Source organism: Callorhinchus milii, unplaced genomic scaffold (assembly GCF_018977255.1).
Source record: "Callorhinchus milii isolate IMCB2004 unplaced genomic scaffold, IMCB_Cmil_1.0 Scaffold5, whole genome shotgun sequence".
Classification (NCBI taxonomy): Eukaryota; Metazoa; Chordata; class Chondrichthyes; order Chimaeriformes; family Callorhinchidae; genus Callorhinchus; species Callorhinchus milii.
The window spans coordinates 55,316,139-55,460,317 of NW_024704746.1; the positions used below are offsets into that span (position 1 = coordinate 55,316,139).

Below are 144,179 nucleotides of genomic sequence, written 5' to 3' on the forward strand. Positions count from 1 at the left end.
TTGTCACAACAAGCCTCCTCTTTAGACTGCTGCAGGCCTTGTATTCATCATGTTCTCACAATTATCCACCAAGTGTAGGCATGTAGACACCCTTGTTGGATATTAAATGTTGAACTGGTGGATATCTTCGGGTGGGGTAGATAAATGGAGTTTCCTTGGAGCTGAGGTGGCTACAATGCACCAAAAACCGAGGTCCCCACGCTTTGGTTGTTACTGCTCTGCACCTAATGCTCAGTCTCCTACATTTCAGAATTATGCATTAATGTATGCTGTAAGAGATGTAATTTGTGTGTCACCTCTGAGTCTGCAGGTTGTGGATTGAAGGTGATTGTTTAGGCTGGAAATTCGTTCCTTTGGATGAAACATTGAACCATCTATTGTAACACTTGTCAAATTAAATGATCAACATTTTCCACTCTAAATTTATAGAATAATATAATCTTACTGCACAGAAGGATGTCTTTTGGCCCATTGTGACTGTGCCGGCTCTTTGAAAGAGCTACCAACTAGTCCCACTCTCCAGCTCTTACCCCATAGCCCTGCAAATTTTCCCTTTTCAAGTACCTATCTAATTCCCTTTTGAAACCTTCTATCAAACCTGCTTCCATCATCCTTCAGGCAATTAATTCCAGATCATAACAACTAGGTAAAAAAAAATCTCCTTGTCACCCCTCTGGTTCTTTTCCCAATTATCTTAAATCTGTCATTCGGTTACCAACCCACCTGTTAGAGGAAACAGTTTCTCCCTATCTACTCTATCAAAACCCCTCAGAATTTAGAAAATTTCTATTAACCCCCCCCCTCAATCTTCTCTGCTCCAAGGAGAACAATCCTAGCCTCTTTTGTCTCTCCATGTAATTGAAGTCCCTCATCCCTGGTGTCATTCTTGTAAATCTCCTCTACATCCTCTCCAAGGCACTGACATCCTTCCAAAAGTGTGATGCCCAGAATTGGACACGACACTCCAGCTTAGGCCTAACCAGAGATTTGTAAAGGTTTAACATAACATCCTTAACATAAGAACATAAGAAATGCTAGACGAAAGAAAGACCAAGGTCCATCTAATTTGACTTCCACTATCCTGGCAGTTGCATGCACCTATGTCCCGTACTACCTATGTATTCGAGACCCTCAATCATGCATTCATAACATTCAGACTCGACTACGTAAACTCTGTTATTGGCCTCCCTGACTCCACAGGCTGCAGATCATTCAGAACTTTGCAGTCCGTGTCCTCTCCCAGATCAGGCTCCGCGACCCTATCACCCCCATCCTCGCCTGACTCCACTGCTTCCCATCACACAGAGGATACAGTTCAAGATCCTGTTCCTCACTTTCAAAGCCCTCAGTGGCCTTGCTCCCCCCCTAGCTCTGTGACCTCCATTGACCCACTTTCCTTTCTCGATAGATGCTGCCAGACCTGCTGAGTGTCCCAACAATCTGTTTTTGATTCAAATATCCAGCATCTGCAGTATTTTGCCTTTTTAGAATAATTCAGAATGTAACTGTATTAAAAAAAACATATGTACATAGTGATTAGTAGCAATGGTTTGATTGGTACCTTATACTAATGGCTTACTAATTATGAACAAAGCAAGATGGATAATGGCTGGGCATGGTAGTTACCACACGGGTAAGGAGCAGAAATAGCCTTTCAGTCTATATTATTGAAAAAAATGAATATAGTCTATAGTCCAGCAAATTATTAACTTTTGTAGTTACAGCTCTGCTACAGCACTGCTTCATATTACACTCCATTTAAAAAAAATGTATTTTATACAGTGCCTATAGCACCAAGAATGTTTCAAGGTGCTTCACAAAATTTCTGTGAAATGTAGTAACTGTGAATTTGTACAAATAGTCAAGAGAATGCTGAACTTTACCTGGACGATTGATAGCCAGGATATCTGTAGAAATTTGCCTTTTTCGAATAGTGCTGTGGGATGTTTAATGCCCACGAAGCAGGCAGCCAGGAAGTCATTGGAATATCTCATCCAAAACATGCCATCTGTGACAAATTAGTGTTCTCCAAGCACTGTACGGTAATATCAGTCTTGATTATGAGTTCATTGTCCCAATGTGGGGTTTGAATCTACAATCTTCTGACCTAGAGGCAAGAGTGCTACCAACTTTCCATTGGTCAATAACGGGAATCATTATGTGGACAAAGCAGGCCATGTCAGATAGTGGCAAGATTTCTGAATCCAGGATCAGAGTTTGCAGCGTGGTCCAATTGGCGGCCCGGGGGCTGCATCTGGCCTGGCGGTTGATGTTATCCGGGTCAAGACCATTTCCAATATTCCAAATTCCGCTCCCCCCACCTCTGGTGAACGTCCTCCCAGGGCAGAGGCAGCAGTCAACAGTTGTGAGGACACAGTGTGGAGAGTAAGAATAATACCGGCCATTGCAATGTGTAGTCGAGCTGAGGGGAAAGGAAGTGCTTATCTACTGCCTTCCTTACCAACGGCCGACTACTGCCATTGCATAGAGTGAACTGGTGGCTTACTGGGAGAGAGAGGAATTAAGAGGGAGCGAAGGGGGAGAGGGGAAATGGAGAGAGAGGTGTGAAAGGGGAACAGAAAGTGATTGAATTTTGGGGAGAGAGTGTGTGGTTGAGAGGTGAGAAAGGGGGAATGAGAGAGAGACTATGTGGGTGGGGAGTAGAGAGAGAAGGGGAGAGAGAGTCATTGACAGAGAGGGAGAGAGAGAGTGATTGATAGAGGGAGTGAGCAGTGAGAGAGAGATTGAGAGAGAGTGTGAAAGGGGGGAGAGAGTGAAAGAGTGGGGAGAGAGTATCTGTGTGAGAGTGTGAGTGAGGGAGAGAGTGTGTGAGTGATTGTGTGAGAGAGGGATTAGACAGAGAGGGTAGAGAGAGTTATTGAACCACCCTGGATTAAAGTATTAAAATATTGTGCAAACTTATGAATTTGCATGCCCAGAAAGATAGCAAAACACCTTTAGGTTTATCAAGTATTAACTTGTCTACTATATATTTCTTAACCTGAATAAATTTTTACATGGAATTGAAGTTCATCCAAACTCTTGCACTAAGTTTTCCTTGGCCTTTTGCCTCTGAATCAGAAGGTGGTGGGTTCAATCTTCATGTTGGGACTTTGAGCTCATAGTCTAGTCTAGGCTGATTCCCTCGTGCATTGCCGGGCAGCACTGCTTTGTTGGAAGTGCTATCCTCCAGATGAGGTATTATACTGATCCTTAAGGCTAAATTCCTATGATCCCAACCTTCTTTTACTGACCACTGACTATATAATGAATTTGTAAGCTGTCCGGCAAAACAAATGCTTTCCAGAAATTCTGTTGCAAAATTATATCCAGCCATGAAGAACAGGAAAAGCCAGTTTGGTAGGCCCTTGGAGGCAAAGGGAGTATTCACCTTAGGATTCAGCTTTTAAAGGTAGGCCCCGTGTAGATGGGGTGAATATAAAGAGGGAGTCCTAAAATATGCAGTTTTTCTAGAAGTTCGAACAGGAAACAGCTAGAGTGCAGGAGGCTATTATATTGACTCTACTCAAATGTATGCACTGGTGGGTGGACACACGCATGAGTTAGTAGACTTTGCTTGTATAATTTTTCACACAGATTTTCGCACAGATACAGGTGTCAACCTGGCTCAAGTAATATCACTAATGCCTCTGAGTTTGACGGTTGTGGGTTCAAGCCCCCTGTTGGGGCCTTGAGCTCATAATGTAGGCTGATTTTCCAGGACAGTACTGGGACAACAACCACCTGAATTTATATAATGCCCTTCACCCAGGGTATCATCCCAGAGCCAAGGGGAAGCAGGAAGTGACCGTAAGCATGGGAAGGTTTTCAGGCATGGTCTGAAAAAGGGGAAGGATGCGGCGGGATTGAGGGAGAGAGTTCTGTAATAGTGAGCCAGTGGCTAGGACTGGTGTCAATGCTCGACCGCATTCACCATTGGCGGTCAGACAGTCAGCATCTCTGCCCCCACATTCTCAAGACCTGTCTAAATACCTTCCTTTTCGACCGTGCCTTCGGCCACCCTCCCACCCGCACCCCATCTGCCCTCCACCCCTCCTGACCCCAACTGCTAGTATGGGTCCAAAAAACCCTGACCCCCAGTGCCCTGGGACGTCTTTCTGACATGAAGGGCGCTATACAAGTGGAATTTGTTGTTGTTGGGAGTATGGAGTTTAGAGTGGCTGAGTATATGGCTGGTGGAGTTTTGAATTAGTTGGATTTTGTGGACAGTGGGCGTGGGGAGACCAGCAAGGAGGGTACAGGAATAATTGAGGTGGGAGGTGACAAAAGTGTGGACGAGGTTTTTGAATGCATTGGATATGACGTATAGTCTGAGTGAGGCAAGTAGGGCAGTGTTGGTTTGTCAGAAGAACCGTCCTTTTGATGAGATGTTGAATGAGGTCCTGTCTGACTAATCAGGGAGAACTTTAAAGATCCCATCGCATTATTTGAAAAGTAGATAGAATTTATCTTAATGTCTCAGCCAACAAGCCCCCAGATGAAATTGGTCATTAACTCCATGACTGTTTGTGGGACATGGCTGCAATGCGAACTGTCCCACAAAACACAGATATACTTTATAGTATATCCTGTGAAGTGATTTGGCATATCCTCCTGACCTGCTCCACTGGGTCTGGCCTCCTCCTTGTCCCCCGAGTCCTCCGCTCCACCATTGGTGGCCATGCCTTCAGCCACTATGCCCTGAGGCTCTGGAACTCCCTTCCTCACTCCCTTCGTCTCGCTCCCTCTCACTTCCTATTTTCAGGTCTCGGCTGAAGATCTTTCTTTTCGACCGTGCCTTTGGTCACCTTTCTCCCCCTCCCCTGGCTCGGCCCCGGGATCCGTTACTGTGAAGCGCTCTGAGACGCCGTCCGGCGTGGAGGCGCTATATAAATCCAAGTTGTTGTTGTTGAAAAATGCTACATGAAATGTTAGTAAAAAAATGATACTCAGTGTTATTCCTGGGCGAGATTCAAAAACTGTACTCCCCATTGAGTATTTGATAGATCGCTTTTAATAATAATAATAAAAATAATAATCCTTGTACTTGATATAATGCCTTAACACATCGTTGAGACGTTTTAAAGCGCTTCACAGGATATACTGTAAAGCAGATTCACTGTGTATTTTTGTGGGTGAGAGGCGGCAGCCAGTTACGCGCAGCAGTGTCCCACAAACAACCATGGAGTGAACGACCAAGTATGACACCTCTGACAATGCAACACATCCCCAGTACAGCATTGGAGTGTCAGATAAACTATGTGATTCCAAAAGCCTATGTGGGACTTGAAGCTGCAACCTTCTGACTCAGATTTGAGAGTGCTACCACTGAGTCAGGCTGACACACCTTTTACTGTGTCTGTGTTAGTTTAATTTAATTTTCTCATTGAATTGTTGAAAACTCCTATTCTAAGAGTAATTTTAAAGATGAAATTTGAATCTAGGGAATGGAACAAGACCATTCAATAAAATAGACTTGCATTGGCTGCAATATAACTGCAACTAATGCAAAGTGAGTTTTTAATAACATTTAAAAAATAACAAGCTTTGCCAAATGGTAAACTTTATCTAGTGTTGTCACTTGTTTTGCTTAAATGTTAGTCAGCAAGAATGTGATTCAGAGCTGCTAGTATAATTCCAAGCTGCCACTCAAATTTCTCTATGACAGACCCTGGTTTCTACAGTGTAATAAAGTCGTACGTGCAACGTTGTGAAGACAGCTGCAGTTATGAAAATATTGTCAGTATATGTAAGCACAATAAAATTGTGAAACTTGTATTTATTATGAAAGAAAAACACCTTTGTTAAAAAAAACTGAACAGTTGTTTCAGTGCTCAAAGAGTTAATCAAATATCGAAAGAAATCCTCCCAGCAGAATGCACCAGTGTTCTGAACTTCCTTATCTATTCAAATGAGATGAAGAGCTTTAGGTATATAAACTGATGTAGCCTGGTGTGAGCAACTCACTGGGATGACACTAGTGCAAAACTAGTACAATGAAAAACTTTTTGTGGCTTGTTCTCTGGTCTCTGACCTTATATGAAGGTAAGATATTTTTATACATTATGGGATGTTTTAAGATTAGACAGCACGTTTAAGTACATTACATATAGTTATAATTTTATCCAAAATATTAATTTTCTTTGCCAAGTTTACTAAGTTTTGTTTCAAATTTGTTGCTAAAATATCCTTATCAATTAAACAACTAAATTTAGCTTTCTTCCTAACTTTAGAGATGATATTGAGAGACAGGTTAATCAGGAATCAAGCATTCCAACTCTAGTAACATATCTACAACTGATGAGTCAAGTAGACTAATCAATTATCAACAGTGGAAATCCACCAAGGAAAATTGAGTGGACCTTTTTAATAATAATTCATATTATATTATCAATACTTATTAATTATAATAATCATTGCATTTGATTTAGCACCTTTCACTATGGAAGACATCTCAAAGTAATATACTATAAAGTGTAATGACTGTGAAATTTATAGGCAAGCCTTCACCAATCACGTCATCTACCTTACCACCTCCAAGGAGGATAATGGAAATCATATTATCTTTTTTTACATTTTAAATATTTATTTCATTATTTGGTCAGGCAGGTGTTGAATGACACATGCAGAAGCCCAACTTGTGTGTTTAAATAACAACTGTGCAGTTATATTATAAGTTGCTGGTCTTCTATTCATCACGTCCAGGCTCTACTACGCTGAATGACTGCTCACCGGACTTCCCAACTCTTCCCTCCACAAACTGCAGGTTATCTCTGCAGCTCCTCTCCTCTCCTGCACCAAGCTCTGTGAACCAATCAATCCCATTCTTGCCAAGCTCAACTGGCTCCCTATCTCTCAGAGGATTGAGTTTAAAATCCTTTTTCTCATTTTTAAAGCTCTCCATGGTTATGCAAACTATTAGCACCATGCCAACCTGCCCGCTCACTTCACTTGGCCGGCACTGGCCTGCTCCATTGTCCCCAACTCCCACCCTCTTGAACTCCATCCCAGAATCTCTCTGCCTCACCCCCTCCCTTGCCTCTTTTGAAAGTCCATCTCAAGATCTCCTCTTTGACCATACCTTTGCCAACTCTTCCCTGTGAAGGGAAGCGCTTTTAATGGAACAATCCTGTTCCAACAGATATTTGGAGTGATTTTAAATTATTTTATGTTGGTGCGTAATATACTTGTGGAATTTATGGCTTACAGTTTACCTGTCATATGAATTTGCTTCTAGCTGTAAAGATACAGCATCACTTAATAATCTTTTGGCACAACACTTTAACAATTAAGCATATTCATTGATTGGAATTGAAAAGGAAGTTAGAGATTCCTTCATCATTTCCTGTCCATGCCCAAGGCTAATGAACTACTAATGAACTTAGTAATATACAAGGGTTTTATTCTATTACTGGATTTGAATTTATGTTTAACTAGGAGCAAGTCCACTCTCCTGTAACACCTTTTCAATTCATCATCAATTTCCTGTGTGTGTTTGTCCAGTTGAATGCCACCTACCACCAATGGCCTTAATTTTAAGAGAAAAGAGATTCAAAATTTATCAAAATCAATTTCATTCGCCAGCTTTATTTTTATGGGGGGGGCTGGGAGGGTAAGGGAAAGTTGAAGGAAAAAAAAAGGTCCGTTTTTATATAGTCAGAAACATGTTCAGAAATGTGAACAGCCCATAGAGGCTCCCATTTCTAAAGGCCCATCATTATTATAGAATTTAAATGAGATAACAACTCTCATTTTCCATAGGCTTATATAATAATAATAATAATCCTTGCATTTGATACAGTGCTTTTCAAGTCTTCTGGACGTCTCAAAGCACTTCACAGAATATGCTGTAAAGTGAATTGAATGTATATTTGTGGGCAAAACACGGCAGCCAATTGTGCACAGCAGTGTCCCACAAACAGTCGTGGATTGAAAATGACCAATTTATTATTGTTTTGTTTTGGGAGAGAATATTATTAAGTGTGTAGAGTAAGGAAACTTACCCAAGTTTCACCCTGCCTGGAATTGAAGCCAGGTGTCTAGCTTGCAAGGCGAGTGCTCTAAACATTGAGCTACAGGACTCCATAAGAGAGAATTTTTAGCATTAGATATCCCATTCCTTCCTTGAAAGGAAGATCCCTCAATAAAATTGCCTGGTTTAGATTCAGGACTTGTTTTAAATATTTTTTTTATTGCTGCAATTTCACAAATTGTTCCAGCAATAGAGGCAAAGTTTAATTGAGTTAAACAGATGTAGTTGCTACCTGCGAAACTCAGAGTCTCAATGCCATGTCATTGGTTACCAGCCTAACTTTAACTGAGTGATTATTATTCTATTAAGAATAATAATTTATTTAGAGCAGAAAATGTGATATACAGTGTGATTATTATAATAACAACAACTCGCATCTATATACTTGCTGCTCATGTAAAAAAANTTTCAGGGTGCTTTATGATTGTGCCAGGCATTGCACTTTTCAACCCCAATGAATCAAAAATAAATATCGCAACATCTAACAAATTTGAAGGGAAGAAAATTGCTTTCAACAGTTTAGGAAAAACAAACCTGTTTCACAAATAATGCAAAATGCAGCCTTATTTATGATTAGTTCAAGAACGATCTCAAAGGATATGCAGAGGAATTAATTGTGGCATTGGGATATATTTGTTTTAATGAAACTCTTAAAGTGCACTCTAGGTTTAAAATGTTATTCTAATTTAAGGGGCACTCTAGGTTTAACATTTTATTCCAATTGAATCTATAAATGATACAGTAGAAACAGTAGAAACATACCATGTGAAGCCACACCAACAATCTATTATTACATCAACTTCTATTTTTTTCAACACAGGTTCTTTAAAAATGCAATACCCGTGTACAATATTTCTAATAAACATTTTTTTACATTCAGAATTTGCTTTCTCGCTTATCCCAAAAGCATTGACGGAAACGGCTTTGAATGGCAGCACCGGTAAGTATATATTTTTGCTTCTTACTTAGAAGCTTGATTTTTAGATCATAGTACTGGATTTTTGTAATTTGTTGTACCTATCATGTTAATGGCTCTCAGTACTGAGGAATGAAAAACATTTCTATTCTGGTGAGTCGTCCACAAACCATCAGACTCCCAGACAAGTGTTATGCAGCCAAATGCAGAGTAGAACTCAATCTAATATTCCCTTAACATCATCACAGAATCTTTTGAATGAAAAAGTTCCTTCAGTCCATCCGATCTCATATTTCCAGAACACCCTGCATAAGAGATACATCACATGATCAAGCTGCTTTTTAAATGAGAAGCTAATTTTTAAATGCTTTAACACAACCTCAAAAGAACACACACTGCTGCTTCATGGTGACTTAGTTTTTCTCACACCAGCTATACTTTCACCATTTCTGAGTTCCGAGTGACTAGGTTGAGTTTGGTTAAACATATTTCACACACGAACCGTACAGTCAGTAGAGCCTAATTTTCATTTCATCAATCAGGTGTACCAAACCCCAGGTCTCAGAGAGAAGGAACAATGTCCTGACCTAATGCAACCTCTCCACATCTCCCCGACACTTGAATAACTAAATGTAACATTAGAGTCTTCTTACAATTTTCCCCTCTTATCTTGAAAATACTAACTTGTTGCTGGGATATAGGCTTGTGGGTGCCTATTGCCCTCTGGTACCTTGTTTTTATGAATATTATACTTTCAGAAATTTTGAGATAATACCAAAATTGGACTTTCTGATTTTTTTTCAGTGTCTTGTAGCACATGGGGAAGAGGAGCATACAGGACATTTCACGATCGGTTCTACCACTTTACCTCAAACTGCAACTATGTTCTGAGCCGCCAATGCAAAGGTGGCGCAGACTTTAACATACAAATCCGCCGAGACACAAATGGCAACTTGGAACACATGTCGATCACTATAGAAGGTGTTCTTGTTATTGTTGAAGACTTGAAAATTACAGTTCAAAATGCAAAGTAAGTTTTGCTCTCATTTGCTATTTGATTTCAGCTTCAAACCATTTAGCGAACATTTCAGCATATCTAGGGTTAACATTAAATATTAAGGTAACTATTTTTATTGGATTACAAAATGAATCATGGGATGAAAAATTTGTTATATGGGATACGATAAGTGTTACCAGTAATAATTATCACACCAACTAAAATTAGGCTCAAGCTAATGTAGTGTTTGGGATCCACAAAATACCAATGTGTTCTTTGGGGAAGCTCACTAACAGGGTTGACCTTGCAATCACAAGGCCGGCTGGCTCACTGCCCACCCAACGGCTGATTTCCACTGTGAAAGAAAAAATAGCTGACTTCTGTGTCATCACGTCCTGTGAGACATCCTCTTAATAATAATAATAATAATCGTTGCGTTTGATATAGTCTTCCAGACGTCTCAAAGCGCTTCACAGAATATGCTGTAAAGTGAATTGACTGTATATTTGTGGGTGAAATGCGCCAGCCAATTGCACACAGCAGTGTCCCACAAACTTTATTATTGTTTTTTTTTTTCTTGACATAAAAGGCACTATTTCAAATGCAAAACTTTACTTGCTGAGGTCAATAGAAGCTGTCACCCCAGATAAGATTGACTAATTTAGCAGATACTGGGCATGGAATCTAATGGGGCTTTCCTTGTGTGCCCCTGCTGAGAAAACATTAATTTTATTTGAATTTCCTTAATTCAGTTGAGGATAGCTTTTAACATTTGTCTATTTTCATAGAGTACAACTGCCATATTATGACAAGGTGATCATAATACACAAATATGGAGTTTACACCCGGCTTTCCAACAGGAAGCGTACTCTGTCTCTGATCTGGAACAATAAAGATGCATTGTCGGTAAGTTGTTTTTAAATATTCCTTTTTATTCTGTTTTAATCTTGTTTGAGTGCATATTGCAAATCAGGTGAACGGAGAACTTGTGGCTACTGAGGTTAAGACCATAAGAGTATTTCAATGGGAATTAGATGAACATTTGAAGAGGAAGGATAAAGAATTAGCATTGGAATATTTAGCTCGAGTGTAAGAGCTGGCACTAGCATAGGTTTAAAGCACACATGGCATGCAGGAAGCTGACCGGTCAGTTGCATCGCTCTTGTTGCTTCCCAGTTTCACTCCTTCTTCTCCTGCCACTCCCTTCATGAACCCCTCCAATCGGTTTTCCGTGCAGCCAACAGCACATAAACAGCCCTGGTCAAAGTGACAAATGACATACTGTCCATCTGTGACCAGAACTCCCTCTGCCCTGTTCCTCTCCTCAATCTCCTGCTGCCTTTGACCACTCTATCCTCATCCAATGCCTCTACTCTCACCTCAACCTTCATGGTTCTTCGTGATTGGCACCTTCACACCGCATGCACTGGCAGCATCACCATCCACGGTTGCACACTCCACCTTACTAAGCCACTCTGGAACCTTGGCATCAGATATTATTGGTCATTTCACTTTGAGGCAGTTTGTGGGACTTTGCTGTGTGCTAATTGCCTGCCATGTTTGCCTTCAAATGTACAGTGAAGCAAATGTATAGCGAAATATTATAGTTACTTTATCAAATGCAAGGATTATTATTATTATAGATAATCAGAACATGGAAACACATCCATTTTGTATTGCCTTTATCCAGATTTGGAATTGCAAAACCATGGATACATTTATTTATAAACTTTGTATTTGGAGTCCTGTAGCTTAGTGGTTAGAGCACTCGCCTCATAAGTGAGAGGATCTGAATTTCCGGTCAGGGAAAAACGTTGGGCAAGTTTCCTTTCTCCACACGCTTCTGTTTTCCTAGCAATAAGTAGGAGCCTAGTTCATAGTCGATTGGCGGATCACTTTTCTGGGGTAATAATCCCTTCAAAATAATAAAAATAATATTAAAAATAAGTTGATCACTCAATCTACGACTGTTTGTGGAACACTGCTGTGCCCAATTGGCTGTCACGTTTCTCCCACCAAATATACAGTCAATTCACTTTACAGTATATTCTAAGTGAAGTGCTTCGAGATATCTCGAAGACACTGATAAGGCGCTATATCAAATGCAAGGATTATTTGTATTAATGTATTTCCCTTGTGCTCCAGGTAACAATTGACACAAAATACCGAGGGGAATTATGTGGCCTTTGTGGGAATTTTGAAGACACCAGCACTACATATGGTAAAAAACTGAGTTTTGTTCAGATATGTTTCTGGTTATATAATTGATAAGTGTCGTGTAATTTGACTACTTCATTGCCATTAGTTGGATGCACATATTGTACAGGTGTTTTTTATGAACATTATTATTTTTCAGATACAACTTTTTTCAATGAAAATAAACTAGATTCATTGGGACATACGTGTTTTAGCAATTCTTCTTCGAACTTGTGCAAAGACAGTGTAAGTTTATATCTAAAGACAACCTTCAGTCTTAAAAGTTCCTATACTAGATTTTCTTCCATATGCATACGCCTGTGTTAATTAAAGAGAAGGGGTATTATTTGGGCAAATGGAACACTTTTCCACTTTACAGCCTGTGACATCAGCTGCAGATCAAATATAACATGAGTGAGAGAGAAACAATGTATAATAAAGCATCATCCTGACAATATTACTTCACTTGACACCACTTCAAAACAACATGCTTTTTCTATTTTTCTACGTTTTTTTCCTCCTCTAAGTTTCTCCTTATCTTTTCCTATGAATGCTGTGATTCTTTTTTATTCTTCCGCAATGTGGTTCAATAGCACCAGATGCCAAATAGTTTCTGGCTCAGAAGTTTGAGTTTGTGCTAAGCTGTTGTCAAGTTGCGGTGTGGAAAAAGGTGAACACCAACTGTTAGTGCCATTCTAAATTGAATCAGTTTACACAAAGTGTGAATACGTGGAATAAGTGTTAGCCGGGTTCAGTTGGAAGCATTCTTGCTTGTGAGTCATGTTGGGACTTTGAACTCACAATCTATGTTGACGCTGCAGTGCCATGCTCGGGGAGCTCTGCATTGTTGCAGGTGATGTCCTTCAGGTGAAATGTTAAACTGAAAGGTCTAGTCCTGCTTAGGGACTTAAATCTATACCTATGGCTTCTTGTTCAAGGTCAAAGAAAAATAGTAGGATTACATCCACATTGATTGTGTCATATCATTTGAAAGACCTGGTTTGTGTCTCATATATCTTCTCAGCTTTTTTTTCTGAACAGAACAAGCCCATATAGTTGAGTCTTATTCTCAGACTCTCTTTACCTTCCATCTTTACTGTTATTGACTTCCACTGGTCCCAACCACTATTCCCCAAATCTTTATTCTAATGTTACCTTTGCAATATTGAAGAAATCATCAAATGGATATGTCAAGCTATTCCACTATTACTTTTCTCCATTTAATGTAGAACTTTCAGTAGACTAGTTTCTGTTTTTGATAGCTTTATTTTTGGTCAGCGAGTAACTTGGACATATGCAGAATCCTATCACCAGGTTTAAGTATCCAAATCAAACTGAGAGTTCCATGCAGCCCACCTACACATGGAAAGTCACAAGTATCGGAAAATAGGAACATAGGAACAGGAGGAGGCCGTTCAGCCCTTCGAGCCTGCTCCCCATTTAATTAGATCATGGCTGATCTGTACCTCAACTAATCCTTTCAATTCCAATTTCCCGCTTTTTCCCCATATCATTTAATACCCTGACCTACCAAAAATCTACCAACCTCACTTTTGAAGGTGTGGATGGATCCAGCATCCATGGCCTTTTGGGGGAGAGAATTCCAGATTTCTACCACCTTTTGAGTGAAAAAATGCTTTCTGATTTCACTTTTAATTAGCCTGGTTTTCATTTTAAGACTATGCCCCCTTGTTTTGGATTCCCCCACCAGAGGAAATAGCTTCGCTGTATCTACCCTAACAAATCCCTTTATCATCTTAAATACCTGAACAAATCACCCCCCAACCTTCTAAACTCAAGGGATTACAATCCAAGTTTACGCAGCCTTTCCTTGTAACTTAACCCTTTTAGGCTTAGTAACATTCTGATGAACCTGCGCTGCACCCCCTCCAGGGCCAATGTATCTTTCCTGAGGTCCCCAAAACTGAACGGAGTACTCCATATGTTGTCTGGCTAATGCTGTATACAGCTGAAGAATCATTTTGTCTCCTTTTATTCCAGGCCCCTTGAGATTAAAGCCAATATTCCATTCGCCTTTTTGATTACTTTTTGGACCTGGGAACTAGTTTTTGGTGATTTGTGAATATGGACACCCAAATCTCTTTGCTCCTCCACAGTTCTTAACTTCTCCCCATTAAGAAAATATTCTGCTTTATCTTTGCTCAGTCCATAGTGGATGACCTCGCACTTCCCTACATTGAAGTCCATTCGCCACAGCTTTGCTCACTCACTTAATCTGTCTAAGTCCCTTTGTAACTTCCTACTCCAATCTACACATCTTACTGAGCCTCCTAGCTTAATGTCGTCTACAAACTTGGATATACAATTTTCTATTCCTTCATCCAAGTAAAATAGATAAAAAAAAACAGGTGTGAAGCCTTTTCAGAATTTTTCTCTCCATTACGTGACATTCTGTTTATTCTTTGGTATTTCAGGACTGTAAAGATATCTCTGATCTGTTCCTGTCATGTTTTGACAAGAGTGTGATGAATGAATATTTGGAAATCGCCAAAGCAGATATTTGTTCATGTACAGGGGAACGGTGTAAATGTCCTACTTTGGCAGAAATAGCGCGGGAATGTGATAAAGAAACTATTCTTCTGTGGGGGCACTGGAGATTAGAAACCGGATGTGGTGAGTTGTTTTTCATATTAAAAAATAAAAACAGTACTTTTCACTTTTAAATTAAACCTGTTTTTTGTCATACGTTGGCTGGGTGTAGGTTAGCCCAGTATGCGCAAAGTCAACGCAGTGATTATGCTGCCCTAATTCAACCTGTAAAGGACCTCTAAATCCCTCTGTAACCCTTCCATAAGTGCCATTGCCATTCCTCACAGAGCAAATACCTCAGTTTATATTTGTTGGTATTTAGCAATTTAACAGAATCGTAAATGCTTGACACGTAAAGTGTATTGTCTGTTATATTTCAGAACAGCCAGTCTGTACTGAAGGTCAGATCTACAAGGAATGTGGTCCAGCTTGTCTTCCAACATGCTCTGATCCTAAATCTCACCAACACTGTGACCAATGTGTCAATACTTGTGTCTGTCCAGAAGGTAATTATGTTTTTTTTTAACATAAAGCCTATTACAAACTGTTATCAAAGCTAACTACCCAGGGACCTAAATGTTTTGCAATGTTTCTTTACTAATGTCTGGGCATCAGAGAATTAAAATAAAACATTTCCAGAAAGGGAAGGAAAGATGATGGTTTTTTTTTCTGTTCACTGTACTTCATATTCCAGTGCTTTGGTAAAGGACAGTGGTTGCCCAGCTTTAATCTGGGAGTAGTGCATGATGGGCTAACGACTGCTAAAAGGGAGAAAAAATATATCAATCATAAGGAGTTAATATTTTTTTCAAAATTAAAATTTAATTTAACCATCCATTAACTTTAAGATACCTCAACATAAAAATTAACTTTTGAAATAATGGCAGAATAAAAATGTTACAATGAGTTTGTTCTGTAATTAAAGTAAAAGCTTCTGTATGCATACATGTTCACTTAAGATATTTATTTTGATGCATTGTAGGCACTGTTCGTGATGATACAGGAGGCACAAACCAATGCATCCCCAAAGCAGAATGCCCCTGTGAATACAGTGGCACTATTTATCAATCTGGAGATGAAAGAACAACTTCCTGTCAGTCATGGTATGGCTTTCAGTGGGGGGTCATATAGACTTTGATCTTGAATTTCTTGAAATTCATTTGCTTATGAATCAATGTATTTTTTTCTGCAGCACCTGTAAGAGTGGAATATGGTCATGTTCTCAACTGAGCTGCCCTGGGAGGTGCAAAATTGAACAAGGATCCCACATCACCACATTTGATAATAGTTACTACACCATGATAGGAGACTGTTCTTTCTCTGCTGTTTTAGTATGTGAGGTTTTATCATATTAGCTGCTACAGTTTTGACAATTAATTTGCAACTGTACAGTGCATCCAACCATACTGGATGCACAAATATCTGATTTTTTAACGATGATGCTCTTTCTCCATTCTCGTGACAGACAAATAAATGGGAAATAACTGTAGAGCTACACCCGTGTCAAATTGCAATTAAGCAGACATGTCTGCAGTTTGTTGTACTGAAGATACTAAAGGTATAAATATTTAATGTTCTTAAACTTTAGAATTTTTGTCCTGGCAATATGGTTTCTTGAAATAATATATGTTAACATCTTATTTTATAGAACAAATACAGATTCACTAATGATGGCAGTGTTTATTCTAATCAATATGAAGTTGTGCTGCCTCTGAAAACAGGTATAGAAATACTCTTATCCTCCTCTGATAATAATTAAATAAAAAGTTTACATATAAGTGAAATCTGTACATTTTATTACACACAGGTGAAATAACAATATTTCAGCAGTCCTCAATGTATCTTCAAGTGGCAACAGAATTCGGATTGAAAATGCAAGTACAGTTTTCACCCATCATGCAGCTTTACATTTCAGTGCCTGAAGATGCAAAAGGAAGCACAAAAGGTATGGCTAAAATGCATAAAAATTACACTTTTTTGTGTAGAAATGCACAAACCAACAGTAACTTAGGTTGCAATGATCCCATTGGGAATTGGGAAATCGTATTCAGTTGGTTGGGGAGGAGTCTGGAACTGGGAACTGGCAAAATCAGATGATAAATTGCAAGGTAGATCTTTTTAATCTTCAATACTGCCTCTGAGGTGGATGGTCAAATCTGCGACTTGAAGAGGAGTCTTACAGTGTAGTGGCTATTGTGCTCGCCTCGCATAAGCGAGAGGTCTTGGGTTCAATTCCTTGGCCGGCGGAACCTTAAGAAAGTTTCCTTACTCCACACGCCTCTGTTTACCTAGCAGTAAGTAGGAACCCAGTTGTTATTCGATCGGCAGATTACTTTCTGGGAGTAATAATCCTTTGAAAAATAAATTAACAATAATTTGGTCATTCTTTCTATGATTTTTGTGGGACACTGCTGTGCGCAACTGTCTGTCACATTTCGCTCACAAAATGTATACAGTCAATCCACTTTGCAGTATATTCGGTGAAGCACTTTGAGATGCCTCAATGATGTGATAAGGCACTATTCGCCCACAAAAATATACAGTCAATTCACTTTACAGTGTGTTCTGTGAAGCGCTTTGGGACGTCCTCCTGACGTGAAAAGCGCTATATCAAATGCAAGGATTATTATTATTATTATTATTATATAAAATGCAAGGATTACTACTGTTGTTATTATTATTATTCACAACTACCAATTATCCAGTTATAACTTTCTAAAATGTTGACAATATCATTTATCTTAAACTTCTATCAATCCTGAAATATCAGCTCTTGCAATAGATTATTTTGGGATTAGATCTTCTCTCTGATAGTTGGATAGTTAAATCTACCTCTGCATCATCCTGTTGTCATATATAAAAAGATGCCAGAAATTGTGCAAAGGGTTGTTTCTTGTATTTAAATTGATTTATCCAGATGTGTTGCTAGAATATTATTAGCAGTTCATTAACTACAAGTCATAAAGGAAAGAATTTCTCTTTTTAGAAATAGTTATGTTAGATGTGAATTATAACATTGCCTCACAAAGATGAATGAATGTCAAAGGAGAAAATAGCTATTCCCTGCTTTGTTGCAATCTCCCCCTTTGTTTTGCATCATTAACACCTCTTTAACCCATCATGCCCTGTCCTCTCCCCATTTTCTCCTTTGTCTTCCTTGTCCTGCTTCCCCCCTCTCTGTTTGCCCTTAAAAGCCCCTCCCTCCTAACATGCCCCAGTTCTGACGAAGGGTCATGGACCTGAAACATCGACTCATTTTCCTTTCCCCATAGATGCTGAGTGTTTCCAGCGACTTCTGTTTTTGTTTTCATTTAAGAACATTTTTTTTACTTTCCGCCAAAATAACAACGCAAAATTATGAGAAAGTGCTTTTTGTGATGATGTGTAATGTTTTTTCCAGGTTTATGTGGCACCTTCAATGACAATGCAAGCGATGACTTTCGAACTATACAGGGAATTGTGGAGGATTCAGCTGTTACTTTTGCGAATTCCTGGAAGACTGGGGACAAATGTCCTGACCCAACATTGCCTTCTCCTTGCATTAGTTCAGAAAATGGTAATGTTCCATCAAACTAGAGTGATAGCTTGATTTTTACAAGACTGTTACATGAATCTGTTTGATTCCTCCAAATACAGATCAGATTTTTTTCAGGAAATAACATTATGGGATATAGTACATTGGTAGTTCGGGACATATGTGCATGCAACCTCAAGGATGGTCTGTTTCCATCTAGCATTTCTTATGTTCTTATGTATATCAAATGTAAGGATTATTATTATGTAATCTTCTGAAACCCTACCCTGGTCCTTATTTATTCAAACCTAGTTAATTCTGTTTTGCACCAACTTGATAATGTTGCAATTTCATTTTAAACAAAATTCCAATGTGTAAATCTAAAACGGTATGGACTCTTGTGAAGTGATCATAACTTCAACAATTTACATCTATATATTATCTTCATGTCAGAAGAAAATAGGATATCTCAAAGCATTTCACTAACTAACTTGGAGCACTAACTTGAGCTTCAGTGGGAGAGCAGGGGAGCAGGGTGCTCGAAAGTGCAGCTGAAAAAATAGGTGTTAAGCTGGGTTTTGAGATAGGAGGGAGAAGACAAAGTGGAACAAGACAAACAACTCTGGGATGGAGTTCCAGAGAGTGAGAGCTGAAAGAATGGCTGAAAGCTCATCTGGTGTTTATTGAGCGGAGGGAATGCCAGAGGAGCAGTTGGGTAGCAAAAAGTTGGAGTTGTAGTGTGAGGTGAGGCCGTGGAGGGATTTGAAAGTTAGCACAGGATCTTGAATTCAATCTGCAGTGAGGCCAAGTGAGGATGGGGATAATGGGTGGATGAGACTGATGCAGGAGAGGACGGGGGCTGCAGAGTTCTGGATGATATATGATTTGTGTAGAGAATAGCTGGGAAGTCTGACAAGCAAAGGGTTCAAATAGTAAGATTGGATATGATGGAGGCATGAAATAGGGTCTCAGCACCCAATAGTTGGAGAGAGAGTTGTGGAGGGGCAATGGTGCAAAGATGAGGGAAGGATGAGCGAGTGAAAGTCTTGATGTAGTGTTTGAGATAAATCTGAGATTGTATTTCTGATTTAATGTTTGAAAGTACATGTAATTCTGACAGCTTTTAAAGATGCCTAGGACTATACTACTTATTTCTAATAAAAGTCTTATACTTATTTTACAGAAAAGTATGCAAAACAGCATTGTTCGTTGCTAAGAAATTCTGAAGATGTTTTTGCTGCGTGTCATCCTGCAGTGGATTACATCAAATACTATGAAGTAAGCAAGAATTCTTACAGGAATCTTCCAGATAAATTGATTTTTCTCTACATGCCTGTTTATAGTACCTTGGTGTGTGCAAATTGTCTACAATGTTCACCTAAAAATACAGTCACTAAACTTGATGGCAATTACCTTTGATTATTTTTTATCAATAACAAGGACAACAGGCCACCTCCAAAAAATATTATTGTATTAAACCTACATAAAAGTGCAAATGCTTTCTAGTGATGATATTTAAAAAAATGTATAATGAACAGGAATTCACAAAAGATTTATGCTAAATCAAACAGTCACAACTCTGAAGGAAGAGGAAGCTTGACAGTAATTTAAGTTGTAGAAAAAATGGATACAATTATTTTTCGATTTACATTTTTCTTTGGTCAGCCTGTTGTCTGATTCATGAGGAAACCCATCACCATGCTTAAGAGTATTCTTACCAAGTTGAGAATTCCATGTATCCTACCCATACATGGAAATCCCAGAGATAGATTGTTGGAATGCTCACTTTCTCCCTGGAGGAAACCATCCTGCTTACCTAATTTCCAAAAGTATTCGGTGCAGGCTGGCAAGAGCCAAGAACTGTTAGGATATTCATGGAGTCTAACCAGCTAAAACCATGTAGCTTACCATTGATATCACTGTCTGGCAAGCTTTCCCTTTGCTTCACTCCACCCATTAGGGCTTTGGATTGCAGGGTTAACAGCAGCTGAGTGGGATGACTCCCTGCTGCCAGTGACTGGTCTGCCCTTCCAGATTGTGCTGATGTGGAATGTGGAAGGACAGGTGGTCTGGTATTAGGGGAATGGTGGTGCAATATTCCTCGAGAGAGGCACAAGTGTTGGCAAAAGTAATAAACACGTAATAGCAGATACAACGTTATCACCAGGGCCAACAGAAAATTGTGGAAATATTTGCCAAACATTGTGGGGAATTTGACACATTTTTGTGGAAACTTGAGGGGAGTTGATTGGTGCTATTGAAAGTTACATTTTTTCACTTAATTGGTAAAATGAAACATGAAGAAATAACACATATTAGAATGTTGCAAAAAAATTATTAATGCTTCCTTTAACAAAATTGGGTGGCCGGCGAGATTGCTTGCCAAACTCGCCAGTGTCCTGACTGTGGGCTATAGGAGGTCAACACCTCCTGCCTCTAAGGGCTGCCACCGCTCACAGACACAGAGACACACACACTCACAGAGACTCACAGAGAGAGAGACACACACACTCAGAGACATACATTCACAGACAAAGAAAGCCAAACACTCATAGACACAGAGAGACCCACACATACAGAGGAGAGAGAAGCACAGACAATCTTAACAGCGAGGGGTGAGCAAAGCTCGAGCAACACCGGGCATGCCAGCACCAGCACACAGAGGCCCAGGACCGAAAACACTGCATTTTTACAGGTTTGTAGCAGAGGGTGTTTGTAGGATTCCCCGAAAAAATTGCAGCTGCACTTTTCTATTGGTCCAGGTCATCACCTAAAATGGTCCAGGTCATCATCATTAAAGATGCAACTAAACCTGACTTGAAAAAAAACATATCAACAACAACAACTTAAAGCACCCTGCACAAGGGATAAAGTCCTGGAGCGCTTATAATACTGTTAGGAGTTTAATTCAGTGATAGGCTGACAGGAATGTTGACCCGAGAAATAGTTCCTGAATTCTGTTAATATTGGAATTACGAAAGTCAAAATTGGTTAGATTACTTCCCTCGCAAGGATTCAAATTGGTTGGAGTGCTCGCCTTGACCTGGGTTCGATTCCCAGGCATGGTGAAACATTAAAGAACTTTCCTTACTCCACACCTCTCTGTTTACTTAGCAGTAAGTAAAAACATGGTTGTCAGTTGAATGGCGGATCACTTTTCTGGGGGTAATAATCCCTTCAAAAAAAAGCAAACAATAATTTGGTCACCCAAACCACAACTGTTTGTGGGACACTGCTGTGTGCAATTGGCTGCCGCGTTTCGCCAACAAAATGTACATTTTCCAGTATATTCTGTGAAGTGCTTTGTGATGTCTCAAAGATGTGATAAGGCGCTATATCAAATGCAAGGATTATTATATTGTTATTCATCACAATAATACTTGGATTGAAGGGACTTAGTTATGAGGGCAGCATGGGCATACTGGGCTGTACTCCCTTGAACCAGAGGAATGGTGTTTTAAGACAATTGACAAGACTGGATAAAAGGAGAGATTTTTTTTATAGCCACAGAAGTATTATTATTATTATTCATTTCCCTGTTAATTTAATTTGCTATTCTTAAACGTCTAGATTTACTTTTGTATAATATGTAAAATAATTCTAAATCGCAGATATAAATACATAATTGCAGTTTTAGCTGTCAATCCTTCTATTTTGTAGATGTGTGTAGCGGCAACCTGTGCCTGCGAGGACATCAATGACTGCCTGTGTGCTGGATTGGGAGCATACGCTCATGAGTGCGCTGCTAATGGGATCATTGTGAAAGATTGGGGAAGAGACATTTGTGGTATGTTACAAATATTTTTATTAAATTAAACCAAGTGAATATGTCAAAACAGCAGCTGGCACATAAATATTATGAATTTACTAGCTCAGGTGCCAAGATAATTGCAGATAATGTGTGCACCAACAATCAAGAGTTTGACTATGATATAAAGGCCTGTAACCGATCCTGTAGACTGTTAAGCACTTGGCACAATTTATGCCAAAAATAACAACTGCAATACCATTGTAAACTACTCTTATGTCCTTCCTGTATCATTAAAATCAAATTTACTGGTTAAAATAACGCTGCATCAAAAGAAATTTTATTGTTACTCTGTAAGGCATATTGGATCTTATCTGACATACCATGGGTAGTTTTAGGTAATTCATTTCTAACTGTAGAAATATTAAATGCACTTGAGAAGGTGCACAGCCAAGTAATGAAGATAATATCAGGCATCAGGAATATTGCAAAGAATGGTTAAGCAAGGTAGACTACTATTCTTTGGAAAACACAAGGTACAATACAATTTACATTTATATAGCACCTTTCATGCCAGGATAAAGTTTAATGCAGACTTAGTCAAGTTTTGCACAATTTTGAATCAAACTGGAAAAGCTGATCCTGGCAAATTATCCAAAAGGGCACAAGTGAGGATGATAGGAGTTAGAAGAAAAGTTAGGTGGAACTATTTTTTCTACACAAAAGGCAATAGATTTCTGGAATACGTTATTAAAGCAAAAAATCATGTACTCACTGTGTGGAATGAACCAATCAAAATGTTATGTTTGTTGGGCTAAATGATCTTTCAGCCATCCCATTGGTAGACTCACATGAGTAAGGCCATCAGAGAATTAATGTGCATCAGATATGCTTGGCTGCCATGATGGGTAAATTTTATGAATTTACTAGCTCAGGCGCCAAGCCAGTATTATTAAATGCTTTGGGACATCTTCCTGACTGGAAACGCACTAAATAAGTGTGGGTAGACACTACCCACATGAAGGGTGCTATATAAATGCAAGTTGTTGTTGTGAAATAAATATCATTCGGTAATGTGTGGTTTATGTGATCATGCCTCTGGACTCTGCTCTGCTCTATGTAGTTCCGCGCAGCCAGAGCCAGTCTGATGATACGTTTATTGGGATTTGATAGCATTTGCGTGCTTCATTACCATTTACATTAGTGACCCAGGTCCTATTTTTTTGCAGATAATGTGTGCACCAACAATCAGGAGTTTGACTATGATATGAGGGCCTGTAACCGTTCCTGTAGACTGTTGCCAGGAAAGGATTTCACATGTGATATACAAGATGTTCCAGTTTCTGGTTGTGGGTGCCCTGAAGGACTGCAGATGAATAAAAATGGAGACTGTGTAGAAGGATCAGATTGTCCATGTTATGTGGGCGACATGATTATCAAAATAGGACAAAGTAGTTATGTTAATGGTCAAACCTGGTAAGAACCTTCTTATATGTTATATTCAATGCAAATATTGAATAATACAACTAAATGCATGTAAACTATAATACTTTTTCTGCGTTCAGCATTTGTATAGATGGAAAACCTCAATGTTCTACAATTCCTACAACCCCTGTGCCAGGTGAGCTGCTGTATCAACATCTTCCGAAGTCAGAAGATGCTGTACTTTGAATAAAGAATGAAAATGAACTGTCATTTTCTAAACAAAACTTTTTTGTCCCCTTAGAATGTTCCGGTGGAAAAGTATATTTTGACTGTTCTAATTTAAAGCCAAATGAAACCTATTGTAAAAAGACATGCAGCAGATTGAATATGCAATGTGTAAGTGACATTAATACTTCAAGTAATGATTTTTTTTAAAATTACATCTCCAAAATGCTAAATATAATAGAATCCTATTATAAGGCAATAGTTGGAGCCATAAAATCACAACCCACCTTATAACAGAACTGCAACAGCCATCAGTCCTGCTGCACTCACTGCATTTGGTGCAGCTGGCTGGCTCACTTCCTGCCAGGTCCACACTCCATTCATGTTATAAGCAAATCTATGGAACGTGGGTTATGATGCTTTTCTACTTTAATAATACTGAATATTATTAAAAACAACTAAATCAATCTTTTTAACATTTATTGGTTTTCCCCTTTTGTTCCCAACAGTTCAAATAACTTACACTTGAACATTTACATCATTTGCACAGCATAAAGATGATTAATTTCAGATCAATGGTATAGTCTCAGTAACATCTTTTTAATGCTGAACCAATTGTATAGTTTATAATCTAAAAATACTAATTGTGCGATACTTCTGATTATAAAGTTGTACAAATCTGTATCAGTTGTTTCCTCAATGGTAAATATCACTTAGTTCAAAAGTTAAATTTTCTTTTAAAACAGAGTGATTACGTATGTGTAAATGGCTGTTTCTGCCCTGATGGAAGTGTGGAAGATGACAGTGGACACTGCATTAATGCTGACCAGTGCCCTTGTTTCTTTGGAGGAAACAAATATAATGTTGAAAGCGTAATCCAACGGGACTGTAATAAATGGTGAGATTTAACAAATGTCAAAAATTGGCCAATAAAATAATTTATAGCACTCTTTGAGGTATAGTAATAGACCACTTAAATTATTGTTATTTACATTTGCATAATCTATTTACAAATGGGCCTGAAAATACTTAGTGTACTCCATTCTTCAGAATTTGTCAGTCAATGATCTTAAACTGTTCTTACAAATTTTAAGGTACCAGTTTAAATCTTAAATCTTATAGTCCAGTGGCAATATATATAACATATATATATATATATAATTGTTTACTTTTTCAAAATTCTATGTGACCTCGCATGCTGAGTTGATGATCTCACAATGAATACCAGGGGCTATCCTGAGTCCAATTTAAAATGTTGTGACAATGACCAGAATGTCATAAAGTGGTCATTATTGTTTAGAGAAAATTATAGCCTGCTCTCACATCCTCCCTTGTACTTTGCTATATAACAATAATAATAATAATAATTCTTGCATTTGATAAAACACTTATCACGTAATTGAGACATCTCAAAGCACTTCACAGAATATACAATGAAGTGAATTGCCTGCATCTTTTGTGGGTGAAACGCAGCAGCCAATTGCACACAGCAGTTGTTATGTTTTAATAAAAAAACTAAATAAGAATACTGCAAGAGATATTGAAACAACGTTCATTGTACACCATATGAATGCCACTTTTCCCCCCCAGAAAGGTTATTTTCAGATAATGATTTCAGAGTTACATCTATACCATTGTAGAAATGTAACTCAAAGCACATAGTTACTGTTTTGTCTGTCATTATTCAACACTGAGGTCCTTGAAAATCATAGCAGCATATAACTGTTTTATTATTTGCAGCACATGCAAAGCAGGGTCATGGGATTGCTCTGAGAAACCATGTCCAAAGACCTGTCAGGTTTATGGAGATGGTCATCATATAACCTTTGATGGAAAGCGATACACCTATGATGGTAATTGTGAATACATCTTTGTTAAGGTAAGTTGTAACCAAAAATATTATTTGGAACTCATCTTTATGTAGTTCAAAAAATTTAGTTATTTTTTCTAATCAATCATTGATTAATATATAAACATTACATTATAGGATACTGTATACATAAATATTTGTGTATGTAATAATTGTCATGGAAATCGTGAAGTCGCTACAGTATACACAAGACAAAATTATTGTGTAATTGACTAAACAAAACAAAAGCTGTGAGCACACATGCATCAGCCACGTGAGCACAATTCAAACCATTCTTGCAAGGCTGGCACATGTAGGGCACATTTTAATTTATCTTTATCGATAAAAATTTACCCACATGAAAAGATAAACAATTTAGGCCATAAGTTTGACCCGTGAAAATATTTACATATATGGTAGTATTGTAAACTACCATATATGTAAATAATACATTGAATGTAGACAGAATGGGTTACAGCTAAACTGGAGTAGTTTATCAGCAAAGTATAATAATAATAATCCTTGCATTTGATATAGCGCTTTTCACATCTTCTAGATATCTCAAAGCGCTTCACAGAATATGCTGTAAAGTGAATTGACTGTATATTTGTGGGTGAAACGCGCAGCCAATTGCGCACAGCATATTATCTAATCCTAAAAGTAGTACTCTTTTGGCTCTAACAATATGTTAATGAGAAGTATTAGATGGAGGAGAAAGGATTCACAGATCATTGAAAGTCAGTTCACAGGAACAAAAAGCAGTTCGAAAGGCCAATAGAATGTTAGGCTTTATCACAAGAGGGCTTGAATATAAAACTTAGGAAGTAATGTCCTTCTATCCTGTGCGGCTCTGACCTTCTCAACACTTCAGCCTATCCCTCACTTACTGAATCAGTGCGCAACCTAGATGCCAGGTTCGACCCACAGTTGTCCTTCCTTCCCCACATCGGTTCCCTGATGAGGACCGCCTTCCTCCACCTCTGCCACATTGCCCATCCCCGGCCATACCTTATCCCAGATGTAGCCGAATCACTCATCCATGCATTCGTCATCTCCCAACTTAACCTATGAAATGCCCTTTTTGCCGGTCTCCCCAACTCCACCATGCACTGCCCGTCCCCTCTTCCTACCATGACGGGTGGTCACCCACACAGGATCCAGCTAATCCAAAACTCTGCCACTTGCAGACTCACCTTTAAACTCTGTACCCCCATTAAAGCAGTTCCAGTCAGGCTCCACTGGCTACGTATCGCCGAACGGATCGATTTAAGGGTTCTCACACTCATTTTCAAATCCCTTTATGCCCTGGCACCTCTATACCTCTCTGACCTGCTCAACCTACAACCTACTGTCTCCCCTCAACTGGCTCCGGCCTTCTGCATGTCCCTCCTGCCCTCCTTTCCACCATTGGTGGCCATGCTTTCAGCCACTATGTCCTGAAAATCTGGAACACTCTTCCTTCCTCTATACATTCGCCTTGCCCCTTCTATACCCATCTTCAGGCCACGCCTGATGTCCTTCCTTTTCGACCTTGCCTACGGTCACAGCCCCCTCCCCCGTCTTCAACCCTGGCACCAGGGAGGCAACATACCATGCAAGAGTCACATTTTTGGTGCAGAAACATCTATCTACTCCTTTTACCGTTGTGTCCCCAATGACAATTGCATTGACACTCTTCCCTGCGTCCCCCTGTGCATCCATTTGCTTTTGACTTCCCTCCCGAGAGGTATCATCACCCTCACCAGTATTCAGTAGAGACTTCAGTACATCGGTTTGTGAGTGCCTCACTCTTAGGGGATTTCTGCACTGCGCATCCCCTCTTCCTACCATACCGGGTAATCACCCATTCACTTTCCTTCTGTACCCTCTGTGGCTGTGGGGTAACCAACTCCTGAAACATTCGATTCATGAACTCTTCACCCTCCTGTATGCTATGTTGTGACACCAGCCTCTCCTCAAGCTCAGAAACCCTGAATATATGTATATAATTTGTTTTGATATATGCCGAATGTGTAATATATATATATATATGTGTGTGTATATACATATTACACAGCTGAATTGGTTGGTTTCTCAGCCTGGGCAGTTTTTTCCACTGCAGCAGGTTCACTGGCCTTAACACTTAACGTTCACTGCCAACTGGTCTGTAATGCTTTATTTTCTTCCTTCTGATCTTCTGAAGCTACAGTCAGAAGCTGGGATACAGCTTTTGAGCTTTCCAAACTGGACTGAATGGTCTTCTTTGTGCCTACAGTTTCATCTGTTCCCTGTTCATTGAAAGAAGAGATTGACAATGAGAACTCAATAAACAAACTATAATAACTGCATTTTGATATAGTGCTGTGTCTATAGTTTCGCCCACAAAATACAGTTAATTCACTTTACAGTATATTCTGTGAAGCGCTTTGAAACGTCTCAAAGATGTGATGCAAGGATTATTATTATGATATTATTCATCACAATGATACATGGATTGAAGGGATCTTAGTTATGAGGGCAGCATGGGCATACTGGGCTGTACCCCTTGAACCAGAGGAATGGTGTTTTAAGAGAATTGACAGAGTGGATTAAAGGATTCTTTTCTATAGCCACAGAATTTCTGAACAACAGGCCGTAACCTAAAAAATTAGAGGGAGGGAGAAAAGATATAATATTCAACCCTTGGACAAGCTTGTGCTATTGATCATTTGAAGGCAGTGCATTATGCACTATGTAAATACATTCTACGCATAAATTATTTGACTGGTTTACTCATTTGACAACTTGTTTAAGTTCAAATTCCATTAAGTGATATCATCTCTTTAGGACCAGTGCAATGGTGGAGATAGCACATTCCAAATATTTACTGAGAGTGTTCCCTGCTGTGAAAATGGTGTGACATGCTCAAGAAATATCAGAATTGTATTCAAGGTATGTTTTTATTCATTTGTGATTACTGAAAAGTTAAATTTTTCATATATTTTTAAATGTCATTGTATATAACAACTACCTGGAACCATCATTATTAGACATAACACAAGCAACTGTTCTGTCTTAATCTTTAGAACAAAGAACTCGTTCTTACTGATGGCAAAGTGAAGACTATGGAGAAAGTATCTCATCAGACCCAGTGCAGAGATAATTCCTATTCACTTCACACTGTTGGACTATATATAATCATTACATTTTCTGATGGGATTACTGTGATATGGGATAAGATGACAAGACTTTCAGTCACACTGGATCCAAAATGGAAAGTAAGTTGTTTGGAGTTGAGAGTTTTGCATTTGTCACATTTCTTGATCACATCAAAAATTAGACTGTTCTCCTAGGAAATTGTGTTTTTCATCCCATAATGTTATCTGTTATCTTACTACAGAATATTATAATAAAATAAAACATTCAGTGTCTCCTGTTAGCTTGAGCAAAATGGAAAATTTAATTTGTTACTTTTCTTCATTAGTGATCTTTCATGTAGAAGAATCCAATGAGATTTGTTTCCATTTGACCTGATCTTTTCTGTTGTATTACATAATTCTGCTGTAAACTTGGGTTACTTTTACTGGGCTATCAGTAAACTGCTATTGACTGCTTGTCTCTTGAATATACTGTATTCAAACTGAAATCTGAAAAGATTGTCTTTGCTTTCCAAAAGTTCAACAAACATGCTTATATTTTTATGTTTAAATAAGTCATTCTTTAGCTTTTCAGTTGTATTTGAATTCTATATTTAAAGTGCTTTAAGATATCCTCCTGATGTGAAAGGCACTAAATTATTATCAATTGCATATTATTGTATTTGGGTCATTTACTTCATTTGCACACTTTTCAGGTCTGGTATTCTGCAATGAATTTGTGCTTAAATGGTAATAGTTACCGTTGAATAACTTCAGCAGATGTTGAGACACCAAACTCCAATGTTGAATCTTTCATATTTGACACTTATATTCTATTAGAATCACAATTCTCTGATGGACATCAATAGAATAAATATTTTTTTCAAGTCATTGAAGAACAACACTAGTTCTAGCCAGGCTCCACTGGACCCTTATTACCGAACGGATCGATTTCAAGATCCTCACTCATTTTCAAATCCCCTCATGCCCTAGTGTGCACCTCCCTACCTCCAAGACCTGCATAAACCCTAACCTACAACCTGCTGCCTCTGCTCAACTGGCTCCAGCCTTCTGCATGTCCCTCAGTCCTCCGTTTCACCATTGGTGGCCATGTTTTCAGCCACTATGCCCCCAAACTTTGGAACACTTTTCCTCTTTCCCCCCGTCTTGCCCCTTCCTTCCCCACCTTCAGGTTGTGCATAAAAACCTTCCTATTTGACCTCCCCACCACTCATCCTGGCTTGGCATTATGCTCCACCACTGTCAAGTGCTCTGCAACTCTACCCTGCATGAGGGGTGCTATATAAATGCTATTTTTATATAGTGCCCTTCACAAGCTCCTGCGATATATCCCTGGAGTGGCACCTCAGAGCACTTAAGAATAAATACACCAGGGAGTAAATAAACTACAATTATGGTTCAATTGAAATATATTCGATTTCAATGATCATTATAAAACATTCCAACAACTTCCTCACTACCTACCTCTCTCTGAAGTGTCCTCTTATCTGATTGACTCCAGAACCGGGTTCTCGCTTTATAAGAATGCTTTTGCTACATTGTTTGAGACTTGGGATAAGCTTGAAAAAGTATTTGTACTTTTTTTGGATTAGAGTGCACTATTGACAAACTCTTCAACCCCATAAATGGTATTCTAGGATCTTTTGGAATACAACAACAACAAGACAAGATTCCATTTATAAAGTGCCTTTCACGTCAGGAGGACGTCCTAAGGCGCTGCACAGTTGGGTCATGACCCGAGCAGGAGGGAAATGGTCAGGGTGAGGGGAGGGAAGGGAGGGAGCGAGGAGGGGGGAAATGGTCAGGGTGAGGGGAGGGAAGGGAGAGAGCGAGGAGGGGGAAGAGAGTCGAGAGGGGAGCTGAAGGCACGGTCAAAGAGAAAGGTTTTGAGACCGGCCTTGAAGGAGGAAAGGGAGGAAGCAAGGCGAAGGCACTGGGGGATGGAGTTCCAGAGCCTGGGGGCTGAGAGGCTGAAGGCCCGACCACCGATGTTGGGGCGGGGGACGTGGAGCAGACCGGAGCCAGAGGAACGGAGGGTACGGGCAGGTAGGTAGGGGGATAGTAGGTTGGAGAGGTAGGAGGGAGCAAGGCCGTGAATGGCCTTGTAGGTGAGGATGAGGATCTTGAAATCAATCCTCTGGGGGATGGGGAGCCAGTGGAGGCGAGCGAGGGTATCATCTTACCGTCTATCGTCTTACCCCTTATATCGTCTTACCCCTTATAAAATGTATATATCATGTGCAGACTGTTCTATTGTGGAGTTACGTGAGAAAATGTAAATGTGTTTCCTTAAAATATGACTGTTACACTATTCCTGAATTGTATTTTTTTGATATTTTGTTGTAGAACAGAGTCTGTGGTCTATGTGGAAATTTCAACAACGATGTTGCAGATGATCTAACAACAAAAACAAACTCTTTGGTGAGCAATCACCTAGAATTTGGAAACACTTGGAAATTGGAAGCATCGTGCCCGAATGTAAAAAATGAATCATTACCCTGTGACAGCAATCCATATTGCTTAGCATGGGCTCAAAGGAAGTGTAGCATGATTAAGGATGAACTGTTTCAACCATGCCATAAAAAGGTAAGACATGATCTAAAACATTTCCTTTTAAGGTTAACCTCACAAGAAGTGTTTTTTTTGGTCAGCCATGTGTCTGACGCATGCGGAAACCCATCACCATGCTTAAGAGTATCCAAACCAAACTGAGAATTCCATGCATCCCACCTACACCTGGAAATTCCAGAAATAGATTGTTGGAATGGAATCGCACTCTCTCCCTGGAGGAATGCATCCTGCTTACCTAAATCCAGAAAGTATTAGGTGCAGGTTGACAAGAGCCAAGGCTTGGGGACCCCAGACTGTGCATTGGACCAGCTAAAACTGCATAGTGAGTGAACCAGCTGAAACTGCATAGCTTGCCATTAATATCGATCTTTGGCAAGCTTTCCCGCTATGGTTTTGGCTTGCAGGAAGCTGAGTTGGATGATTCCCTGCCCCCAGTGACTGGCTTATGCTTTAAAACTATATGTTGTCATACTTTTATCAGGTTGACCCAACTGCCTATTATGACGCTTGCATCAAAGAAGCTTGTGCCTGTGATATGGAGGGGAAATACCTTGGTTTCTGTACTGCTGTATCAGTGTATGCAGAAGCCTGTAATAAAGCTGGTATTTGCATTTACTGGAGAACCCCTGAACTGTGTCGTAAGTATCCACAACAACATTTATATTTATTTAGCAGCCTTTCCATTAGGAGGATGTCTCAAGGTACTTCACACCATAGGCTGAGAGCCTGAGCTGGGGAAACAAAGAAGGGGAAGAGAAGGAAGTATCAGTTCCACCATTCACAAATAGCTGGGAAGCATTTGTAATGATATTAGAATGTTACTGCATTACATTGAGCAAAAGTGAGATGTAGTACGACAAATAAAATTTACTGACTTCTATTTCACTGTACTGCAGATTCTTAGTGTTAACAATAATGTAAACAATTTAAATCTAAAATGAATTGTGCATAGATTATGCGATTGGTATTAGTATCTAAACTGAGCTAACTGACTGATGATCCCATAACAACAATTACCATTTTCATTGCAGCTGTATTTTGTGACTATTATAATGATCCTGATGAATGCAGCTGGCATTATAAACCATGTGGGACTATAACATCAAAAACATGCAGCGACCAGCACATCGGCAAGAATTTCTCTGCAGTTCTTGAAGGTCAATTAAATATTGCTTTACAGTTAGTTTATCCTGTATAAATAAGATTACTTTTCAAATTGTTTTCGTATATTAAGGGCATTTTTTCTAAATGATTGTGTACAATTTAATGTCTATTCATTTTGATAAAATACACCACTCAAGACTATTTAATCTGTGTAGTAGGTAGGATGGTAAGAATTGTCTAATGAGATATGATGTATTTGAAATTTTGGTCATTTTAAATAATTATAAAAATGGCAAAAAAAAATTTGAAACTGTACTTAAAATTGACAGCTGGTAATTACTTATATAATAACGAATTGCATTTAATATAGCGCCACTTATATCGGGAGGACATCTCTATGTGTTGATATAACTCAGTCGTGAATTTAGATACATTAAATTAAAGTAGATAGCTTTCACTGATTTTGCAACATTTGTTTTTATGAAACATAGGTTGTTACGCAAACTGCCCCGAGAATGCTCCTTACCTGGATGAAAATCTAATGAAGTGTGTTAACTTATCTGAATGCACATGTTATTATAATGGGAAAATACTGCAACAAGGTGAAACAACGAAGAATGACTGTGAAGAATGGTAATGTGTTCAATGAATTTTATTCTATTACAAATCCTTATTATTGTGGAATAAAATGTTTCAAATATAATGAAGCAAAATGCTGAGTTGCTTTGATATAAAATGCTTGTAAAAACTACAGGAATATTGTCAAAGATGATCTTGCTGTAAGGAATTGCCCAGTAATGATTTTTTCCTTTCTTATTGGAATGGGGGTGTTCTGTACGAAATGCTTCAGGTTCCTTAGAACAATTTCTCACAGTATATTACAACTAAGATAGACACAAAAAGAGCATCTTTGGTTACTAAACTGATTATATCTTACTAGTCAAAGAAAATCAACAACAAATTACATTTGTAGTGAGCCATTCACTTCGGGAGGATGTCCCAAGTCACTGGAAAGACAGGGATTTGGACCTGAGCAAGCGGTCAGGATCAGGAGAGGTGGAAAGCAGAAGGATAGGGGTCGAAGGGTGATCAAAGGCGTGGTCCAAGAGGAGGGTCTTGAGACCAACTGTAGAACATTAACTCTCATCCAGGACTTGATGTCTGACAGACATATTGTCAGGACAGCAGTGATTCTTGAGTCGAAGGTGGTGGCCGAGAGATAGGAGTTGAGTGTCACCCGCATGCATACATGTGGATGTTGACGCCATGTCTGTGGATGATGTCACTAAGAGGGAGCATATAGATATTGAAGAGGAGAGAACCAGAGCCCTGAGGAATTCCACATCAGATGAGGCGGGGGCTGCAGGAGAAGCCATTGTGGAGACAAAGTGGAAATGGTCTGAAAGGTAGAATTTGAACCATTCAAGGACAGGACCATGCAGATTGAGCTGAGAGGAGACACAACAGAAGAGGATAAAATGCTGACAGTGTCGAAGGCATCAGATAATAATCCTTGCATTTGATATAGCGCTTTATCACATCTTCGAGACGTCTCAAAGCACTTCACAGAATATACTGTACAGCGAACTGACTGTATATTGTGTGGATGAAATGCGGCAGCCTATTGCGCACAGCAGTGTCCCACAGTCGTGGATTGAGTGACCAATTTATTATTTTTTTTGAAGGAATTATTACCCCTGGAAAAGCGATCCACCAATCATCTAACAACCGGGTTCTTACTTACTGCTAGGTAAACAGATGCATGTGGAGTAAGGAAGCTTGCTCAAGATTTCACCCTGCCGGGTTTTCAACCCAGATCTCTCACTTGCGAGGCCAGTGCTCTAACCACTGAGCTACAGGACTCCACAGAACAAGGAAACATAGTGAGCCCTGGTCACAGGTTGATAAAATCTAACACACTTTGACCAAGGCTTTTTCTGTATTATGGGCAGCGCGGAAACATGATTTGGAGGGGCTGAATGCCGGGAGAGAAAGGAGCAAAGCTGGGAAGCAACGACTCATTTCAGGACCTTGGAAAGAAAAGGGAGGTTGTATTAGGGGCAGGAGTTGGAGAGCAGGTTTGGGTCCAGGGAAGATTTTTTGAGGATGGCGGTGATGAAGGATGTTTTTCAGCGGGTGGGGAATGGCTCCAGTGGACAAGGTGATGCTGCATTGCTGGGAGTATCTGTGGTGGCGAGTAAATAATAATAACTCTTGCGTTAGCAGGGAGTTGAACTTGCTCCAAAGTGACTTGCCTGGCAAAATGTTGTAAACTTGCTCCAAAGTGATTTGCCTGGCAAAATGTTGTAATCAAGCCAACCCTCTGTGGCAGTCTTGGTAGTCTGGTTCCTGAGACAGGCAGGTCCGCAGTATTCCAGGGCACTGCTGATGATAGCACAGCCAGCCCAGCTCATCGGGCAGGACCTGGAAGGGTAGACCAGTCACTGGGGGCAGGAAGTTATCCAACTCGGCTCCTGTTAACCCTGCAAGCCAAAGGCCTAATGGATAGGGTGTCCTTGCTCATGAAAGCTTGCCAGACAGCGATATCAATAGCAAGCGATGTGGTTTTAGCTGGTTGGACTCCATCAGTACCCCCAACGCACACTCTGGAGTCCCCAAGCCTTGGTTCTTGCCAACCTGTGCCTAATACTTTCCAGAATTAGGTAACCAGGAGGCGTCCCTCCAGGGAGAGAGTGAACATTCCATTCCAACAATCTATCTCTGGGATTTATGTATGGTGCATGGAAATCTCAGCTTGGGTTTGAATACTCTTAAGCATTGTGATGGGTTTCTGCATGTGTCAGACATCAGAAGGGTAGGTCATGTCTGGACAATCTAATTGAGTTTTTTCAGGCGGTCACTAACATGATGGATAAGAGAATATCTATGTGAGGTCATCCACTATGGATACAAAAATAGCAAAACAAAATATTTTCTAAATGGTGAGAAACTATGAACTATGGAAGAGCAAAGAAACTGGAATTCATTGTCTGAAAGGGTGGTGGAAGTCAATTCAATAACAATGTTTAAGAGAGAAGTAGATAATTATTTGGGGAGGACAAGTTTGTAGGGCTATGTGGAGAGAACAGGGGAGTGGGATTGAATTGGATAACTCTTTTCAAAGAGCCGGCACAGACGCAATGGGCTGAATGGCCTCCTTCTGTGCTGTATAATTTTATGATTCTATGATCTTGAATATCCACATACACATAAAAACCAGCTCACAACTGCAAAAAGTCATCAAAAAGGCTAATGGTATGTTGGCCTTTATCTCAAGGGGAATAAATATTGTTTCAACTATATAGTGCCTTGGTCAGACCCCATCTGGAGACTGGATTCAGTTTTTGGCACTGCATCTCAGGATGGATATATTGGCTCTGGAGGAGGTGCAACACAGATTCACCAGAATGATACCAGGGCTAAAAAGGTTAAATTACAAAGACAGGTTTCATAAACTTGGTCTCTATTCCCTTGAGTTTAGAAGATTGAGGGGTGATCTGATTGAGGTTTTTAAAATAATAAGGGGATTTGATAGGTTAGATGTAGGGGACAATTTCTTTTGGTAGGGGAATCCAGAACAAGAGGGCATAATCTTAAAATTAGAGCTGGGCCATTTAGGAGTGAAATTAGGAGGCAGTTCTTATGTAAAGGGCAGTGGGAATCTGGAAGTCTCTCCACCAAAAGCTGTGGTTGCTGGATCCATTCACATCTTCAAGACTCAGGTGGATAGAAATTTGGTAGGTCAGGGTATTAAAGGATATGGGGCAAGGGTGAGAAATTAGACTTGATGTACAGATCAGCCATGATTTGGCGGAACATGTTCAAGGGGCTGAATGGTCTACTCCCGTTTCTGTTTCTAATTGAACATCTTGTGTGGTAAGAGATGCACATTTGCTGTGTTTCAGCTTGTCTCTTGATTCAGAAGGTTGTGGGTTCAAGCCCCACATTGGGACTTGAAATCACACAGTCTAAGCTGAGGATCCAATGCAGTGCTGGGGGTATGTTGCATTGTTGGAGATGTCGTCCTTCAGTTGAGACGTTAAACTGTTCAGGTGAATGCTAAAGATTCATGGCACTATTTGAAAAGAGAAGGGAGTTTCTCCCGGTGTCCTGGCCAACAATCTCCCAAATAAAATTGGTCACTCACTTCAAGGCTGTTTGTGGGACATTGCTGTGCATAAATTGGCTGCCGCGTTCTCCCACAAATACATAGTCACTCTACTTTGGAACGTCTGTCTGACATGAAAGGTGTTAAACCAAATGCAAGTATAATTATTATTCTTATTATTCTTATTATTATGTTCATCTTCTAAGAAATTTATGTGTAGTTATTCAATTTCCTCATGAAATGAACCAGACAAAATGAATATAGTTTGCTAGTGGAAGTGTGGTTGATGCACTGAATCTGTTTTCTTATGTTCTTGTTATTAGTGCTCAACTGAACATAGCTATGTGTGTGAGCAAATCTAGTTACAATGTTGCCGCATTACATTTTGTGAAGGGCAGTGTGGACTGGCCTTGTAAATTATTTCTGGTGTTCCTTATGGAGAAAGAGTGATAAAGGGGTCTTTTTAGGAATAATTGTACTGCTAACTCAGACTTTACAGATGAATTACAGAACATTAATGTTCTGATTTTCCCAAAACTAGAACAATATCTAAAATATGTTTTGCATTCTCTTTCAGTGAATGCAAAAATGGAAAAGTCCATTGTACAGGTAAGTGCCCATTTCCTCATGACGTGGAACAAGATTAGTGCTGCATAAATGCCGCTGAATTGACGCAAGGAGATATTAATTGTTTTCTTCAGGACTACAACTTACATTTCGCCCACAAATATACAGTCAATCCAATTTACAGTCTATTCTGTGAAGCGCTTTGAGACGTCTAGAAGACGTGAAAAGCGCTATATCAAATGCAAGGATTATTATTATGTAGGATAAAATCAGCTTGCAAAGCAACATGGAAGGGAAAAGGGGGAGGTTAGAATAGGCTCGGTCGAAGAGATAGGTTTTATTCAGTTCCAGAGGGTGCGGCAGAAAGGATGAAGGCCCAACGACTGATGGTGGAGCGGGTAAGGTGGGGAATGTGCAGCAGGACAGTGCCTGCCGAGCGGAGGCAGCGGACAATTTAATATGGCATTAGCAGGTCACAGAGGTAGGAAAGTTCAAGGCCATGGAGGGCTTTGAAGGTGAGGACCAAGGTTGTGAACTTTATCCTCTGGGTGATGGGGAGCCAGTGAAGCAGGTTGGTAAAGGTTAGTAGATTGCAGAGGTAGGGAGGAGCAAGACCTTGTAGGGCTTTAAACGTGAGGACGAAGATCTTGAACTCAATACTCTGGGAGATGGGAGCCAATGAAGCTGGGTGAGGATGGGGGTGATCAGGTCATGTTAGTGTGGGAGAGGACACAAGCTGCAGAGTTCTGAATAATCTGCAGTTTGTGGAGGAACAGTTGTGAAGTCCAGTGAGCATAGTTAAGCCTGGACACAATGATGGAATGGATGAGGATCTTAGCAGTCTGAGGGGAGAGATAGTGGCAGAGGTTGGCAATGTTGCCGAGTTGAGGGATGGCAGAATGGGTCATGGCACAAATATGGGGTTTGAAAGACAGCTGAGAGTCGAATAAGACACATAGGTTCTGCACTGGCTCAGTGAGGTGGAAAGTGCATCCATGAATAGTGATGAGGAGGCGCGGACGGGAGCTAAGCAGGACGGCCTCGGTCTTGTTGATATTCAACTGGAGAAAATTGGCTCTCATCCAGGACTTGATGTCTGACAGACACTGTTGTTTTTGACACAGTTGTTTCCTGTCAGAAACAACAATGTCAAAAACAAGTGTCTACTTCTTCATCAACTACAGGTAAAGATTTCCTGCATTGTGATTTAAAGCAAAACCATTTATTCAAAAAGGCACCTCATTTATTAAATGTTCTGTTTCCATTTCTTTACCTTACAGTGAGAGATATGATGTTTCCCTTCATTTAATTCAAAACACTATTATTAGATGAATTCCTTGAGACACAGCAGAGTACTGTAAATGTGTTGTAACTTTTTGCAGTCTAAGCAGCAGCAGGCATTTCAATAACTATCAATATTTCTAATATTAATTTACTTGCTTTAAAAAAACACAATTAATTGATTACAAAATTTGTCTTCTTCAGAAATATCAACAAGAACGACCACACCAACAATACCAATATCAGCAACATCACCATCAACAACAACAACATCAACATCATCAACAACAACAAGAACAATAACAACTCCTCCATCAACAACACCCACTCAAGGAACGCCAATAACACTAACATCCAGAATATTGTCAACAACTAAGTCCACAACCAGCAGTAGTAAGTTTTTTTCATTGAGATTATTTTCACTTGAAGGTTATTTACCCAAGATTACATTATACTATATTGTATTAAAATGTTTAACTAGTGCAGAAATTCCACAAAAACAGAAATGGTCTGAATGCTGTTCTTGTTCTTCAGCAGAAACAACTAAAACAACAAAAGCAGGAACCACTGTGCCTGTGACCACCAGAAATCCTGGTAAGTAGGAATAATAATCCTTGCATTTGATATAGCATCTGCAACATCAAAATATCTTGATGCACTTCACAAATAATTGCTATAAAATGAAGTGACTACATTTGTACAGTCAAACACAATAGCTAATTTGCTCACAGCAATATCCTACAAATACCACGAGGTAACCAATTTATGAACATAATTGATGACAAATATTGTTGTATGGTGAAGACCCTTCAATAAATCTATTTCATCAACAAAAGATACTGGATGTTATATTGTGCAGGAAAAGTGAAATAATAAATTGCACAGTAGCTCATTTGATTTTGTCTCCCTTTTAAAATGTTGGTTCCAAAATTTTGTCTATTAATAGCATTGAAATAATCTTATTGCAAAACTTTGAATATGGCCGTGGAACTAACCACTGATTTTCAATGTTTTTACTCGTTGTAAAGATGAAAAGATAATACAACACTGCTAAATTGTTGTAAACCACTTTCTACACCCCTGCATCTGAACCGACATCAGGCTGCAATTTTGGCAAAAGATTCAGATACGTGCACTCCCCTGTATACATCCGGGAACTATAGGCCATTCAGCCTAATGTCAGTAGTGGGGAAACTTCTAGAGACTATAATCCGGGACAAAATTAATTTTCACTTGGAAAAATATGAATTGATAAAGAACAGCCAACACTGATTTGTCAAAGGCAAATCACGGCTAACAAACCTGATAAGAGTTTTTTGATGAAGTAATGGAGGGTGAGGATGAAGGTAGTGAAGTTGATGTAATTTATATGGATTTTCAAAAGTTGTTTGATAAAGTGACTTGTAAGCAAACTAGAAGCCCATAGTATTAAAGGGACAGTGGCAGCATGAATACAGAACTGGCTGGGAGTCAGAAAGCAGAGAGTGGTGATGAATAGTTGTTTTTCTGACTGGAGGGAAATGTGCAGTGGTGTACACCAGGGGTCAGTATTGGGACCACTGCTGTTTTTGATCTATATAAATGACCTGGACTTGGGTACAGGGAGTACAATTTCCAAGTTTGCAGATAATACTAAGCAAGGAAAAGTAGTAAACTGTAAGGAGGATAGTAGCAGACTGCAAGCGGACATAGGCAAGACGGGTGAAATGGGCAGACACGTGCCAGATGAAGTTTAATGTGGAGAAATGCAAAGTAATGTATTTTGGAACGGAGAATGAGGAGCAGTATAAACTGATGGTACAATCTTGGATGAGGTGAAGGAACAGAGAGACCTGGGGGTTCATATAAGTAAATCTTTGAAGGTGGCAGGACAGGTAGATAAAGCTGTTAAAAAAGCATACGAGATACTAGGCTTTATAAATAGGGGCATAGAATACAAAGTTATGATAAACCTTTATAAAACACTGGTTAGGCCTCAGCTAGAGACTGTGTTCAGTTCTGGGCACCACACTTTAGGAAGGATGTCAAGCTATTGGAGAGGGTGCAAAGCAGATTTATCAGGAAGGTACTAGGAATGAGGGATTTCAGTTATCAGCAGACGCTAGAGAAGCTAAGGTTATTCTCCTTGGAACAAAGAAGGTTAAGAGGAGGCTCAATAGAAGTTTTCAAAATGACGAGGGAATTCGATAAGATGAACAAGGAGAAATTATTTCCACTGGTGGGTAGGTCGGTAACCTGAGGACACTGATTTAAAATAGTTATTTAAAGAAACTGAGGTGAGGAGAAATTTTTTTACACAGCGAGATGTTTGGATCTGGAATGCATTGGGAAACCGGTTCGATGACAACTTTTAAGAGAGTAGATATTTATTTAGGGAGGACAAGTTTGCAGGGCTATGGGGAGAGCGGGGGAGTGGAATTGGATTGGATAGCTCTTTGCACAGAGCCAAATGGCTTTCTTTTGTGCTGTATCATTCCATGATTCTATGAAACAGTGTGTATCTCTGAGTGTGTGTGCGCGTGTGTTACACCCCTTTTTGCACAGGGGAGTAACATTTCTCCTCCAGTCATCTGGCACCACCCCATTGTCCAAGAGGATTGATAGATTATGGCCAAAGCCTCCGTTAATTCCACGTTTACTTCCCTCAGTAAAGGGATGCATCCCATCCGGATCAGGTGACTTATCTACCTTGAGCTCCGATAACCTTTTTAGTACCTCGTATCGGTTTATTCTCATCCAATTTCTCTACCGTCTCCTCTGATACTATGGCATTGGCTGCATCCTCTTCTTTTGTGAAGACAGATGCAAAGTACCCATTCAGTACGTCAGCCTGGCCTCTGCCTCCACAAGATTTCCTCTTAGATCCCTAATTGGACCTACCCTATCTTTGACTAACCTTTCATTATTTATATGCTGATTAAATACCTAAGGGGTCCCTTTTATGTTACCCGCTAATCTTTTCTCATACAATCTCTTTGCCCCTCTTATTTCCTTTTTCAGTTCTCCTCTGTGTTTTCAATTTCTATATGATTATCTTCTGTATTTTGGACCTGACATTTATCATAAGGCTCCTTTTTCTGTTTCATTTTAATCCCAATTTCCTTATTCATGCAGGATGGTTTGGATGCTTCTTTGTGGGAATGTATTTGTTCTGTCCCCAAACTATCTCCTCCCTGAAGACATCCCCTATGGCTGTTTTACCTGCCAATCTTTCTTTCCAGTCCACTTTGGCGAGGTCCCTTTTTAACTCATTGAAGTTAGCTCTCTTCCAGTTGAATATCTTCACCTTTGATTATTCCTTGTCCCTTTCCATAAGTACTCTAAACCCAATGATCACAGTTGTCCAGATGCTCTTCTACTGAAACCTGCTCCAATTGCCCCACTTTATTCCCCAGAACTAGATCCAGCATTGCTTCCTTCCTTGTTGGACTGGAAACATACTGATTCAGAAAGTTATCCTGCACACATTTCAGGAATCCTTCCCACTCCTTGCCCATTACACTGTTACTTTGCCAGTCTATGTTAGGATAAACCCACTCTGTTGGTTTTGCATCTTTCTGAAATCTGCTTACAGATTAGCTTGCCTATCTCCTATAGTACACACCGATCAACACCTTTTGTGCTCCTTAACTTAAAGAGGAGAAACAAATTACATGGAGGTCTAAGAAAGATGAATAGCAATATAAGGAGTAATCCAGAAAAATGAGGGGTTAGTCAGTGGATAAATGCAGAAAAGACTAAGTTGGTCTTGGAGTACATGTGTGTAAATGCACGGTGTTTGAAAATAAGTTTAGTGAGCTGCAGGCTCAAATTGCCACATGGTTTCTGCTTTTGGACCCTCTAGCACATCATCCCTTTCCAGAGCCATAAAAGTGTCTTTAATAAATATTGCCACCCCCCCCCCTCCTTTTTTTCCTTCCCTATCTGTTCTGAAAACATTGTAGCCAGGAGTATTCAGCTCGCATTCCCGCCCTTCTCCAGGTCTCTGTTATTGCCACTACATCATAACCCCATGTGCTGTAGAAATTCAATGGACAATAACATCCGTGACGACCACTTCAACCGCAACAACCAAATCCTCAAAAACAACCACACTTTCCATCATAAGTCCTGGTAAATGAAATAAATATAGTTGTAATGGAATTTTGCCAAAATATTCAGATGCGTGTATTCCCACGGTGTTAGCTGGGATGTAATTTTTCCAACTTACAACAACAACTTGCGCTTACATAGCACCCCCCACTCAGGGTAGTGTCTCAGAGTGCTTACACAGCCTGACTGCGCCACTTCGAAATTGTAGCAAGAGATACAGATGGGATAAAGATAGGTACAGTGTTAAAGAGAGACACACACGCTCTTTCTCTCACACACGCACTCTCACACGGACACACATCCTCAGAGTTATACAAATGACTATAAAACAAACTAATTGCTTTAGAAATTCAATGGACAATAATAGTTTGTATGTATTTGCTGTTCTTCAACAGAGATCACTGTGCCTGTGACCACTCCTTCAACCATTGCACCTGTGACGACAACTCCTGGTAAATATGAAACCAATGCAGTTGTAATGTCAAGGCCCTTAAAATAAATGCCCGTTCCTGTAGTATCTGCTCATTGAACAATTCACTTGTCTGTACGCTATGCTTTAATTAAAATGGAACAATATCTTTCTCTTTTCCTGTACAGGGTTGTATTGTCATGGCGTCTGGACAGCCTGGATTAATTTGAATACTCCGTCTGCTAACAACCCGGGCGATTCTGAACCAGTGGATGTCATTCGCACGACAGAGTGTTCTAACTTTGCTGAAATAAGTCATGTTCAGTGTCGCTCAGTCGATTTGCCGGACATTCCAATCAGTGAAACAGGGGACAATGTAACGTGCGATAGAGACACAGGGTTAAAATGTAGAGTGGCGGCAGGAGGCGCCGAGTGTGCAGACTACGAAATTAGACTTTGTTGCGAGAACGAACGAACAACTATTATAACCACAACAACCAGTCTGCCTACAACCAGCACCATTACACCCACAACTCCTGGTAAGTACGAATTAATGTTTTAGGAATCAATGAATTTTGCGTAACGAGTCTTTAAATAGGTCTAAAATAACATAAACTTGAACACTGTGAAATTGTTGTGAACCACTTTCCACACACCTGCATCTGAACTGAAGTCAGGCTGCACTTCTGGCAAAAGATTGAGATACGTGCAGTCCCACGGCGTTAGCTGAGATGTAATTTTTCCAACTTAGAAATTGTAGCAAGAGATACAGATGGGATAAAGATAGGCGCAGTGTTAGAGAGAGACACGCACACATTCACACTCTCGGTTTCCCCTCACACAAACAAACACGCACACACACTCAGAATTGTAAAAAGGCCGGTAAAAATATTAATTGCTGTAGAAATTCAATGGACAATAATGCCTTGTATGTATCCGTTGTCTTCAACAGTAATAACAGAGATCACTGTGCCTGTGGCCACCCCTTCAACCACTGCATCCGTGACGACCACTTCAACCGCAACAACCAAATCCTCAAAAACAACCACACTTTCCATCATAAGTCCTGGTAAATGAAATAAATATAGTTGTAATGGAATTTTGCCAAAATATTCAGATGCGTGTATTCCCACGGTGTTAGCTGGGATGTAATTTTTCCAACTTACAACAACAACTTGCGCTTACATAGCACCCCCCACGCAGGGTAGTGTCTCAGAGTGCTTACACAGCCTGACTGCGCCACTTCGAAATTGTAGCAAGAGGTACAGATGGGATAAAGATAGGTACAGTGTTAAAGAGAGACACACACGCTCTTTCTCTCACACACGCACTCTCACACGGACACACATCCTCAGAGTTATACAAATGACTATAAAACAAACTAATTGCTTTAGAAATTCAATGGACAATAATAGTTTGTATGTATTTGCTGTTCTTCAACAGAGATCACTGTGCCTGTGACCACTCCTTCAACCATTGCACCTGTGACGACAACTCCTGGTAAATATGAAACCAATGCAGTTGTAATGTCAAGGCCCTTAAAATAAATGCCCGTTCCTGTAGTATCTGCTCATTGAACAATTCACTTGTCTGTACGCTATGCTTTAATTAAAATGGAACAATATCTTTCTCTTTTCCTGTACAGGGTTGTATTGTCATGGCGTCTGGACAGCCTGGATTAATTTGAATACTCCGTCTGCTAACAACCCGGGCGATTCTGAACCAGTGGATGTCATTCGCACGACAGAGTGTTCTAACTTTGCTGAAATAAGTCATGTTCAGTGTCGCTCAGTCGATTTGCCGGACATTCCAATCAGTGAAACAGGGGACAATGTAACGTGCGATAGAGACACAGGGTTAAAATGTAGAGTGGCGGCAGGAGGCGCCGAGTGTGCAGACTACGAAATTAGACTTTGTTGCGAGAACGAACGAACAACTATTATAACCACAACAACCAGTCTGCCTACAACCAGCACCATTACACCCACAACTCCTGGTAAGTACGAATTAATGTTTTAGGAATCAATGAATTTTGCGTAACGAGTCTTTAAATAGGTCTAAAATAACATAAACTTGAACACTGTGAAATTGTTGTGAACCACTTTCCACACACCTGCATCTGAACTGAAGTCAGGCTGCACTTCTGGCAAAAGATTGAGATACGTGCAGTCCCACGGCGTTAGCTGAGATGTAATTTTTCCAACTTAGAAATTGTAGCAAGAGATACAGATGGGATAAAGATAGGCGCAGTGTTAGAGAGAGACACGCACACATTCACACTCTCGGTTTCCCCTCACACAAACAAACACGCACACACACTCAGAATTGTAAAAAGGCCGGTAAAAATATTAATTGCTGTAGAAATTCAATGGACAATAATGCCTTGTATGTATCCGTTGTCTTCAACAGTAATAACAGAGATCACTGTGCCTGTGGCCACCCCTTCAACCACTGCATCCGTGACGACCACTTCAACCGCAACAACCAAATCCTCAAAAACAACCACACTTTCCATCATAAGTCCTGGTAAATGAAATAAATATAGTTGTAATGGAATTTTGCCAAAATATTCAGATGCGTGTATTCCCACGGTGTTAGCTGGGATGTAATTTTTCCAACTTACAACAACAACTTGCGCTTACATAGCACCCCCCACGCAGGGTAGTGTCTCAGAGTGCTTACACAGCCTGACTGCGCCACTTCGAAATTGTAGCAAGAGATACAGATGGGATAAAGATAGGTACAGTGTTAAAGAGAGACACACACGCTCTTTCTCTCACACACGCACTCTCACACGGACACACATCCTCAGAGTTATAAAAATGACTATAAAACAAACTAATTGCTTTAGAAATTCAATGGACAATAATAGTTTGTATGTATTTGCTGTTCTTCAACAGAGATCACCCCTTCAACCATTGCACCTGTGACGACAACTCCTGGTAAATATGAAACCAATGCAGTTGTAATGTCAAGGCCCTTAAAATAAATGCCCGTTCCTGTAGTATCTGCTCATTGAACAATTCACTTGTCTGTACGCTATGCTTTAATTAAAATGGAACAATATCTTTCTCTTTTCCTGTACAGGGTTGTATTGTCATGGCGTCTGGACAGCCTGGATTAATTTGAATACTCCGTCTGCTAACAACCCGGGCGATTCTGAACCAGTGGATGTCATTCGCACGACAGAGTGTTCTAACTTTGCTGAAATAAGTCATGTTCAGTGTCGCTCAGTCGATTTGCCGGACATTCCAATCAGTGAAACAGGGGACAATGTAACGTGCGATAGAGACACAGGGTTAAAATGTAGAGTGGCGGCAGGAGGCGCCGAGTGTGCAGACTACGAAATTAGACTTTGTTGCGAGAACGAACGAACAACTATTATAACCACAACAACCAGTCTGCCTACAACCAGCACCATTACACCCACAACTCCTGGTAAGTACGAATTAATGTTTTAGGAATCAATGAATTTTGCGTAACGAGTCTTTAAATAGGTCTAAAATAACATAAACTTGAACACTGTGAAATTGTTGTGAACCACTTTCCACACACCTGCATCTGAACTGAAGTCAGGCTGCACTTCTGGCAAAAGATTGAGATACGTGCAGTCCCACGGCGTTAGCTGAGATGTAATTTTTCCAACTTAGAAATTGTAGCAAGAGATACAGATGGGATAAAGATAGGCGCAGTGTTAGAGAGAGACACGCACACATTCACACTCTCGGTTTCCCCTCACACAAACAAACACGCACACACACTCAGAATTGTAAAAAGGCCGGTAAAAATATTAATTGCTGTAGAAATTCAATGGACAATAATGCCTTGTATGTATCCGTTGTCTTCAACAGTAATAACAGAGATCACTGTGCCTGTGGCCACCCCTTCAACCACTGCATCCGTGACGACCACTTCAACCGCAACAACCAAATCCTCAAAAACAACCACACTTTCCATCATAAGTCCTGGTAAATGAAATAAATATAGTTGTAATGGAATTTTGCCAAAATATTCAGATGCGTGTATTCCCACGGTGTTAGCTGGGATGTAATTTTTCCAACTTACAACAACAACTTGCGCTTACATAGCACCCCCCACGCAGGGTAGTGTCTCAGAGTGCTTACACAGCCTGACTGCGCCACTTCGAAATTGTAGCAAGAGATACAGATGGGATAAAGATAGGTACAGTGTTAAAGAGAGACACACACGCTCTTTCTCTCACACACGCACTCTCACACGGACACACATCCTCAGAGTTATACAAATGACTATAAAACAAACTAATTGCTTTAGAAATTCAATGGACAATAATAGTTTGTATGTATTTGCTGTTCTTCAACAGAGATCACTGTGCCTGTGACCACTCCTTCAACCATTGCACCTGTGACGACAACTCCTGGTAAATATGAAACCAATGCAGTTGTAATGTCAAGGCCCTTAAAATAAATGCCCGTTCCTGTAGTATCTGCTCATTGAACAATTCACTTGTCTGTACGCTATGCTTTAATTAAAATGGAACAATATCTTTCTCTTTTCCTGTACAGGGTTGTATTGTCATGGCGTCTGGACAGCCTGGATTAATTTGAATACTCCGTCTGCTAACAACCCGGGCGATTCTGAACCAGTGGATGTCATTCGCACGACAGAGTGTTCTAACTTTGCTGAAATAAGTCATGTTCAGTGTCGCTCAGTCGATTTGCCGGACATTCCAATCAGTGAAACAGGGGACAATGTAACGTGCGATAGAGACACAGGGTTAAAATGTAGAGTGGCGGCAGGAGGCGCCGAGTGTGCAGACTACGAAATTAGACTTTGTTGCGAGAACGAACGAACAACTATTATAACCACAACAACCAGTCTGCCTACAACCAGCACCATTACACCCACAACTCCTGGTAAGTACGAATTAATGTTTTAGGAATCAATGAATTTTGCGTAACGAGTCTTTAAATAGGTCTAAAATAACATAAACTTGAACACTGTGAAATTGTTGTGAACCACTTTCCACACACCTGCATCTGAACTGAAGTCAGGCTGCACTTCTGGCAAAAGATTGAGATACGTGCAGTCCCACGGCGTTAGCTGAGATGTAATTTTTCCAACTTAGAAATTGTAGCAAGAGATACAGATGGGATAAAGATAGGCGCAGTGTTAGAGAGAGACACGCACACATTCACACTCTCGGTTTCCCCTCACACAAACAAACACGCACACACACTCAGAATTGTAAAAAGGCCGGTAAAAATATTAATTGCTGTAGAAATTCAATGGACAATAATGCCTTGTATGTATCCGTTGTCTTCAACAGTAATAACAGAGATCACTGTGCCTGTGGCCACCCCTTCAACCACTGCATCCGTGACGACCACTTCAACCGCAACAACCAAATCCTCAAAAACAACCACACTTTCCATCATAAGTCCTGGTAAATGAAATAAATATAGTTGTAATGGAATTTTGCCAAAATATTCAGATGCGTGTATTCCCACGGTGTTAGCTGGGATGTAATTTTTCCAACTTACAACAACAACTTGCGCTTACATAGCACCCCCCACGCAGGGTAGTGTCTCAGAGTGCTTACACAGCCTGACTGCGCCACTTCGAAATTGTAGCAAGAGATACAGATGGGATAAAGATAGGTACAGTGTTAAAGAGAGACACACACGCTCTTTCTCTCACACACGCACTCTCACACGGACACACATCCTCAGAGTTATAAAAATGACTATAAAACAAATTAATTGCTTTAGAAATTCAATGGACAATAATAGTTTGTATGTATTTGCTGTTCTTCAACAGAGATCACCCCTTCAACCATTGCACCTGTGACGACAACTCCTGGTAAATATGAAACCAATGCAGTTGTAATGTCAAGGCCCTTAAAATAAATGCCCGTTCCTGTAGTATCTGCTCATTGAACAATTCACTTGTCTGTACGCTATGCTTTAATTAAAATGGAACAATATCTTTCTCTTTTCCTGTACAGGGTTGTATTGTCATGGCGTCTGGACAGCCTGGATTAATTTGAATACTCCGTCTGCTAACAACCCGGGCGATTCTGAACCAGTGGATGTCATTCGCACGACAGAGTGTTCTAACTTTGCTGAAATAAGTCATGTTCAGTGTCGCTCAGTCGATTTGCCGGACATTCCAATCAGTGAAACAGGGGACAATGTAACGTGCGATAGAGACACAGGGTTAAAATGTAGAGTGGCGGCAGGAGGCGCCGAGTGTGCAGACTACGAAATTAGACTTTGTTGCGAGAACGAACGAACAACTATTATAACCACAACAACCAGTCTGCCTACAACCAGCACCATTACACCCACAACTCCTGGTAAGTACGAATTAATGTTTTAGGAATCAATGAATTTTGCGTAACGAGTCTTTAAATAGGTCTAAAATAACATAAACTTGAACACTGTGAAATTGTTGTGAACCACTTTCCACACACCTGCATCTGAACTGAAGTCAGGCTGCACTTCTGGCAAAAGATTGAGATACGTGCAGTCCCACGGCGTTAGCTGAGATGTAATTTTTCCAACTTAGAAATTGTAGCAAGAGATACAGATGGGATAAAGATAGGCGCAGTGTTAGAGAGAGACACGCACACATTCACACTCTCGGTTTCCCCTCACACAAACAAACACGCACACACACTCAGAATTGTAAAAAGGCCGGTAAAAATATTAATTGCTGTAGAAATTCAATGGACAATAATGCCTTGTATGTATCCGTTGTCTTCAACAGTAATAACAGAGATCACTGTGCCTGTGGCCACCCCTTCAACCACTGCATCCGTGACGACCACTTCAACCGCAACAACCAAATCCTCAAAAACAACCACACTTTCCATCATAAGTCCTGGTAAATGAAATAAATATAGTTGTAATGGAATTTTGCCAAAATATTCAGATGCGTGTATTCCCACGGTGTTAGCTGGGATGTAATTTTTCCAACTTACAACAACAACTTGCGCTTACATAGCACCCCCCACGCAGGGTAGTGTCTCAGAGTGCTTACACAGCCTGACTGCGCCACTTCGAAATTGTAGCAAGAGGTACAGATGGGATAAAGATAGGTACAGTGTTAAAGAGAGACACACACGCTCTTTCTCTCACACACGCACTCTCACACGGACACACATCCTCAGAGTTATACAAATGACTATAAAACAAACTAATTGCTTTAGAAATTCAATGGACAATAATAGTTTGTATGTATTTGCTGTTCTTCAACAGAGATCACTGTGCCTGTGACCACCCTTCAACCATTGCACCTGTGACGACAACTCCTGGTAAATATGAAACCAATGCAGTTGTAATGTCAAGGCCCTTAAAATAAATGCCCGTTCCTGTAGTATCTGCTCATTGAACAATTCACTTGTCTGTACGCTATGCTTTAATTAAAATGGAACAATATCTTTCTCTTTTCCTGTACAGGGTTGTATTGTCATGGCGTCTGGACAGCCTGGATTAATTTGAATACTCCGTCTGCTAACAACCCGGGCGATTCTGAACCAGTGGATGTCATTCGCACGACAGAGTGTTCTAACTTTGCTGAAATAAGTCATGTTCAGTGTCGCTCAGTCGATTTGCCGGACATTCCAATCAGTGAAACAGGGGACAATGTAACGTGCGATAGAGACACAGGGTTAAAATGTAGAGTGGCGGCAGGAGGCGCCGAGTGTGCAGACTACGAAATTAGACTTTGTTGCGAGAACGAACGAACAACTATTATAACCACAACAACCAGTCTGCCTACAACCAGCACCATTACACCCACAACTCCTGGTAAGTACGAATTAATGTTTTAGGAATCAATGAATTTTGCGTAACGAGTCTTTAAATAGGTCTAAAATAACATAAACTTGAACACTGTGAAATTGTTGTGAACCACTTTCCACACACCTGCATCTGAACTGAAGTCAGGCTGCACTTCTGGCAAAAGATTGAGATACGTGCAGTCCCACGGCGTTAGCTGAGATGTAATTTTTCCAACTTAGAAATTGTAGCAAGAGATACAGATGGGATAAAGATAGGCGCAGTGTTAGAGAGAGACACGCACACATTCACACTCTCGGTTTCCCCTCACACAAACAAACACGCACACACACTCAGAATTGTAAAAAGGCCGGTAAAAATATTAATTGCTGTAGAAATTTAATGGACAATAATGCCTTGTATGTATCCGTTGTCTTCAACAGTAATAACAGAGATCACTGTGCCTGTGGCCACCCCTTCAACCACTGCATCCGTGACGACCACTTCAACCGCAACAACCAAATCCTCAAAAACAACCACACTTTCCATCATAAGTCCTGGTAAATGAAATAAATATAGTTGTAATGGAATTTTGCCAAAATATTCAGATGCGTGTATTCCCACGGTGTTAGCTGGGATGTAATTTTTCCATCTTACAACAACAACTTGCGCTTACATAGCACCCCCCACGCAGGGTAGTGTCTCAGAGTGCTTACACAGCCTGACTGCGCCACTTCGAAATTGTAGCAAGAGATACAGATGGGATAAAGATAGGTACAGTGTTAAAGAGAGACACACACGCTCTTTCTCTCACACACGCACTCTCACACGGACACACATCCTCAGAGTTATAAAAATGACTATAAAACAAATTAATTGCTTTAGAAATTCAATGGACAATAATAGTTTGTATGTATTTGCTGTTCTTCAACAGAGATCACCCCTTCAACCATTGCACCTGTGACGACAACTCCTGGTAAATATGAAACCAATGCAGTTGTAATGTCAAGGCCCTTAAAATAAATGCCCGTTCCTGTAGTATCTGCTCATTGAACAATTCACTTGTCTGTACGCTATGCTTTAATTAAAATGGAACAATATCTTTCTCTTTTCCTGTACAGGGTTGTATTGTCATGGCGTCTGGACAGCCTGGATTAATTTGAATACTCCGTCTGCTAACAACCCGGGCGATTCTGAACCAGTGGATGTCATTCGCACGACAGAGTGTTCTAACTTTGCTGAAATAAGTCATGTTCAGTGTCGCTCAGTCGATTTGCCGGACATTCCAATCAGTGAAACAGGGGACAATGTAACGTGCGATAGAGACACAGGGTTAAAATGTAGAGTGGCGGCAGGAGGCGCCGAGTGTGCAGACTACGAAATTAGACTTTGTTGCGAGAACGAACGAACAACTATTATAACCACAACAACCAGTCTGCCTACAACCAGCACCATTACACCCACAACTCCTGGTAAGTACGAATTAATGTTTTAGGAATCAATGAATTTTGCGTAACGAGTCTTTAAATAGGTCTAAAATAACATAAACTTGAACACTGTGAAATTGTTGTGAACCACTTTCCACACACCTGCATCTGAACTGAAGTCAGGCTGCACTTCTGGCAAAAGATTGAGATACGTGCAGTCCCACGGCGTTAGCTGAGATGTAATTTTTCCAACTTAGAAATTGTAGCAAGAGATACAGATGGGATAAAGATAGGCGCAGTGTTAGAGAGAGACACGCACACATTCACACTCTCGGTTTCCCCTCACACAAACAAACACGCACACACACTCAGAATTGTAAAAAGGCCGGTAAAAATATTAATTGCTGTAGAAATTCAATGGACAATAATGCCTTGTATGTATCCGTTGTCTTCAACAGTAATAACAGAGATCACTGTGCCTGTGGCCACCCCTTCAACCACTGCATCCGTGACGACCACTTCAACCGCAACAACCAAATCCTCAAAAACAACCACACTTTCCATCATAAGTCCTGGTAAATGAAATAAATATAGTTGTAATGGAATTTTGCCAAAATATTCAGATGCGTGTATTCCCACGGTGTTAGCTGGGATGTAATTTTTCCAACTTACAACAACAACTTGCGCTTACATAGCACCCCCCACGCAGGGTAGTGTCTCAGAGTGCTTACACAGCCTGACTGCGCCACTTCGAAATTGTAGCAAGAGATACAGATGGGATAAAGATAGGTACAGTGTTAAAGAGAGACACACACGCTCTTTCTCTCACACACGCACTCTCACACGGACACACATCCTCAGAGTTATACAAATGACTATAAAACAAACTAATTGCTTTAGAAATTCAATGGACAATAATAGTTTGTATGTATTTGCTGTTCTTCAACAGAGATCACTGTGCCTGTGACCACTCCTTCAACCATTGCACCTGTGACGACAACTCCTGGTAAATATGAAACCAATGCAGTTGTAATGTCAAGGCCCTTAAAATAAATGCCCGTTCCTGTAGTATCTGCTCATTGAACAATTCACTTGTCTGTACGCTATGCTTTAATTAAAATGGAACAATATCTTTCTCTTTTCCTGTACAGGGTTGTATTGTCATGGCGTCTGGACAGCCTGGATTAATTTGAATACTCCGTCTGCTAACAACCCGGGCGATTCTGAACCAGTGGATGTCATTCGCACGACAGAGTGTTCTAACTTTGCTGAAATAAGTCATGTTCAGTGTCGCTCAGTCGATTTGCCGGACATTCCAATCAGTGAAACAGGGGACAATGTAACGTGCGATAGAGACACAGGGTTAAAATGTAGAGTGGCGGCAGGAGGCGCCGAGTGTGCAGACTACGAAATTAGACTTTGTTGCGAGAACGAACGAACAACTATTATAACCACAACAACCAGTCTGCCTACAACCAGCACCATTACACCCACAACTCCTGGTAAGTACGAATTAATGTTTTAGGACTCAATGAATTTTGCGTAACGAGTCTTTAAATAGGTCTAAAATAACATAAACTTGAACACTGTGAAATTGTTGTGAACCACTTTCCACACACCTGCATCTGAACTGAAGTCAGGCTGCACTTCTGGCAAAAGATTGAGATACGTGCAGTCCCACGGCGTTAGCTGAGATGTAATTTTTCCAACTTAGAAATTGTAGCAAGAGATACAGATGGGATAAAGATAGGCGCAGTGTTAGAGAGAGACACGCACACATTCACACTCTCGGTTTCCCCTCACACAAACAAACACGCACACACACTCAGAATTGTAAAAAGGCCGGTAAAAATATTAATTGCTGTAGAAATTCAATGGACAATAATGCCTTGTATGTATCCGTTGTCTTCAACAGTAATAACAGAGATCACTGTGCCTGTGGCCACCCCTTCAACCACTGCATCCGTGACGACCACTTCCACCGCAACAACCACATCTTCAACCACAACTCCTGGTAAATATGAAACCAATGCAGTTTTTTTGTCAAGGCCCTTAAAATAAATGCCCGTTCCTGTAGTATCTGCTGATTGAACAATTCACTTGTTTGTACGCGAGAGACAGAGACATACATTCTCTTTCGTAGAATCATAAAATCATACAGCACAGAAGGAAGCCATTCAGCCCATTGTGTCTGTGCGGGCTCTTAGAAAAGCGATATCCAATTAATTCCCACTCCCCCGCGCGTATCTTCATAGCCCTGAAAACTTGTCCACCCCAAATAATTATCTGCTCTCTAAAAAGTTGTTATTGAATCGGCTTCCGCCGCCGTTTCAGGCAATGTATTCGAGATCCGATTAACGCGCTGTTGAAAAAATTTCTCCTCACTTCATCCGTTTCTTTTAACAACTGTTTTAAATGGGTGTCTTCGGGTTACAGACCTACCTGCCAGTGGAAATAATTTCTCCTTGTTCACTCTATCAAATTCCCTCATAATTTTGAAAATTCGTCTCCTTTTAACCTTCTCTGCTCCAAGAAGAATAATCTAGCTTCTCTAGCCTCTCCTGATAACCAAAGTCCCTCATTCTTGGTACCATTCTTGGCACCATTGTAAAGTATGGTTTCCAGAACTGAACATTGTACTCTAGCTGAGGCCTAACCAATGTTTTATAAAGATACATCATAACTTCCTGACTTTTTTCTTTTCCCTATTTATAAAGCCTCGGAGCTTTTTAAACAGCTCCATCTTCCTGTCCTGCCACCTTTACAAATGTAAAGGTGGCATGAAGGAGCTCTATAAATTACATTTAAATTAAATTACATAGCCCAGGGAAGGCAAAGAGGTGGGAGGGTGACTGAAGGCATGATCGAAGAGAAGGGTCTTGAGACCGGACTTGAAGGACCCTGGTCTCTCAGTTCGTTCATCCCCTTTAAGGTTGTACCTTCAGCTTATATTGCCTCTCCTCATACTCCCTCCCAAAATGCATCACTTTGCATTTCTCTACATTAAACTTCATTTGCCACATTTCTGCCCATTTTACCAGTCTTGTCTATGTCCCCTTGGAGTCTGCTACTATCCTCCTCGCTGTTTTCTACTTTTCCTAGCTTAGTATCATCTGCAAAGATTTATCCTGAGATAGACTGGCAAAGTAACAGTGTAATAAATAGGCAAGGAGGTGGAAGGATTTGTGAAATGTGTGCAGGATAAATTTCTGGATCAGTATGTTTCCAGTCCAACAAGGAAGGAAGCAATGCTGGATCTAGTTCTGGGGAATGAAATGGGGCAAGTGGAGCAGGTTTCAGTAAGAGAGCATCTGTACAACAACAACAAAATTATATTTATAGAACTCCTTCATGTTGGGAGGATGTCCCAAGGCACTGGACAGTCAGGGGTCAGGACCCAAGTATGGGGGAGGGGTGGGGTAGGGGTGAGGGAAGGCAAAGAGGTGGGAGGGTGACTGAAGGCACGATCGAAGAGAAGGGTCTTGAGACCGGACTTGAAGGAGGCAAGGGAGGAAGCGAGGCAAAGGGACTGTGGGATTGAGTTCCAGAGTGTTTAGGCAGAGAGGCTGAAAGTTCAGCCACTGATGGTAGGGCGGGTCGGGCGGGAGACATGGAGCAGGCCGGACAACAGTGACTATTGGGTTTAGATTACTTATCCAAAGGGACAAGGAGAAATCAAAGGTGAAGATATTCAACTGGAAGAGTGCTAATTTCAGTGTGTTAAAAAGGGACCTAGCCAAGGTGGACTGGAAAAAAAGACTGGCAGGTAAAACAGCCAACAAGCATTGGGAAGCCTTCAGGGAGGAGATAGTTTGGGACAGAACAAATACAGAACAAATACAAATACAGGGGAAAGGTAGGGCATCCGAACCTCCCTGGATGAATAAGGAAATTGGAATTCAAATAAAACAGAAAAAGGAGGTTTATGATAAATGTCAGGTCCAAAATACAGAAGATAATCAAATAGAATATTGAAAATACAGAGGAGAACTGAGAAAGGAAATAAGAGAAGCAAAGAGATTGTATGAGAAAATATTAGCGCGCAACATAAAAGGGAACCTTTAGGTATTTAATAATCATATAAATAATGAAAGGTTAGTCAAAGGTAGGGTGGGTCCAATTAGGGACCAAAGAGGAAATCTTCTTGTGGAGGCAGAGGCAATCAATGGCTGATGTACTGAATGAATACTTTGCATCTGTCTTCACAGAAGAAGAGGATGCAGCCAATGCCACAGTATCGGAGAGACACAAAGAGACACACACTCATTCTTTCGGTCTCTCTCACACACGCAAACACCCTCAGAGTTATAAAAAGGATTGTAAAAAGATATTAATTGCTTTAGAAATTCAAAGTGCAATAATAGTTTGTACGTATTTCTTATTCTTCAAGAATACTTTTGCTCTTTCGCCTGACCCACGCAACCTGCTTGCCTAATTCTTGAGATTATTAGATGCAGGTTGGCTTGATCCTGTGCCTAATAATCTCCGGGCATACCAAATTGTGCATTGGGGTATGGCTGAAGTTTAACATACTAAAAACACATACTTTGCCATTGAAAGCATTTTCTGTGAACCCACTTGCCTCACGAATGAATAACGAGACCATCACAGAGGGGTGGCTTGATTCTGACATTCTGTTGCCAGCCAGTTCAGCTCCAAGGAGATCCCTCTTAACACCCTCCCCCCACTTCAGAGGGATTGCCACAAGTTTGGTCAGTTGACATCCAACAAACTTGGGTTTGAGCCCTCACTAGCAGGTGGATGGCAGGTACCTGGAATACCCTGAAAGCATTCTGGTGGACAACACAGCTCAGCATGAAATGTGTTAGAGCATTGCCAACACTTTCCTGCCCACATCCCTACCCATTGAGTGATGGTTCCAGCACTTGGAGGAGCTGCTTATCTCGCTGCATACCAATTTGGGTGGATTGGGGTGGATGCCAAGCCCTGGATATATGAATGTGTTTTCATATGAATGTGTATCCTTGCCCTGCTCCATTGGCTTCCCATCACACGGAGGATACAGTTCAAGATCCTGGCCCTCATCTTCGAAGCCCTCCACGGTCTTTCTCCCCCCTACCTCTGTGACCTCCTCACCCCCTACCATCCTGCTCGCTCCCTCCGCTCAGCGGGCTCCGGTCTGCTTCACGACCCTCGCCCGCCCCACTATTGCCAAGCTGGCCTTCCGCAACTCTGCCCCCACCCTCTGGAACTCCATCCCGCAGTTCCTCCGCCTCGCCCCCTCCTTTGCCACCTTCAAGACCCATCTCATTACCCTTCTCTTCGACCATGCTTTCGATCTTCCTGGTTCCCCCCATGCCCTCCACCCTCCCCCACCCCAACCCTCAGCTTGGGTCCATAACTCTGTTTGTCCAGTGCCTTGGGACGTCCTCCCGATGTGAAAGGTGCTATACAAATGTAATTTTGTTGTTGTTTTCATGAACTTGGACTCCTAGAGTTCCCTCATCAGCTATCTGATGAAAATTTGCTTTCAGTGTAGTGAGAAGATCTAAGCAGGACAGCTTGGTGACATGCTAGCCACCTTCATGTTCTCGATATCTATCTCCAACGCTAGGTACTGGGCTTACTCAGTACCTGCTGGATTAGTGAGGAGCTTTGGCAAATAGATGTACCTGCTATGAAGCGGACTACCTCTCCAGTGTGGGCTGGAGCCTGTAAGTTTGCCAGAGAGTCTACAAATCCATTCCTGATGATGAATTAATAGGATTGTATTCAGCAAACACCATACAAAGTTAATGCGTTAACACACATAAATCTTATACGGCTAAACACATTAAAACAATAGGTTACAACAAATCTGATATTATCCCATCATGTTGGGGTGCACTGCTGACCACCAGCTGCATGCAGCTGTCCTTTCCTACGAATGCTCCAATTAACTATTGTATGTAGGTTGTATTTATATTTCTAATGCCACATGCCTACGTGACATCCCTCATTTGATCTTTCTCTTCTATTCTTCTGCCTCCAATACCTGCCTTGATCCTTACTCCTACATCCGTTTCTTTGTGATCAGTCCTTTCATGTAGTTTGTTTTTCCCCAACACCCACTTATCTTATTTGCAGTGTCCTAGTCTTTGTCTAGTTCCTGTATCTGTTATCTCCCTTTCATGTGCTGTGCCAGATAAAGACCTGATTTTCTCTTTCTTGCCTGCTCGGCACTGTTCTGCACAAAGCTTGCTAGTTATATCAAGTTAGCCTAATTCTCCAATTTCTCTATTATCCTTAATCTAACCTATACTTAGCTTTCTATTCTTTTATACCAAAACCTGCTGTAATCTTACATGGGGTACCAGAGGGCAATCAATGCTTTTGGAATTCCCAGTTTGAGACTGGGTACCAAGAGAAGAGGCATATGCTCAAGGGAGGGGTGGGGGTATAATTAACTGCACGCACTATTTTTGCTTCCAAGATTATTTAATGGAATCATTCAAATGTTTTTCAGAACCATCAACTACAACAGTGACAACAACTACAACTGGCTCTACCACCATCCACACATCTGGTATGTTACTTTGGTGGAAAATTTAAAAGTAAAGTGCTTTACTTTACTGCAGAAGCTCTAAATTAATCTCCTATTTGCAATCAGAATTTATTTTAACAACAGATTGTGTTTTTTAAAAGATCAACCTTCCAAAGTACCAAGACAGTCAAGCATCAGCTCCCCTGCCTGGCATTTAGAGATTCAACAACCCAATTAAATATGCAAATGAACATATTTATAGTAACAGTATAGGTCTAAGATCTCTGTTTTGCCCTGAACTTCTGATTTGTTTCATGATTCAATTTGGGGGTTGGTAATATTAAGAGATTAGGAGAAAGAGAGAGAGTTCAGACTGTTCTTATTCTCTTTGACCGTGCCTTCAGCTCCCCTCTCGACTCTCTTCCTCCTCCTCGCTCCCTCCCTTCCCTCCCCTCACCCTGACCATTTCCCCCCTCCTCTCTCCCTCCCTTCCCTCCCCTCACCCTGACCATTTCCCCCCTGCTCGGGTCATGACCCAACTGTGCAGCGCCTTGGGACGTCCTCCTGACGTGAAAGGCGCTCTATAAATGGAATCTTGTTGTTGTTGTTGTTGTTGTTGTATCAACTGGTCTTCCAATCAAAAGCTCATGTTGCTATTTGTTTCTCTTGTGTCAAGCATTAGAGTTCAACAACAACTTGCACTTATATAGCGCCCTCCACGCAGGTAGTGTCTCAGGGCGCTTAACAGTGTCAGAGCCTGCCTCCGAGTCGGGGGTGGGGGGGGTGGCCGTAAGCATGGTCAAAAAGGATTCAGGGTGCGAAATCAAAAACATTTCCAACTGTAGACGATTACTTGCCTTTGTTTTCTCACACATTCCAACATTCCTGAAAGCTGCACGGCAACACTCAGCTCCCTTTTAAACTTTCAACCTTTTAACCCTTAGAGAAAAATCCAGTCTGTTAATCCAAATTAAACATAATTACTTACTCTGATGAACTATATCAAGCAGAATCAGGTACTTTTAGGAGTATTTTATGTTTTCCTGTTATATCTGCAATAATGATATTTAATAGTGCAATTTCCTTGCCTTTTTATCTTTAGAACGATCCTCGACTGAGACAACGATCACCAGCACCAATGCTGGTAAACAAACACTTTTCAAGTATAATAGCAATGCCAATAGAAATTAATTCATTGCTGAAATTAAAATGACATGGGTGGAATTAATCTTGTTCGTGGATTCAGTGCAGAAGAGCAAAATCTAAGGAGTACCTCTGTAAATCCATGCTTAAAAATAACACTTATTAACATTAGAGCAGCATATAACCATTCTTTGTAGATCTTAAGTGAAATAAGCACAAGCAAACTCAATACAGTTCTTGGCAGGCATTACGAGTCCTGTAGCTTAGTGGTTAGAGCACTCACCTCGCAAGCAAGAGTACCTGGGTTTGATTCTGGACAGGGCGAAACATTGGGCAAGTTTCCTTAATCCATACACCTATTTACCTAGCAGTAAGAAGCCTCTGGAACCCCATCCTACAATCACTCCTCCCCGCCCCCCTCCTTTGCCTCCTTCAAGACCCATCTCAAGACTGTGCCTTCGATCACTCTCCTACCCCTAACTCCCCACCGTCCACCCTTCCTGATCCTAAGCACCAGCTTAGGTGCGGATCCTTGACTGTCCAGTGCCTTGGGACGTCCTCCTGATGTGAACGGCGCTCTACAAATGTAATTTGTTATCGTTAGTCAGTTGGTGCATCGCTTTCCCAGGAGTAATATTCCCTTAAACAATTATTTGGTCACTCAATCCATGACTGTTTGTGGGACACTTCTGTGTCCCACAGAATTGGTTGTTGCATTTCGTCCACAAAATATACAGTCAATTCAATTCACAGTTTATTCTTTGAAGCGCTTCGCAGACGTGATAAGGCGTTATATCAAGTACAAAGATTATTATTATTAATCAGCAGGCTGATCCAATTACCGTTCTAAAGACATAATGACATGATTGCTATTGTTAACAACAAGGGTTTGGTGGACTACATTATCTTGGGGGCTAGCGATTTTACAAACCTTATCTAAAAGTATGATGCAACAGCATTAAATCAAGGATTTCATTTTACTTTCTGATATGAATACAACATTCAAACAATTATCATTGGAAAAATATTCTGACTACTTAACTGTATGATTCAAACCTTTGACTGCTGACAGGATTTTGTCCAAAATCTGTTTGCAAACATTTTTAGCGCTGGCCTTGATTTATTTTTCTATTGACTCCAGAGCTTGCATTTTTAACGCTGCTTCACATGATACTGGTTGACTTAATTAACCCTAATAATCCTTGCATTTAAGTTAAACCAGTATCTTATTTTTAGCTGCATGCAATTGCTCCTTTGCACAAATGGGAATCACAGTAATAATCTTTGCATTTGATATAATACCTTATAATATTGTGGTAACGTCTCAAAGCGGGTCACAGGATTTACTGTAAAGTGTAGTTACTGTGTATTTGTAGGCAAATTTCCTACTGTAGGGAACAGTAATGGTAGCATTTAAACTTCTGGCTTAATCATTATGCAAAATTAGGGTAAAGCAGTGGATGATTCATCCATGGATCAGCATAACACACAACTGGTCGCCAGCAGGATTCTATATTTAAAAATCTTTCTGAATCCTGTTGTGAATATTGTGTTTTTGGACTCCTCAAAATTACTGCCTGCCAAGATTTGTATTAAGTTTGCCTGTGCTTACTGCACTTGAGATCTTTACAAAGAAGAACTAGGACTTCTTAGTCAGGCTAGATTCAGACCAAGGTACTGGAGGTAAATGGGCAGTATGCTTAACCTACTCAAACACTAAATATACATCAACATTTTTAAGAATATTTATTTTAAACTGAGTTGATAAGTCTTTCTCTTTACAGAAGCATACTGTGGTGGTCAATGGTCCAAATGGATTAATAAAAATCAACCATCTCCTATCAAACAAGACGATGACGAATTCTTGAACCCAACAGATTCCACTTTGTGTGATTTGTCCCATGAAATAACTAACATCGAGTGTAAAGCTGTCAAGTTTCCAAATCAACCTTTAAGTGAAACAAAGGACAACGTTACTTGTGATATAAACAGAGGCCTGAAGTGCAGTTATAATAGCTTGAACGTTGCCAATCGCTTAATGTGTTTGGACTACAAATTTAGAGTGTGCTGTGAACCAGGAATAACAACCACTTCCAGAGTGACAGAGAAGATAATTATTCCTATCACAGAGAAACCATTAGATAAAACGTGTGTTTGCAAATCAAACCCAGAGAGAAAAGTAAGCAAAATCATCTTTATCGTAACTTTGCATGATATTGAACTAACGCTCATTCTTTTCAGCATAAAAAAGGGTCATTGTTCTTTTTTGATATTCTGTAATTTTTGCGTTACAGTCAGAAGTAAAACAAATTACAGAGAAAATAATGCAATTATATTGCATGTATGAAGCTGGGATAAAGATTTTCTTGTCCTTTAGTAGCTATAAATATCCAGAAATATTAGGGTGGAAAAAATCAGTTTGCAACATGATTCAATAATGGTTACTAACAGAGAATCATGATGGTAACCAGTAGGGCTTCATGGCCAACTGATGGAATCCTTGCACTGAAGTACCAGAAGGATGTCACGGGGTCTATAATGAATAATAATCCTGGTATTTGATATAGCGCTTTATCACGTCATCAGGTTGCCAGTACACTGGGAGAATCCCCCTTCTCTTTTCAAAGAGCAACATGTGATCTTTAACATCTGATTGAACAGGCAGTTGGGATCTCACCTGAAGGACAGCAGCAACCACAATGCAGCACTGTATTGTAGTGTCAGCCTCAACTCTGAGCTCATAGTCCTGATGTGCGGCTTGAACCCACAACCTTCTGACTGAGAGTCAGTGCTACCAACTGAGCAAGGCCGACACCTGGTTTGATTGGCTACTGGATATTTTGGATTTCTCTTTACTGACTCCGGGTTGCTATTAGTGAATCCTGTCATGAACTACCACTTTGTTAGATCCCTTTAGTCACTGAAATCTGATCAAGGATTAAAAAAAGAAACAATTCAGCACCAGGGATGGGTGGACTTTCTGATAGCTCAATTGCTTGATATTTGATCAAGTCATCTCTAAACATTTACCTCATTAACCATAATTTATAAGCTTAATAATGGTTGAACATTTAATTTTTTTTCTCTAGTGCAATGACAAGTGGACCGAAGGCTGCTATAGCATGGTTTGTTTAGAAGAGAAAATTCACAAGCGGAAGAACTGTTCAGAACTGACTAAACCCACGTGTAGGCATGGTATAAGGCCTGTGAAAGTTCCAACTGAAGATGGGTGCTGTGAGAAATGGGAATGTGACTGTTAGTATCATCTGTCTATTCAGATTATACTATTCTTACATTGATGGAAACTGTAGTCATGTTGTTCCCCACAATTTTGAAATGTTTTTTTTTTTAGGTGAATGTCAAGTATGGGGAAACCCACACTATCGGACTTTTAGTGGTCTGGAATATGACTTCTATGAAAATTGCACATACATTCTTGTGGAAGAAAAAGTTGCAAAATATAATTTCTCGATTCTATTGGATAACCAATTTTGCTTATCCTCAGTAACCAAGTCATGTCCAAAAGGGCAGATTGAGAAAGTGTCTGAGAGAGAGAGATAGAGAGAGAGACCTGAGTTCAATTCCAGGCAGGGCGAAACCTTGGGCAAGTTTCCTTACTCCACACGCCTAATAATAATCCCTCCAAAAACTAAAAACAATAATTAATTGGTCATTTTCAATCTACGACTGTTTGTGGGACATTGCTGTGCGCAATTGGCTGCCGCGTTCGCCCACAAATATACAGTCAATTCACTTTACAGTGTGTTCTGTGAAGCGCTTTGGGACGTCCTCCCGACGTGAAAAGCGCTATATCAAATGCAAGGATTATTATTATTATTATTATAGTCAGAGGCCGCCCCCCCACCCCACAGGCCGCCCCCCCACCCCACAGGCCGCCCCCCCACCCCCCACAGGCCGCCCCCCCACCCCCCACAGGCCGCCCCCCCTCCCCACAGGGCGCCCCCCCCTCCCCACAGGCCGCCCCCCACAGGCCGCCCCCCCCTCCCCACAGGCCGCCCCCCCCTCCCCACAGGCCGCCCCCCCCTCCCCACAGGCCGCCCCCCCCCTCCCCACAGGCCGCCCCCCCACCTCCCCACAGGCCGCCCCCCCACCTCCCCACAGGCCGCCCCCCCCTCCCCACAGGCCGCCCCCCCCTCCCCACAGGCCGCCCCCCCCTCCCCACAGGCCGCCCCCCCCTCCCCACAGGCCGCCCCCCCCCCCCCCCCCCCCCCCCCTCCCCACAGGCCGCCCCCCCCCTCCCCACAGGCCGCCCCCCCCCTCCCCACAGGCCACCCCCCCCTCCCCACAGGCCACCCCCCCACTCCCCACAGGCCACCCCCCCCACTCCCCACAGGCTGCCCCACCCACACAGGCTGCCCCCCCCACACAGGCCGCCGCTCCCCCCACAGGCCGCCCCCCCCCACAGGCTGCCCCCCCCTCCCACTGCCGTCCATCTGAGGGCTGGGATTGCATTGAATAGCAATGTACAATGTACATCTTCCACATACGGTGATATTTTGAGGCAAGAAATATAACATAACAAATAGTACACCTGGGAGTTACAGAATCCTGATAAGATGTTTCAGTTTTTTGTGACTTGATGCCATTAAACCTGGCAATATTTTACCAGTTATTATGCTTCATCGTTGACTATATCACCGAATGATACATGTCTGTAAAATATTGTAATTATCAGAGGTGGAGAAAATAAAATTAGCCTGTCCACCTAACACAGGAAACAGCTGTTATAAATGAACATATACTGTAATACATTGGTATTAAGCATAATGTAGAGATATTAGACCTACAGTAATTGTGTGACTTTATTTTCTGCAGTTTGCCAGGACTATTTAGGACAACCTAAAAAGGTGAGTGTTTAAACAATAAGTTATTATTAATAATAGTAATAAGATGCCCGTGAATTAAATTTTGCTATGTTATAACTTTATGCTGTTCAGACTAATAACCTGATGGTTTTTATATGGCCTAAAAAAGGTATCAAACAGTTTTTTATTTCCGTCAATCCTGCTATTTCAAGAACAATCAAACTACATTTCTCCAATGGATTAGTGAAAGTACGTTTCTTTTTGACTCAAAAAAGACATAGTGGCAACAGACTAGGAGACCAACATTTATTACAGAGCACTGTGTAAGTGACTTATTCCCATCAAGAAACTACTCAAATTGTTTGAACAATATTTTTAGCTCTAGTTGCCTAGATAGAAACACATAATGGCACTGGTTCAGGAAGAGGACTAAAAGAAAGGTAAATAGAATCTAATGGGAGAGGAACTGTTGAAAGGCGAGATAATGACTTGGGAAGGTGTGAATAGAAAGCTACAGCAGTTCAAAGAAGAAATATGGAATAAATAGAGAGGAAACAACTTTGTACCAATGTCAAAAACATAACTTACAGTCTACATCTTCCTGATGTTAGTAAATCAGTTTGATTTGATTGGTTTTGTTTCCAGGATGGAGATAACTGGGATAATCCACAAGATCCATGTATCTCATATACATGCAGTAATACAACTGTTCTTACGACAAAGATGACCTGCTCGAGAAATGAAACTTGCCCTGAGGTTTGTAATGATCACAATTTATTTTGTATTACATTATGTACTTTTCCAATCCTTTTACATCTTAAGTAATAACATATTCCAAACAAACAATTTCATATTAACTCCTTTACAGGATCAAAGAATATACATCAATCCTTGCTGTTTTGAATGCAGGAAAAACGGTAATCACTTACTGCTTATATACTTATAGTGATTTTTTTCATTACATTATTAATTATTATTAATAACAAAGTCAACAATGCAATGAATATAAATACATATTCACTTGTGTGTAGTTAATGACAGTTTAAACAGAGATTAGAAAAAAAGTCCAGAAAACATTTATGGGCAGACTCATTTTCAAACCCTTTTTGTGATTTAAAAAAAAATTCTCAGCTGTTGAAATGTGTTTCAAAAATTTCTGCTAGTTATTACCCCTAATTTGAAGACAAATGTTCCACCTATGTGGTACAGATATAAATTTAATAAAATGATTGAGTAACTAATATATTGGGTCAGCCTGTCTCAACTGGTAACAGTCTTTCTTGTCTCTGAATCAGGAGATTGAGGTTTCAAGATCTACGTTAGGAGTTTGAGATCACAGTCAAGGCTGATGTTCCAATTTATTGCTGGGGGAGTGGAGTATTGTTGGAGTTGCCATCCTTCGGTTGAGATATTAATCCATCTGCCTGGTCAAGTAGACATTAAAGATCCCTTGGCACAATTCTTAAAAGAGAAGGGAATTTCTCCCTGTGTTCTGGCCAGCAATCCCCAGATAAAATTGATCACTCACATTGATCACTCATATTATATGTGGGACATTTCTGTGTACAAATTGTTTGTCTACAAATAGACCAACATTATAATAATAATAATAATAATAATCCTTGCATTTGATATAGCGCTTTTCACGTCGGGAGGACGTCCCAAAGCGCTTCACAGAATATACTGTAAAGTGAATTGACTGTATATTTGTGGGCAAACGCGGCAGCCAATTGCGCACAGCAATGTCCCACAAACAGTCGTAGATTGAAAATGACCAATTTATTATTGTTTTTGGTTTTGGAGGGATTATTATTAGGCGTGTGGAGTAAGGAAACTTGCCCAAGGTTTCGCCCTGCCTGGAATTGAGCTCAGGTCTCTCGCTTGCAAAGCGAGTGCTCTAACCACTGAGCTACAGGACTCCACATTACACTCTACAGTAAATCCTGGGAAGTGCTTTTACATGTTTGTTGACTTGATCAGGTGCTATATCAAGTACAAGGATTAATATTTTGTATCAATACATTATTTTGATCAAATAGCTCCTGGGAAAGATTTTGAGTGGAGGCCCTTGCAAAATAGTATTTGTTGCATCAATCATAAAAAGCAGTAAACACGCATAAGTAAGATGAATGTGGAATTATTTTAGGTGAAATAATATAACAAAACTAGGCAGCAATGTTCTATGTGAAGGAAATCCTGAAATTAATATAACCAAAGCAAAACTGCTTTGCAGGTTGTTACTGATAGAATAGACATAGCGTAATGAATTCAGAATTTATTGAAGGATTTGTAAAGAAATGGACAGGTTCTCAATTCAACAGGAACTAGGGGTGGAGATTTAGGAATTTAGGGATACCAAGATTTAGGGATATAAAATGTATTTGCATGCACCTTGAAGATTCACTGAGAAATGACAAGCTTATTTCTAACTTTGATGGAATTTATTTTTTCTCATAGTAACTCAGTGCAAACCCAATTCCATCAGTAAAACAGTCAAAAGGGGAAATTGTGAAGGAACTTTTGAAGTGAAAGAATGTGAAGGACATTGCTCATCAGTGACTAAGTAAGTTTAGCTTTTCTCTTTTAGATAAGCAAAATAAATGTAAATAGCCTGCATAACATAATAGGTATGCAAAGCACCTTTCACTTTTTGTATTTGGATTTGAATCTATCAGTTATGAGATGGAAATTCTTGTCTTGTTACTGACTGCCTGTTTAGTGGGCACAAGTGCATAACTTCTGGGCATTTGCTCCCTCCACTTCATCAAGGAGCTTTCACTCACTATCACCTTGTGGTCTGGAACACACCCCTATCATTCTGCCTTGCACTTCCTCTCCCTATTTTCAAAATCCTTCTAAAAACCTACTTTTTCAACTATGCTTTTGGTCGTGTTCCTCTTGCTCCCCTTCCCAGCTTGCTTAGTGATGCTCCGTTCCGGTAAAGTGCATTTAAAAGCACTTTATGTCTTTATAATAATAGAAAGCTATCATCTGATTTTTATTGTACATGTGCCAAGTACATGTGTGGGTGCAAATTCCCAAAATTTGAGGTAGTAGCTATAGGTTTTAGATTGCTTTATTTCTCAATGAAAAGCATCTTGTTTGTCTCTTAGCTGGAGTCTGAATTATTTTTCTAAATGCACATTCTCTGCTATAACTGCAAATTTGCATTAACCCCTCAGTGTCAAGCTACTATATAGAAAGCAATATTCCATTAAATAATGTGTAATAAGATTGTCCTTTCCAATGGTGCTGCATTTATTCCCAACCTACCAAAAATTGCAAATGGTCATTTCCTCTGCTCTTAACTGATAATATGATTATTTTTATAGATTTGACTTTCATGAAGACAAATTGAGCATTGAGTGCCAGTGTTGTCGTGAATGGAAAACTGAAGAAAAGTTAGTGAAGCTTAAGTGTGAAGATGGAGGTATCGTGGCCTACAAATACACAGATATCAAGTCCTGCACGTGTAAAAATTGTGAATGGAATAAGTAACACCTGTTTCAGATGCAACTGAACTTGCTTTATTTTCCATTTTTGCATTTCACCAATTATCAACTTAAATTCTTAATTCTTATCATTTTCAATGCGCCATTAGAGTCTACAAAATGCTTTTAGCCAACATTTGCATGAAAACACAATCAAATTGTTCCCAATGAATTACTGCTTCTATTGCATGCTATAAGCTACTTTTGAATCAGAAAAAAGCATCAATAAAGATATTTGCAAATAAATGTCTGACTTAGAGCTAAATACTTTTGGAGTTGTCGGAAAGGCTGTGGGGGGAGGGTCTGTGGTGCCAGAGAGTGGGTGTAAGGCCTGTGATATCACAGAGGGTGTGGGGGCTGGGGGGTTTGGTGGGGAGTTCTGTGATGGTAGAGGGTGAGAAGAATTGTTGAGGTTCATTCCTATTCATATAAAGTCCCACAGTTAACGACATGGCAACATTTCTCCAAATTAATCGTGATTCTCGACAAAAGGAATTGACATACTGCCCATTTATTAACTCTGTGGAAGGCTCTCTGATGAATTTGAGAACATTAAAAGGTTGGCAGCGCTCAAAGTAGAAAAATCACTTGGGATGGGATGTATCCTAGATTGCTGAGGGAAGGGGAGAGGAATGAACCCGTTAACTGCAGGTCAGTCAGCCTAAAGTCAGTGGTGGGGAAACTTCTTAGAGACCATAACCTGGGACAAAATTAATTTTCACTTTGAAAAACCTCTGTTAATAAATGACAGCCAACATAGATTTGTTAAAGGCAAATCATGCCGGACAAACTTTGAGTTCTTCAGTGAAGTAATGGAGAGGATTGATGAAGGTAGTGCAGTTGATGTTGTGTATACGGACTTTCAAAAGGCACTGGATAAATGTTACAAAATGGAAACCCTTGTCAGCATGGATTTGAAATTGGCTGGGAGGTGGAAAGCAGAGAGTGGGGAGCTTTTTTTCTTTTTTTTGGAGGGAGGTATACATTGGTCTTCCCAAGGGATGGATATTAGGACCACTGCAAAGTTGACATATATTTAATAACCTGGACTTGGGTATACGGAGCAAAGTTTTAAAGTTCTTAGGTGACACAAAACTTGGGAACGTAGTAAACAGTGAGGAGGATGGCAGCAGACTGTAGGAGAACATAGACAGACTGGTGAAATGGGCAGACACAAGGCAGTTGAAATTTAATGCAGTGAAGTGATGCATTTTGGGAGGATGAATGAGAAGAGGCAATATAACAACAACTTGCACTTATATAGCACCTTCCACGCAGGGTAGCATCTCAGAACGCTTAACAGTGGTGGAGTCTGACTCCGAGCCGGGGATGTGGAGTTGACCATAAACACAGTTGAAAAGAAGGTTTTCAGGCGGGACTTGAAAAGGGGGAGGGGGTCAAGGCGGAGGGATTAAGGGAGATTATTCCAGAGTTTTGGAACTTATTGGCTGAACACGTGAGCTCCAATGGTGAGTCTGAGGGAGAGCCCAGGGAGGTTGAGGGATTCAGATCCGCAGGAGTTAAGACGTTGACAGTAGCCAAGGAGTATGGCTTCTGTCTTGTCCACATTTAGCTGCAGGATGGTTGCACTCATCCAGGCCCTTATGTCTGCCAGACAAGCTGATAGAACTCGGCAGACCTGGAGTCGATACTGGAGGAGGCAAAGCAGAGTTGTATGTCATCCGCATATGTGTGGAAGTTTACCCCTTGTTTGCGGATGACTTCGCCAAGAGGAAGCATATAATGTGGAAAAGAAGAGGGCCAAGGATGGAGCTCTGGGGTACCCCGCAAGTGACTGGGCGGGGGTAGGAGGAGAAACCATTTGCTGAGATGAAGTGGAGGCAGTTGGTTAAGTAACCGTGCTCAGAATGCAAGTGCGGTCCCACTTAGGTGGTTGAGGGAGGAGAGGCGATAGAGGAGGATGGCATGGTTGACTGCATTGAACGTGGCAGAGAGATCCAGGAGGAGGAGGCAGAGGGATTCCTGATTACAGATAGAGAGGAAGTCATTTGTGACTTTGTCAAGAACTGTCTCTGTGTTGTGAGCAGGGCGAAAACCAGACTGCAAGGGCTTGGAGTGGAGAGAGTGAAGGGAGAGGAGGGAGAGGTGTGACCAAAGAAGACTTGCAACAATGCATTCCAGGACTTTGGCAAGGAAGGGCAGCTTAGAAATGGGACGGTAGTGTGAGAGGTTATGGAGATCCAGAGTGGGTTTTTTGAGGAGGGCTGTGATAACTTTGTGGAGTACTGTAGCTCTGTGGTTAGAGCACTTGCCTCGCAAGTGAGATACCTGAGTTAGATTCCCGGCAGGGCGAAACTTTGGGCAAGTTTCCTTACTCAGATCATCCAGAACTCTGCAGCTCGAGTCCTCTCCGCTACCTAGCTTCTGACCACATCACCCCCACCCTCGCTCAGCTCCCCATCCCTCAGAGGATAGAATTCAAAATCCTTGTTTTTACTTTCAAGGCCCTCCACAGCTTTGCCCTCCTAGCTCTCTGACCTGCTAACCCCCTATCAACCTGTCCACTCCCTCCGTTCAGCAGGCTCCGGCATGCCCCATGCTTGGGTCCTGATCCCTGACTGTTCAGTGCCTTGGGACGTCAAAGGCGCTTTACAAATGTAATTTTGTTGTTGTTGTATTCCACATGCCTCTGTTTACCTAGCACTAGGTAGGAACCCGGATGTTAGTCAATCAGTGGATCGATTTTTCAGGGTAATGATACCTTCCAAAAAAANTAGTCAATTCACTTTAGAGTATATTCTGTGAAGTGCTTTGAGACATCTAGAAGATATGATAAGCCATTATATCAAATGCAAGGATTATTTTTATAACAGCGGTTTTCAGGGGGAGTGGAACAGAACCTGAGGAGAGAGACTGATTGTGTTGGCCAGCAGGGGGAAGAGGAGGGGGAGTTGAGTGACCAGCAGCTGGGTGGGGAGGGGTTCGAGGCAGCAGGTGATGAACTTCATGCGGGTGATTGTGGTTGAGAGGGAGAATGGATAAATGGGGGCAAAGGAGTGTAAGGAATTGTGGCAGAGGGAGAAGGCCATGTGGATGGTCTAGGTCAGGGGGAAGGGGACAGGGGGGGCAGGACGATGCAGCCAAGTGGATGTTTTCAATCTTTGAGGCGAAGAAGTCTGGGAACTTGGCGTTTGATGTGAGGATAGAGGACTAATGGTACAGTTTTAAAAGGGGTGAGGATACAGAGAGACCTGGAGGTCCAGATACACAAATCTTTGAAAGTGGTAGGACAAGTAGGCAAAGCTGTTGAAAAAGATAACTTAACATAACATGTAGGAGCAGGAGTAGGCCATTCGGACCTTCGAGCTTGCCCCGCCATTCAATCATGGCTGATCTTCTAATCTAACTTCAGCTAATACCATAACTCTGCCTTATCCCCATATCCTTAATCCCTTTTGCAATAAGAAACATACCTATCTCAGTCTTGAATATGTTGAAGGACTGAGCGTCAACAGCCTTTTGGGTAGTGAGTTCCAACAAGTTATGCTAGACCTTTCTAAATCACTGGTTAGGCCTCAGCTGGAGTATTGTGTCCAGTTCTGGGCACCACACTTTATGAAGGATATCAAGTGCTTGGAGATGGTGAAAAGAAGATTTATCAGAATTATACCAGGGATAAGGGACTTCACTTATGTGGAGAGACTAGAGAAACTGGGATTGTTCTCCTTAGTTTCCTTACTCCACACGCCTAATAATAATCCCTCCAAAAACCAAAAACAATAATAAATTGGTCATTTTCAATCTACGACTGTTTGTGGGACATTGCTGTGCGCAATTGGCTGCCGCGTTCGCCCACAAATATATAGTCAATTCACTTTACAGTGTGTTCTGTGAAGCGCTTTGGGACGTCCTCCTGACGTGAAAAGCGCTATATCAAATGCAAGGATTATTATTATTATTATTATTATTAGAGCAGAGAGGGTTAAGGGGAGATTTAATAGAGGTGTTCAAAATTCTGAGGGGTTTTGATAAAGTAAATAGGGAGAAACTGTTTCCTCTGGCAGGTGGGTCGGTAGCTCTTGGGCTCACCAAAACCTGGCTCTCTCCAAATGACCCCGTCCCCCTAGTGGAAGTCTCCTCTCCAGGCTACACCTTCCACCACACCCCCCCATCCAAACCAACGTGGTGGCGGTGTGGCCTTCAATTCCAAAGCCTCCCTTGGTGAAGTCTTGTAGCTCAATGGTTAGAGCACTCACTTTGCAAGCGAGAGACCTGAGTTCAATTCCAGGCAGGGCGAACCCTTGGGCAAGTTTCCTTACTCCACACGCCTAATAATAATCCCTCCAAAAAACATAATAATAAATTGGTCATTTTCAATCCATGACTGTTTGTGGGACACTGCTGTGCACAATTGGTGCCGCGTTCGCCCACAAATATACAGTCAATTCACTTTACAGTATATTCTGTGAAGCGCTTTGGGACGTCTAGACAATGTGAAAAGCGCTATATCAAATGCAAGGATTATTATTATTATTATATTATTGGTCTCACCCTCTACTTCTCTGGCTGCTTCCCCTCCTTCGAGCACCTCACCCTATTCCACCCTTCTCTCCCTTTGAAAATCTTCCTTGTTTACTGCCCCCCGGCTCCTTCCACACAGACATCTCTACTCTCCTCTCTTCCCTGTCCCTTTGCTCCGAACGCCTACTCATAATGGGCGATTTCAACCTCCACCTAGACTCCCCCTGCACCACTTCTGCTGATTTCACTGTCGTCCTCTCCTCCCTAAACCTTACCCTCCATATAAACTCACCTACCCCTCAGGCCTCCTCAATCTTCGTATCAAATGCCAAGTGCGAGGAGGTCATGGACTTCTTTTCAACTAAAATACTGAACATCTGCCAGGCAGCCTCATCCACCTGCACCTTGTCACCCACCACCACGCCCTCTCTGCCCTCCTCACCTTCCTCATCATCTGCTCCTACCACCACACCCTTTCTACATTCTTTCCTCCCCATCTCTCCCTCCTCCCTCTCACCCACCATCACCTCCATGAAACCCACCACCTGCTGCCTCAACCCCCTCCCCACCAACTTACTGGTCACACAGCTCCCCCTCCTCTGCCCACTACTGACTGACTTTATCAACCAGTCCCTCTCCTCCAGATCAGTCCCTGCCTCCCTCAAAACTGCTGTCATCACCCCTCTCCTGAAAAAAACCCTCCCTAGATCCCTCAAACCCCAGTCATTACTGCCCTATTTCTAACCTGCTCTTCCTCTCAAAAGTTTTAGAATACGTTGTTGCAAACCAACTTCGCGCACACCATCCCTCTCACTCCCTTTTCGAACTCCTCCAGTCCGGTTTCCGCCCTGCACACAGTACAGAGACTGCGCTTGTGAAAGTCAGAAATGACATCCTCTCCATCTGTGACCAGGGCTCCCTCTGCCTCCTTGTCCTCCAGGAGCTCTCCGCCATGTTCGACACAATCGATCACGCCATCCTCCTACACCGCCTTTCCTCCGTCATCCACCTCAATGGGACCGCACTCGCCTGGTCTGAGTCCTACCTCACAAACCGCCAGCAGTACACCTGCATAAATGGCTTCTCCTCCCGCTCTCACCCGGTCACCTGCGGGGTACCCCAAGGATCCATCCTTGGTCCCCTCCTCTTTCTGATCTACATGCTCCTTCTTGGGGATGTCATCCGCAGACATTTCCACATGTATGCAGATGACACCCAACTCTACTTTTCCACCTCTCTTTGCGACCCTCAGTCCCCTGGTGTTCTGTCCGACTGCCTGTCAGACCTCAGGGGCTGGATGAGTGCAAATTTCCTTCAGCTGAACGTTGACAAGACGGAAGGCATACTCTTCGGCTCTCGTCAACGTCTAAAATCTCACGGTTCTCACCTCCTCCACCTACCCGACCTCCCCCTAAAACTCTCCGAACCCATATGCAACCTAGGCGTCAGGTTTGACCCCCAATTATCCTTCCTCCCCCATATCCGGTCCCTCACCAGCACCGCCTTCTTCCACCTCCGACGCATCGCCTGTCTCCGCCAATACCTCTCCCCAAAAGCTACTGAAACCCTGGTCCATGCCTTTGTCGCCTCTTGGCTGGACTATTCAAATGCCCTCCTCGCCGATCTCCCATCCACTACCATCCATAAAATCCAACTCATTCAGAACTCTGCCGCCCGCATTCTCACCCGCATGAAACTCCGCTCCACGATCACCCCAGTCCTTGCCAGACTGCACTGGCTCCCTATCCCAGAGAGGATTGATTTCAAGTTCCTCACCCTCGTATGCAAGTCCCTGCACTCCTCTGCACCCCCCTACCTCTCTGACCTCCTCTCCCCTCAGGACAGTTCCCGTTGCCTTCGTTCCTCTGGGTCTGGCCTCCTCCTTGTCCCCCGAGTCCTCCGCGCCACCCTCGGCGGCCGTGTCTTCAGACACTATGCCCCGAGGCTCTGGAACTGCCTTCCTCACTCACTTCATCTCGCTTCCTTCCCATTTTCAGGTCTCTGCTGAAGACCTTTCTTTTCGACCGCGCCTTTGGTCACCTCCCCACCCCTCCCCCTGGCTCGGTCCTGGGATCCTAAACTGTAAAGTGCTTTGAGACGCCGTCTGGCGTGGAGGGCGCTATACAAATCCAAGTTGTTGTTGTTGTAGAGGACATAGATTTAAGATAATTGGCAAAAGAACCAGATGGGAGACTAGGAGAATTTTTTTTTACCCAGAGTTTTACGATCTCAAATGCACTGCCTGAAAGGGTGATGGAAGCAGATTGGATAATAGCTTTCAAAAGAGAATTGGAAAAATACTTGAAAAAGAAAAAAATTGCAGGGCTTTGGCGTAAGAGCAGTGGAGTGGAACTATTTGGAAAGCTTTTTCAAAGAGCTGGCACAATCAGAATGACCTCCTTCTGTGCTGTAAGATTCTATGATTAAGAGAAGTTGAATTTGTTCTCTTGCAGCAAAATATGATTACTGTTCACATTGAAATGAAGGTGAATTTGTTATAATAATATTATAATGTAATAATAATCCTTGCATTTGATACAGCACTTTTCACATCTTCTAGATGTCTCAAAACACTTCACAGAATATACTGTAAAGTGAATTGACTCTATATTTGTGGGTGAAATGCGGCAGCCAATTGCGCACAGCAGTGTCCCACAAACAGTCGTGCATTGAGTGGATTATTATTGTTTTTCTTCTTGAGGGATTGTTATCAGACGTGTGGAGTAAGGAAACTTGCCCATGGTTATGTCCAGCTGGGAATTGAACCCAGGTCTCCCACTTGCGAGGTGAGTGCTCCAGCTACAGGAGCTACAGGACTCCTGTATTAATCACTTATATTAATACAATACAAAATTACATTTGTATAGCACGTCCAATGGAGCTGGGAGAGGGTGGGGGTGATAGGGTTATAGAGCCTGGTGTGGGAGAGGACACAAGCTGCAGAGTTCTGGATGATCTGTAGCTTGTGCAGGGAAGAGTTGGAAGGCCAACAAGCAGGGAGTTGGCTAAGTTAAGCCTAGATGTAATAAATTTGTGGATGAGGGTTTCGGCGACCTGAGGGGTGAGGCAGTGGCAGAGCCAGGCGATGTTGCAGAGTTGGGGGAAGGCAGGGCGGGTCATAATAATATAATAATAATTGCTGTATTTGATATAGTGCTTTGTCACGTCTTCAAGACCTCTCAAAGTGCTTCACAGAATATACTGTAAAGTGAATCGACCGTATATTTGTGGGTGAAACACAGCAGCCAGTCATGGCATGGATGTGGGGTAGAAAGGACAGTTGAGGATCAAATAAGATGCCAAAGTTCCGGACTGGCTCAGTGAAGTGGAGTGTGTATCCATGTTTCGTGATGTTGAGGTGTGTAGGCGATGGCAGGAGCCAATTAGGAGGGCCTCGATCTTGTTGATGTTCAACTGCAGAAAGTTAGCTCTATTCCAGGAATTGATGTCTGACAGACATTCTGTCTAGACAGCAGTGGTCCTGGAGTTGAGGGTGGGGGCAGAAAGATAAGAGTTCAGTGTTTTTCGCATACATGTGGAAGTTGACCCCATGTATGTGGATGATGTCACCAAGAGGGAGCATGTACAAGTTAAAGAGGAGGCTTCCAAGGATAGAGCAATGTGGAATGTCGCACGAGACTGTGCGGGGACTGGAGGAGAAGCCGTATGTGGAGACCAAGTGGAGATGATGTGAGAGGTACAATCTGAACCACTCAAGGACAGAACCAAGAAGTTGAGGTGAGAGCAGAGGCGGTGCAAGAGGATAGAGTTGTCAACGGTATCAAAGGCAGCAGAGAGGTCAAGGAGGATGAGGAAACAAAGGGAGCCCTGGTCACAGATGGACAGAATGTCATTTGTCACTTTGACAAGGGCTGTTTCTGTGCTGTGGGCCGCACGGAAACCTGATTGGAGGGGTTTGTATAGGAAGTAGGGGAGAGGAAGGAGCGAGTAGCGGGGCAAGGAGGTGGAGCTGGGAGGTAAGGAGAGGGGTAGGGATGGGGTTGAGGGAGCAGGTGGTGGGTTTCATGTGGGCTATAATGGTGGTGAGAGAGGAGGGAGAGACAGATTTGAAGGTTGAAGGGTGGGATGATTAGGGATGGGAGTGGAAGTGGGAGCTGTGGAGTGGGTAGAATTTGGGAGGGCAGAGGTGGCTGAGAGGATGCCCTCAATTTTGGTCTCGAGGAAGTCCAGCGTCTCTTCACAGTTGGAGGAGACGGTGGGCAGAGGAGCCAGTTGGTAGTGGAGAAGAGGAGCCTGGGGTTGTCCTTGGCCTTCAAGATTATCTTGGAGTAGAAGGATGATTTAGAGGGGGTGAGAGCAGAGCTGTAAGTTTTGAGGTGGTCCAGCCAGATGGACCTTTAAATTGGATTTGAACCAAGTGTGTTTGGTGGCCCGCACTTGTGCCTTGAGGGAGCAGGGGTGATTCAGGTTTCTGTGAGGGCGAGGGTGTCAATGTTTCCATCAAAATGGAGTCGTTGACAGCAAGGAATTTGTTGGAAAGGGAGCAGACATTTTGTAGGGCAATGCAGAGGGGACATTTGGACAGCCAACAGCGAGTGCTATGATGGGCCCAATGGAGGATTCCCAGGCTGGAGCAAAGGAAGGTTGTGGGACAGTCAAGTGGAGTTAGGAGGCGAGGAGGACGGAGGGAGAGGAGGACAGAGCAGGAGTAATGCGGGGTAGACTACAGGGATGGGGGCGTTTGGGGGGAAAACAGCTCGGGTTGGGAGCTGCATCCAAAATGTGCACGCCAAGACTGGATGCAAAGGAATTAGAGGGGCATAGTCTGTTTGCCCACAGCGTGTGGAGACAGCACAGAGGGGGGAGAGGGGACAGAGGACTCATTGTGAAGTTTATAGGGAAAAGAGAGAGGAAGGGAAGGAGGTAATAATAAACACTAAACTAGATCAGATTCCAGTCATTCAAAACTGGTGACTTCACACGGGGATATCTCGGCCTTTGGTTCAGGCTGGAGATTTTGAAATGGTGTCTCCGCGCCTGAACCCACTGATGGCCGCAACTCCCGCCGATCTCCACTCACCCACCGGAGCCCACAACTAGTCCCCATCCCCGAGACCTTGGCCCTACCTGCCACTCCCGCTGACCTCATAGAATCATAGAATTATACAGCATGGAAGGAGACCATGCCCATCGTGTCTGTGCCGGCTCTTTGAAAAGAGCTATCCAAATCAATCCCACTCCCACGCTCTCTCCCCATAAACTGCAAACTTGTCCTCCCCAAATAATTATCTACTTCTCTCTTAAAAGCTGTTATCGAATCGGCTTGCTCGGTTTGCCCCACTGCCACCGCTCCTGGTTACCTCTCATCCGCCAGCTTCGAATCAGCTCCCGGTCACACTCCCCGGTCTTGCTCCTCTAGTTCGATGCCTCGGGTTCTGGTATCCACTCGCCTGCTCGTGCTTGCCAATAATAATAATTGTAAAATGTATTTTTATTGTGCCTTTAGCCTCTGTTTCTCTTTGTTGGGATGCACAACCAGAAGAGACAAATTGGTGGGTAAAATTCAGGGCTCCTTAGAATCACGAGGGATTTGTTGGAAAGGGAGCGGACATTCCTTCCTTAGAATCATGCAGGATTGGTTCTTAAATGCATTGAAGTTTACCAATACAGTTGTGAGTTGTGTGCACGTTATGTCCTACATGATAGAAAGATCTTTGTCACTTAAGCAGGTTGAAATATTTTAATTAAATAAACTAACCTGTTTACATTTATTGAGCATATCTTGTAGGGTTGACTGCCTGAAGAACTGCATCATAGGATCAACCTCTGACATTCTCAGATATACCACAATTGTAGAAGATGCCAGTGGTGTCGGGCTGACGTTGATTAAAGTAGTTATTGCAGGACAGAAACCAAATTACAAAATAGTCAAATTATATGTGTTTGGAGCATTGCTGACACAGTCCTCGTGGCACTGATCGAGATGGTGCATTCAGCAATTTGCCCTGGAATTGAGAATTCTGAATTGGAAAGAGTGATTTATGAATTTGGCAAACAATCAAATAAGAATCACAAGAATCTCTTTTTAAATATAATCACCAACTCTTGCAGATTGCATACTTCTTAAAGCATTATGTTGGAAAATAGTTGAGCCATGTTTCATTATTGCGTTTGAATACATTCTATTTCTGGTTGCAAGTTTGAGAAGGATGACATTAAGAGTTTTATGAAAACCAAACAGTGTTCATGTTATTGAACCAATAAGGTACTGGCAACTATATAGCTTTTTTTTTAATGCTGCTCTGTAGATACGCTGTTTTTTGAGCCACACGTTGTTCATTCAAAGTACTGAAAATGCGGATACTTTCTACTTGTAATTCAAAATATTCCAGTCAGATTTGATTATTTTTACTTTCCTTACTGCTGCACTTTATACAGAACATACTGAAATAACTTTATATACATTTTTACAAGATAATTTCTGCTTGAGTTTTTACTTCTCTGTTAGACATCTGTGGTCAACACTGTAACCATTGGCTTCTAATGTGGCTTTGGTGTCCATTTGTGTAGGGGGGAGATTTGTTGCTGATTGTTTGGCCTGGATTGTCTGGTTTAAATATGATTAGTTACCTTTGCCCCGTCTTTATTTTGACAGTCATGTTAATTAATTCTAAAATTATAATGACTACGTAGGAATAGCCTTGGAGCTATTTTTTGTCATTTTATGTTGGATTAAAATGACTGAATTAAATAAATGGCATAGGCAAACCTCTTTGTGTCTTTAAGTTTACATATGTGCAGATATCATGAGTAATCACATTAACAACATTGGTATTTGCTTAACTGAAGGCAGCTGGAAAGCCCATGTTTTGCCTGTCTTCAGGTTGCACACTGAAGACTACCTCTTCAACCGTCACCTCCCCTTTCCAGTTTGGAGTCAAAATAGTACAATGTTGAGTGTTCTGAGTTGTTGTTTTCAGTGTTGGGCTTAGCACGTTAAAGTTTGATCTGACAAAAGACAGTTTTTTGATGCTTTTGTAGCAAAATATTGAGCTTGTAGAAGAATACACAGGCAGTGCTGGACAAATTCCTTTTAACAGTAACAGCATGGGGGAATAGTAGATCAATAAAAAATTAAATAAGGAAGGCTATCCACCAGAAACTGAGTTAAAAATATGAGGAAAACAAATTGGAATATAATTAATTACAAATAAACTATCACAGGATGTTAACCAGACCCTGCAACCTAAACTCCTTGGTGTTTACATTTTTTGATCTGTTAACATCCTATGGCTTCGGTCATTGCCGATGTTCATCCATAAAGTCACACCACTTTACAGTAAAACCTGTGAAGCACTTTGAGATGTCTGGACGACATAAGATGCTGTCAAATGCAAAGATCATTATTCTTAATCATGTCACAGTTATATTGTGTATGAACCTGTACACACACATGCACCTTTCACCTAGGGTAATGGGATAGCATTTGCTAATGGAACTCCGCATGATTTTTCTCCCTCTCTCACAGGGTTACTTAGGCCAATTGTAGCACCCTGAATGCTGCTCCTTCTGAGATCAGTTAATCCAGAGCAGCCAGGAATTTGATGTTGCTACCTTTCAACCTGTTAGTTGATTGCTATAATTTTATTCATTAACAGTGGCTTTGCTGACTCACTGAGGGAAGTAAGCGGAATTTGTTAAAAGACTGTTTGATTGAAGGTTTTGTTAGCTGAGAGTTTGATGCTTGATTTTATTTTTGGCAACCTCTTGTCATGATTAAATGTCTCATTGTGGAGTTGCTGGGAATACATACTACTGTCCTTTATCCTCCGGACCGTCTCGTTCCTCAGGGCTCTGTCCTTGGTCCCCTCCTCTTCAAAATCTATATGCTCTCTCTTGGTGACATCATCCGCAGACATGGAGTCAACTTCCACATATATGCGGATGACACTCTCTGCCTCCACCCTTGATTCCAGGACCACTGGTGTCCTCACAGAATGTTTATCAGACATCAAGTCCTGGATGAGAGCTAACTTTCTTCAGTTGAATGTCAACAAGACCCGAGGCTCAGGCGCTGACAGCATCACCATCCATGGTTGCACACTCCACCTTGCTAAGCCAGTCCGGAAACTTGGAGTCTTGTTTGACCCTCAACCATTCTTTCTACCCCACATCTGCGCCATGACCAGCTCTACCTTCCCCCAACTCCGCAACATCGCCCGGCTCCAACACTGTCTCACACTGCAGGCCACCGAAACCCTCATACATACCTTCACTACATCGAGGCTCAACTATGCAAACTCATTGCTTGTTAGTCTCCCCAACTCCTCCTTCCACAAGCTGCAGATCATCCAGAACTCTCCAGCCCATGTCCTCTCCCGTACTAGACTCCATGACTCTATTAACCCCATCCTTGCCCAACTCCACTGGCTTCCCATCACACATAGAATACACTTCAAGATCCTGGTCCTAACCTTCAAATCCCTCCATGTTCTTGCTCCCACCTACCTCTCCAACCTCCTGACCCCTTACCACTCTGTTCGCTCCCACAGCTCAGCGGGCTCTGGCCTGCTTCACGTCCCCCACCTTGCTTGCCCCACTATCGGCAGGCAGGCCTTCCATCATTCTGCATCCACCCTCTGGAACTCCATCCCACAGTCCCTCCATCTCGTCCCCTCCCTCGCTACCTTCAAAACCCACTTCAAGACCCTCCTCTTCAACTGTGCCTTCGATCTCCCTGCTTCCTCCGCTCCCCTCCCCCAGCCTGACCCTCAGCTCGGGTCAGTAATCTCTGTCTGTCCAGCACCTTGGGACATTTTCCCAACATGAAAGGCACTATCCAAATGTAATGTTGTTGTTGTTGTTGTCCTGGAGTACTGTTCCCTACTCAGGAATGTATTATTGAATCTACGAAAGCGACTTGACTCTGCCCTGCTGCTGCTGCTTTGACAGACATGTTGTAATAGAGAGGCTTCATTCACATCAAGATGCAAGTACATCACAAGCTGTCATGTAAAGGTCCTCCCAACACACTGAAGGCAGATGTACACCAGATAGCTGATGAGGAAACTGAGGCTTGGGAAGGCATTACCTGGAGTCCAAGTTTGTGAACACACATTCATAGATCTCATGATTGGAACCAATCTTGATTGGTTTGCAGAGAGGCAAGCAGCTGTTACTTATACTCCGCAACACCAATTGGTGGAGCCATTGCTCACAGGAAGATGGTGACAATGCTCTCACCCATTTCTCGCTCAGCTGTGTTGCCCACCGGGAAGCTCACAGGGAGTTCCTGGTATTTACCAACCACCCAATGCGGACTCAAAACTGGGTTTGTTGTCGAACGACCAACTAGTAACTATCCTCCTTGGAGGGGAGGTAAGTAGGGTCTTCTCAGAGCTGAACTAGTTCCAAGGTGACAGGTTTGGCAATGGAATATCGGAATTGACTCAGCCTACTATATCGGTCTTGGTAGTCTGGTTCCTGAGCCACGCGGGTTCTGATTCCATAGCACTGCTGATGACAGAACAAGTCACTGGGGGCAGGGAATCATCTCACTCAACTCCTGTTAACTCTGCAAGCCAAAGCCCTAATGGGAAGGGTGGTCCTTGCTGAACAAGCAGCGGGAAAACTTGGCAAGTAGCGATATCAATGGCAAGCTACGTTTTAGCTGGTTAGACTCCAGCAGTAACCCAATGTACACTCTGAGGTTCCCAAGCATTGGCTCTTGCCAACCTGCAGCTAATACTTTCGTGAATTAAGTAATCAGGATGTGTCCAGGGAGAATGCATTCCATTTCAACCATCTATCTCTGGGATTTCCATGTGAAGGCGGGATGCATGGAATTCTCAGCTTGGTTTGGATACTCTTAAGCATGGTGATGGAATTACGCATATGTCAGACACCCAGCTGACCAGAAAAAAAGTTGTGGTGGACACTAACTTTTGGTGGAAACTGTCCTGTGGTATTGCATTGAGAAGAGGTGAAGAATGCTGATCGTACTCATCTCTCTTCAAGGACAGCAAGGTGCCAATGCAAGTTAAGCTTATGTATAAGACATAGAATCATAGAGCACACAAGGAGGCCATTCAGCCCATCATGTCTGTGCCAGCTCTTTGAAAAGAACTATCCAATTCAATCCCTCTCTCCCGCGCTCTCCCCATAACCCTCAAACTTGTCCTTCCCAAATATTGATCTACTTTCACCACACTTTCAAGCAATGCATTCCAGATCCAAACATCTTCCCTCTGTTTCTTTTCGCAACTATTTTAAATCAGTATCCTTGGGTTACTGACCCACCCACTAGAGGAAATAATTTCTTCATGTTCACCCTATCGAATACTCTCATAATTTTGAAAATTTCTATTAAGTCTCCTCTTAACCTTCTCTGCTCCAAGATGAATAATCCCAGCTTCTGTAGCCTCTCTTGATAACTGAAGTCTCTCATTCCTGGTACCATCATGGTAAATCTTCTGTGCACTCTCCAATTTCTTGACATCCTTCCTGAAGTGTGCTGTGCTGAACTGTGTTGACCTGTGCTGAGCTGTATTGAGCTGAGCTGTGTTGAGCTGTGTTGAGTTGTGCTGAGCTGTGCTGTGTTGAGCTGTGCTGTGTTGAACTGTACTGTGCTGAGCTGTGTTGAGCTGAGCTGTGCTGTGTTGAGCAGTGTTGAGCTGTTATGTGCTGTGCTGAACTGTGTTGACCTGTGCTGAGCTGTGCTGAGCTGTGCTGAGCCATGTTGAGCTGAGCTGTGTTGAGCTGAGCCATGTTGAGCTGTGTTGAGCTGTGCTGTGCTGAGCTGTGCTGAGCTATCTTGAGCTGAGTTGTGCTCAGCTGAGCTGTGTTGACCTGAGCTGTGTTGAGCTGAGCCGTGTTGAGCTGAGCTATGCTGTGCTGAGCTGTGCTATGCTGAGCTGTGCTGTGTTGAGCTGTGCTGTGCTGAGCTGTGCTGAGCTATATTGAGCTGAGCTGTGCTGAGCTGTGTTGAGCTATGCTGAGCTGTGCTGAGCTGTGTTGAGCTGAGCCGTGTTGAGCTGTGTTGAGTTGTGCTGAGCTGTGCTGTGTTGAGCTGTGCTGTGTTGAACTGTACTGTGCTGTGTTGAGCTGAGCTGTGCTGTGTTGAGCAGTGTTGAGCTGTTATGTGCTGTGCTGAACTGTGTTGACCTGTGCTGAGCTGTGCTGAGCTAAGTTGAGCTGAGCTGTGCTGAGCTGTGTTGAGCTGAGCCGTGTTGAGCTGTGTTTAGTTGTGCTACGCTAAGCTGTGCTGTGCTGAGCTGTGCTGAGCTTTGCTGAGCTGTGTTTAGCTGAGCTTTGTTGAGCTGTGTTGAGCTGTGCTGTGCTGAGCTGTGCTGAGCTATCTTGAGCTGAGTTGTGCTGAGCTGAGCTGTGTTGAGCTGAGCTGTGTTGAGCTGAGTCCTGTTGAGCTGAGCTAAGCTTTGCTGAGCTGTGCTATGCTGAGCTGTGCTGTGCTGAGCTGTGCTGAGCTATATTGAGCTGAGCTGTGCTGAGCTGTGTTGAGCTTACTGAGCTGTGTTGAGCTGAGATGAGATATGCTGTGCTGTGTTGAGCTGCGCTGAGCTGTGTTGAGATATGTTGAGCTGAGCAGTGCTGAGCTGCGTTGAGCTGAGCTGTGTTGAGCTATATTGAGTTGAGCTGAGTTGTGCTGTACTGAGTTGAGCTGAGCCGTATTGAGCTGTGCTGAGCTGCGTTGAGCTATACTGAGCTGTGTTGAGCTGAGATGTGGTGTGCTATGTTGAGCTGTGCTGAACTGTGTTGAAATGTGTTGAGCTGAGCCGTGTTGAGCTGTGCTGAGCTTAGCTATGCTGAGTTTTGTTGAGCTGTGCTGTGCTGAGCTGTGTTGAGCTGAGTTGTGCTGTGCTGTGCTCAGTGTGCTGAGCTGTATTGAGCTGAGCTGTTATATGCTGTGGTGAGCTTTGTTGAGCTGAGCTGTGTTTTGTTGAACTGAGCTGGGCTGAGCTGTGCTGTGCTGAGCTTTGTTAAGTTGAGCTGTGCTGAGCTGTGGTGAGCTTTGTTGAGCTGAGCTGTGTTTTGTTGAACTGAGCTGGGCTGAGCTGTGCTGTGCTGAGCTTTGTTAAGTTGAGCTGTGCTGAGCTGTGCTGTACTGTCCTGAGCTATGTTGAGTTGAGCTGTGCTGCACTGAGCTGTGCTGAGCCATATTGAGCTGAGCTGTGTTGAGCTGTGCTGAGCTGTGCTGTGTTGAGCTGAGCTGTGCTGTGCTGAGCTGTGCTGTGCTATGTTTAGTTGAGCTGAGCTGCATTAAGCTATATTGAGCTGTGTTGAACTGAGCTGAGCTGTGCTCTGTTGAGCTGAGCTGTGCTGAACTGTGTTGACCTGTGCTGAGCTTTGTTGAGCTGAGCTGTGCTGTGCTGAGCTATGTTAAGCTGTGTTTTGCTGAGCTGTGCTGAACTGTGCTGAGCTGTGTTGTGCTGAGCTGTGCTGAGCTGTGTTGTGCTGAGCTGTGTTGTGCTGAGCTGTGTTGAGCTTTGCTGAGCTGTGCTGAGCTGTGCTGAACTGTGTTGACCTGTGCTGAGCTATGCTGAACTGTGCTGTGCTGCGCTGTGCTGAGATGTGCTATGTTGAGCAGTGTTGAGCTGTTATGTGCTGTGCTGAACTGTGTTGACCTGTGCTGAGCTGTGTTTAGCTGAGCTGAGCCGTGTTGAGCTGAGCTGTGCTGAGATGTGTTGAGCTATGTTGAGCTGTGCTGAGCCATGTTGAGCTGAGCCGTGTTGAGCTGAACTATGCTGAGCTGTGCTATGCTGAGCTGTACTGTGTTGAGCTGTGCTGTGTTGAGCTGTGTTAAGCTATATTGAGCTGAGCTGTGCTGAGCTATACTGAGCTGTGTTGAGCTGAGCTAAGATGTGCTGTGTTGAGCTGAGCTGTGCTGAGCTGTGTTGAGCTGTGCTGAGCTGTGCTGAGCTGTGTTGAGCGGAGCTGTGTTGAGCTTTGCTGTGCTAAGCTATATTGAGCTGAGCTGTGTTGAGCTGAGTTGTGCTGAGTTGAGCTGAGCCGTGCTGAGCTGTGTTGAGCTATACTGAGCTGTGTTGAGCTGAGATGTGCTGTGTTGAGCTGAGCTGTGCTGAACTGTGTTGACCTGTGCTGAGCTGTGTTGAGCTGAGCTTTGTTGAGCTGAGTTGTGCTGTGCGCAGTGTGCTGAGCAGTATTGAGCTGAGCTGTTATATGCTGGGGTGAGCTTTGTTGAGCTGAGCTGTGCTGTGCTGACCTGTGCTGTGTTGCGTTGAGCTGAGCTGTGCTGAGCTGTGTTGTGCCGAGCTGTGCTGAGCTGAGCTTAGCTGTGCTGAACTTTGTTGAGCTGTGCTGAACTGTGTTGTGCTGTGCTGAGCTGTGTTGAGCCTTGCTGTGTTGAGCTCTGCTGAGCTGTGCTGTGTTGTGTTGAGCTGAGCTCTGCTGAGCTGTTATATGCTGTGGTGAACTTTGTTGAGCTGAGCTGTGCTGTGCTGAGCTGACCTGTGCTGTGTTGAGTTGAGCTGAGCTGTGCTGAGCTGTGTTGTGCCGAGCTGTGCTGAGCTGAGCTTAGCTGTGCTGAACTTTGTTGAGCTGTGCTGAACTGTGTTGTGCTGTGCTGAGCTGTGTTAAGCTCTGCTGAGCTGTGCTGTGTTGAGCTGAGCTCTGCTGAGCTGAGCTTAGCTGTGCTGAACTTTACTGAGCCGTGCTGAGCTGTGTTGTGCTGAGCTTAGCTGTGCTGAGCTGTGCTGAGCTGAGTTTAGCTGAGTTGTGTTGTGCTGTGTCTGCTGAGCTGTGTTGAGCTAATCTGTTATATTCTGTGGTGAGCTGTGTTGAGCTGAGCTGTGCTGAGCTGAGCTTAGCTGTGCTGAACTTTGTTGAGCTGAGCTGTGTTGAGCTGAGCAGTGCTGAGCTGAGCTTAGCTGTGCTGAACTTTGTTGAGTTGTGCTGAGCTGTGCTGTGCTGTGCTGAGCTATGTTGAGTTGAGCTGAGCTGTGCTGAGCTATGTTGAGCTGTGCTGTGTTGAGCTAAGCTGTGCTGTGCTAAGCTAAGTTGAGCTGAGCTGCATTGAGCTATACTGAGCTGTGTTGAGCTGAGCTGTGCTGAACTGTGTTGACCTGTGCTGAGCTTTGTTGAGCTGAGCCGTGTTGAGCTGTGCTGAGCTGTGTTGAGCTGAGCCGTGTTGAGCTGTGCTGAGCTGTGTTGAGCTATACTGAGCTGTGTTGAGCTGAGCTGAGATGTGGTGTGCTGTGTTGAGCTGTGCTGAGCTGTGCTGAACTTAGCTATGCTGAGTTTTGTTGAGCTGTGCTGAGCTGTGTTGAGCTATACTGAGCTGTGTTGAGCTGAGCTGAGATGTGGTGTGCTGTGTTGAGCTGTGCTGAGCTGTGCTGAACTTAGCTATGCTGAGTTTTGTTGAGCTGTGCTGAGCTGTGTTGAGCTGAGTTGTGCTGTGCTGAGTTGAGTTGAGCTGCGTTGAGCTATACTGAGCTGTGTTGAGCTGTGCTGTGTTGAGCTGAGCTGTGCTGTGCTGCACTGAGCTGTGCTGAGTCATATTGAGCTGAGCTGTGTTGAGCTGTGCTGTGCCATGTTGTGCTGAGCTGAGCTGTGCTGAGCTGAGCTGTGTTGAGCTGAGCTGTGCTGTGCTGAGCTGTGTTGTGCTGAGCTGTGTTGAGCTGAGCTGTGTTGAGCTGTGTTGAGCTGAGCTGTGCTGCTGTGCTGAGTATCGGTTGTGCATGTTAGGGGTTCGTTTTTGAGGTGGAAGCGAAAAACAAAGTTTTGATCCGGCAGCCGGTGGGCTCCTGTTGGGGCATTGAGAGTTGCGTAATTGTTAACATAGTTTTCTCCACTAACAGCTGCGTAAACTATAAGGTTACACATACTTTATAACTGAAATAATTAAGTGGACTTTTGACATCTCCCTTTAACTCTTAAATAATTCACACATTTATCTCCCTCTGCAAGAAAAATACAACAGAATCAGGGAAAGAAACGGGAGAATTCAAATAAAACATTTACAAACAATAAAATAGGTTGAAAGTACATGAACATGGCTGTTCTGGAAAATGATAGGTCTGAAAATTTCCATTTTGAAACCTTGTCAAAATGTCACCAGCTAGTTCAGTATTTGTTATGTGTTAGTCATAAAATCTGACTTTATGCATAACTTTACATAAGTCATAAATGATATGACTTATACAAGTTTCTTATAACTCATACTTTGCACAAGTCATATTAAATGTATGGTACCAAATGATACAACTTATGTAAGGTTTACTGTACTGCATAATCAACTGAAGTGGAACTATATACTCTACTGCGTTTTAAATAAAGGCAGGATTGTTTCAAAAGAAATGTAAATTTTAAATCTGTGAGGGCAATGCATCTCACTACATACAATTTCCTCACTTTTTTGCTTGCTTCATTCCCATAGAGATATTGGAAAGTTAGAGCAGAAATTTGATGCCAACAAATACTAGCCAGTACATGAGCCAGATCTAACCTTAATAATGATAGCTTGCCAAGATGCAATTCAGTCTGGCACCTTCATCTTGTGGTAGATCATTAGCTAAAATAACTAGAATATTTTTCACTGTAGTTAAATTATGGCAAAATTAGCTAAGGTTATTTAGCAAATGATTTTCTACTGCAAATTTATGTGTTCATTATTTAATTCTTAATTCTGAGTTTTGGAATGGAGGTGGCAAATCCAAATACTGATTGAGGTGAAAAGTAAAATATTTTCCATGGTTTGGTAATCCGTGTTCATTACAAGCTCTACAAGTCCAGAACAGGATTGTCTGATGCAGACTTTGGCTTGTTTAATTTTGTCCCTACAAATCAAAGGTAACAGGTATCCAAGACATGTACACCAACTACAATAAAATAAATTATTTTGTTTCCACCATCAGCCACATGGTTTATTTGAGTGAGATTGCTGAGTTTTGGGAAATATATATTTCAATATTGAGCTTTGTTTGAGTGTTTAGAATTTTATATTCTGCTCCTGCAATTAGTTAGTGCCAATATAGTTACAGCAGCTCCAGGAATTCCTATGCTGCATATCCATATCCAAAAAGGAGTGGTTTTAGACTGCTGAAAGACATTTCACTGAAGCCAACAAAGAGCTTTAATGTCATCTTTCTCGTCATAACCTAGACCCCTGAAAGGTCAGTGCGATAACTTGCTTCACAATTCATTCTTAACCAGTTAATCCAGTTCCTTTTCAATTGAGATGATAAACATAGAATACAATGCTGAATCTCAATTGTGAAAAATAAATATATTAATAATCCTTGCATTTGATACAGCACCTTATCACGTTATTGAGATGTCTCTAAGTGCGTCACAAATTATACTGTAAAGTGAATTGATTTTGTAGGCAAACATGGCAGCCCACACAGCAGTCCAGATCTGGACACAGGAGTGTCCCACAAACAGTTGTGGATTGAGTTACCAAATTATTATTTTTTAAGGGATTATTACCCCCAGAAAGCGATCCACTAAAAACCGGGTTCTTACTTTGCGTTGGAAAATAGAGCCATGTGGAGTAAGGAAACTTGCCTTAAGATTTATATATTCTATTTTAAGGCCATTTGGGCTAATTAGTGTGTGCCTGTGTTTTTTCACCCTTCCTAATCCCCTTTGCTTTACTTTGCTATTACTTTCTCCCTCATCTATAAATCAAGTTTCCACTTGGCTTCTAGATTAGGTCAGGAATGTTGCTTAATCTCCTCCTACTGGAGGGTCTGGAAACTTTGGACGGATCATATTTGTAAAAAAAACACTTGAGTGACTACTTTCAGCAATATAAAGCACAAAACCTGACTCTTGAGGCCATGCAGATTTTAAACAAAAAATACTGTACTATTCACTGCTCCCACTGACCACTGCCACTCCCAACTGTTTGCATTTGCTATATTCACTATCTCCTGTATGAGCTAGAATTAAGTGGTTACCTTTATTCAGCTCTGGAATGTTGCATAATTTCCATCTTCATTGACTCCAAACAACAACCAAATTACAATTCACGTTGCGTGCCTTTCACATCGGAAGGACGTCCCAAAGCGCTAAACAGTCAGGTGTTGGGGCCTGAACAAGGGGGAGGGGTGGTGTGGGGTGAGGAAAGGCAGAGAGGTGGGAGGGAGACCAAAGGCACGGTCGAAGAGAAGGGTCTTGAGACCGGCCTTGAAGAAGGCAAGGGAGGAAGTGAGGCAAAGGGACCGTGGGATGGAGTTCCAGAGGATGGGGGCAGAGAGGCTGAAAGCCTGGCCACTGATGGTAGGGCGGGTTGGGCAGGAGACGTGGAGCAGGCTGGAGCCTGATGAGCGGAGGGAGCGGGCAGGTTGATATGGAGGCAGCAGACCAGAGAGGTAGGAGGGGGCAAGGCCATGGATGGCCTTAAAAGTGAGGACAAGGATCTTGAACTCAATCCTCTGGGGGATGGGGAGCCAGTGGAGTCGGGTGAGGGTGGGAGTGATGGTGTCACGGAGCCTGGTGTGCGAGAGTACACGAGCTGTAGAGTTTGGGATGATCTTGTGAAGGGAAGAGTTGGGAAGGCTGATGAGGAGAGAGTTACCATAATCGAGCCTTGAGGTGATGAATGTGTGGGTGAGGGTTTTGGCAGCCTGAGGGGTGAGACAGTGGTGAAGTCTGGCAATGTTGCGGAGGTGGTGTTAGGCAGTGCCGGTCATGGCGCAGATTTGGGAGAGAAAGGACAGTTCAGGGTCAAACAAGATGTTCCTGACTGGCTTAGTTTTGTTGCCTCCCAGCGTTTTGTTCGACCCTGAGCTGTCCTTTCTCCCTTACATCCGCACCACAACTGGCACCGCCTTCCATCACCTCCGGAATATCGCCAGATTACGGCACTACCTCACCCCTCACGCCGCTGAAACCCTGGTTCACGCCTTTGTCACCTCAAGGCTGGACTATGGGAACTCTCTCCTCGCCGGCCTTCCCGGCACCTCCCTCCACAAGCTGCAGGTCATTCAGAACTCTGCAGCTCGTGTACTGTCCCGCACCAGGCTTCGCGATCACATCACTCCCACCCTCGCTCGCCTCCACTGGCTCCCCATCCCCCAGAGGATTGATTTCAAGATCCTCATCCTCACCTACAAGGCCATTCACGGCCTTGCTCCCTCCTACCTCTCCAACCTACTATCCCCCTACCTACCTGCCCGTACCCTCCGTTCCTCTGGCTCCGGTCTGCTCCACGTCCCCCGCCCCAACCGCCCTACTATCGGTGGTCGGGCCTTCAGCCTCTCAGCCCCCAGGCTCTGGAACTCCATCCCCCAGTGCCTTCGCCTTGCTTCCTCCCTTTCCTCCTTCAAGGCCGGTCTCAAAACCTTTCTCTTTGACCGTGCCTTCAGCTCCCCTCTCGACTCTCTTCCTCCTCCTCGCTCCCTCCCTTCCCTCCCCTCACCCTGACCATTTCCCCCCTCCTCTCTCCCTCCCTTCCCTCCCTCACCCTGACCATTTCCCCCCTGCTCGGGTCATGACCCAACTGTGCAGCGCCTTGGGACGTCCTCCTGACGTGAAAGGCGCTCTATAAATGGAATCTTGTTGTTGTTGTTGTTGTTAGTGAGGTTGAGTATACAACAACAACAACAACAACAAGATTCCATTTATTGAGCGCCTTTCACGTCGGGAGGACGTCCCAAGGCGCTGTACAGTTGGGTCAGGACCCGAGCAGGGGGGAAATGGTCAGGGGGAGGGAAGGGAGGGAGAGAGGAGGGGGGAAATGGTCAGGGTGAGGGGAGGGAAGGGAGGGAGCGAGGAGGAGGAAGAGAGTCGAGAGGGGAGCTGAAGGCACGGTCAAAGAGAAAGGTTTTGAGACCGGCCTTGAAGGAGGAAAGGGAGGAAGCAAGGCGAAGGCACTGGGGGATGGAGTTCCAGAGCCTGGGGGCTGAGAGGCTGAAGGCCCGACCACCGATAGTAGGGCGGTTGGGGCGGGGGACGTGGAGCAGACCGGAGCCAGAGGAACGGAGGGTACGGGCAGGTAGGTAGGGGGATAGTAGGTCAGAGAGGTAGGAGGGAGCAAGGCCGTGAATGGCCTTGTAGGTGAGGATGAGGATCTTGAATTCGAACCTCTGGGGGATGGGGAGCCAGTGGAGGCGAGCGAGGGTGGGAGTGATGTGGTCCCGAAGCCTGGTGCGGGACAGCACATGAGCTGCAGAGTTCTGAATGACCTGCAGCTTGTGGAGGGAGGTGCCGGGAAGGCCGGCGAGGAGAGAGTTCCCATAGTCCAGCCTTGAGGTGATAAAGGCGTGGACCAGAGTTTCAGCATCGTGAGGGGTGAGGTAGTGCCGTAGTCTGGCGACATTCCGGAGGTGATGGAAGGCGGTGCCAGTTGTGGCGCGGATATGGGGGAGAAAGGACAGCTCCGGGTCGAACAGAACCCCGAGGTTCCTGACTGGCTTTGAGAGGTGGAGAGTGCAGCCTTGGAGGTTGATGCTGCCAGTGCCTGAGGTGCAGAGGCGCTGGCACGAGCCAATCAGGAGGGCCTCGGTCTTGCTGACGTTGAGTTGGAGAAAGTTGTCCCGCATGCAGGACTTAATGTCAGATAGGGACAGTTGAGGGTGGAGGCAGAGAGGGAGAGTTGGGTGACGTCCGCATACATGTGGATTTTTACCCCATGTCTGCGGATGGTAGATGTAGAGAGTGAAGAGGTGGTGTGAAAGGTAGGACCTGAACCAATCAAGGACAGAACCTTGAAGGTTGATGTGAGAGGAGAGGCGGTGGAGGAGGATTGCGTGGTCCTCGGTGTCAAAGGCAGCGGAGAAGTCGAGGAGGATCAGGAGGCAGCCCTGGTCGCACATGATCAGGATGTCGTTTGTGACCTTGACCAGAACAGTTTCCGTGCTGTGGGCAGCACAGAAACCCTATTAGAGGGGTTCATGGAAGGAGTGAGAGGAGAGGAAAGAGCGAAGCTGGGAGGCAACGGCTCTCTCAAGGACTTTGGGGAGGAAGGGGAGATTTGAGATTGGCCGATAGCTGGATAGCTGTGATGGGTCGAGGGAAGGTTTCTTCAAGGTGGATGTTTTTGAGGGGGGAAGGAACAGTGCCAGATGACACCGAGAGATTAATGATATCGGCGAGTAGTGGGGCAATGAGGTGGAACTGAAATTTAAGGAGAGGGGTGGGGATGGGATCGAGGGAGCAGGTGGTGGGCTTCATGGAGGTTACCGTGTTGAAGACAGAGGAGGGGGTGACAGGTTCAAAGGTGTGGAAGGAGAGATGGGTAATTGTGTGGGATGGGGGTGGGGGGGTGGAAGTTGGGAGGGTAGTGGCAGCTGAGCGGATTCCCTCGATTTTGGACTCGAGGAAGTCCAGCATTTTCTCGCAATGAGAGTCAGAGGAAAGTATCTACGAGGCGTGGAGGGCGGAGGAGCCAGTTAGTGGTGGAGAACAGGAGCCTGGAGTTGCCCTTCGCCTCCAGGGTTAACCTGGAATAGAAGAATGATTTGGCCGAGGCGAGAGCGGAGCGGTAGGTTTTGATGAGGTCCAGCCAGATGTGGCGGTGGACCGTTAGGCCAGATTTGAGCCAGGAGCGTTCGGCAGCCTGCAACTGGTCCTTAAGCGAGCGGAGGAGGCTGGTGAACCAGGGTGAGGAATGCGCTTAGGAGGCAACAGCAACAACAACAAGATTTCATTTATAGAGCGCCCTTCACGTCGGGAGGACATCCCAAGGCATTGGACAGTTGGGTCGGGACCCAAGCAGGAGGGAAATGGTCAGGGTGAGGGGAAGGAAGGGAGGGAGCGAGGAGGGGCTAGAGAGTCGAGAGGGGAGCTGAAGGCACGGTTGAAGAGAAAGGTCTTGAGACCGGCCTTGAAGGAGGAAAGGGAGGAAGCAAGGCGAAGGCACTGGGGGATGGAGTTCCAGAGCCTAGGGGCTGAAGGCCCAGCCACCGATGGTAGGGCGGTTAGGGCGGGGGATGTGGAGCTGACCGGAGCCAGAGGAATGGAGGGTACAGGCAGGTAAGTAGGGGGATAGTAGGTCGGAGAGGTAGGAGGGAGCAAGGCCGTGAATGGCCTTGAAAGTGAGGATGAGGATCTTGAATTCGATCCTCTGGGGGATGGGGAGCCAGTGGAGGCGAGCGAGGGTGGGAGTGATGTGGTCGTGAAGCCTGGTGCGGGACAGTACACGAGCTGCAGTTTGGGAGTTGAGGGGGTCAAGGACGTTGAGTGTGGTGGAGAGGAGTGAGTCCACTGAGTGCGTTGTTGCAAGAGGTGGGCTAGAGGGGGAGGAGTTCAGAGGATTCCAGGGCAGCGGAGAGGGACTGCGGGGAGATCTTCTTCCACGGGCGGTAGAAGATGGTGGTAGGTTTGGAGGCAGTGGGGAGAGGGATATGTGAGTTGAGGGAGGTGAAATGGTGGTCAGAGATGGCCTTATCAGTGACGGTGACAACCGAGACACTGAGGCCCCGGGTGATCACCAGGTCGAGCCAATTTGCATGCAGCAATGTCCTACAAAGGTTGACCATGTGTGTGGGTAGCAGAGTGGATGTGGAGGGAGGAGAGAGGAGAAGCCTGAGGAGATAGAGCAGGAGGGGGTGAAGTGGAGGTTGAAGTCACCTAGGATGATGAGGCGGTCAGAGCAGAGGCAGAGGGAAGCAAAGAGGGTGGAGTTGTCAGAGATGAAGGTGGGAGAGGATTTTGGGGCGTGGTAAAGTAAAAGAATTTTCAGAGAGAGATGGGAGGGATGGCAGAGGGTAAGGTGTTCGAAAGAGGGGACAAACAATGTACAATACCAGTAAATTGGCATTCTTTTCGTCTTTTCCCACTACAGGTTTTTGCTGTTTTTCCCACCAACAGGGAACTCCTTTTAATTTATTTTTGAAAAACCCAAACTGAAATTATTGTAAACCTTGCATTTGATGAAGTACCTTTCATGTCGGGAGGATGACTTAAATTGCTTCACATGATTTTGCTGTGAGATAAAATATTTACTTGGCGAACCTGGCAGCCAATTTGCATGCAGCAATATCCTGCACACAGCCATGAGGTGAATGACCAATATTGTTTGGGGGATATGGCCAAACATTCAATAGGTTTTCGAATTGTTTGTATTTTAGTGAATTAAGGTTAATATTGCAATAATAAAGAAGTTTGTATACTCGAATTCCTAATGGATTGTCCTTTCCCCAGAATCTTTGCATTTGCTACAAAGACAATTCGCTTCACAGCAATTTAATAAGCATTGAAGTCAATTATCCTACTTGTTCTTTCCATTCTTTCAAATTATTCTAAAACAACGCAAGTATCATAGAATTGTACAGCACAAAAAGAGGCCATTCGGCCCATCGAGTCTGTGCCAGCTCTTTGAAAAGAGCAATGTAATGTCAATCCCACTTTTCCCATAACCCTGCAAACCCATCCTCCTCAAATAAAAAAAATTAAAAAAAAACTTCACCGCGTTTTTAAAAGTAGTTATTGAATCGGCCTCCACCACCCTTTCAGGCAATATGTTCCAGATTCAAACAACTCGCTGCATGAAAATAATTTCTTCTCACCTCCCCTCTGCTTCTTTCAGAGACTATTTTGAATCTGTGACCTCGAGTCACCGACACACCCACCAGTGGAAACAGTGTTTCCCTTTCTAACCTATCAAATCGCCTCATGATTTTGAAGACCTCTATTAGGTTTCCTCGTAACCTTCTCTGCTCCAATGAGAATAATGCTAACCTCACTAGCCTTTCCTCATAATGAAGGTCCCTCATTCCTGGTACCATCCTCGTAAATCTCCTCTGCACCCTTTCCAATGCCTTAACATCCTTCCTGTAGTGTGGTGCCCAGAACTGGACGCAGTATTCTAACTGAGGCCTAACCGGTGTTTTATATGGGTTAATCATAACCTCCTGACTCTTGTACTCTATGCCCCTATTTATAAAGCCTAGTATCCCACATGTCCTTTTGACAGCTTTATCTACCTGTCCTGCCACCTTCAAGGATTCATTTACCTACACTCCCAGGTCTTAAGAGTGTATTACCTAGTATTGTATTATATTGCCTCCCCTCATTCTTTTTTCCAAAATGCATTACTTCGCATTTCTCCACATTGAAATTCATCTGCCATGTGTCTGCCCATTTTACCACTCTGTCTATGTCTTCCTGCAGTTGGCTGCTATCCTTCTCACTGTTTACTACCCTACCTAACTTTGTGTCGTCCACAAACTTGGAAATGGTACTTGCTATACCCAAGTCCAAATCATTTATGTATATTAAGAAGAGCAGTGGTCTTAATACCAATCCCTGGGGTACGCAAACCTGGAAATGGTACTTGCTATACCCAAGTCCACACCATTTATGTATATTAAGAAGAGCAGTGGTCCTAATACCGATCCCTGGGGGACACCACTGTACACTTCCCTTCAGTCAGAAAAGCAGGCGTTCACCACAACTCTCTGCTTTCTGTCTCCCAACCAATTCTGGATCCAGGCTACCACTCTCCCTTTTATACCATGGGCTTCTATCTTTCTTAGAAGTCTTTCATGTGGCACTTTGTCAAATGCCGTTTGAAAGTCCATATAAACTAAATCAACTGCACTACCTTTATCCACCCTCTCCGTTACCTCATCGAAAAATTCTATTAGATTTGTTAGACAAGATGCCTTTAATAAATCCATGTTGGTTGTCCCTAATTAACCCATATTCTTCTAAGTGAAAAATTATTCTGTCCCGGATTATAGTCTCCACTACTGATGTTAGGCTGACTGGCCTGTAGTTCCCAGGTTTGTCCTTCTGTCCCTTTTTGTACAGGGGAGTAACATTAGCCACTCTCCAGGCCTCTGGCACCATCCCTGTGTCCAACGAAGATTGAAATATTGTTGCCAAAGCTCCACTATTTGTACCGGTGCCTCCCATAGTAACCTTGGCTCAATCCCATCCGGACAGGGCAACTTATCTACCTTGAGCCCAGTCAACCTTTTCAGTACTTCCTCTCTGTTTATACTTATCCTATCCATTTCCTCTACCCTCTCCTCCGATACTGCGGCATTTGGTGCATCCACTTCTTTTGTGAAGACAGATGCAAGGTACTCATTCAGCACATCAGCCTCTGCCTCTACAATAAGATTTCCGCCTTGGTCTTTGGTCTTTAATTGGCCCCACCCTACCTTTGACTAACCTTTTTTCTTGATATGTTTGTAAAATATTTAAAAATTCCCTTTAATGTTACCTGTTAGCCTTTTTTCATATAATCTTTTTGCCCCTCTTATTTCCTTTTTCAAACCTCTTCTGCACTTCTTATATTCTATATCTATGTCTTCTGTATCTTGGGTTTGACATTTGTCATACGCCTCCCTTTTCTGCTTCATTCTAGATACAACTACCTTTGTCATCCAGGGAGGTTTGGATGCCCTACTTTTCCCTTTTGTGGGAATGTCTGTCCTCAAGCTATCTCATCCTTGAAGACTTCCCACTGCTCTTTAATTGTTTTACCTGCCAATCTTTCTTTCCAGTCCACCTTGGCTAGGTCCCTTATTAACTCACTGAAATTTGCCCTCTTCCAGTTGAGTATCTTCACCTTAGATGGTTCCTTGTCTCTTTCCATATGCACTCTGAATCTAATGAGGTTGTGATCACTATCGCCCAGATGCTCTCCTACTGAAACCTGCTCCACTTGCCCCATTTAATTCCCCAGAACTAGATCCAGCACTGCTTCCTTCCACATTGGGCTGGAAACGTACTGATCAAGAAAGTTGTCCTGTATGCATTTTAGGAATCTTTCCCAGTCCTTGCCCTTTGCGCTGTTATTTTGCCAGTCTATGTTGGGATAATTAAAGTCCCCCATTTTCTTGACTCTATTGGCCTTACATCTGTCTGAGATCTGCTTGCAGATCTGCTCACCTATTTCCTTCCCATTATTTAGTGGTCTGCAGTATACGCCTACCAGCGTAACAGCTCCTTTTTTGTTCCTTAACTTTAACCAGATAGATTCCGTTTCGTGGCCCTCCAACACCTCGACCCTTTCCACGGCTATAACCGTATCCTTGATTAACATTGCCACACCCCCTCCTTTTTTTCCTTCCCTATCCCTCCTGAATACATTATAGCCAGGAACATTCAGCTCCCATTCCTGTCCTTGTTTGAGCCAAGTCTCTGTTACTGCTGCTACATTGTATCCCCCTATGACCACTTGAGCCTGCAGCTCACCAATCTTGATTGCTAAACTCTGTGCATTTAGGCACATGCACTCCAAGTAATATTACCTTTGCACTCTTCACATCAAGTTTATTGAGGAGATAGTTTTATATTTATTTTTGCCTGCTCTTGATACCATTTGACTTTAAATGTAATACCAAAACTGGTCCAAAATTTATTAGTTCAGTCTTTATTTCCATAACCAGAGGAAAATCGTTTCACAACTACAAATAGTGAAGTCACAAAGACAATTAGACTAAAGTAGATTAGCTGTGTAATTATCTGAAATTTGTAAATACCTCACAGATGAATTGTGAACATATATTTTGTATTGCAAATTTTGATTAAAACATTGTAGTTAATAATTGACTTCTGTAAAGGGAATTTGGTCATTTTTATTCATCTTAACTTTTAATCCTGCATTAGCTGACTGTTATAAATGCAACAGAAATCCTGCAGAGAACCCACTATCTCACAATTCAAGATTTCAGATGTGATTTTAATTTGTTTCTTTGTACAATATTTAGCTAAAAGCAAATAAAGTGAATTATGGTCACAATTTTTTTAAACTGGATTTGATATATATTTCAAAATCTATATATATGGTGAAATAAATTACCATGTTTAAGTCAGCAGGCACATTATTAAAATTGATTATACTATTCTTCACATTCTTTACAATTCTTGATGCAAAATATGTCCAGATTTACAGTTAATCTTCACATTCTTTTTTTCCTGGCAGCAATGGCAGTCATGTATCATGGCGTTTGTATCTACATTATTTCTGGAACACAACAAATTATGTTAAAAAAGGGACATTCTAAATAAATGTGCTAATGTTTGTCAGAGAGTTTTAGAACTTATAATGTTGAGACAATAGAACATGGCTTTCTGTTGTCGATCAGTGGAGTGAGAGAATGATTTATATTTCTTGCTCAAATTGGCTGGAGAGAGTTGGTTGAGGAGAATTCTGGGCATATGCAAACAAGTGCTCCCTTGAACCCCATCCCATGGAGTCCTGTAGCTCAGTGGTTGGAGCACTCGCTTTGCAAGTGAGAGACCTGAGTTCAATTCCAGGCAGGGGGCGAAACCTTGGGCAAGTTTCCTTACTCCACACGCCTAATAATAATCCCTCCAAAAACAATAATAAATTGGTTATTTTCAATCTACGACTGTTTGTGGGACATTGCTGTGCGCAATTGGCTGCCGCGTTCGCCCACAAATATACAGTCAATTCACTTTACAGTGTGTTCTGTGAAGCGCTTTGGGACGTCCTCCCGACGTGAAAAGCGCTATATCAAATGCAAGGATTATTATTATATTATCCCTACACCTCACTTCCCAGCTGCATGTCCTTACCCCCCTATTAAGTTATTATTCAATAAGTAACAGAAATCATTCATCTCTGTCTATCTACTGGCACTGTTCCCTCCCCCTTAAAAACAACCGTCATCACCCCACCCACAAAAAACCTTCCCTTGACCAATCTCTCTTCTCTATCTATTGCTGCATGTCCAATCTTCCTATTCTTTTCAAGATCCTGGAACTAGTCATTGCTTCCCAACTTCGCTCTTTCCTCTCTCGTCATTCCTTGTATGAACTCCTCCATTCCGGTTTCTGTCCTGCCCACAGTACAGATACAGCCTTAGTTAAAATTAGGAATCACATTCTATCTATCTGTGACCAGGGCTCTCTGTGTCTCCTCATTCTTCTTGACTTCTCTCCCCCCTTCAACACTGGTGACCACTCTATTCTTCTCCACCACCTCTCTTCTCAGTTCCACCTTCATGGTTATGTCCTTGCTTGGTTTCACTCTTACCTTTCCCATCATCTCCACTTTGTATTCACTAACAGCTTCTCCTTCAATCCTCGCACCAGGGCTCTGCCCTTGGTCATCTCCTCTTTAATATTTACATGCTCCCGCTCAGTGATTATCATCCATAGGTATGAGGTTAACTTCCACAATAATGCCACCGCCTCTCCTCATGCTGCCACGACATTCATCCTCCAGGTTTAACTGAGATAACTGCCTGCTTGTTGGACTTCACTCCACAAGCTGTAGATTATGCAGAACTCTGCAGCTTGTGTCTTCCCTTCAGCAAGCTTCAGGAGCTGATCGTCCCCATTCTCACCTGGCTTCACTGGCTCTCCATAATAATATAATAATAATCCTCGCCTAGCTTCACTAACTCCCCATAATAATAATAATCCTCGCCTGGCTTCACTGGTTCCCCATAATAATAATAATAATCCTCGCCTGGCTTCACTGGCTCCCCGTAATAATAGTAATAATAATCCTCACCTGCTTCACTGGCTCCCCATAATAATAATCCTCACCTGGCTTTACTGGCTCCCCATAATAATGATATAATAATACTTGCATTTGATAATAGTGCCTTATCATGTCATTGAATATTCTCAAAGCGCTTCACAGAATATACTGTAAAGTGGATTTTGAAGGTGAAATGTGGCAGCCATTTGCAACAACAGTGTTGCACAAACATTCATGGATTGAGTGACCAAATTATTATGCTTTTTTTTGGAAGGGATTATTACCCCCCGAAAGCTATTGCCAATCGACTAACACCATGCCCCAGAAGATCGTTTAAGACCCTCGCCCTCACTGAAAGCCTTCCATGGTCCTGCTCCTCCCTACCTCTGTAACGTACTAAAACTTTACCAACCTGCCTGCTCCCTCTGCTTGAAAGACACTAGCCATGTTCCCTACCAGGCCTGCCCCATTAATGGCATTCAGTTTTTCTGTCCCACGCTGGAACTCCATCCCTGGGTCCCTTTTCCTCTTATAAATTGTTAAAATGAAAAATATTCCAAATTGAAAATGGACCTGACTGTTATAACAAAAACAAATACCAGACATTAGATTTTAGGAAGGATGGAATTCTAAGCAGGGAATTAACTGTTAATATAGAAAATTATGTTCATTTTCTTTATAATAAGATGTTAAACTGAGATGGTAATAATTCTATAATATCATTCAAAGCATTTCTCCCTAAATTGGCCATTTATCTTGCTGCTATTTATAGGACCTTGCTGATGCAGAAGGTCACCACATTAGCCTACAAATACAGTCAATAGATTTGACAGTAGTTTCAGAAGACTTGGCCACTGTACAGAGAGGATGAGTAAAAATTAAAAAGTAAAAAAANGTAAAAAAAAAAGTAAAAGTAAAAGGGCAGAGGAAATTCACAGGGAGAGGGGCTAGAAATGAAGTGATGTTGAAAGATATCCACTGGAAGTCAGGGAGTCACTGGATCATGGAATTAGCGTTAAGTTACACTTTACAGCATCCTCAGTAAATCCGTTGCTATGATCAGATGTCCTATAGTTATGGTTCATTAGTCTAATAAATAGTGCAATGATATTTTAAACCATGCCAATTTTCATTGAACTTTGTTCTTTCATGATGAGGAAGATATCAGTTAAAAGTAAATAATTAACTCTACAAACCTCAGTACAGGAATCAGTTGTTCCTACTAATTCTATAACTTCCATTTTGAAGCACTGTAAAGTGCAGTTATTTCTGGATTCTTCCATTGATCTCCTTCCTAGGAAAAATAAAGTAACTGACAGCTTCCAAATGTAATGCTGAGTTATTACTGTAATTAATCTCTATGATGAGAATGAAGAGAACAGGGAGTTTAAAAGGGCAAAATAAAATGGACAAAGAAAGAGGATTTCATCAAGTTTAGTTTGGAATAGACCAGCATGACCAAGAGAAGGAGTTAAATGGCCCGTTGCTACACATGTCCCATTCTGCTTTCTCTGTCCACTTTCCACTGGCTAGGGGCAAACCTAATTGAGTAGTGTTTAACTCTTACGTATTAAAAAAAACTACAGAAACTGTATTGGTAAAGGGTTAATGAAGCGCAACAATGATTATGCCGGATTTTTAAATGAAGCAACTATGAAGAAGCAGTAAGACAACCAAATCTTTTCTTTTGTCCCCTCAGGGGACAAAAGAAAATTGGATAGGGACATGTGATCTGAGAGTTTTTTTAAGGTTAAGGATCAATGAGGTTGAATTATAGATGCTCTTTGCACTTACTAGTATCTTGAAGGAACGCAGAATAAATGACAAAACTGCAAGCTGAACATCGGAGTTGAAAAGTATGGGTTCAGCGACAAGGCAGGAGTGTGGTTAACCTATTGTGTTTGTCTTTTGAACATAGACATTCTTACTCCATTCCAATATTCATAGGCAATAGAAATTTCTGAAATAGTTATTAATGAACATTTGTATTATGATTTAAATAATGCATTGAATAGTAGTTTTAATGAAAGGCAATAACAGGTTAATTGGGACTCAATAATATTTTTGAAAACAAAATCTCACATCCTGATAGAAAAACTATGACTCCTTGGAAACACAAGACAGAAAATGCTTGAAATACTGAACAGACTTATCCGCATCTGAAAGAGAATTATAATATTCTGATGAAAGTCACACCCAAAACACGGGCTCACTTTTCTAGATATCACACCGATCTAACTTTTTCTAGAGTAAATACAATAAAAGCCTGTAAAAATCTGGTTACTACTCAAGATTTCCACCAGTTGCTATTTTCACTTTAAACATTAAAAATACTTTTTTTTCTTCAGTTGCAAGCCTAAAGTATCCTGGGTTATCAACATCACAAGTAGAACACAATTCTCTCAATGACTTGATGTATTTGTGTGCAGGTATACATCATAATTGAATATAATTTCATTATATTTTATGTGTGTGTATATATTATATATATATTGTTATATATAGTAATATATAGTATATAGTAATGTAGTATATAGTAATATATATTGTAATATGAGTGTATATATATATTTCAGTAAACACCAGCCTGCTTCATGTCTCCTCCTGACCTGTCCTACTTTTCGCAGCTGAGCTTTCTGCCATTTTGTCGTCACTCTCTGGAACTTTGTCCCTCCAACTTCCTGGCCTCTTTTCCCATTTTTAAAGCCTGCCTTTAAGACTTATCTCTTTGAAAGCTTTTGGTCATTGTCTCTCCCCCCCACCCCCATCTGTGTAAAGCACTTTGAAATGTCCTCCTGATGTGAAAGGTACTATATAAATGTATATATTTTACACTGCAATCAGTGTAAAATACTTAAAAGGATTCATAGTTTGAATACTCACAGCTCTTTAATTTCCTAAATTGTCTCTACAACCTGTAAAAATAAGGAGGATACATTCATGGTGTTATGCTTAAAAGTAACACACTGATCTAACTTTTTCTAGAGTAAATGCAGTAAAAGCCTGTGAATATCTGGTTACGACCCATCAAGCAGTTTTAGATCACACTGAGATCAAAACAACTTACATGAACTAACACATGTGGATTTATCTTCAGAGTACATCTTTCCTTCCGGGCAAAAAACATCCTTCTACAAAAGAGCTGAAGAGCAGCTCAGGTATCAGAAAACTGAAAGTGAAGACAAAATCTTATCAAACAATATTCTAATCAGACAAATTGTGAGTGAGAAAAGGAGGGGGATAGCTGTGAGTAAGGGAGAAGGGTGTGAGTGGGAAGTAAGAAAGCTATTATACAAGATACAATTGACAAGAACTAGACAAAGTGATTGTGAAATCAAAACAGTTTGAGAAAATACAGATGGGAAAGAGCAACTGAATGTGCAGGATTGTATGCAGGGGACAGAAAGAGGAAAAGACTGAAAGCCAGAGAAGTTAGGGATATTTTTTTGGGGGTCAGCCAGGTGACACATGTGGAAACCCATCACATTAAGATCAAGAATTCCATGCATCCCATTTCACATGGAAATTCCAGAGATAAATTGGTGGAATGGATTGCGCACTCTCTCCCTGGAGGTACGCATCCTACTTACCCAATTCTGTAAAGTGTTAGGCGCAAGTTTGCAGGAACTAAGGCTTGGGGCACTGCTGGAGTCTTAACCACTAAAAACCATTGATATCGCTGTCTGGCAAGCTTTTTCGCTGCTTGTCCAGCTAGGACAACCCTACCCGTTAGGGCTTTGGCTTGCACGGATAACAGGAGCTGAGTGAAAGGAATCGCTGCCCAAGATAGGGATAGAGAGGCAGACAGAGACAGGAAAGTAGGGAAGGCAGAAAAAGACATGGAGACAAACAAACCGTACTTGTGCTCACTGCCTGTAGTGTAGTCCTGTCGCTCAGTGGTTAGAGCACTCGCTTTGCAAGTGAGTCACCTGGGTTCAATTCCAGACAGGGCGAAACCTTGGACAAATTTCCTTACTCCACACAGAGCCTAATAATAATCCCTCCAAAAAACAAAAACGATAATAAATTGGTCATTTTCAATCCATGACTGTTTGTGGGACATTGCTGTGCGCAATTGGCTGTCGAGTTCGCCCACAAATATACAGTCAATTCACTTTACAGTATATTCTGTGAAGCGCTTTGGGACGTCTAGAAGACGTGAAAAGTGCTATATCAAATACAAGGATTATTATTATTAACAATACAATGAATGAAATGTTTAGTGGTTTACAATGGCCTAATTCATACCGCATTGTCCCTGGGTACTATTCAGAAAATACTTTTGTGACATGTGAATTGCAAAGTAAACTAAAGCAATTAAGTTTCCTCCAATGGCAGGCATAGAAACAAACACAATATGTTTCATTGACAATATGTCAACTCCATTCAAATTGTATCAAATATTATTTCCATTAAAAGTTATCTGTAAAGGTAGATTACAAATTATTAAAATCATTAGCTGTAAAATAGTTATCTTGGTTCTGTATGTTATAGCTGGTTCTGGAAGGAGAAAGACATGCAACTCACCAGATTCTCCTCGAAATTTGCAAGCTTTATAACATTTTCTTTATATGATGCGATTAGTTCTCTTGCACAAGATTTGGGGTGGTTAGGAAACCAAAAATAATTATCCACTGCAATTGAGAAATAATACCTTGGAACATGTTCTTCCACTAGGATATAAGTACAATTATCAGCAGAATCATACTGTAGATCATCAAATGAGCGATAGTGTAAATTTCCCCATGTTTGACATTCACCTAAAACAAAAAGATAATTTAAAGAAATAAAGTTTGGCATTAAAAAACTATAAAGTAAATATTTAAAAACTTTCAAATTTAGTTTAAAAAGCCCAGTGATACTTAACAGAAACAATCCCAGCTCTCACAGCAACCATCTTCACTAAGAATTCTTTTAGCTTTTTGACAGATAGGTTTATCTTCTTGTACATATGTAATATTTTCAATTGTTTCAATATTTCTGTTTATACTAGTTATTGTTGTTTAATTTTGCCATATTTTGTTGCACTGGAAAACATTAAAAAGTGAATATTACAGCATGTATCTTATTTCAATTGGGCAACTGTAATGTTCAAATTATTGTGTACATTAAAAGGTTTGCAAATTAATTAAAATAAAATTCAATTGACTAGCCTCCCAGGTGGGGGTAGGATGGTGGTGGGGAGGGCTGTGTTAGGTGTGGTTACATTTAGTACAGTCCACACACCTAGAGCTTCCAGAATCAAGGTCAGAATCAAGTCTACCCTCGGTGGCGGTCTCAGTAGTCCAGTTTCTGAGCCAGGCGTGTCCGCAGTATTCCAGAGTACTGCTGACGACAGCCTAGTCAGCCTAGCTCATCGGCAGGATCTCGAAGGACAGACCAATCACTGGGGGTAGTGACTATACCCACTCAGCTCCTGGTAACCCTGCAAACCAAAGCCCTAACTGGTTGTGTGGTCTTAGCTGTAAAATCAGCAGGAAAGCTTGCCAAGCAGCACTTTCAATAATCATAATAATAATAATAATCCTTGCATTTGATATAGCACCTTATTCATACCTCAAAGCGCTTCACAGAATACACTGTAAAGTGAATTGACTGTATTCAATGGCAAGCTATGTGGTTTTAGCTGGTTAGACTCCAGCAGTATCCCAATGCGCCCTCTGGGGTCCCCAAGCCTTGGCTCTTGCCAACTGCACCTAATACATTTCGGAGTTAAGTAAGCAGGATGTGTTCCTCCAGAGAGAAAGTGTGCATTCTATTCCAATAATCATCTGTGGAATTTCCATGTATAGGTGGGATGCATGGAATTCTTAGTTTGGTTTGGATACTTTTAAGCATGGTGATGGGTTTCCACATGTGTCAGACCCCCAAGCTGATAAAAACATTCCAAATTCATTTATTTTATGTTGACATCAAGCTTACTTTTAGCAAAGAAAGTGACAGCTACTTTTCTTTAATGCCACAGTGAATATGTATGATAAAACTGAGTGGTTTATGATGCTTGGATTTATGAGTTAAATAATACTGTGTGCTACAAGTATCAATGAAGAACACACTTCCTTGTCTGCAATTATGAGTTTCAAGACAAGCAGTAATTTACTGTGGCTTAACAACCTGGTATGCTAAAAACATTCAAATGAGTAATGGTTAGGTATTATTTTGTAACATGTAGATATAACTTACTTTTTTAGTTGAGTCTGAACTGCAGCAGCATTCCATGATTTCAGGTGTCCTGCCAATTGGAATTTTGGAGTAGATTATGTTTTCATGCTTGTATGTCTTGTATGAATTATTTTAATTGTACTTGTCAGTATGGGATCTCTTAGATTCCTGCTGCTTCGTCTGTTCACATCTGTTCTTCTGGTTGTGGAGTCAATTGTGGGTTGTATTAGGTGTGGTTATAGTTGTATGATCTGTGTTATCTGTAGCTGTAGGTATGTGGGCTGTATTAAATGTTGTAGGTGTTTAGGCTGTGTTAGATGCTGTGGGTGTTTGTGTGTGTCTCTGTGTGTGTGTCGGCTGTGTTATCTGTAGCTGTGTGTGTGTAGGCTGTGTTAGATGCAATTATAGGTGTATGGGTGGTTACCTGTAGCAGTATGTGTGGATGTTGGAGTTGTGTCGGCAGTGTTAGCTGTGGTTGTAGATGTGTGGATTGTATTATCTGTGGTTGTATGTACGTAGCCGTTGTAGGCGTGTGGGTTGTGCTAGATGTGGTTTTGGTTGAGTGGATTGTGTTATGTGATTGTGTTATAGGTGTCTGGTCTTCATTAGCTGCTGCTGTGGGTGTGTTGTCTGTGTGATCTGTAGCTGTAGCTGTGTGGGTTGTGTTAGTTGTTGTAGCTGTGTGCTGTGTGCTAGCTTGTTGCAGGTATGTTGGTTATGTTATCTGTAGCTGTGATGGTTATGATAGATCTTGTGATAGATCTATGGGCTGTGTTACATGATGTGTGGCCTGTGTTATCTGTTATGGGATGTGTTAGATGCTGCTTTGGTTGTGTGTAATGTGTTATGTGCTACTGAAGGTGTGTGGGCTGTATTTGACATTGTAAGTGTGTGGGCTGTGTTATCCATAACTGCAGTTGTGTGGGCTGTGTTAGATGCTATTGTAGGTGTATGTGTGGTGACTTGTTGTAGTACGTGTGGAGGCTGTGTTTGACGTTGTAGGTGTGTGGGCTGTTTTAGGTGTGGTTGTAGGTGTATGGATTATGTTAGTTTGACTGTAGGTGTGTGGATTGCATTATCTGTAGTTGTAGGTATGTAGCCTGTTTTAGTTGTAGTTGTGTGGGCTGTTTTATCTGTGGCTGTAGGTTTGTGGGCTGTGTTAAATGCGATTATAGATGTACATGTGATACTTCTATCACATTCTGTCTGAAAAGTATATAAAAGGGAGAATTGTGGGAGCCTCACTCGAGCAGAGAGCCCAACAGAATGAGGTGGGACCACAATGAGAAAGAATTGGGTGAGTGGGAACTGAAATTTAAAATTTTAACTTAAGAATAACAAGTCCCAGTTGGCAGTTAACTGGTACTAGTTGTTAATTGCTAACTGACCAGTTGGAACTGGTTCTGTCTGAGGGGTTTATCAAGGAGAGAATTGCAAGAGTCTCACTCGAGCAGAGAGCTCAGCGAAGTGAGGTGGGAACAGAGTGAAAAGGAAATGGGTCAGAGGGGGAATTAGGTGCAGAGGGAGATGCAAAGTGAATTACATAAATAACTAATAAAATAAGTAGAAATGACAGTGTGCTGGGAATGCAGTATTTGGGACTTTGTGGACTGTGAAACTGTGCTGGACTATCACGTCTGCAGGAAATGTCTCTGGCCTGACACACACTGGCTCAGAATCATTGAGATGGAGTGTGAGTTAGATACACTCGGACAAATAAGGAAGGGGGAGGAATTTCTGGATAGTTTTATCCAAAACCCAGAGGAAAGCACAGGTACAGGAAGGGGAGTGTGTGACTGTCAGTGAGCAGTGTAGGGGGAACCTAGGAGAGGTAGATAGACATTGGTCCTATTCAACAGGTACAATGTACTTTATACCTGTGAGCACAAGGAGAAAGACTGCAGGGAGGACAGCCACAATGGCACCATGTCACCATATATTGACAATGTCAATGTCAATATCCAAGGCACCATGGAGCAGAAGGCTGTCCAAAGGGGGGGGAGGAGCAGAATAGAAATGTAGTAGTGATGAGGGATTCAATAGTAAAGGGCATATATAGCATCCTCTGTAGCCATGACGAGAGTCCCAAAGGGTGTGTTGCCTCTCTGGTGCCAGGGTAAGGGATATTCCGAGGTAGTTGGAGAGGAATTTGGAAAGGCAGGTGACAGATCTAGTTGTCGTGGTCAATATTGGGACAAACAATATAGGTAAGAACAGTGAGTTTGTAGTAAGAAACCAGATATAGTAGGGTTCACTGAAACATGGCTACAGAGGGAGTTTCAGGAGTTAAGAGCTAAATAAAAAGACAGGAGCTCGAGGGTAATAATCTCTGGATTATTACCTGAGCTGTGTGCGAATTCGAATAGGTAGAAACAGATTAGGAAAGTTAACGTGTGGCTAAAGGATTGGTGTGGGAAAGAAGGACTCCCTTTCATGGGACACTGGCACCAGTACTGGGACAGAAAGGAGGTGTACCAATGGGGTGGGCTCCACCTGAACTGGAATGGTACCAGTGTCCTAATGGAAAGGGTAAGCAGGTCTGCAGCAAAGGCTTTAAAGTAATAAGGTGGGGGAGGAATCAGAAGGAAATGACATAAACCCAAACCTAAAGGGAACAAGAGATGCGAGTATAGGTCAGACAAAACTAAGGAATATGGAGAACATAAATAGTCAAGGAATTAATACAATTATAGACAGAAGTGTGAAAAGACTCAAAAATAAAGTGAGAGGAACAAGTAATAAAAATGAATTAAACTGTTTGTACAGCAATGTACACAGCATTCGGAATAAAACGGCAGAACTGAAAACAATAGTAGAGTTCACTGAAACATGGCTACAGAAAGAACAGGACTGACCATTAAAAATTGCAGAGTATAACATATTTAGAAAGGGTAGAGACAGGGAAAAGGGCAGTGGAGTAGCTGTACTTATTAGGGATAACATCATGGCAGTAGAAAAAAGGGACATAGCTATTAGTAAGATAGAAACAGAATCTGTGTGGATAGAGATAAAAAGATAAGAAGGGATCAATCACACAAATAGGGGTATTCTACAGACTACCTAATAGAGAAAGAAATATGCAAGCAAATTAGGGAAATGAGTAAGAGACAAAGAGTAATAATCATGGGGGATTTCAACTACCCCCAAATAATTGTCTAGAAGAGGTAGGTAAAGAGGATAAGGGAATGGCATTCCTTCAATGTGTACAGGACTCTTACCCAGTGTGTAAGAGGCCCAACAAGGGAAGAATCACCACTGGACTTAGTAATGGGAATTGAACCAGACCAGATAATAATAATGATAATAATAATAATCCTTGCATTTGATATAGTGCTTTTCATGTCTTCTAGATGTCTCAAAGTGTTTCACAGAATATACTGTAAAGTGAATTGACTGCATATTAAGAGAAGTAAGAATAGGGGAACATCTAGGCAATAGCGACCATAACTTTTTAAGGTTTAAGATAAAGATTGAGAAGAACATGAGTATAACAAAGACTAGGGTAATACATTGGAAAAAAACAGATTTTGAGGGGATGAGAATGGAACTTGGGGAAAATAAATTGGAAAACGATATTGACAAACAAAGAGATAGAGCAGCAGTGAGAAACATTTAAAACGGTGATTCATAGAATCCAGGAGAAATATATTCCGTTAAAAAACAAGATAAAGCTAAACAATAATGAGACACCGTGGATGATTATTATTATTACCATGGATGAATAAAGACATAAGGGCAAAGTTGAGACTGAGGAAACAAGCTGTTCACTAAGTAAATAAACAAGAAGGTGAACATGACAAAAAAGAATATGAAAAGGTTAGGAAAGAAGTCAAAAAACAATTAGTAAGACAAAGCGGAACTATGAAATTCCATTATCAAGCAATATAAAAAGAAATAGTAAAATATTTTACAGACATATAAATAACAAAAGAAAATTCAAAATATGAATGGGGTCACTAAGGAATGGACAAGATAAGCCCACAGGTAGTGACAACGAAATGGCAGAAATATTGAATTTCTGTATTCAAGAAATATTTCTGTATTCCAGAAATATTGAATATTGACATCTTGAATAATTACTCAGTATTTACCAGGGAGGCGGATCAGGTGGACACTAGAAGAAGAGATCAAATATTATATAAATACATTTAGGATAAAAAGGTGAAATAATCGATAAACTAACCAAACTCAGGGAGGATAAAACCCCTGGTCCGGATGGATTGCATCCGTGTATGTTAAAAGAATCTAGGGAAGAGATAGCAGAAGCACTATTACATATATATATATATACATACACTAATTCATCAGAAAAGGGAGTAGTGCCAGAGGACTGGAGGATAGGTAATGTTATACCCATATTTATAAAGTGAGATAAAACAAGCCCAGGGATCTGTCAGCTTAACATTAGCGGTAGGAATGATAATGGAATCCCTACTGAAAGAGGTAATAGAAAAACATCTAGAAACTGAACATATAATAAAGAATACTCAGCACGGATTTCAAAAAGGAAGGTCATGCTTGACCATTCTCATTGAATTTTTTGAAGGGGTAACAGAAAGAGTAGACAATGATAATGCAGTAGATTGAATATATTTGGATTTCAAAAAGGTGTTCGATAATTATGTTCTTATGATAAGGTGCTACATAATAGACTAATGAATAAGCTCAGAGCATGTGGAGTCAGGAGAAAAGTAGCAGAATGGATAGCAAGCTAGCTTCGAAACAGAAAACAGAGAGTAGGAGGAAAGGGTAGCTACTCAGACTGGCAGAAGTTGGGCAGTGGTGTCCCACAAGGATTGGTATTGGGACCACTGTTGTTCACAATTTACATTAACGATTTGGACTCGAGGATCGAAAGTACAATTTCAAAATTTGTGGCCGACAACAAATTGGGGGTGTAGTTAATACAGAGGAGGACTGCAACACATTACAAGACATTAATAAACGTGCTGAATGGGCATTCAATTGGCAAATTAATTTCAATATAGATAAGTGTGAGGTGGTACATTTTGGTAGGAGGAATAAGGAGGTTACATACGGCCTGGAAAGTAAGAATCTAAATGGGGTAGAGGAGCAAAGGGATCCAGGGGGTACACATACACAAATTGCTAAAAGTAGCAATGCACGTTAATAAGGCCATGAGAAAAGCAAATTAAGCTTTTTGAACGAATCAAACAAACCCAAGTTAGGGTTCATTTCTAGAGGGATAGAAATGAAAAGCAGGGAAGTTATGAAAAACATGTATCGAACCTTAGTTAGACCACACTTGGAGTACTACTTACAGTTCTGGTCCCCATATTTTAGAAAAGATATAGAGGCAATGGAGAAGGTGCAAAGCAGATTTACAAGGATGATACCAGAATTGTGAGGTTATACCTATCACAAAAGGCTGAACAAGCTTGGCCTTTTTTATCTTGAAACAAGAAGGGTGAGGGGTGACCTAATAGAGGTCTTTACAATTATGAAAGGTTTTAATAAGGTAGACATAGAGAAGATATTGTCACTTGTGGGGGAAACCAAAACCAGGGGCTATAAATATAAAATAGTCACCAATAAATCAAAAAGGGAAGTCAGAAGAAACTTCTTTACCCAGAGAGTGGTGGGAATGTGGAACCTGCTACTACAAGGATTAGTTGAAGCAAATAGCATAGATTCATTTAAGGGGAAGCTAGCTAAGTACATGAGGGAGAAAATAATAGAAGGTTATGATGATAGGCTTAGCTGAGGAAGGGCAGGAGGAGGCTCATATGGAGCATAAATGCCGGCATAGACAAGTTAGGCCAAATGACCTTTTTCTGTGCTGTATATTCTCTGTAATTCTATATAATTCTATGTGTGGTGTTACTCGTAGCAGTACACGTGGAGGCTGTGTTTGATGTTACAGTTGTGTGGGTTGTGATAGCTGTGGCTGAAGGTGTGTGGGCTGTGTTAGATGTGGTTTTGGTTATGTGGACTGTGATATGTGCAACTGTTGGTATGTCGGCTGTGGGTGTAGTCGACTGTGTTAGCCGATGTAGGTGTCTTGTCTTCGTTAGCTGTTGCTGTGTGTGTGTTGTCTGGGTTATCTGTAGCTGTCGATGTGTCAGCTGTGTTAGACCTTGTTGGTGAGTGGTTTGTGTTTGTTGTAGGTGTATGGGTTGTGCTATATGTGGCTGTGGGTGTGTAGGTTATGTGAGATCTTGTACGACAATGTTAGACTGTGTTAGATGATGTAGGTGTGTGGGCTTCATCAGCTATAGCTGTAGGTGTATGGATTGTGTTAGCTTTGGTTGTAGATGTGTGGGTGGTTGCATTGCCACCTGTAATGTTATCTGTTTTTGGAGATGAGTGAAATAGGGGATCGTGGATCAGTGTATGGTTTGTAACAGCTTTAGTTGTAGGTGTGTCGGATGTGTTAGATGTTGGAGGTGTTTGGCTTTTGTTAGCTGTTGCAGTGGATTTGTCATCTGGGTTATCTGTGGCTGTGGATCTACAAGTTGTGTAGGTTATGTAATCTGTTTTTGGAGATGACTGAATTAAGCGATCATGAAGCAGTGTAATGTTTGCAACAGCTACAGCTGTAGGTGTGTGGGTTGTATTAACTGTAGCTGCAGGTGTGTGGGCTGTGTTAGCTGCGATTATAGGTGTCTGGGTGGTTTTACCTGGAGCAGTACTTGTGAAGACGCCATTTGGTGTTGTTGTGTGGTCTTTGTTAGGGGTGGCTGTAGGTATATGGGCTGTGTTATCTGTAACTGCAGGTGTGTGGGCTGTGTTATTTGTAACTGCAGGTGTGTGGGCTGTGTTAGATGCGATTATAGGTGTATGTGTGGTGCTACCTGCAGCAGTGAGTGTGGAGGATCTGTTTGATGTTGTCATTGTATGGGTTGTGATAGGGGTGGCTGTAGGTGTGTGGGCTGTGTTGTGTGCAGCTGTTGATGTGTCAGCTGTGCCAGCTGATGTCGTTGTCTGGTGTTCCTTAGCTGTTGCTGTGTCGTCTGTGTTATCTGTAGCTATGTGGGATTCGTTACATGTTGTAGGTATGTGGGCTGCAGGTGTGTGGTCAGTGTTATCTGAAGTCATAGGTATTTGGGATGTGTTAGATGTGGCTTTGGTTTTGTGGATTGTGTTATGTGCAACTAAAGATGTATCGTCTGCATTTGACATTGGCGGTGCGTGGGTTGACTTAGGTGTGACTGTGTGAGCTGTGCTATCTGTCACTGCAATTGTGTGGGCTGCGTTAGATGTGATTATAGGTGTCTGTGTGGTGTTACCTGTAGCAGTACGTGTGGTGACTGTGTTCAATGTTGTCGGTGTTTGGGTTGTCTCAGATATTGTATGTGCGTGGGCTGTGTTAGATGTGGTTTTGGTTAGGTGGACAGTGTTATGTGCAGCTGTTGGTGTGTCAGCTGTGTTAGCTGATGTATCTTTCTGATCTTCGTTAGTTGTTGCTGTGTCTGTGTCATCTATGTTATCTGTAGCTGTCTGGTCTTTGTCAGCTGTTGCTGTGGCTGTGTCGTCTATGTTATCTGTAGGTGTAGCTCCATGGATTGTGTAACATGTTGTAGGTGTGTAAACTGTGTTATCTGTATCCAAAGATGTGTGGGAAGTGTTAGATGTGGCTTTGCTTGTGTGGATTGTGTTATGTTCAGCTGAGGGTGTGTTGGCTGTATTTGATGTTGCAGATGTATGTGTTGAGTTAGATGTTGTGGCTGCCTGGACTTTGTTAGCCGTTGCTGTGGTTTTGTAAACTGTGTTAGGTGTACGTGAGTGGGTTGAGTTAGATATTGTGGGTATGTGAGCTGTGTTATCTGTGGCTGTGGGTGTGTGGGCTGTGTTAGATGCAATTTTATGTTCATGCGTGGTGATACCTGTAGCAGTACTTGTGGAGATGCTGTTTGATGTTGTAGTTGTGTGAGCTGTGTTATCTGTAGCTGTAGGTCTACGTGCTGCGTTAGATGATGCAGGTGTGTGGGCTGTGCTAGTAGTGGCTGTAGGTATGTGGGTTGTGTTAGGTGTGGCTGCAGGTGTGTGGGCTGTGTTAGATGTGATTATAGGCGTTCGTGTGCTGTTACCTGTAGCAGTACGTGTGGAGGATGTTTTTGATCTTGTAGTCGTGTGGGCCACGTTAGATGTGGTTTTGGTTAGGTGGACAGTGTTATGTGCAGCTGTTGGTGTGTCAGCTGTGTTAGCTGATGTATCTTTCTGATCTTCGTTAGTTGTTGCTGTGTCTGTGTCATCTATGTTATCTGTAGCTGTCTGGTCTTTGTCAGCTGTTGCTGTGGCTGTGTCGTCTATGTTATCTTTGGGTGTAGCCCCATGGATTGTGTAACATGTTGTAGGTGTGTAAACTGTGTTATCTGTATCCATAGGTGTGTGGGAAGTGTTAGATGTGGCTTTGCTTGTGTGGATTGTGTTATGTTCAGCTGAGGGTGTGTTGGCTGTATTTGATGTTGCAGATGTATGTGTTGAGTTAGATGTTGTGGCTGTCTGGACTTTGTTAGCCGTTGCTGTGGTTTTGTAAACAGTGTTAGATGTACGTGAGTGGGTTGAGTTAGATATTGTGGGTATGTGAGCTGTGTTATCTGTGGCTGTGGGTGTGTGGGCTGTGTCAGATGCAATTTTATGTTCATGCGTGGTGATACCTGTAGCAGTACTTGTGGAGATGCTGTTTGATGTTGTAGTTGTGTGAGCTGTGTTATCTGTAGCTGCAGGTCTACGTGTTGTGTTAGATGTTGCAGGTGTGTGGGCTGTGTTAGATGATGCAGGTGTGTGGGCTGTGCTAGTAGTGGCTGTAGGTATGTGGGTTGTGTTAGGTGTGGCTGCAGGTGTATGGGCTGTGTTAGATGTGATTATAGGCGTTCGTGTGCTGTTACCTGTAGCAGTACGTGTGGAGGATGTTTTTGATCTTGTAGTCGTGTGGGCCACGTTAGATGTGGTTTTGGTTAGGTGGACAGTGTTATGTGCAGCTGTTGGTGTGTCAGCTGTGTTAGCTGATGTATCTTTCTGATCTTCGTTAGTTGTTGCTGTGTCTGGGTCATCTATGTCATCTGTAGCTGTCTGGTCTTTGTCAGCTGTTGCTGTGGCTGTGTCATCTATGTTATCTGTAGGTGTAGCTCCATGGGTTGTGTTACTTGTTGTAGGTGTATAAACTGTGTTATCTGTATCCATAGGTGTGTGGGAAGGGTTAGATGTGGCTTTGCTTGTGTGGATTGTGTTATGTTCAGCTGAGGGTGTGTTGGCTTTATTTGATGTTGCAGATGTATGTGTTGAGTTAGATGTTGTGGCTGTCTGGACTTTGTTAGCTGTTGCTGTGGTTGTGTGAACTATGTTAGGTGTACGTGAGTTGGTTGAGTTAGATATTGTGGGTGTGTGAGCTGTGGCTGTGGGTGAGTGGGCTGTGTTAGATGCAATTTTATGTTCATGCGTGGTGATACCTGTAGCAGTACTTGTGGAGATGCTGTTTGATGTTGCAGTTGTGTGAGCTGTGTTATCTGTAGCTGTAGGTCTATGTGCTGCGTTAGATGTTGCAGGTGTGTGGGCTGTGCTCGTAGTTGCTGTAAGTATGTCGGTTGTGTTAGGTGTGGCTGCAGGTTTGTGGGCTGTGTTAGATGTGATTATAGGCGTTCGTGTGCTGTTATCTGTAGCAGAACGTGTGGAGGATGTTTTTGATCTTGTAGTCGTGTGGGCCACGTTAGATGTGGTTTTGGTTAGGTGGACAGTGTTATGTGCAGCTGTTGGTGTGTCAGCTGTGTTAGCTGATGTATCTTTCTGATCTTCGTTAGTTGTTGCTGTGTCTGTGTCATCTATGTCATCTGTAGCTGTCTGGTCTTTGTCAGCTGTTGCTGTGGCTGTGTCGTCTATGTTATCTGTAGGTGTAGCTCCATGGATTGTGTAACATGTTGTAGGTGTGTAAACTGTGTTATCTGTATCCATAGATGTGTGGGAAGTGTTAGATGTGGCTTTGCTTGTGTGGATTGTGTTATGTTCAGCTGAGGGTGTGTTGGCTGTATTTGATGTTGCAGATGTATGTGTTGAGTTAGATGTTGTGGCTGTCTGGACTTTGTTAGCCGTTGCTGTGGTTTTGTAAACTGTGTGAGGTGGACGTGAGTGGGTTGAGTTAGATATTGTGGGTGTGTGAGCTGTGTTATCTGTGGCTGTGGGTGTGTGGGCTGTGTTAGATGCAATTTTATGTTCATGCGTGGTGATACCTGTAGCAGTACTTGTGGAGATGCTGTTTGATGTTGCAGTTGTGTGAGCTGTGTTATCTGTAGCTGTAGGTCTATGTGCTGTGTCAGATGATGCAGGTGTGTGGGCTGTGCTAGTAGTGGCTGTAAGTATGTGGGTTGTGTTAGGTGTGGCTGCAGGTGTGTGGGCTGTATTAGATGATGAAGGTGTGTGGGCTGTGAGAGGTGTAGCTGTAGGTGTATAGATTATGTTAGCTCTGGTTGTAGATAAGTAGCCTGTTTTGTTTGTATTTGTTGGTGTGTAGGCTCTTTGATCTGTGGGTATAAGTTTGTGGGCTATGTTAGTTGCAATTATAGGGGTATGTCTGGTGTTATCTGTAGCAGTACGTGTGGTGACTGTGTTCAATGTTATCGGTGTTTGGGTTGTCTCAGATATTGTATGTGCGTGGGCTGTGTTAGATGTGGTTTTGGTTAGGTGGACAGTGTTATGTGCAGCTGTTGGTGTGTCAGCTGTGTTAGCTGATGTATCTTTCTGATCTTCGTTAGTTGTTGCTGTGTCTGTGTCATCTATGTTATCTGTAGCTGTCTGGTCTTTGTCAGCTGTTGCTGTGGCTGTGTCATCTATGTTATCTGTAGGTGTAGCTCCATGGGTTGTGTTACTTGTTGTAGGTGTGTAAACTGTGTTATCTGTATCCATAGGTGTGTGGGAAGTGTTAGATGTGGCTTTGCTTGTGTGGATTGTGTTATGTTCAGCTGAGGGTGTGTTGGCTGTATTTGATGTTGCAGATGTATGTGTTGAGTTAGATGTTGTGGCTGTCTGGACTTTGTTAGCTGTTGCTGTGGGTGTGTGAACTATGTTAGGTGTACGTGAGTGGGTTGAGTTAGATATTGTAGGTATGTGAGCTGTGTTATCTGTGGCTGTGGGTGTGTGGGCTGTGTCAGATGCAATTTTATGTTCATGCGTGGTGATACCTGTAGCAGTACTTGTGGAGATGCTGTTTGATGTTGCAGTTGTGTGAGCTGTGTTATTTGTAGCTGTAGGTCTATGTGCTGTGTCAGATGATGCAGGTGTGTGGGCTGTGCTAGTAGTGGCTGTAAGTATGTGGGTTGTGTTAGGTGTGGCTGCAGGTGTGTGGGCTGTGTTAGATGATGAAGGTGTGTGGGCTGTGAGAGGTGTAGCTGTAGGTGTATAGATTATGTTAGCTCTGGTTGTAGATAAGTCGCCTGTCTTGTTTGTATTTGTTGGTGTGTAGGCTCTTTGATCTGTGGGTATAAGTTTGTGGGCTATGTTAGTTGTGATTATAGGTGTATGTGTGGTGTTATCTGCAGCAGTACGTGTGGTGACTGTGTTCAATGTTGTCGGTGTTTGGGTTGTCTCAGATATTGTATGTGCGTGAGCTGTGTTAGATGTGGTTTTGGTTAGGTGGACAGTGTTATGTGCAGCTGTTGGTGTGTCAGCTGTGTTAGCTGATGTATCTTTCTGATCTTCGTTAGTTGTTGCTGTGTCTGTGTCATCTATGTTATCTGTAGCTGTCTGGTCTTTGTCAGCTGTTGCTGTGGCTGTGTCATCTATGTTAGCTGTCGGTGTAGCTCCATGGGTTGTGTTACTTGTTGTAGGTGTGTAAACTGTGTTATCTGTATCCATAGGTGTGTGGGAAGTGTTAGATGTGGCTTTGCTTGTGTGGATTGTGTTATGTTCAGCTGAGGGTGTGTTGGCTGTATTTGATGTTGCAGATGTATGTGTTGAGTTAGATGTTGTGGCTGTCTGGACTTTGTTAGCTGTTGCTGTGGGTGTGTGAACTATGTTAGGTGTACGTGAGTTGGTTGAGTTAGATATTGTGGGTGTGTGAGCTGTGTTATCTGTGGCTGTGGGTGTGTGGGCTGTGTCAGATGCAATTTTATGTTCATGCGTGGTGATACCTGTAGCAGTACTTGTGGAGATGCTGTTTGATGTTGCAGTTGTGTGAGCTGTGTTATCTGTAGCTGTAGGTCTACGTGCTGTGTCAGATGATGCAGGTGTGTGGGCTGTGCTCGTAGTGGCTCTAAGTATGTGGGTTGTGTTAGGTGTGGCTGCAGGTTTGTGGGCTGTGTTAGATGTGATTATAGGCGTTCGTGTGCTGTTATCTGTTGCAGAACGTGTGGAGGATGTTTTTGATCTTGTAGTCGTTTGGGCCACGTTAGATGTGGTTTTGGTTAGATGGACAGTGTTATGTGCAGCTGTTGGTGTGTCAGCTGTGTTAGCTGATGTATCTTTCTGATCTTCGTTAGTTGTTGCTGTGTCTGTGTCATCTGTGTCATCTGTAGCTGTCTGGTCTTTGTCAGCTGTTGCTGTGGCTGTGTCGTCTATGTTATCTGTAGGTGTAGCTCCATGGATTGTGTAACATGTTGTAGGTGTGTAAACTGTGTTATCTGTATCCATAGATGTGTGGGAAGTGTTAGATGTGGCTTTGCTTGTGTGGATTGTGTTATGTTCAGCTGAGGGTGTGTTGGCTGTATTTGATGTTGCAGATGTATGTGTTGAGTTAGATGTTGTGGCTGTCTGGACTTTGTTAGCCGTTGCTGTGGTTTTGTAAACTGTGTTAGGTGTACGTGAGTTGGTTGAGTTAGATATTGTGGGTGTGTGAGCTGTGTTATCTGTGGCTGTGGGTGTGTGGGCTGTGTTAGATGCAATTTTATGTTCATGCGTGGTGATACCTGTAGCAGTACTTGTGGAGATGCTGTTTGATGTTGCAGTTGTGTGAGCTGTGTTATCTGTAGCTGTAGGTCTACGTGCTGTGTCAGATGTTGCAGGTGTGTGGGCTGTGCTCGTCGTGGCTGTAAGTATGTGGGTTGTGTTAGGTGTGGCTGCAGGTGTGTGGGCTGTGTTAGATGATGAAGGTGTGTGGGCTGTGAGAGGTGTAGCTGTAGGTGTATAGATTATGTTAGCTCTGGTTGTAGATAAGTAGCCTGTCTTGTTTGTATTTGTTGGTGTGTAGGCTCTTTGATCTGTGGGTATAAGTTTGTGGGCTATGTTAGTTGTGATTATAGGTGTATGTGTGGTGTTATCTGTAACAGTACGTGTGGTGACTGTGTTCAATGTTGTCGGTGTTTGGGTTGTCTCAGATATTGTATGTGCGTGGGCTGTGTTAGATGTGGTTTTGGTTAGGTGGACAGTGTTATGTGCAGCTGTTGGTGTGTCAGCTGTGTTAGCTGATGTATCTTTCTGATCTTCGTTAGTTGTTGCTGTGTCTGTGTCATCTATGTCATCTGTAGCTGTCTGGTCTTTGTCAGCTGTTGCTGTGGCAGTGTCGTCTATGTTATCTGTAGGTGTAGCTCCATGGGTTGTGTTACTTGTTGTAGGTGTGTAAACTGTGTTATCTGTATCCATAGGTGTGTGGGAAGTGTTAGATGTGGCTTTGCTTGTGTGGATTGTGTTATGTTCAGCTGAGGGTGTGTTGGCTGTATTTGATGTTGCAGATGTATGTGTTGAGCTAGATGTTGTGGCTGTCTGGACTTTGTTAGCTGTTGCTGTGGGTGTGTGAACTATGTTAGGTGTACGTGAGTGGGTTGAGTTAGATATTGTAGGTATGTGAGCTGTGTTATCTGTGGCTGTGTGTGTGTGGGCTGTGTCAGATGCAATTTTATGTTCATGCGTGGTGATACCTGTAGCAGTACTTGTGGAGATGCTGTTTGATGTTGCAGTTGTGTGAGCTGTGTTATCTGTAGCTGTAGGTCTATGTGCTGTGTCAGATGATGCAGGTGTGTGGGCTGTGCTAGTAGTGGCCGTAAGTCTGTGGGTTGTGTTAGGTGTGGCTGCAGGTGTGTGGGCTGTGTTAGATGATGAAGGTGTGTGGGCTGTGAGAGGTGTAGCTGTAGGTGTATAGATTATGTTAGCTCTGGTTGTAGATAAGTAGCCTGTCTTGTTTGTATTTGTTGGTGTGTAGGCTCTTTGATCTGTGGGTATAAGTTTGTGGGCTATGTTAGTTGTGATTATAGGTGTATGTGTGGTGTTATCTGTAACAGTACGTGTGGTGACTGTGTTCAATGTTGTCGGTGTTTGGGTTGTCTCAGATATTGTATGTGCGTGGGCTGTTTTAGATGTGGTTTTGGTTAGGTGGACAGTGTTATGTGCAGCTGTTGGTGTGTCAGCTGTGTTAGCTGATGTATCTTTGTGATCTTCGTTAGTTGTTGCTGTGTCTGTGTCATCTATGTCATCTGTAGCTGTCTGGTCTTTGTCAGCTGTTGCTGTGGCTGTGTCATCTATGTTATCTGTAGGTGTAGCTCCATGGGTTGTGTTACTTGTTGTAGGTGTGTAAACTGTGTTATCTGTATCCATAGGTGTGTGGGAAGTGTTAGATGTGGCTTTGCTTGTGTGGATTGTGTTATGTTCAGCTGAGGGTGTGTTGGCTGCATTTGATGTTGCAGATGTATGTGTTGAGCTAGATGTTGTGGCTGTCTGGACTTTGTTAGCTGTTGCTGTGGGTGTGTGAACTATGTTAGGTGTACGTGAGTGGGTTGAGTTAGATATTGTAGGTATGTGAGCTGTGTTATCTGTGGCTGTGGGTGTGTGGGCTGTGTCAGATGCAATTTTATGTTCATGCGTGGTGATACCTGTAGCAGTACTTGTGGAGATGCTGTTTGATGTTGCAGTTGTGTGAGCTGTGTTATCTGTAGCTGTAGGTCTATGTGCTGCGTTAGATGTTGCAGGTGTGTGGGCTGTGCTCGTAGTGGCTGTAAGTTTGTGGGTTGTGTTAGGTGTGGCTGCAGGTGTGTGGGCTGTGTTAGATGATGAAGGTGTGTGGGCTGTGAGAGTTGTAGCTGTAGGTGTATAGATTATGTTAGCTCTGGTTGTCGATAAGTAGCCTGTCTTGTTTGTATTTGTTGGTGTGTAGGCTCTTTGATCTGTGGGTATAAGTTTGTGGGCTATGTTAGTTGTGATTATTGGTGTATGTGTGGTGTTATCTGCAGCAGTACGTGTGGTGACTGTGTTCAATGTTGTCGGTGTTTGGGTTGTCTCAGATATTGTATGTGCGTGGGCTGTGTTAGATGTGGTTTTGGTTAGGTGGACAGTGTTATGTGCAGCTGTTGGTGTGTCAGCTGTGTTAGCTGATGTATCTTTCTGATCTTCGTTAGTTGTTGCTGTGTCTGTGTCATCTATGTTATCTGTAGCTGTCTGGTCTTTGTCAGCTGTTGCTGTGGCTGTGTCATCTATGTTAGCTGTCGGTGTAGCTCCATGGGTTGTGTTACTTGTTGTAGGTGTGTAAACTGTGTTATCTGTATCCGTAGGTGTGTGGGAAGTGTTAGATGTGGCTTTGCTTGTGTGGATTGTGTTATGTTCAGCTGAGGGTGTGTTGGCTGTATTTGATGTTGCAGATGTATGTGTTGAGTTAGATGTTGTGGCTGTCTGGACTTTGTCAGCTGTTGCTGTGGGTGTGTGAACTATGTTAGGTGTACGTGAGTTGGTTGAGTTAGATATTGTGGGTGTGTGAGCTGTGTTATCTGTGGCTGTGGGTGTGTGGGCTGTGTCAGATGCAATTTTATGTTCATGCGTGGTGATACCTGTAGCAGTACTTGTGGAGATGCTGTTTGATGTTGCAGTTGTGTGAGCTGTGTTATCTGTCGCTGTAGGTCTATGTGCTGCGTTAGATGATGCAGGTGTGTGGGCTGTGCTAGTAGTGGCTGTAGGTATGTGGGTTGTGTTAGGTGTGGCTGCAGGTTTGTGGGCTGTGTTGGATGTGATTATAGGCGTTCGTGTGCTGTTATCTGTAGCAGAACGTGTGGAGGATGTTTTTGATCTTGTAGTCGTGTGGGCCACGTTAGATGTGGTTTTGGTTAGGTGGACAGTGTTATGTGCAGCTGTTGGTGTGTCAGCTGTGTTAGCTGATGTATCTTTCTGATCTTCGTTAGTTGTTGCTGTGTCTGTGTCATCTATGTCATCTGTAGCTGTCTGGTCTTTGTCAGCTGTTGCTGTGGCAGTGTCGTCTATGTTATCTGTAGGTGTAGCTCCATGGATTGTGTAACATGTTGTAGGTGTGTAAACTGTGTTATCTGTATCCATAGATGTGTGGGAAGTGTTAGATGTGGCTTTGCTTGTGTGGATTGTGTTATGTTCAGCTGAGGGTGTGTTGGCTGTATTTGATGTTGCAGATGTATGTGTTGAGTTAGATGTTGTGGCTGTCTGGACTTTGTTAGCCGTTGCTGTGGTTTTGTAAACTGTGTTAGGTGTACGTGAGTTGGTTGAGTTAGATATTGTGGGTGTGTGAGCTGTGTTATCTGTGGCTGTGGGTGTGTGTGCTGTGTTAGATGCAATTTTATGTTCATGCGTGGTGATACCTGTAGCAGTACTTGTGGAGATGCTGTTTGATGTTGCAGTTGTGTGAGCTGTTTTGTCTGTAGCTGTAGGTCTATGTGCTGTGTCAGATGATGCAGGTGTGTGGGCTGTGCTAGTAGTGGCTGTAAGTATGTGGGTTGTGTTAGGTATGACTGCAGGTGTATGGGCTGTGTTAGATGATGAAGGTGTGTGGGCTGTGAGAGGTGTAGCTGTAGGTGTATAGATTATGTTAGCTCTGGTTGTAGATAAGTAGCCTGTCTTGTTTGTATTTGTTGGTGTGTAGGATCTTTGATCTGTGGGTATAAGTTTGTGGGCTATGTTAGTTGTGATTATAGGTGTATGTGTGGTGTTATCTGTAGCAGTACGTGTGGTGACTGTGTTCAATGTTGTCGGTGTTTGGGTTGTCTCAGATATTGTATGTGCGTGGGCTGTGTTAGATGTGGTTTTGGTTAGGTGGACAGTGTTTTGTGCAGCTGTTGGTGTGTCAGCTGTGTTAGCTGATGTATCTTTCTGATCTTCGTTAGTTGTTGCTGTGTCTGTGTCATCTATGTTATCTGTAGCTGTCTGGTCCTTGTCAGCTGTTGCTGTGGCTGTGTCATCTATGTTATCTGTAGGTGTAGCTCCATGGGTTGTGTTACTTGTTGTAGGTGTGTAAACTGTGTTATCTGTATCCATAGGTGTGTGGGAAGTGTTAGATGTGGCTTTGCTTGTGTGGATTGTGTTATGTTCAGCTGAGGGTGTGTTGGCTGTATTTGATGTTGCAGATGTATGTGTTGAGTTAGATGTTGTGGCTGTCTGGACTTTGTTAGCTGTTGCTGTGGGTGTGTGAACTATGTTAGGTGTACGTGAGTTGGTTGAGTTAGATATTGTGGGTGTGTGAGCTGTGTTATCTGTGGCTGTGGGTGTGTGGGCTGTGTCAGATGCAATTTTATGTTCATGCGTGGTGATACCTGTAGCAGTACTTGTGGAGATGCTGTTTGATGTTGCAGTTGTGTGAGCTGTGTTATCTGTAGCTGTAGGTCTATGTGCTGCGTTAGATGTTGCAGGTGTGTGGGCTGTGCTAGTAGTGGCTGTAAGTATGTGGGTTGTGTTAGGTGTGGCTGCAGGTGTGTGGGCTGTGTTAGATGATGAAGGTGTGTGGGCTGTGAGAGGTGTATCTGTAGGTGTATAGATTATGTTAGCTCTGGTTGTAGATAAGTAGCCTGTCTTGTTTGTATTTGTTGGTGTGTAGGCTCTTTGATCTGTGGGTATAAGTTTGTGGGCTATGTTAGTTGCGATTATAGGTGTATGTCTGGTGTTATCTGTAGCAGTAGGTGTGGTGACTGTGTTCAATGTTGTCGGTGTTTGGGTTGTCTCAGATATTGTATGTGCGTGGGCTGTGTTAGATGTGGTTTTGGTTAGGTGGACAGTGTTATGTGCAGCTGTTGGTGTGTCAGCTGTGTTAGCTGATGTATCTTTCTGATCTTCGTTAGTTGTTGCTGTGTCTGTGTCATCTATGTTATCTGTAGCTGTCTGGTCTTTGTCAGCTGTTGCTGTGGCTGTGTCATCTATGTTAGCTGTCGGTATAGCTCCATGGGTTGTGTTACTTGTTGTAGGTGTGTAAACTGTGTTATCTGTATCCATAGGTGTGTGGGAAGTGTTAGATGTGGCTTTGCTTGTGTGGATTGTGTTATGTTCAGCTGAGGGTGTGTTGGTTGCATTTGATGTTGCAGATGTATGTGTTGAGTTAGATGTTGTGGCTGTCTGGACTTTGTTCGCCGTTGCTGTGGGTGTGTGAACTATGTTAGGTGTACGTGAGTTGATTGAGTTAGATATTGTGGGTGTGTGAGCTGTGGCTGTGTTTGTGTGGGCTGTGTTAGATGCAATTTTATGTTCATGCGTGGTGATACCTGTAGCAGTACTTGTGGAGATGCTGTTTGATGTTGTAGTTGTGTGAGCTGTGTTATCTGTAGCTGTAGGTCTACGTGCTGTGTCAGATGATGCAGGTGTGTGGGCTGTGCTCGTAGTGGCTCTAAGTATGTGGGTTGTGTTAGGTGTGGCTGCAGGTTTGTGGGCTGTGTTAGATGTGATTATAGGCGTTCGTGTGCTGTTATCTGTAGCAGAACGTGTGGAGGATGTTTTTGATCTTGTAGTCGTGTGGGCCACGTTAGATGTGGTTTTGGTTAGGTGGACAGTGTTATGTGCAGCTGTTGGTGTGTCAGCTGTGTTTGCTGATGTATCTTTCTGATCTTTGTTAGTTGTTGCTGTGTCTGTGTCATCTATGTCATCTGTAGCTGTCTGGTCTTTGTCAGCTGTTGCTGTGGCTGTGTCGTCTATGTTATCTGTAGGTGTAGCTCCATGGATTGTGTAACATGTTGTAGGTGTGTAAACTGTGTTATCTGTATCCATAGATGTGTGGGAAGTGTTAGATGTGGCTTTGCTTGTGTGGATTGTGTTATGTTCAGCTGAGGGTGTGTTGGCTGTATTTGATGTTGCAGATGTATGTGTTGAGTTAGATGTTGTGGCTGTCTGGACTTTGTTAGCCGTTGCTGTGGTTTTGTAAACTGTGTGAGGTGGACGTGAGTGGGTTGAGTTCGATATTGTGGGTGTGTGAGCTGTGTTATCTGTGGGTGTGTGGGCTGTGTTAGATGCAATTTTATGTTCATGCGTGGTGATACCTGTAGCAGTACTTGTGGAGATGCTGTTTGATGTTGCAGTTGTGTGAGCTGTGTTATCTGTAGCTGTAGGTCTATGTGCTGTGTCAGATGATGCAGGTGTGTGGGCTGTGCTCGTAGTGGCTGTAAGTATGTGGGTTGTGTTAGGTATGACTGCAGGTGTGTGGGCTGTGTTAGATGATGAAGGTGTGTGGGCTGTGAGAGGTGTAGCTGTAGGTGTTTTGATTATGTTAGCTCTGGTTGTAGATAAGTAGCCTGTCTTGTTTGTATTTGTTGGTGTGTAGGCTCTTTGATCTGTGGGTATAAGTTTGTGGGCTATGTTAGTTGTGATTATAGGTGTATGTGTGGTGTTATCTGTAGCAGTACGTGTGGTGACTGTGTTCAATGTTGTCGGTGTTTGGGTTGTCTCAGATATTGTATGTGCGTGGGCTGTGTTAGATGTGGTTTTGGTTAGGTGGACAGTGTTATGTGCAGCTGTTGGTGTGTCAGCTGTGTTAGCTGATGTATCTTTCTGATCTTCGTTAGTTGTTGCTGTGTCTGTGTCATCTATGTTATCTGTAGCTGTCTGGTCTTTGTCAGCTGTTGCTGTGGCTGTGTCATCTATGTTATCTGTAGGTGTAGCTCCATGGGTTGCGTTACTTGTTGTAGGTGTGTAAACTGTGTTATCTGTATCCATAGGTGTGTGGGAAGTGTTAGATGTGGCTTTGCTTGTGTGGATTGTGTTAGGTTCAGCTGAGGGTGTGTTGGCTGTATTTGTTGTTGCAGATGTATGTGTTGAGTTAGATGTTGTGGCTGTCTGGACTTTGTTAGCTGTTGCTGTGAGTTTGTGAACTATGTTAGGTGTACGTGAGTTGGTTGAGTTAGATATTGTGGGTGTGTGAGCTGTGTTATCTGTGGCTGTGGGTGTGTGGGCTGTGTCAGATGCAATTTTATGTTCATGCGTGGTGATACCTGTAGCAGTACTTGTGGAGATGCTGTTTGATGTTGCAGTTGTGTGAGCTGTGTTATCTGTAGCTGTAGGTCTATGTGCTGCGTTAGATGTTGCAGGTGTGTGGGCTGTGCTCGTAGTGGCTGTAAGTATGTGGGTTGTGTTAGGTGTGGCTGCAGGTGTGTGGGCTGTGTTAGATGATGAAGGTGTGTGGGCTGTGAGAGGTGTATCTGTAGGTGTATAGATTATGTTAGCTCTGGTTGTAGATAAGTAGCCTGTCTTGTTTGTATTTGTTGGTGTGTAGGCTCTTTGATCTGTGGGTATAAGTTTGTGGGCTATGTTAGTTGCGATTATAGGTGTATGTCTGGTGTTATCTGTAGCAGTACGTGTGGTGACTGTGTTCAATGTTGTCGGTGTTTGGGTTGTCTCAGATATTGTATGTGCGTGGGTTGTGTTAGATGTGGTTTTGGTTAGGTGGACAGTGTTATGTGCAGCTGTTGGTGTGTCAGCTGTGTTAGCTGATGTATCTTTCTGATCTTCGTTAGTTGTTGCTGTGTCTGTGTCATCTATGTTATCTGTAGCTGTCTGGTCTTTGTCAGCTGTTGCTGTGGCTGTGTCGTCTATGTTATCTTTGGGTGGAGCTCCATGGATTGTGTAACATGTTGTAGGTGTGTAAACTGTGTTATCTGTATCCATAGATGTGTGGGAAGTGTTAGATGTGGCTTTGCTTGTGTGGATTGTGTTATGTTCAGCTGAGGGTGTGTTGGCTGTATTTGATGTTGCAGATGCATGTGTTGAGTTAGATGTTGTGGCTGTCTGGACTTTGTTAGCCGTTGCTGTGGTTTTGTAAACTGTGTGAGGTGGACGTGAGTGGGTTGAGTTCGATATTGTGGGTGTGTGAGCTGTGTTATCTGTGGGTGTGTGGGCTGTGTTAGATGCAATTTTATGTTCATGCGTGGTGATACCTGTAGCAGTACTTGTGGAGATGCTGTTTGATGTTGCAGTTGTGTGAGCTGTGTTATCTGTAGCTGTAGGTCTATGTGCTGTGTCAGATGATGCAGGTGTGTGGGCTGTGCTCGTAGTGGCTGTAAGTATGTGGGTTGTGTTAGGTATGACTGCAGGTGTGTGGGCTGTGTTAGATGATGAAGGTGTGTGGGCTGTGAGAGGTGTAGCTGTAGGTGTTTTGATTATGTTAGCTCTGGTTGTAGATAAGTAGCCTGTCTTGTTTGTATTTGTTGGTGTGTAGGCTCTTTGATCTGTGGGTATAAGTTTGTGGGCTATGTTAGTTGTGATTATAGGTGTATGTGTGGTGTTATCTGTAGCAGTACGTGTGGTGACTGTGTTCAATGTTGTCGGTGTTTGGGTTGTCTCAGATATTGTATGTGCGTGGGCTGTGTTAGATGTGGTTTTGGTTAGGTGGACAGTGTTATGTGCAGCTGTTGGTGTGTCAGCTGTGTTAGCTGATGTATCTTTCTGATCTTCGTTAGTTGTTGCTGTGTCTGTGTCATCTATGTTATCTGTAGCTGTCTGGTCTTTGTCAGCTGTTGCTGTGGCTGTGTCATCTATGTTATCTGTAGGTGTAGCTCCATGGGTTGCGTTACTTGTTGTAGGTGTGTAAACTGTGTTATCTGTATCCATAGGTGTGTGGGAAGTGTTAGATGTGGCTTTGCTTGTGTGGATTGTGTTAGGTTCAGCTGAGGGTGTGTTGGCTGTATTTGTTGTTGCAGATGTATGTGTTGAGTTAGATGTTGTGGCTGTCTGGACTTTGTTAGCTGTTGCTGTGAGTTTGTGAACTATGTTAGGTGTACGTGAGTTGGTTGAGTTAGATATTGTGGGTGTGTGAGCTGTGTTATCTGTGGCTGTGGGTGTGTGGGCTGTGTCAGATGCAATTTTATGTTCATGCGTGGTGATACCTGTAGCAGTACTTGTGGAGATGCTGTTTGATGTTGCAGTTGTGTGAGCTGTGTTATCTGTAGCTGTAGGTCTATGTGCTGCGTTAGATGTTGCAGGTGTGTGGGCTGTGCTCGTAGTGGCTGTAAGTATGTGGGTTGTGTTAGGTGTGGCTGCAGGTGTGTGGGCTGTGTTAGATGATGAAGGTGTGTGGGCTGTGAGAGGTGTATCTGTAGGTGTATAGATTATGTTAGCTCTGGTTGTAGATAAGTAGCCTGTCTTGTTTGTATTTGTTGGTGTGTAGGCTCTTTGATCTGTGGGTATAAGTTTGTGGGCTATGTTAGTTGCGATTATAGGTGTATGTCTGGTGTTATCTGTAGCAGTACGTGTGGTGACTGTGTTCAATGTTGTCGGTGTTTGGGTTGTCTCAGATATTGTATGTGCGTGGGTTGTGTTAGATGTGGTTTTGGTTAGGTGGACAGTGTTATGTGCAGCTGTTGGTGTGTCAGCTGTGTTAGCTGATGTATCTTTCTGATCTTCGTTAGTTGTTGCTGTGTCTGTGTCATCTATGTTATCTGTAGCTGTCTGGTCTTTGTCAGCTGTTGCTGTGGCTGTGTCGTCTATGTTATCTTTGGGTGGAGCTCCATGGATTGTGTAACATGTTGTAGGTGTGTAAACTGTGTTATCTGTATCCATAGATGTGTGGGAAGTGTTAGATGTGGCTTTGCTTGTGTGGATTGTGTTATGTTCAGCTGAGGGTGTGTTGGCTGTATTTGATGTTGCAGATGCATGTGTTGAGTTAGATGTTGTGGCTGTCTGGACTTTGTTAGCCGTTGCTGTGGTTTTGTAAACTGTGTGAGGTGGACGTGAGTGGGTTGAGTTCGATATTGTGGGTGTGTGAGCTGTGTTATCTGTGGGTGTGTGGGCTGTGTTAGATGCAATTTTATGTTCATGCGTGGTGATACCTGTAGCAGTACTTGTGGAGATGCTGTTTGATGTTGCAGTTGTGTGAGCTGTGTTATCTGTAGCTGTAGGTCTATGTGCTGTGTCAGATGATGCAGGTGTGTGGGCTGTGCTCGTAGTGGCTGTAAGTATGTGGGTTGTGTTAGGTATGACTGCAGGTGTGTGGGCTGTGTTAGATGATGAAGGTGTGTGGGCTGTGAGAGGTGTAGCTGTAGGTGTTTTGATTATGTTAGCTCTGGTTGTAGATAAGTAGCCTGTCTTGTTTGTATTTGTTGGTGTGTAGGCTCTTTGATCTGTGGGTATAAGTTTGTGGGCTATGTTAGTTGTGATTATAGGTGTATGTGTGGTGTTATCTGTAGCAGTACGTGTGGTGACTGTGTTCAATGTTGTCGGTGTTTGGGTTGTCTCAGATATTGTATGTGCGTGGGCTGTGTTAGATGTGGTTTTGGTTAGGTGGACAGTGTTATGTGCAGCTGTTGGTGTGTCAGCTGTGTTAGCTGATGTATCTTTCTGATCTTCGTTAGTTGTTGCTGTGTCTGTGTCATCTATGTTATCTGTAGCTGTCTGGTCTTTGTCAGCTGTTGCTGTGGCTGTGTCATCTATGTTATCTGTAGGTGTAGCTCCATGGGTTGCGTTACTTGTTGTAGGTGTGTAAACTGTGTTATCTGTATCCATAGGTGTGTGGGAAGTGTTAGATGTGGCTTTGCTTGTGTGGATTGTGTTAGGTTCAGCTGAGGGTGTGTTGGCTGTATTTGTTGTTGCAGATGTATGTGTTGAGTTAGATGTTGTGGCTGTCTGGACTTTGTTAGCTGTTGCTGTGAGTTTGTGAACTATGTTAGGTGTACGTGAGTTGGTTGAGTTAGATATTGTGGGTGTGTGAGCTGTGTTATCTGTGGCTGTGGGTGTGTGGGCTGTGTCAGATGCAATTTTATGTTCATGCGTGGTGATACCTGTAGCAGTACTTGTGGAGATGCTGTTTGATGTTGCAGTTGTGTGAGCTGTGTTATCTGTAGCTGTAGGTCTATGTGCTGCGTTAGATGTTGCAGGTGTGTGGGCTGTGCTCGTAGTGGCTGTAAGTATGTGGGTTGTGTTAGGTGTGGCTGCAGGTGTGTGGGCTGTGTTAGATGATGAAGGTGTGTGGGCTGTGAGAGGTGTATCTGTAGGTGTATAGATTATGTTAGCTCTGGTTGTAGATAAGTAGCCTGTCTTGTTTGTATTTGTTGGTGTGTAGGCTCTTTGATCTGTGGGTATAAGTTTGTGGGCTATGTTAGTTGCGATTATAGGTGTATGTCTGGTGTTATCTGTAGCAGTACGTGTGGTGACTGTGTTCAATGTTGTCGGTGTTTGGGTTGTCTCAGATATTGTATGTGCGTGGGTTGTGTTAGATGTGGTTTTGGTTAGGTGGACAGTGTTATGTGCAGCTGTTGGTGTGTCAGCTGTGTTAGCTGATGTATCTTTCTGATCTTCGTTAGTTGTTGCTGTGTCTGTGTCATCTATGTTATCTGTAGCTGTCTGGTCTTTGTCAGCTGTTGCTGTGGCTGTGTCGTCTATGTTATCTTTGGGTGGAGCTCCATGGATTGTGTAACATGTTGTAGGTGTGTAAACTGTGTTATCTGTATCCATAGATGTGTGGGAAGTGTTAGATGTGGCTTTGCTTGTGTGGATTGTGTTATGTTCAGCTGAGGGTGTGTTGGCTGTATTTGATGTTGCAGATGTATGTGTTGAGTTAGATGTTGTGGCTGCCTGGACTTTGTTAGCCGTTGCTGTGGTTTTGTAAACTGTGTTAGGTGTACGTGAGTGGGTTGAGTTAGATATTGTGGGTATGTGAGCTGTGTTATCTGTGGCTGTGGGTGTGTGGGCTGTGTTAAATGCAATTTTATGTTCATGTGTGGTGATACCTGTAGCAATACTTGTGGAGATGCTGTTTGATGTTGCAGTTGTGTGAGCTGTGTTATCTGTAGCTGTAGGTCTACGTGCTGTGTTAGATGATGCAGGTGTGTGGGCTGTGCTCGTAGTGGCTGTAAGCAGGTGGGTTGTGTTAGGTGTGGCTGCAGGTGTGTGGGCTGTGTTAGATGTGATTATAGGCGTTCGTGTGCTGTTTCCTGTAGCAGTACGTGTGGAGGATGTTTTTGATCTTGTTGTCGTGTGGGCCACGTTAGATGTGGTTTTGATTAAGTGGACAGTGTTATGTGCAGCTGTTGGTGTGTCAGCTGTGTTAGCTGATGTATCTTTCTGATCTTCGTTAGTTGTTGCTGTGTCTTTGTCATCTATGTTGTCTGTAGCTGTCTGGGTTTTGTCAGCTGTTGCTGTGGCTGTGTCGTCTATGTTATCTTTGGGTGGAGCTCCATGGATTGTGTAACATGTTGTAGGTGTGTAAACTGTGTTATCTGTATCCATAGGTGTGTGGGAAGTGTTAGATGTGGCTTTACTTGTTTGGATTGTGTTATGTTCAGCTGAGGGTGTGTTGGCTGTATTTGGTGTTGCAGATGTATCTGTTGAGTTAGATGTTGTGGCTTTTTGGACTTTGTTAGCCGTTGCTGTGGTTTTGTAAACTGTCTTAGGTGTACGTGAGTGGGTTGAGTTAGATATTGTGGGTGTGTGAGCTGTGTTAGATGCAATTTTATGTTCATGCGTGGTGATACCTGTTGCAGTCCTTGTGGAGATGCTGTTTGATGTTGTTGTTGTGTGAGCTGTGTTATCTGTAGCTGTAGGTCTACGTGCTGCGTTAGATGATGCAGGTGTGTGGGCTGTGCTGGTAGTGGCTGTAGGTATGTGGGTTGTGTTCGGTGTGGCTGCAGGTGTGTGGGCTGTGTTAGATGATGAAGGTGTGTGGGCTGTGACAGGTGTAGCTGTAGGTGTATAGATTATGTTAGCTCTGGTTGTAGATAAGTAGCCTGTGTTGTTTGTAGTTGTTGGAGTGTTGGCTGTGGGTTTAAGTTTGTGGGCTGCGTTAGTTGTGATTATAGGTGTGTGGGTTGTCTTTGTATTGGTTGCATCACTGCCACTTGTATGTAATGTAATCATGCTTTCTGTGTTTGAATTTGTGTGAAGTATGCTGTCTACATCTTGCTGGAATGGGATTGTGGTAGCTTCTGTTGATTGGTGGATCGCAGTGCATTCAGCTGTACAATATGCTTCTGTAAAAAAAAAGTAGTTACATAATTAAAAAGGGAAAATATTTCAATTTCCTTCGATGTGAATGTATTGCACGATATATTTTTGTTAAGCAGGACCTGCTTAGGCTGAGCTTGCTCCAAGGTTATACGCTTGGCAACAATGCCAGAATTGAGTCAAATGTCCGTTGTGGTCTAAATAAACCAGCTCCCTGAGCCACACTGGTCCACTGTATTTCAAGATACTCTTAATGAGCCTGACTTGTTTGGCAAGATTTGGAGGGGTAGATAGAATACCTGGGGCAAGGACTCTTTCAACTCATTTCCTGTTACCCCTGTAAGCCAAAACCCTAACGGGTCGGGTTTTCCTGCCTTGGACAAAACATTGGAAAGATTATCAGACAGCTTTCAATGGAAAGCTATGGATTTTTAGGTTGTTAACGCCAGCATGAGTTCCCAATTCTTGACTCATGACAACTTGCATGTATCACTTTCAAGAATTAAGTAAGCAGGGTATTTCCCTCCAGTAAATAATATGTGTAGAAATGACAACAACTTGCATTTGTATAGTGCCCTTCATTCGGTGTAGTGTTTCGGAGATCTTAAAATGGTGTAGTTTGATGCCAAGCCGGGGAGAAAGGGGAGATCATTCCATTTGGGAAAGCACGTTATCCCATCATTACATGTCTCAGAGCACTGCAAAAAAATTCTGTAAAGTATATGACCATTTATAGGAGTGTCCCACAAACAATTGGGAAATGAATGACCAATTTTATCTGTCTTGGATTTTTGGCCAGGACACCGGTTAAAACTCCTCTTTTCAAATAGTGCCACAAGATCTTTAGCTTCATCTGAACAGTCAGATGGGTCCAAAATTTAATATCTCATCCAAAGGACGGCACTTCTGGTAATGCATTGGAGTGTAAGCCTAGACTGTAAGTTCAGAGTCCTGATGTGGACTTTGAAACCACAAACTTCTGACTCGGAAACAAGTGTGCTAATAAGTGAGGCAGTCTAACCCTCACCTTGGCACTAATAACTAATAAAAATATAGTTATTACTACTGTGCAGTTAATGCTCAGACTTGTATGTGCTTAGAAATTTAAGAGGATTACCTGCACATGTGACATTTCCATTCTTACAGACACTGCAAAAAAAAGTATTTCAAAATATCATTATAGAAGTTACCAATACAAAGCTATTTAAGATTAATAATATAATAGTAATAATCCTTGGATTTTAATATGGTGCCTATCACGTCAGGAGGATATCTCAAAGGATTTATTACCAGCAGCTTGGGACGTCCCCTTGATATAAATGTGAATTTGCTTTTGTTGTTATTGTAGTGAGCATATTTTGTCAGCAAATGTTTAGTTTTTTAAAAAAATATGAGGCCACATGGATATTGTTACAGTTCATGCTTGTTTGCTTTGATGTGAAAACATGCTAAATATTGCTGCTCATAGGTGTTTCAATGATGGGATGCCATCATTAGTTTGTTATCTGTAAATGTTGCCATGATGGTGTAGGCACGAATTTGCCATCACTTGATACTAATTTGCAAAATATTTCCTGCATTGAATTCCTGCACTGAAAGTTCTGTCCACTAACATAAATTTCAAGAATAGTTTGGATGAAGTTTGGCCTATAGTCTCATCCTTCCATTTTCCCATTACAGCATCAAGCCCTTTTCCTAAATGAGTCCAGCTTCCTGGACTCAACCACTCTTCCTGGGTTGAGTGGGTAACATGGGTAAAGAAAAACTTCCTGGTATCTGTCCTAAAGTATCCCTTTGCAGTTTGAAACTTATATCATCTTGTTCTTGTGTCTTGGTGCATTATAAACTATAGTTCTGGATTTACATAGCCGTTACTCATAGTTCTAAAACTAAGTATCATTTTGTTGCTCTTCTCTGCCCTGGTTCTAGGGACCCGGCCCCTTCATATACTCTAGGTATAGTCTGACCAGAGCACTGTGTAACTTGAGAATGACTTCTGGGGATTTGAACAAATAGCCCAAAATCTTATTTGCCTTGTTTATTGATGCCTTACATTGGTTTGATGAGCTAACTAACACCCTTCAATCTCTTTCAGTTTCCCCCCTTGGCAAGTTCTCTCCCATCTATGGAGCGCATGTGTTTTCTTATTCTTATTTCCTATAAGTAATGCCTAGCTTAAGGGTATCCAAACCAAAGTGAGAATTCTATGCATCCCACCTACACATGGAAATTCCAGAGATAGATTGTTGAAATGGAATTGCACTCTCTCCCTGGAGGGACACATCCTGCTTACCTAATGCTGGAAAGTATTAGGCGCAGGTTGGCAAGAGCCAAGGCCAGAGTATGCGTTGTGGTACTGCCGGAGTCTGACCAGCTAAAATCGCATTGATTGCCATTGAAAACACTGCATTGGAAAGCTTTCCTGCTGCTTGTCCAGCTACCCATTGGGGCTTTAGCTTGCAGGGTTAACAAAATATAATAATCCTTGCATTTAATATAGTGCTTTTCACGTCTTCTAGATGTCTTAAAGCACTTCACAGAATATACTGTAAAGTGAATTGATTGTATATTTTGTGAGCGAAACACGGCAGCCAATTGCGCCCAGCAGTGTCCCACAAACATTCGTGGATTGAGCGACCAAATTATTATTATTTTTGTTTTATAGCTGAGTTGGAAGAGTCCCTGGCCCCAATGACTGTCTGTCCATTCAAGTGCTGCTGATGAGCCAGCCTGGCTATGCTGTTATCAGCAGCGCTTTGGATGATGACAGACTGGCCTGGCTCAGGAACTGGACTCCCGAGATTTACACAGAGGGTGGGCTTGATTCCGACCTTCCGTTGCAAAGCATGCCATCTTGGAGGCAGTTCAGCTCCAAGAAAACCCTGCTTATCTTCTCCCCTAGGAGGATAGTCACTAGTTAGTCATTTGACATCCGACAAGCATGGGTTTGAGCCCTCAGTAGGTGGATGGAGGTACCAGAAAATCCCTGCAAGTTTTCTGGTGGGCAACGCATCTCAGCATGAAATGCATGAGAGCATTGCCACCATCTTTCTGTCCGCAGGTTGGACATGCTGGACCAAGGTGGATTCCAGGCACTGGACGTACGATTGCGTGTTCACAAACTCAGTCTCCAGGTAACGCTTTCCAGCAGCTGTCACCCCAAGCCTCAGAGTATCCTCATCAGCTGTCTGGCAAGCATCTGCCTTCAATGTGGTGGGAGGTCTTTACAGGACAGCTTGCGATATGCCAGCAATTTCTAATCTAAATGCCTAGCCTTTATCTGTATTAAACTTCATTTGCCAGTTTTCAGACCATGTAGATATCCTATGAAGCACTCTTTGTAAGACTTCTTTGTAGCATAGTGGTTATAGCACTCGCCTCGCAAGCGAGAAGGCCTGGGTTTGATTGCTGGACAGGGTGAAACGTTGGGCAAATTTCCTTACTCCACATGCCTCTGTTTAACTAGCATTAAGTAGGAACCTGGTTGTTAGTCAATTAGTGGATCAGTAATAATCCCTCCCAAATTTTAAAAATATCTAATAATAATTTGGTCACTCAATCCACGACTGTTTATGGGACACTGTTGTATGTAATTTTGCCCACAAATGTACAGTCAATTCACTTTACAGTCTATTCTGTGAAGCGCTTTGAGACGTCAAGAAGACGTGAAAAGCGCTATATAAATGCAAGGATTATTATTATTATATTATAATCGTCTGATACGTTTCACCCAGAAAATATACAGTCAATTCACTTTACAGTATATTCTGTGAAGCGCTTAGAGATGTCTCGAAGATGTGATAAGGAGCTATATCAAATGCAAGGATTATTATTATTGTTTCCTCTGAATTCACAGTTCCACCCAAATTTACAAATTTAATTTACAAAGTTGCAAAATTTAACTATCTAATATTAGATCTGCAAATCCAAATCATTAATGTACACAAGGAGGGATCCCATTGTAGATTCCTGATAAAACTTCTTAATTTGATATGTGTTGAAAATATGATTACAGTTCAATCTGTCATTTGGGTGGGAGAGTGATTTGACTGGTGTAATGCAACTTTTAGTCTAATTACAAGGAGTAAAAAGTCATTGCACCATTGTAACTATTGTGCTAATGTAAATGTTACTATTTCACTTCACATCTGTCAGCCTTATTTTTCTGGGGGGCAGTTGCCAATCTGACATATACCATTTTTATGCTCTGGGAGTCTCCAGTTCAAATTATTCATAGTTAAATGATAATAATGATCCTTGCATTAGTTTAAAGAAGCAGAGTATCTATTCACCTATTTGAAGCCGTCTCTGAGTAATATTGGCAATTTTATGCCAATTAGTATTGTATTTTGGACAGTTTTATGTCCGTATTAGAACATAAGAAATAGGAGCAAGAGTAGACCATTCGGCCCCTTGAGCCTGCCCCACCATTTAATAAGATCATGGCTGACCTTCTAACCTAATTCCATTTACCCGCCCTATCCCCATTTCCCTTAATCCCTTTAGTTTTTAAAAATCTATCGGTCTCAGTCTTGAATATGTTCAATGACTGAGCATCCACAGCCTTCCGGGGTAGAGAATTCCATAAATTCACTACCCCTCTGGGTGAAGGAATGTTTGCTCAACTCAGTTCTAAAAGGCTGACTATTAATCTTGAGACTATGACCCCCCCTAGTTTTAGATTCTCCAACCAGGGGAAACAGTCTCACACTGTCTACCCTGTCAAGACCCTTAAGAATCTTATAGATTTCTATAAGACCACCTCTGATTCTTCTATATTCTAGAGAATAGAGAGGTTTACTCAACTCCTCCTCGTAGGTCAACCCCCTCATCCCAGGAACCAACCTAGTGAACCTACGTTGCACCCCCTCTAAGGCGAGTACATCCATTCTTAGATAAGGAGACCAAAGCGGCATACAATATTCCAGGTGCGGTCTCATCAAGGCCCTATACAATTACAGCAAGACTTCCCTACTCTTGTACTTTAACCCTTTTGCAATAAACGCTAAAATACTTTTAGCCTTCCTAATTGCTTGCTGTATCTGCATACTAACTTCCTGTGATTGGTGTACAAGGACACCTAAAACTCTCTGAACACTAACACTATCTAGTCTCTCACCCTCTCGAAAATAATCTGCTTTTTCCATTTTTTCTACCTAAGTGAATAACTTCATACTTCACCACATTATACTTCATCTGCCACCTTATTGCCCACTCACTTAATCTGTCTATATCCCTTTGCATCCTCCTTGTGTCCTCCTCACAGCTTACTTTCCAACCTAGCTTTGTATTGTCCACGAATTTAGATACATTAAGCTCTACTTCCTCATCTAAGCAAATAATGTGGATTGTAAGCAGTTGAGGCCCAAACACTGATCCTTGCGCCACTCTACTCGGCACAAACTGCCAATCTGAGAAGGACCTGCTTATCCCTACTCTCTGTTTTCTGCCTGTTAACCACTCTTCAATCCATGTTAATATATTACTCTTAATTCCATGTATCCTAACCTTTTATGTGACACCTTGTCGAATACCTTCTGAAATTCCAAGTGCACTATATCCACTGGTTCCCCCCTATCTAACCTGCTAGTTACATCTTCAAAAAACTCTAAAAGATTTGTTAAACATGATTTCCCTTTCATAAAACCGTGTTGACTCTGTCTAATCATATTATGACTTTCTAAGTGCCCCACAACGACGTCCCTAATTATAGACTCTAGAAGTTTCCTTACCACCGACGTCAGCTAATTGGTCTATAGTTCCCCATTTTTTTTTCCCCCCACCCTTCTTAAATAGCGGTATTATGTTTGCGATCTTCCAATCAATGGGAACCGTTCCAGAATCTAGGGAATTTTGGAAGATCAAAAACAATGCATCCACTATCTCTGCAGCCACCTCTTATAAAACCGTAGGATGCAGGCCATCAGGTCCAGGAGATCTATCAGTTTTTAGTCCCATCAATTTCTCTAGTACTATTACATTACTGATACTAATTTCTTTAGGTTCCTCACTAACATTAGTTTCTTGGTTCCCTACTATTTTTGGTAAGTTTTTAGTATCTTCCAATGTGAAGAGAAGCAAAGTATTTGTTTAGTGACTCTGCCATTCCTTATTCCCCATTATAATTCCTCCTGTCTCTGCTGTAAGGGACCCACATGCACTTTTGTTAATCTCTTCCTCTATATATACGTGTAAAAGCTCTTATAATCTGTCTTTATATCTCTAGCTAGTTTACTCTCGTATTCCATTTTCTCCCTTTTAATCAGTTTCTTGGTTATCCTTTGCTGATCTCTAAAGCCCTCCGAATCCTTAGGTTTACAGCTCTTTTTGGCAATATTACAGGCATCTTCTTTTAATTTTATACTTTCCTTAACTTTTCTAGTTAGCCATGTTTGAACCACTTTTCCCGTGGAATTTTTATTTCTCAAGGGAATATGCATTCACTGGGAAATAGCTAATATACCTTTGAACGTTTGCCATTGCTTGCCTACCATCATATCTTTTAATCTACTTTCCCAGTCTATTTTAGCCAAATCGTCCCTCATACCTGTAATGTTGACTTTATTTAAATTTAAGACCCTTGTTTCAGACTTAACTACATCACTCTCAAACTTAATATTAAATTCCATTATATTATGGTCTAGAGGAGCCTTAACTTCAAGGTTACTGATTAGCCCTGCTTCGCTACACAATACAAGATCAAGGATAGCTTGGTTGGTTCCTCAGCATACTGTTCTAGAAAACTATCTCTAATGCATTCCATAAACTCATCCTTAATTTACTTTTAACAATTTGGTTTTCCCAGTCTATATGAAGATTAAAATTACTCACTATTTTTGTATTACCCTTGTTTACATGCTCCTCTAATTTCCTGATTAATACTCTGCACAATACTGTAACTGCTGTTCGGGATCTATAAACTACTCCCACTAATGTTTTCTGCCACTTGTTGTTTCTTAGTTCCACCCATACTGATTCTACATCCTGATTTTCTGACTTAAGATCCTTCCTCTCTACTGTTTTTTAACCTTTAACCTCAACCTTTATTAACAGGGCTACCCCATCCCCTTGTATAATGCATCTGGGTATGATTCCCTATAGGACGAAACATTGGGCAAGTTTCCTTAGCCCACACGCTTCTGATTACATTCTGTCCATCTGCAATCAGGACTCTCTCTGCCTCCTCGTCCCCCTTGACCTCTCTGCTGCCTTCGACACCATCAACCGCTCTATTCTCATCCACCACCTCTGCTTGCACCTCAACGTTCACAGCTGTCCTTGATTGGTTCAGATCGTACCTCTGACTACCTCTCACGCCGCCTCCACTTCATCTCCACAAACGGCTTCTCCTCTAGCCCCCGCACCGTCTCATGTGGCATTCCTTCAGGGCTCTGTCCTCGGTCCCCTCCTCTTCAATATCTATATGCTCCCTCTTAGTGACATCATCCGCAGTCATTGAGTCAACTTCCACATGTCAACTGACACCCAACTGTACCTCTCTGCCTCCACCCTTGACTCCAGCACAACTGCTGTCCTGACAGATTGTCTGTCAGACATCAAGTCCTGGATGAGAGCTAACTTTCTTCGGTTGAATGTCAACAAGACCCGAGGCTCTCCTGATTGGCTCCAGTCAGCGCCTCCTCACCTCAGGCACTGACAGCATCACCATCCATGGTCGCACACTCCATCTTGCTAAGCCAGTCCGGAACCTCGGTGACTTCTTTGACCCTTAACTATCCTTTCTACCCCCCACATCTGTGCCATGACCTACTTTGCCTCCCTGCACCTATGCAGCATCATCCGGCTCCAACATTGTCTCACACCGCAGGCCGCCGAAACCCTCATACGTGTTTTCATATCATCCAGGCTTGACTATGCAAACTCCTTGCTCTTTCGGCCTCCTCAACTCATCCCTCCATAGGCTGCAGATCATCAAGAACTCTGCAGCCCGTGTCCTATTCTGCACCAGGCACCATGACCCTATCACCCCCATCCTCACCTGACTCCACTGGCTTCCTATCACACAGAGGATAGTTTAAAATCCTGGTCCTCACCTTCAAAGCCCTCCATGGTCTTGCTCCCCTCCCCCCCCCCCCCCCCCACCTCTGCGAGCTCTTACCATCCTGCTCTCTCCCTCTGCGGGCTCTGGCCTGCTTCATGTCTCCCACCTCGCTCGCCCCAGAATTAGTGGGCAGGTCTTCTACCACTCTATCCCCACCCTCAGGAACAGTCCCTCCGCCTAGCCTCCTTCAAGACCCGTCTCAAGACCCTCCTCGTCCACCGTGCTTTCGATCACCCTGCTTCCCTCCCTGCCCTCCACCCTCCCTGATCCCAACCCCCAGCTCAGGTCCGAAACTCTGTCCAGCGCCTTGGCACGTCTTCCCGATGTGAAAGGCGCTATACAAATGTAATTTTGTTGTTGGTGTTGTTGATTACCTAGAAGTAAGCAGGAACCTGGTTATTAGTCGCTTGGTGCATCACTTTTCCAGGGAAATTAATTCCTTTTTAAGAATAAGATTGGTCACTCAATCCACGACTGTTTGTGGGACACTGCTGTGCACAATTGGCTGCCATGTTTTGCCCACAAAATACAGTCAATTTACTTTACAGTATATTCTGTGAAGCGCTTTGCGACTTCTCGAAGATGTGATAAAGCACTATATCAAATGCAAGAATTATTTATTATGACTTCTCCAGTCTTATTTAGTTTGTGCACTATTTACATTATTAGAAACAATGCATTATCACTGAGTGGGAAGAATCTCTGCTTTGAGATGCCTTGAAGATGCGATAAGGTATTATCTCAAATGCAAGGATTATCATTATTATAAAATTGGTAAGCATACAAATAAATTGGGGCCTGGGTTTTGTCCAATTTATCTGACGTACAAGGTTAACCGGCATTCAGATAAAGTGGCTTCCACTGTATGTGCTTCCAAGTCCCGATGTGGGGCTTGAATCCACAACCTTCTGACTCAGAGGTGCCCCTCCCACTGCTACTGATGAAGCAAGGCTGGCTAGTCTGTCATCAGCATTATCCTGGAGTTTTGCTGACCCATCTGGCTCAGGAAGTGGACTAGTGAGACAGCAGACACAGAAGATTAGCTCAATTCCGACATTTAATTTCTAAGCATGCTACCCTTGAGCAGTATATTCAGCTCGAAGGAAACCCCATGTACCCCCTAGGAGGGGGAAGTGATCATGAAAAGATATAATAAATGATCCTGGGGCCATTTGTGAATAACGGAAACATAATTTTGACATGTATGGAGATAAAACAGTTGAGTATGAACAGGCAGGGAGCAGAGATTCAAAATTTATACTGCCGGCAGAACTATCACTTATCTTCCCCAACAATCTTCTCTAAAAGTTGTGGCAGCTGCTAAGAAACAAGAATTAGTTTGCAACTACATGATCTGACATCTTATCCACTGCACAATTTAATTCCCAAGTCTTATGTTCAAGGGCATTTAATGCCTGCATTGATATTTCACAGATATAAATCAGGTATAGCATAACTTTTGGTGCTACTGAAAATAATATGCCTAACTCCATTTATGTACATAATAATAATAATAATCCTTGCATTTGATATAGCACCTTATCACGTCTTCAAGGTGTCTCAAAGCGCATCACAGAATATATACTGTAAAGTGAATTGGCTGTATATCTTGTGGGCAAAATTCAGCAGTCAATTGCATGTAGCATTGTCCCACAAACAGTCGTGACCAAATTATTATTTATTTATTATTTTTGTTAAAGGGATTATTACTACCAGAAAAGTGATCCACCATCGACTAACAACCGGGTTCCTACTCACTGTGAGGTAAACAAAGGCGTGGGAGTAAGGAAACTTGCCTAATGGTTTGCCCTGTCAAGGAATAAAACCCAGGTTCTCTTGCTCACGAGGTGAATGCTCTAACCAGTATGCTACAGGACCCCTACATATTGGTTTGTCTCTTGTATATGGGGATGAAAGGATAGTAGGGAAAGATTCAAAGTAACTGTTCAAATTAGTTAAATTGAATTATTTCCCTGATTTTACTTCCCCCTTGTTTGACATTCTGTTTAATTTGTTTTAAAGCAAATCACAATATACATCAATATATAGTTCTAAGTACGTTGCTTAGGATACTTTACCATTTTCGGCAGTCATTACTTTCTTCACCAGGCTCCAGTATTTGTCCATTATAGTAACAAGTGCATTCAGATAATGTAACGCATTTCATTCTGTTTTCATCCAGATAAGGGGTACTGTCTGGACACTTTGCATAACAACCTATATTTAATAGAAAGCAACAACATTAGTACAACCAATTAAATTCGTCAAATTGCATTGTTTCGACAGTTGTATCAGACATTATGTGTTGTCAAATATTTATTCCAAGGATTTAAAGTTTTTTTTACATCTGCCATTTGCATTTGGCAAAAGTGTGCAGCATAAAGAGGATTTAGACTGTACAAATCACCCTGGAATCATGGCTCTTTTAGGGCTTTGTTGTGTCTCTGTTCTACATCTGTAATACGAGCATCCTGTAGCATTGATCCAATAGTGAGCTGATATCAAACCCATTGAGACACCCGATGGTGATCCTTTCTAGTATGTTTTCCTGTTGGCTCTATTTGGCAACTAAATCTAACAACAGTATGGCAGAAAAGAAAGTATGGTGAAGCAAACTGCTGCAGTCTGTAGTCGATGCTAACATTCTTATGGCAGTGTACTTGCAAAGATATCCCTCACTGAACTGGAGCAGGAGTTTCACAGCTGTGTTCTGGTACCTGTTCATAGACTCGTAGAATCATACAATTATACAGCACAGGAAGGAGGCAATTTGACCCATCGTGCCTGTGCCGGCTCTTTTAAAAGAGCTATCCAAATCAATCCCACTCCCCACTCTCTGCCCATAGCCTGCAAATTTGTCCTCCCCAAATAATTATCTACTCCTACTTCTCTCTCAAAAGTTGTTACCGGGAGTGGAGTCAGGAGAGTGTGGGGCGGAGCCGAGGCCTAGTTGTGTATAAAGCACAGCCAGGTGAGGAGCTACTCAGACGGGAGCGGAGGTAAGTGCCGGGGCGGGGGGCCCGATTCACAAAGTGACGTCGGTGTGATGTCACAGTTAAAAAAACAACAACATCAATGTCCTGGCAGCCCCTGTCACTGCCATCCCCGCCACAACCACACAGCCTGAGGGCTGATGCCGTCCCACTGATCGCTCGCTCGCTCCCGGTCACTGCCTGTGCGTTTTGGCTGCCGCCCCGACCCAAGTCTCCCCCTCTGCTCCAGCCCGGGCATCCTCCGCCGGGCCCTCATGGCTCCCGGCATTGGCTGTCCCAGAGCAGCAACCCCAAGTGTCCAATCATTCACTCCCTCCGCTCAAACCACCTCCTTAAGGCAAACCCAACTCCCACTTCCCTCACATGTACCCTCCCCAACTCTCCACTCACACCACTCTCCACAACCATCTCTCCTGTACAACCCAAATCCTCTCCACACCACTCTCTTCTCCCTCTCCTCCCACCAGCAAACCCACCCACATTTCCCTCCAAAACGTCTGTTCCCTCTCAAACAAAGCCCTCACCATCCACAACCTCATCCTGGACGAGCACCTTGACATTCTTGGGCTAACCGAAACCTGGCTCTCCCCCAATGACCCCGTCCCCCTAGTGGAAGCCTCCCCTCCAGGTTACTCCTTCCACCACAACCCCCGTCCAAACCAACGTGGTGGCGGGGTGGCCTTTATTTCCAAAGCCTCCCTTGGTCTTACCCCCTACTTCTCTGGCTGCTTCCCCTTCTTCGAGCACCTCACCCTTTTCCACCGCTCTCTCCCTTTGAAAATCCTCCTTGTTTACTGCCCCCNTAAGCCCCCCGGCTCCTTCCACACAGACACCCCCCCTCTCCTCTCTTCCCTGGCCCTCTGCTCCGAACGCCTACTCATACTGGGCGATTTTAACCTCCACCTTACACCACTTCTGCTGATTTCACTGCCCTCCTCTCCTCCCTAAACTTTACCCTCCATATAAACTCACCCACAACCGTGGTTATGCACTTGACCTCATTATCACCCATGGCCTTGACATTTCCGACCTCAGCAGAGTGGACAAGGCCATCTCAGACCACTTCCTCATCTCCTTCTCTTATATCCCTCTATCCTCCACCAAACCCTCAACCATCCTCTACCGCCCTTGGAAATGGCTACGCCCTGAGACCCTCACAAAGGCCCTCTCATCTTCAAACATCCTATCCCTCTGGTCTTCCACCCGCGGAGATCCTGAAGCAGCCATCCAGCTGCTCCATGATCACCTCTCCTCCACCTTCAACTCCCTCGTCCC

General features: G+C 42.6%; 2 protein-coding genes and 2 long non-coding RNA genes across 4 annotated transcripts; 3 read left to right on the plus strand and 1 right to left on the minus strand.

Moving 5' to 3' along the window:
* Window positions 1-5,970: 5,970 nt before the first annotated feature.
* LOC121849208 (mucin-6-like) lies at window positions 5,971-10,791 on the plus strand (the record flags this gene model as incomplete). Its single annotated transcript, XM_042335442.1, has 4 exons — window positions 5,971-6,045; window positions 8,913-8,972; window positions 9,753-9,978; window positions 10,734-10,791. Coding segments are annotated over exons 1-4 (393 nt in total), but the record flags the coding sequence as incomplete, so codon positions are not given.
* Window positions 10,792-10,805: 14 nt separating this feature from the next.
* On the plus strand, window positions 10,806-12,374 carry LOC121849163. Its single transcript, XR_006085124.1, has 3 exons — window positions 10,806-10,851; window positions 12,091-12,166; window positions 12,302-12,374. It is a non-coding gene; the product is annotated as an uncharacterized LOC121849163 (long non-coding RNA).
* Window positions 12,375-14,008: 1,634 nt separating this feature from the next.
* Window positions 14,009-68,073, plus strand: LOC103190192 (mucin-19-like). The gene is made up of 59 exons (XM_042335444.1): window positions 14,009-14,074; window positions 14,577-14,775; window positions 15,072-15,197; window positions 15,674-15,794; window positions 15,884-16,022; window positions 16,157-16,249; window positions 16,340-16,412; window positions 16,499-16,636; window positions 18,092-18,247; window positions 19,389-19,483; window positions 21,866-21,992; window positions 23,183-23,429; window positions 23,519-23,574; window positions 23,680-23,774; window positions 24,350-24,501; window positions 25,344-25,482; window positions 28,258-28,362; window positions 28,497-28,688; window positions 30,915-31,154; window positions 31,621-31,777; window positions 32,171-32,296; window positions 32,735-32,876; window positions 36,929-36,960; window positions 38,404-38,452; window positions 38,495-38,592; window positions 38,734-38,793; window positions 42,687-42,743; window positions 42,889-43,239; window positions 43,653-43,769; window positions 44,144-44,200; window positions 44,346-44,696; window positions 45,110-45,226; window positions 45,601-45,642; window positions 45,788-46,138; window positions 46,552-46,668; window positions 47,043-47,099; window positions 47,245-47,595; window positions 48,009-48,125; window positions 48,500-48,541; window positions 48,687-49,037; window positions 49,451-49,567; window positions 49,893-49,997; window positions 50,143-50,493; window positions 50,907-51,023; window positions 51,398-51,439; window positions 51,585-51,935; window positions 52,349-52,465; window positions 52,840-52,896; window positions 53,042-53,392; window positions 53,806-53,904; window positions 58,357-58,416; window positions 59,477-59,518; window positions 61,302-61,696; window positions 62,607-62,772; window positions 64,354-64,385; window positions 64,989-65,099; window positions 65,212-65,260; window positions 66,801-66,906; window positions 67,676-68,073. The coding sequence occupies exons 1-59, from the start codon at window positions 14,009-14,011 to the stop codon at window positions 67,839-67,841; spliced, it is 8,535 nt and encodes a 2,844-aa protein (XP_042191378.1). The 3' UTR covers window positions 67,842-68,073.
* Window positions 68,074-102,550: 34,477 nt separating this feature from the next.
* Window positions 102,551-103,570, minus strand: LOC103190871. The gene is made up of 3 exons (XR_489199.1): window positions 103,529-103,570; window positions 102,736-102,837; window positions 102,551-102,583 (listed from the first exon to the last, which is right to left on the minus strand). It is a non-coding gene; the product is annotated as an uncharacterized LOC103190871 (long non-coding RNA).
* Window positions 103,571-144,179: the final 40,609 nt, after the last annotated feature.

What these genes read in the sequence shown, in the direction of transcription:
- LOC103190192 (XM_042335444.1), top strand. Translation starts at nt 14,009, where the DNA reads ATGAACCTGCGCTGCACCCCCTCCAGGGCCAATGTATCTTTCCTGAGG. An exon ending in ACTTTCCATCATAAGTCCTG is followed by an intron (nt 46,669 to 47,042) that starts GTAAATGAAATA and finishes GTTCTTCAACAG; the next exon opens with AGATCACTGTGCCTGTGACC. An exon ending in ACCTGTGACGACAACTCCTG is followed by an intron (nt 49,998 to 50,142) that starts GTAAATATGAAA and finishes TTTCCTGTACAG; the next exon opens with GGTTGTATTGTCATGGCGTC.